This window comes from Muscardinus avellanarius (assembly GCF_963383645.1).
Source record: "Muscardinus avellanarius genome assembly, chromosome: 4".
Taxonomy (NCBI): Eukaryota; Metazoa; Chordata; class Mammalia; order Rodentia; family Gliridae; genus Muscardinus; species Muscardinus avellanarius.
In genome coordinates, this window is record NC_137789.1 from 131,888,366 (window position 1) to 132,032,544 (window position 144,179).

General features: G+C 43.6%; 2 protein-coding genes across 2 annotated transcripts; one reads left to right on the top strand and one right to left on the bottom strand.

The window, feature by feature from the left end:
* Positions 1 to 20,392: 20,392 nt before the first annotated feature.
* On the top strand, positions 20,393 to 82,052 carry CNNM1 (cyclin and CBS domain divalent metal cation transport mediator 1; the record flags this gene model as incomplete). Its single annotated transcript, XM_080694848.1, has 12 exons — positions 20,393 to 21,902; positions 48,298 to 48,441; positions 52,443 to 52,583; positions 53,875 to 54,044; positions 56,059 to 56,158; positions 56,595 to 56,642; positions 60,035 to 60,097; positions 69,568 to 69,731; positions 78,634 to 78,817; positions 78,949 to 79,098; positions 81,013 to 81,114; positions 81,973 to 82,052. The coding sequence occupies 12 exons, from the start codon at positions 20,393 to 20,395 to the stop codon at positions 82,050 to 82,052; spliced, it is 2,856 nt and encodes a 951-aa protein (XP_080550974.1).
* Positions 82,053 to 88,240: 6,188 nt separating this feature from the next.
* Positions 88,241 to 112,253, bottom strand: GOT1 (glutamic-oxaloacetic transaminase 1; the record flags this gene model as incomplete). The annotated part of the gene is made up of 9 exons (XM_080693689.1): positions 88,241 to 88,380; positions 92,814 to 92,956; positions 93,989 to 94,154; positions 94,240 to 94,390; positions 95,757 to 95,861; positions 96,116 to 96,228; positions 96,658 to 96,781; positions 102,393 to 102,574; positions 112,136 to 112,253. 9 exons carry the CDS (start codon positions 112,251 to 112,253, stop codon positions 88,241 to 88,243), a joined length of 1,242 nt encoding a protein of 413 aa, XP_080549815.1.
* Positions 112,254 to 144,179: the final 31,926 nt, after the last annotated feature.

Sequence of the window (144,179 nt, forward strand, 5' to 3'; positions counted from 1 at the left end):
ACAGAGGCAAATAGCCAGACATATCATACTGGAAATGTTTGAAAACCAACTGGGAACTGGCTAATAACAGAGGACGTAAACAGTTGGCTGGAAATTTCCATCAGAAACATTCTTCTTTTATTCATTCATCTAATAAATATGTTCTGACTGCCTACTATGTATTTATTACTCTACTAAGCCTAGGAGGAGATATTCAAAACATTAAGAAACAGTTCTAAGTCATGGGAAGCTTGTACTCTAGTTGGAGAGGAAAACATATGGCTAGGCAAGCATGCATGTAGTACTTGCCACTTGTTGGCACTGTGCTAGGTACTAGAGAGTACAGAGATGAATAAAACAGCCATGCATTCATGGAACTCACATGCCAGTACAGTGTTGACCAAAAGAAATATAATGAGAACCACAAATAAGAATCACATACTAAAATTTTCTAACAGTCACATTAAAGAAGGGAAAAAGGTGTAAAATTAATTTTAGTAACATTTTACTTAACAAATATAGCCAAAATATTATTCCAATAAGTAATTAATATAAAAATAATTGAGATGCTGTACATTTTACATTTTTATGTAAGTTTGAGATCCAATACACATTTGCACATTTCAATTCACTACAGCCACACTTCAAATGTTCAAAAACCCAGTGGCTAGTGGCTACCATATTGAAGAGTATGGATCTAATGCAATACTTCTTAAATTTTTTGGCAAACCTAAATATTACCCATCTCTGAAGTTTCTGATACATATTTTACCTGTTCCTGCCCCCACCTTCAACTTCTCCAGTCAAGAAAAAAGTTCCCTCTCCATTTTTACCTCTCCCTTTCTATACCCACGCAATTGGTAATTTTTACTTTGCTGGCTAGAACAGAGGACAGAAGCTCTATTCTTTCTAAGGTACATGTGGCCCTCTTCTCATAAGCTCTGATATGTAGCTACCCCATACTCACCATTGCCATACCCATACCCTCTTTGAGAATAGATTACATACGATCATACAATTTCTATTTGAGAATCTTCACTAAGTCTAAAGATAAATCAAATATAAAACAAAATAGTAACACAGGAAGTAAATAACAAAAAGAGAAAATGCCACCTCTGTAAGCTATTTCACAAAGCCATCACATTCATAATACAGTAAATGCTATAGGTTGGGACTGTGAAATACTGGATAAGCCAGAACAGTCAGGTAAGCCTTTACCAAGGGCATTGAACTTGAAAGAAATCCTGAAAGATGAATAGTACACTGAAATTTAAAATATTTAATTTGTCATATAAAAATAAGAATTTGAATATGACTTCAAAAACATTTTAAAATTCTCCTGAAATTGTACCCAGACCTAGAATAAATCTTAAAGAAGGAGATAATAACACTTTGTACTTCCTATTTTTTTTTTTTTTTTTGGTGGTACTGGGGTTCCTGGAAGCCCTTCTACTTCCGGGCTACACTCCCAAACCTATGTTATATTTTTGAAACAGGGTCTCTTACGCCAGCGTGGCTGGCTTCGAACCTGTGCGATCCTCCTGTCTCCGCCTCCCAAGTGCGGGGATTACAACTGTGCGCCACCACGCCCGGCTTGTACTTCCTATTAAAATGGGGAGGGTAGTCAATCAAGGGTCACACTCAAGTGAAAAACAACTTGGTCTTTTATAATTGCCTTTTTTAAAAGGAAACACAAGTACTGGAAAAGTGTATTTTTCTCTTAAAACAATTTTAAGTGTATATACCACAAGAAAGTTACTAAAAAAATCAAGCAAGCAAAACAGAATGTCACTTTTTGTTGTTGTTGTTTTGTTTTGTTTTGTTTTGTTTTGCAGTACTGGGGATGGAACCCAGGGGTATTCTACCTCCAAGCTACACCCCCAACCCCTACTTTTTATTCTATATTTTGAAATAGGGTCTCACTGAGTTGCAAAGGGACTCACTAAATAGCTGAGGCTGTCTGCAAACCACGATCCTCCTATCTCAGCCTCCCAAATACTGGGATTACAAGTGTGCACCACCATGCCTGGCTAAAATATCCCATTTTAATTAATAATACAGCAATTATAATTTTATAGCTTGTCACAGATTATAGCTGATTACGCACAGAAGACAGAATGAAGAGGAAAATATGCACAGAACAGTACATACAGATCAAATTAAGATATAAATGTCTTACTCTCTCAGTTCAAATCCTGGTTACTTTTGTGACTTTCTAAATCCACCAGCCAACGCACTTGTGCAAATGCTTGGGCAATGCTTGTCCAGGCTTGGAACTGATGGACAAGATGAACAGCTAAACTCAAAACCAAAAAGGATCAGGTTTCCTCCTCAGTCTTCCCCTCCTGACAAAAACCACTTACAGCAAGAATACTCCTTCCTCGGGATACAACTCATCTAATCAGTGGGTTATGGAGGGAAACACACCAAATGCTACAGGCATGTATGTTATATCACTTTGAACCTTACTCTGAGGTATAATTACAATGTACCAATAAAATTATTAAAAATTATATTCAATAAATATTGACTGCACCTTAACTGTTCTCAATACAATGGAATAGTGGTAAAGAGCGCAGCCTTGGGCATTAGACTGCCATTGTTTAATCCCGATTCTAATAATTTTTTTGGTGCTAAGAATTGTGCGTCAGGGCCTTACAAATGCTAATCACATACTCCACCACTGAACTACACCCCCATCCATATTTTCTAACTTAAATGTATATGTGTGCTTATATTTATTTAAATATATATTTTACATATATAAATATATATAAAAGAAAAGCTATACTACATTTATTACATATTACCAACAGCATTCACAGGACAAAGCAATAATCACTCTACACACCATATGTGGGTGTGTAAAGTATAAATTAGCAACCCATTTGGAAAACAACTTAGAGATGCTTCCAGAGCTATGTATACTTTGAATCAGTATCTCCACTCCTAGAAACCTATTTTAATTAAGTAATCAAAGTCCCACAAAATCTATAAGAACAAATATGTTTGTAATAGTATTATTTATCAAATGACAAAATGAAATTAAATATTTATCTGTAGTAATAGCCTTTACTTGAATAATATTTAGTTCCTACTGGACAATATGCTATGGCTTTTTCATATGTTGATTCATTTAATTCTCTCCTCAGAGGTTACTATATTATGAATTTTAAAATGGAGAAATTCAGGTACCTAAGTTAACTTGTCTGAAGTCATAGAGATTAAAGGTGATAGAACCAGGTAGTATTAGAACACCAATAATCATCAGCATTATCAACCATCATACTATTCTGCCTCTCAGCAGAGCAGAATTATCACATAGTCTGTCAAGAGTTATTAAATGTGGTTTATGAATAATGGTTAAATTTGGCTTATGAATAATATATTAGAACCTTTTAAATAATATATTACAAAATCACATTTAAAAAGCAAAATCAAAATATACATAACACACTGACAGTTATTATTTCAACTATGCAAAACAAAGTGAGGGGTGCCGGGTGTGGTGGCCCACGCTTGTAATCCCTGTGTGGGAGGCAGAGACAGGAGGATCGTGCATGTTTGAAGCCAGCCGCGCTGGCTTAAGAGACCCTGTTTCCAAATAAAAATATAAAAAATAGGTGTCTGGGAGTATAGTCTAGAGGTAGAAGGGTTTCCAGGAACCCCAGTACCACCAAAAAAAAAAAAAAGTAAGTGGAAAAGTCTGAATTTAAGATGATTTTTTTCTCTTTTTCTTTTATATTTTTCCCAAAATCTTTATAATACTTTGTTTAAACTTTTATTCCAAGCAAGAGACAATTGGAAAGTACAGCCATACTTATTGACAATATATCTCAAGGATGCACTTTGTTTTCAAAAGTTTATTTATGAAAAATTATAAAGCAGCAAGGTAGAGCAGATAAAGACTATGTTTGCGGAATGGAAACTTAGACTGAAAAACCTGAAACACTTAACCCCTTTAAGAAAGATCTGTCCTTATCTGTAAACTGGGAATATAAACAAATCCTACAATTACTGTGAAGAGCAAATTAGAAACTCAGGTGAAAATAATTGAAAAGAAACAAGGTATAATTTCCCAGTCTGAGGTATGGGCCAGATTAACTTTTAAATTATCATGTTAGACAATACTACCTCCAAAAGTGTCCCCGAGTCCCCAAATCTTATTTCTTCAATCTTGACTTAAATAGTCTTTACTCCTGCTTAAACACAACTCTTACCACACTGCAGTATTAATCCATTTAATTGTTTTCTCTTTGTTAGAGGCAAGAGGACTTCAAAACTTTGCTCACATAGCCCTCCAAAAGACTTTTTCTAAAAGTATAGGATTCTGAACACTTATGTTTCTATGTAGGATGAAACAAGTAAGTCTGAAGCAGGTAAACATAACTAAAACTGGATATATAGCAAAAATCATATATTTAAAGGCATCAAAGAGCTGCAAAGGCAATAAGACACATAAGGAACAAAATTCTAGAGAGCAGAGAGCCCTGGAGAGGTAATCTAAGAGTCTACGGTATTAGAGAGTCGTTTGTCACTCCTGAACACAAGCTGAGATTTGGAACTGCGCCAAGTACAGAATGCTACTATAGGACAGAAATGAACAAAACTCTTGACAGTTACCTCGGTTGAAGTGAAAAAAATTGGAGATTTGGGAAGCTTCAAAGACAAATTTCTTCTTCAAATTATTTTCTGAGCTGGGCGTGGTGGTGCAAACTTGTAATCCCAGCATTCAAGAGGCCGACACCGGAGGCTTGCAGTTCGTGGACAGCCTCAGCCACGTAGTGAGGCCCTCTGCAACTCAGTGAGACCCAGTTTCAAAATAAAGAATAAAAAATAGGGCAGGGGGTGTAGCTCGGAGATCGAATGCCCCTGGATTCCATCCCCAGACCCCACAAAAAATATATTTTTTTTTCTGAATTTTAAAAATAAGTCAAAACTTCAGAAGAATAGAATTTTCTAGAACCTATGAACACTTAGGAGACAAAGGCTGGCTTAGGGAAAAGAATCCAAAATATAGCAAATAAGAGGTAAAAACCCTGGAAATTAATACTTGACAGCTACTAACATGCTTTCTTTTTTTTCACAGCTTTTTCCAAAATGGGCAGAGACAGAAGCTAAGAATCCAGAATTGCCAGATATTACCTCTGTAAAACAGAGAAACCAGTAGAGTTTTAACAACTGTACAGCCAGAGCACCATAAGAGGAGACTCGAGGAACCTCAAACCCTCTGCCATTTACTCATCAAGAGATTCATGTAAAGCAAGGCACAGTGGTAGCATCTATAGTCCCAGCCACACAGAAAGCAGGAGAATCACTGAGCCCCAGAGTTGGAGACCAGCCTGGGCAACACAGTGAGATTCCCATCTCAAATATATTCCCATCTTAAATATATCTCTTTAATATATAAGCCATATATATATATATATATATATATATGTATGTATATTATATATATATATATATATGTGTATATATATATATAATTAAAGATCAGTGCCATAGTATTAAATATTATTTCTTTCCACCCTGGTTCAGGGACCACCAGAATTCTAGGGTTAAGAATTCCTGGTTTCATAGAAAGACACTGGGAGCAAGGGAGAAGAGAAGAATCCAGGAGAGAGAAGGTACAGAAAGAAAGAAAGGAAGGACATGCAAAAAGAATGAAATAAGGACCAGGAGAATGTCCAACTGAGCTCAGGCTCAGCAAAAAAAAATCTTGGAGATTCATTGCCAGTGATGAAGTTATTTCTATGAGAATTTCATATTTGTGGTGATATTAACATTTAACAACAACTGGGTTCTTTTTCTCCATTCCCATAAACCTGGATGTAGCAACCGTGAGTCACCATGTGTTCTTGTTCTTAGCTAGTTTAGAAAAAATAGCAAGAACTACAAATGTAGAAAGAAAGGACAGACCAATCAAAGCACTATGTCAGAGGAACGCAGTGGAGTGCCTTGAAAGTAAGACACTGAAGTCTCTGAACACATAACATTTTTATATGAATTCAGTAGCCAGGAGTGGTGGTGCATGCTTGTAATCCCAGTATTCAGGAGGCTGAGACAGGAGGATCACGGTTCGGAGCCAGCCTCAGCTATTTAATGAGGCCCTTTGTAACTCAGTAAGACCCTGTTTCAAAATAAAAAATAAAAATAGGGCTGGGGGTGTGGCTTGGAGGTAGGATGCCCCTGGGTTCCATCCCCAGTACTGAAAAAGAAAAAAAAGAAATCATTATTTCCTTCTTCCCATCCTAATCAGCCAATAGTCCTCTTTTTCCCACCAAAAGCAGGTGTGCAGGCCTGCCAGTTAGCTCTGCTGTGTAAGCCTTTTCTGTTAGTCGGTTTTGTACATCCTCACAGGGAAGACAGGTCTGACATCACTGATCAAAATGTGTTACTCGGTTAGCCAGGTCAGGGGGCTGCATGGTAGAAGCTTGCTTTGTTTTGGGTTTTATTTTTACTTTTAAGTTTGAAGCATGTATTGTCCACCTGTGTCCTTATTGAGTTCTTAGCCTTTCCCTATCTCTTTCTGCTATAAGTTACTTGAAATTTTGTTTTATAATAAAGAAAAGAAATACAGGAATATAATCCTTTAAAGTATAGAGGTTTGGGGCTATATTCTATGCAATTAGTAATTAATATTGGGTTAATATAATTTGATTTTTGTCTTTTAGCTTTAGTCTAAGCTGTTGTGAGAGTCTATATAATTCTTTTTCTAAGTGTAAGGTTCTGTCTTTTAACAGTGTTCAGCTGGGCTAACAGCCAACTTTTAGCTGACCAAGGTCAATCTTGGCTGTAGCCTTTGGCTGACAGCTTAGCAACAGAGAAACGGCTTTTATTGTTTTGCCTAAGTATGAAAACGCGTCCTTGGTGGCAATTAATCCAGCTCTTGTTAACAATCAATACAGGCTCCATTCCCATCACAAAGACAACCAGCATTTTCCTCAGTCTTCCCAAAGGGAAGTCAGGCCCGGCCCTGCCAGCAGACCCCACGTTTCGGGTGCCCCTGCCCACCGCCCTCGAGGTGCTCACAGCGAGGTGCTCCGCCTGCGCCGGCGTCCCTGCGCCCAGGCCCTCGCTTGGAACTCGAGGCGGCCGCCCCCGGGTGCCAGGCCCTCCCTCACCTGGGGCTCCAGGCCGCCGCCCCCGGGTGCCCTTCCTCGCCGGCTTCTCCTCTCGGGGCCTGCCGTCGGGGACCTCCGTCCACCGGCTCTGCGGCGGAAGGCCTGTGTCCAGCCGGCGAACGTCAGGGCGGAGAGGGGCGCTGTCCAGATGAGGACTTGGGAGAAGTTCTCGAACATTCCACGGCCCTGGGCCCCGCCCAGAAGCCGCGAACGGCCCGGGGATACCAGGTCCCAGGAGTTGTTAGCTGGGTAGGAGAGGCCTGCCCACCGGGGCACGGCGTGGGCCATTCCTCCGACCCCAAGGCTGGGCCCATAGCTCTGACTCAACTGCGTGAAGGGGGAAGCCCAGGAGCAAACCTGCCCCAGGTAAGGCCAGATCCCGCCTCCCTCATTAACATAACATCTCATTAACATAATGCCCTCGTTAACATATCGCCCCTCATTAATATATTCTACTCATTAGCATACACCCTCGTTAACATATCGCCCCTCATTAATATATTCTACGCATTAACATAACTCTCGTTAACATAACACCCCTCATTAACATACCGTCCCTCATTAAAATATTCTCCTCATTAACATACTGTCCCTCATTAACATAACACTCTCAGTAATATAACGTCCCACGTTAACAGTCCTTGGGTTGCAAGGACAGTGTTCCCTTCCCGCCTCCTAGAAGCCATCGCAGTAGGGCCCCCCTGTAATCCCAGTACTTGGGAGACGGGAAGTTTGAAGGTTCAAGAACAGCCTCAGCAATTTAACAAGCCCCTGTTTCAAAACAAAAACACCAAAAGGGCAGGGGTGTATCTCAGAGGTAGAATGGCCCTGAGTGAGGTAGAATGCTCAACACTCAGGTTCCAAACGATAGTAAACGCTCAATAAGTGTTAGCTATTGCTACATGCTAAGCATTGAAATTATAGGAATGAGTGGAGACAGAAAAGGTTTTTGCTCTCCTGGATTTTGTAAGCTGGTGGGAAAATAAATAATAAAGAAGTGAGTAAATAAAAACAATTATAGATTGTGATGACACTCTAAGCAAGATGCTGGAATGGGGGTAGAGACTTCAGATAAGGTGGTCATAAAAAGAAAAAAATGAGAATTAAAAAAGAATCACCAAGAAGCCGGAGGAATAAATATGGTGAGTGCAAATACCATGAGACTGGAAAAAGCTTGGAGGATTCTAGAAACATTAAATATGCTGGTGTGGCTGAAGATTGGTGACCTCTGGGGAGAGTTAAAAGGCTAAACCAAGATTTAGATGGGCCAGATTCAGCAGGGCTGTGGGCTCCCTGCTAAGAGGATGGATTTATTATTTTCTTTTTTCCTATTTTTTTGGGGGTGAAGGAACCTCTGGGGATTGAACCTGGGACATTCTGAGGCACACCACAGCCCCTTTTTTAATTTTTTTATTTTGAAACAGGGTCTTGCTAAATTGCTGAGGCTAGCCTCAAACTTGATATTCTCCTGTCTCGGCCTCCCAAGTATTGGAATTATAGGCATGTGCCACTGCATCCAGCTAAGAGGCTGGATTTATTTTAAATGCCATGGGAATACTTAGAAGGTTTTTGAGCAGGTAATATTACTAGACCTATGTTTTAAAAAGACACTTGGCCGGGCGTGGGCACGCTTGTAATCCCCGCGCTTGGGAGGCGGAGACAAGAGTATCACACAGGTTCGAAGCCAGCCTTGCTGGCTTATCTGTTTCCAAATAAAAATATAAAATAGGTCTGGGAGTGTAGCCCGGAGGTAGAAACCCCAGTACCACAAAAAAACAAAACAAAACACACACCAAAAAAAACACTTGCCCAGCTTAAAAAAAAAAATTTTAGCACCGCCTTGGAACTTAAAGGTCTTGAAAAGCTCATCTCCAAAGTCCCTCTCAGCCTCGCTAATCAGTTCTATGTTGAAATTGAAATGAAGAGAATTCTGATTTCTCAGCAACACAATCCAGGAACGGAGCTCTATTATTCCTTTTATTCCTCTGCACCATTGGTTTTGAATGGGTGAGTCATGTCAAATAAATGCGTTTAATTGTTCTTGTTTCTTGTCTCCAAATTCCCACATGCTAATCAACAATTTTCTGCTAATGAAGTGTCCAAAACTAAAAACAGCATTCCAGGTGCTATCTGTCAGCAGGGCTAAGGAGAAAGAGCCATTATCTCCCTGCTTTATGACAAGAGACCAGTGTCATATTTTCTCAAAATATTATATAGCAGGCATGTATCTAATTTGCTGTTTAGCATCACCCTTGGGCCTCTTATAGCCATTACTATTTTCCAGGTGTTGCCCTCCCCTTGAAAAACTTTCCAATTACTTTTCCCCAGATATCTCTACCTGAAATTTTTCCAAGTTGAGTGTCATTCTCTTTGCCATATTGCTAATGTTTTATATAATTTCCTTGGCTTTCCTGGTGTTTGCAGCATGTCTTCTTTTAGTGTCATCTGAAAATTTCATTAACATGTTTGTGGACAGGATGTAGCTAGAAGAGAATTGTTGAGGGACCCATCTTCTATGTGCTTATTAGTTATGTACTGGTTCTAGGAACGGAGAAAGACTCCCTTCCTCAAAAGTAGAATTCACCTCAGCTGTGTCCTTACACACACACACACACACACACACACACACACACACACACACACACACATCCCTGTTCTCAATTCCCTGAAACTCTCTTTAAAAACAACAATAACAAAAACTTCTTGCTATAAACTACTTCAGGAGTCCTAACATGATCCCACCAGCGTCCCCTGACCCTCTTGCGGTTGTATCCTCAACACACCCACAACATTGTATAGGTGTCCTTGTATAGATGTGCCATTTGTAAAGGCGCATAGCTTTCATTAGAATCTCAAGGGGGTACATAACCTCAGGAAAGGGTAAGAACTGTTTTATATCACATTTCTCAAAGAGTGAGCTAATAACCAGCTCTATTGGAATCACATGAGATGCTTATTAAAATGTAGATTATTGGGTCCTATTCCAGACATACGGAATGGAAATGGGGATAGGAATGTACTTTTTTTTTTTTTTTTTTGCGGTACTAGGGATGGAACTCAGGGGCATTCTACCTCCGAGCTACACCCTCAGCCCTATTTTTTATTCTTTATTTTTGAAACAGGGTCTCAAGTTGTAGCAGGCCTCACTAAGTAGCTGAGGCTGTCCCTAAACCCAGATCCTCCTGTCTCAGCCTCGCAAATGCAGAGATTGCAAGCATGTGCCACCATGACCGGCAGAATGTACATTTTTAAAGTAGACATTAATTATATTTAATAGAAAATGTGTGTCAATTGTGCAAAATTGTAAAGTGTCTCTCTTATCCCTGTTCCCCAGCTACCAATTTCTTTTTGGAGAGGAAACAAACCACTGTTGTAAGTTTTATGCATATTCTTCTGAAATTTGTAAAGGAAAAAAATTGAGAATCATTGTTCTATGAAGAAAAAGAATGAATGTTTACCTGCATAAAGACTATCTCAGCCAAATGTGGTTGCACATGTCTATAATCCCAGTACTTGAGAACCGAGACAGGAGGAACCCAAGTTCAAGGCCCATATAGTAACTTAGACCCTGTCTCAAATTTTTAAAAAAGAGCTGAGGATGTAGTTCAGTGGTAAAACATCATTGGGTTCAACTCCTAGCACCAAAATAATTAAACAAATAAATTTCAATCAAACTGACTTTCCTCCCTGCCCATCTAATAATCTGATTATCCTAAATAAACATTCAACCAATCACCTATGAACAACTTTCAATGTTTCCATCTCCTCTTAGTAAAGGAAACATTGTCAATGTATTTTGTTTTGTTGTGTTGTGTTTCCGTAAAGGTTATCACCTCTTCTTCAGGCTCTCTGCCACCCAGTCTGGGCTTTCACTAGATTGCTTCAGGTGTTAAATATATTGATTTCCTGGTGGCCAAATTGGTGATTGACTTCTGGGTTCCCAGATGCTTGGAATTAATCACCCACACACACACCACACAAACACAACAACAACAAAATCTCTTGACTTTCTTGGGAGAACCAAAATCCTCTGTATGCCAGGTAGGAACTTATTAACTGATAGAAATATCTGTATCTCAGAGGTTCGTTTGTAACACATAATTAACTTTTAGTTGTGAACATTGGCAAGTTCACTTGATTTACTGGCAGGAGCAGCAGCCAGTAAAATTGCCACTAATCATGTGACTTTCAAAAAGTCATGCAATCAGAGTCTCTGTTTTCTCAACTTTTGTGGGGATTAAGAGATAATATACTTGGCAAAGAGTAATCACTCAAGTTAACAGATTATATTGTTAAGTGGATGTGGTGGTGCACACTTGCAATCCCAGCATTCGGGAGGCTGAGAAAGGAGGATCGTGGTTCACAGCCAGCCTAAGCTACTTAGTGAGGCCCTTTATATAACTCAGTGAGACTCTGTTTCAAAATAAAGAATAAAAAATCAGACTGGGGTTTAGCTTGGAGGTAGAATGCCCCTGGATTCCATCCCCAATGCCACCAAAAAAAAAAAAAGAGAGAGAGAGAGATAACAGATTATATTGTTAAGAATGTTATTAATAAGCCGGGTGTGGCAGCACACGCTTGCAATCCCAGCATTTCGGAGGCTGAGAAAGGAGGATCACAGTTCACAGACAGCCTCAGCTACTTAGTGTGGCCCTTTGCAACTCAATGAGACCCTGTTTCAAAATAAAGAATAAGCCGGGTGTGGTGGCGCATGCTTGTAATCCCAGCATTCGGGAGGCTGAGACCGGAGGATCACGGTTCGTGGACAGCCTCAGCTATTTAGTGAGGCCCTCTGCAACTCAGTGAGACCCAGTTTCAAAATAAAGAATAAAAAATAGGGCAGGGGGTGTAGCTCGGAGGTTGAATGCCCCTGGGTTCCATCCCCAAACCCAAAGAAAGAAAGAAAGAAAGAAAGAAAGAAAGAAAGAAAGAATGAATCAGGCTGGGAGGTGTAGCTTGGAGGTAGGATGCCCCTGGGTTCTGTCCCCAGTACTGAAAAAAAAAAAAGAATATTATTAATGCATTATTGTGGTTTTTTAAGTAGTGAAAAAGAGGAATAGAAGACACAAAATGGAACATTTGTCATATTCTTCCTAATGTATAAACTGTTTACATTACAGCTCATTTTAAGGGATAGTTTTTCCAGACCATCCTCTCTAGATGGGTCCTAAGTTATACATTCTCACGGCTGTACAACTTGAACATATCCGTTACAGGAGTCATTCATTAGTTAGGCAAGCAATTTTGGATTCATATCTGTCTTCCTCACTAGTATAACTCCAGGCTAGCAAGGACGATGTCAGATATGCCAATATCTAGCCCAGGGTCTGGCATGTTGTCAATTAATAAATATTAGATGGATGAACAAGTAATGAAATCAACAAAAGCACTTTAACATGTATATCCTGAAACAGATAGCTATAATATTAAAGGCAAATACTATTCCCTCCATCTGCCTGAGAAGTGAGGAATCACTATCTTAGAAGCTAGAAAGACAGTGAACGTTTCGATTCTGGGGAGCTATTTTTAGCCACTTGTCCTTAGGAGCATCGCACTGGCTCAACCTGTCCCCAGGAATCCTTTCAGTTACAGCAGCGCTCAGAAACCCAGTACTTTTCCAGCATCTCCTGTTCAGTAAAAGGAAAAGTACTCAGTCTCTCTGGATTATCTTCACCTTGGGCAAACAAGCCCTTACTTACTGACTCATGAAGGAGTGAGGACATGAAAACCAATTCTCATTTCACAGATGAGGAACTAGATCCTCAGAACTAGCCTAATAATTGTTAATAATAGAGCTAATGCAATTGGAGCATTCTTACAGTTCTCTCCCTCCCTCTCCTTATAAAATTGTGCTTATGAAATAAGTTTTTATTACATGGTGGAAAAAATTTGACATATTAAGTGGCAAAAGCTGACTCAAATTGCATATGTAATATATTCAATTATAAAATATATAAATATATGGAAAGCATGTGCATGCCTATTTCATATTTATGTAGAAAATAAAAAGAAGTATGCCAAAATATTGTGTGTCTATCTCTGGTTAGTATGATCTTAGTTTATTTATGCTTTCCTGTATTAAAAGCTTATTTCTATAAGTATGTAATATTTTATAATCAGAAATTCAGATTTTTTTTAATTTTTCTTTTTTGTGTGTGTGGTACTGGGAATTGAACCCAAGGGCATTCTACCTCCGAGCTAAACCCCAGCCCCATTTTATTCTTTTTACTTTGAAACAAGGACTCACTAAATTGCAGAGGGCCTCACTAAGCAGCTGAGGCTGGTCATGAACCGGTGATCCTCCTGTCTCAGCCCCCCCAAGTACTGGGATTACAAACGTGTGCCACCATGCCCGGCTAGATTTTTTAAATTCCTGCTCTAATTTTTTTTTTTTTTTTTTTTTTTTTTGTGGTACTGGGGTTCCTGGAAACCCTTCTACCTCTGGGCTACACTCCCAGACACCGATTTTTTATATTTTTATTTGGAAACAGGGTCTCCGCTTTAAGCCAGCATGGCTGGCTTTGAACCTGCTGCAAGACCCTCCTGTCTCCGCCTCCCAAGTGTGGGGATGATAAGCCTGTGCCACCACGCCTGGCTAATTCCTGTTCTAATATTTTTAAAGGTTTTGTTTCTATATAATTCAGCTCTACAGGGTAGAAAGAACATCAGCTTGAAGTTCCAAGACATTTTCCTAGTCATTTGGCCTGATCTATAAAATGGGTATTAAGTATAACTACTTCATGGGCAGGGAGTGAGGGGGATCTACCAAGAAAGAAGTGGAGGGCTTCTAGTGAAGGCCTTCACTAGGGAACCATCTAGAGAGGAGAGGCTGCAAAACTGCCCCCCAAGATGAGACACAAGGAAAATAGGCCAATAGAAGTGGCTAACGAAAGCTAAGCCAGTGGTGGTGGCTCATGCCTGTAATTCAAGTACTCTGGAGGCTGAGACAAGAGGATCAAAGGTTAGAGGACAGCCACGGTGGTGTAGCAAGACTCTCAGCAACTTAGTGAGACCTTGTTTCAAAAACAATTTTTTTTTTTTTTTTTTGGTGGTACTGGGGTTCCTGGAAGCCCTTCTACCTCTGGGCTACACTCCCAGACCTATTTTAAACTTTTTTATTTTTAGAAACAGGGTCTCTTAAGCCAGCAGGGCTGGCTTCAAACCAGCGCGATCCTCCTGTCTCTGCCTCCCAAGTGCGGGGATTACAAGCGTGCGCCACTACGCCCGGCAAACAAAAATATTTTTTTAAAAATTGTTTGGAGTGGAGCTCAGGGGTTGAATGTCAAATATATATTTAAAAAGTTTATACATTAGGAAGAACATAAAATATTATATTTGGAGTCTTCTATTATTCCTTCTTTGTACTACTTAAAAACTATGATAACCCATTAATAATAATCCTCTTAATATAATCTGCATTGAGTGCTTACTCTGTGCCAAGTACATTCTCTTTTTTTTTTTTTTTTTTTTGGTGGGACTGGTGTTCCTGGAAACCCTTCTACCTCTGGGCTACACTCCCAGACCTTGGAAACAAGGTCTCTTAAGCCAGCAAGGCTGGCTTCGAACCTGCTCCATGCTTGATTCTCCTGTCTCTGCTCCCCAAGCGCAGGGATTACAAGCATGTGCCACCGTGCATGGCTTACATTATCTCTTTTAATCCTCACAATAGTTGAGAAAAAAAACTAAGGCTTTGATGATTAAGTGACTTTGTGAAAGTCACATAGTTAATGGATAGTGGAGCCCAATTAGCATGGAGAAGTGAGAAGGTATTTTTGCCAACACTTGAGAAAAACAATTACATACTTGACCCCACTGCTCTTTCTTGTCCCTTCAATCAATGCCTCAATGTTCCATCTTTGCATGAATCCTTCCTGTGCCCCACGCAGCCCATGCAGGAAGCCCCTTGCGCTGGACAGGATTTACTATATTCTGAGGCTATGGCAGGTTGGTTTCACGTGCCCTGCGACATGGGAATGGCATCCTACGTAGAAATGTGGTTGACAGCCTCGTAAGGCCTATCTAGACTCGAACCTGGGAGAAGCTATTCCCACCTGCGAGATGTCCGCACAGGCCATCTCCTACACTGGTAGCAGCATTCTTCACGATGGACAGGGGGGCATGGCCCGTGTCCATCAGCGCACGGATGGACTTTTAAATGTGGTGCATTTGTGCAGTGGTATAGGATTAGACCTTAATGCAAGAGGAAAGTCTGTCATTTGTAATGACATGGAGAAACTTGGGTGACAACTGTTAAGTGAAATAAGCCAAGCACAGAGAGACGAGTGTCTTGTCATCCCATATTATAAATATGGAATCTAAAAAAGTCGAACTCATGGAAGTAGAGAGTAGAAATGTGTTCGCCACAGCTTGGTTAGTAGGGTGGACTGGGAAAGGGGAGAAGTTGGCTAGTGGCTACTGAATGACAGCCAAATAGGAGGAAAAAGTTCTAGTGTGCTGTTGAACAGCAAAGTGACTGCATTAATAATAGAGCTGGGTGTGGTGGCACACTCTTGTCACCCAGCACTTAGGAGGCTGAGACAGGAGGATGGCAGGTTCGAATCCAGCCTCAGCTACTTAGTGAGGCTCTCAGCAACTTAGAGAGATTGGTTCCAAATAAAATATAAAATTTAAAATAGCCTGGAGGTAGAAGGCCCCTGAGTTCCATCACCAGTAATACAATAAATAAATAAATAAATAAATATAAAAGAACAGAACAAAAAATAATATATTTTTAAATAGCCAAAAAAAGATTTTAAATGTTTGTTTGTTTGTTTGTTTGTTTGGGTGGTACTGGGGTTCCCTTCTACCTCTGAACTACACTCCTAGACCTATTTTATATATTTTTTTTAATTTGGAAACAGGGTCTCTTAAGCCAACGAGGCTGGCTCTGAACCAGCTCAATCCTCCTGTCTCCGCCTCCCAAGCGCAGCAGATTATAAGCATGTGCCACCACGCTTTTAATTTTAAATGTTTTAACCACAAAGAAAAAATATGTATTTGAAATGATAAATACATTAACTACCCTGATTTGACCATTCCATAATATAGTATAAGTGTAGAAATGTCAAATGTATTTCATAAATGCATATAATTATTATTTGTCACTTAAAAATAAAATAAGGGCTGGAAAAACGAGACACCAGAAAGAAACCAGACTGCAGTGCTGCAGCCGGAGCTGCGGCGCAGGCGCCATCTTCCCTTGCAGCACCAGGCCCCAGAGAGGAGGGGGACTCAGAACAGAGCTCAGAGCCAGAGAGGAGATACGCCAGCCTCACGGCCAAGGACATGGCAGCAGCGCCTTACTGCCAGTGGCAGCGGCAAGTTCACTGGACGGCACCAGACCAACACACTCAACAGTCCACCAGGCTGCAGAGAGGAGCAGCGGACAGCGAGCCGAGGTGAGCCGCTACAAAACAGCTGGGGGAATTCGGCAGATTTCTCATCGCAGAAAGCATCTAAAGCTCCCAGGGGCTGGGCTCAGCACACCCTGCAGGGATTCAGAGCGGAGCTCAAAACCAGAGAAGAAATATGCCAGCCTCACGGCCAAGGGCGTGGCAGCGGCGCCATATTGCTACCGGCGGCGGCAGCAGCGAATTCACCGAGTCCACGACAGCTCCATCAGCGAACTCAACAACAGTGAGTCAAACTGCGGCCCCTAGAGGAGATATCCCAGTACTGCACTCCTAGGGACTTGACCCAGTGGGGGAGTGGCAGTGGCAGAGATATCACACCATAGGAGAATGCCCAACCTGGCACCCCCCTCCATAGTCTAAAGCAGCCTCTATTGACTCCCTGGGTCTGAGACTCTGCGATACAACCCAGTAAAGGAGTAGTGGTGACTGAGATACCACAGACTCGAGATCCAGAGCACCTTAAGTGAAGTCGTAGTGACTCAAGGGAAGAACCCAGAGAAGGCACAAACTTCCGAAATCATGGGAAAGAGGAATAACAATGAAGCAATGAATGCCCACAACCCCACAACATCAGAACCTGATAAAACAGAAATTCAGAGATTTCTAGAAGATCAAATCAGGAAAATAACTGTAGAAATAATAAGGGTGTTTCGAAAAGAATTCAGAGAGAGTCAAAAAGAGATAAAGGATGCAATTAATGAAGTAAAGGCCTCAATTCAAAGTACAAACACCCGATTAGACCACATGGAGAATAGAATCTCGCTCTTAGAAGATGATCACTCCAAAAATGAACGCATAGTTTCTAAGTTAGAAAAAAAAAAAAAGACAGCAGGAATCTGACATTGAAGAAATATGGGTCCATTTTAAGAGAGCTAACCTAAGAATAACTGGAATAGAAGAGGGAAAAGAAGGTGAAACCAAAGGGATCAACAATCTCTTCAAGGAAGTAATAGCAGAAAATTTCCCAAACATAGAGCAAGAGGTTGATACACAGGTCCAGGAAACTTATAGAACTCCCTTTAGATAGGATCAGAGAAGAGGATCCCCACACCACACAATTGTCAAAATGACCAATGTGGAAGCCAAGCAGAGAATCTTAAAGGCAACAAAAACAAAGGGCCAAGTGACATGCAGAGGCAAACCAATTAGAATCACTCCAGACTTCCCAAACCAAGTCATGAGAGCCAGAAGGGCTTGGAGTAACATATTCCAAACTCTAAAAGAAAACAACTTCCAGCCAAAAATTTCCTACCCAGCAAAACTTTCTATCAAATTAGATGGGGAAATAAGAAGCTTCCATGACAAACAGCAACTGAAGGAATTTATGTCTTCAAAACCAGCGCTAGAGAAAATACTCAAAGAGCTTAACTACAAAGAAGAAATAGGTAACACACACCAGAACCAGAGAAACAAGATTTTCCATCCAACAGACAACTATGATTGGTTATCTGTGGAGATTCATTATTTATGTTAATCTTTTACCTATCTCTAAATTGTATTGGTTGCTTTTATTGTTGGTAATATTTAGGATTTCTAGTTGGAATATTAATATATCTTCAGATATAGCATTTGGAAATATTTTATCCCATTCTATCAGTAACTTTTAACTCTGTCTACATTGTCTTTGGATATACAATATTTTTTTTATTTTTTAGGGAGTTTGTTTACCCTTCTGTTGCCTGTGCCATTGAAATCATATCCAAGAAAACACTGCCAATTTCAATGTCATGAGGTTTTATGACCCAGATTTTCTTCTAAAAGTTTATAGTCTTAAGATTTATATTTAGGTTTTTTATCTATTTTGAATTAATATTTGTATATAGTGTTAAGTAAGGGTCCAATTTTATTCTTTTTCATGTAATTATTATTCAATAATATTTAGTTAAAAGATTATTATTTCCTCCACCAAATGTTCGTGGAAACCTTGTCAAAAATAACTCGACAATATATGGAAGAATTTATCTCTAGGTTTTATTCAACTCCAATGGTTTATATATCTGCCTTTATAACAGTACTAGACTGTTTCAATTATTGTAGCTTTATATGGTTTGAAATCAGAAAATATACATCTTCTAGCTTTGTTCTTTTTTGAGATCATTTTGGGTATCTAGAGTCCATATTCCATAGTAGGATAGATTTTTTTCTGAAAAATAAATAAATAAATGTATGATAGTTTCACCTAAAAAAAAAAAAGAAAGAAAGAAAGAAATATTCTCTGGTAAGAAAGAAAGCAAAAAGAAATATTGAAATGTTATCTTTAAGTCATCAAAAGCTTGGTATCAGACAAATGAAACTGTTATGTGAGATTATCATTTTTATCATTTGGATAAATTGCTATAATACTAGATGTCAACCACTAAGCCAAGCATGGGAAGGAGGGATGGGGAGGGAATGGGATGGGGATTGGGTTGAGTCTACAGAATTTTTTTTATCCCATTTTGATGTATGAATACAGTGCACCAATAAAAAAATTAAATTAAATTAAAAAATAAAAAAATAAGGACTGGAATATAACGCAGTGGCAGAGTGCATTCTTAGCATACACCAGGCCCTGGTTTCAATACCATAACCAAAATAAATAAATAAAAATATAAAACTATAATTTCAATATCAATAAATAATGCAATGGTAAACTTACACAAGATAAATGAAAACTTATTTTCATACCAAAATCTACACACAAATGTTTATAACTACTCTATTCATAATTGCCCAAAATGGAAAACAACTCAAATGTTCTTAAACTAATGAACTGTGGTATATCCATATAATGGCATACTATTTAGCCATATAATGGGAGGAACTATTGATAACCCCAACAGGAATCCCAAATGTATTATGCCAATTTACTGAGGGCTCTCAGACACCAAAAGGCTACATACTCTATTATTCCATTTATATATCATTCTGGAAAAGGAAACTATAGCTGGGGAAAAGGAAAATTATGAAACATTTTCCCCAGCTTTGGTGAGTCCAACCCAGGGCCTCGCATATATAAGCAAGTCCTCTTCCACTGAGTCACACCCCCAGCCCTATAATTTTTTTTAAGTCACTCTTAGCCAGACTTCCAGAGCCTAATCTTGGTCCCTAGAGGTAAACACTATTATGTTTTTTGTGTATCCTCTACATTTTAAACCTAATATTTACATATATGTCTATGAGTATATATGCACAAATAATTTAACACAAAAGGTAGTATATTATACATTGTTCTGTACCTTAGTATTTTTTCTATTACTTTAGAAACTTTTCCATATCATAAATACAATGGATCCATCACATCCTTTTCCCTGGTGCATAGCATTCCATTGCACAGTGACTATATATATATATATATATATATATATATATATATATATATTATTTCAAGTTTCTTATCCATGGACACTTTTGAATCTTAACAAATGGAAATTAAATAATCGGGACATTTTTGCAATACGAAAGGTCAGCTGGACTCAAACACTAGGTTTTCAGATTCAAAACCAGCCTCCAGAATATCTTTAAAAGTCAAAATACAAGAGGCGGCCAGAGAAACCCTGGGGCCTCTCCTGGGCCAGTGGAGAAGCTGCGGGACGCGCAAGGAGTTAGCGCCGGGGAGGAGTTCCCGGAGGGCGCCTCACTGCTGGAGCAGGAGGCCGGGCTCCCAGCCGAGCCTCCCCGGGGCTGCCGCTCCAGCGGGCCGGCCACGCACGGCGCGGCGCCGCGTAGCCCGCTCGGGGTCGCCCGGGGCCCCCGGCCCGCGGCGGGTTCGCGGCCTGCGGCCCACGTGCGCGGGGGGAGCCAGCGCGGCCCGCCCGGGGCCGAGGCCCGCGCGCCGGCTCCTCCTCCCTCCGGCTGGGCTCCTGCAGCATCACGTGCGGCCGCGCCGGGCGCAGGATGGCGGCGGCGGCGGCGGCGGCGGTGGGCGTCCGGCCCCGGGACTGCCGCAGCCGGGGCGCCGTGCTGCTGCTGCTCTTCTCGCTGTCCCCGCGGCCCCCGGCCGCCGCCGCCTGGCTGCTGGGCGTGCGGCCCGAGGACACGGCGGGCGGCCGCGTGGCCCTGGAGGGCGGCACGCTGCGCGCGGCCGAGGGCACCAGCTTCCTGCTGCGCGTCTACTTCCAGCCGGCGCCCGCCGCGGCCCCCGCGGGCAACGGGTCGGACCGGGCGCCGCGGCTGGTGTTCATCGAGGAGCCGGCGGCCGGCGCGGCGCCCAGCGCGGCGCCCACGCGCGCCCCGGGCCCGCAGCGCTGCCGCGAGCAGAGCGGCTGGGCGTCGGACGTGGAGGTGCTGGGGCCGCTGCGGCCGGGCGGCGCGGCGGGCTCGGCGCTCGTGCAGGTGCGGGTGCGCGAGCTGCGCAAGGGCGAGGCGCGCGGCGGCGCGGGCGGCAAGCTCTTCTCGCTGTGCGCCTGGGACGGGCGCGCCTGGCAGCACCACGGCGCGGCGGGCGGCTTCCTGTTGCGCGTCCGCCCGCGGCGCGGCGGCCCCGGCGGGGACCTGCTGCCGCCCGCCTGGCTGCGCGCGCTCGGGGCGCTGCTGCTGCTGGCGCTGTCCGCGCTCTTCAGCGGCCTGCGCCTGAGCCTGCTCTCGCTCGACCCCGTGGAGCTGCGCGTGCTGCGCAACAGCGGCTCGGCCGCCGAGCAGGAGCAGGCGCGCCGCGTGCAGGCCGTGCGCGCCCGGGGCACCCACCTGCTCTGCACCCTGCTGCTGGGCCAGGCCGGCGCCAACGCCGCGCTGGCGGGCTGGCTGTGCGCCGCGCTGCCGCCGGGCGTCGGGGAGCCCTCGGGCGAGGCGGCCGCGCACTTCCCCTGGCTGCCGGCGCTCGTGTGCACCGGCGCCGTGTTCCTGGGAGCCGAGATCTGCCCCTACTCCGTGTGCTCGCGGCACGGGCTGGCCATCGCCTCGCACAGCGTGTGCCTGACCCGGCTGCTGATGGCGGCCGCCTTCCCGGTGTGCTACCCGCTGGGCCGCCTGCTGGACTGGGCGCTGCGCCAGGAGATCAGCACCTTCTACACGCGGGAGAAACTGCTGGAGACGCTGCGGGCCGCGGACCCCTACAACGACCTGGTCAAGGAAGAGCTCAACATCATCCAGGGCGCCCTGGAGCTGCGCACCAAGGTGGTGGAGGAGGTGCTCACGCCCCTCGGGGACTGCTTCATGCTGCGCTCAGATGCGGTGCTCGACTTCGCCACGGTCTCCGAGATACTTCGCAGCGGCTACACGCGCATCCCGGTGTACGAGGGCGACGAGCGCCACAATATCGTGGACATCCTGTTTGTCAAAGACTTGGCCTTCGTGGACCCCGACGACTGCACCCCGCTCCTCACGGTCACCCGCTTCTACAACCGGCCCCTGCACTGCGTCTTCAATGATACGCGGCTGGACACGGTGCTGGAGGAGTTTAAGAAGGGTGAGCCGTGGTTTTTGTCCTCCCTCAGCTCCTGGTTCCTCCGCTCTGGTGGCCTACCTCCGGGCTCCCCAGGCCATGCCCATCTCTCTTCTCCCTGCCTTCCTTGCAGCTAGCCGAGCCCCGGGTCTCTTCCCCTCTACTTGGCTCAGGAGGTGTGCCGCCTTCCTCTTTCATTCCATTCCACTAGCATTTTCCTAGGGCCTACCAAATGCCAGGTGTAGACTGAACGTGGGAGAGCCCTTGGAGATCGCTGTATAGATTCCCACCCACTCCTGGGCACCCGTACAGGTTCCCGTAACAAGCAGCATTTGCTTTAAATTCCTCCCAGTACTGGAAAGTCACCATGTCCATAGCGAACTTGCTGGACAGCTCCAATGGCTGACACTGGCTTCCTTACAGAGCAGAAAATGTATGTCTGCAGAGCCTCCTACTTCTGCCAGCTGAGTAAAAAGTAAGGTCAGACACTTTGGACCTTCTTCCCCATCATTAACTGACCATGAGCCATTCATTGGACACACAAAATACCTAGCTTGAGGATTAAATGTGGGCCGAGGCAGTAAAGATCTTGTACTTCTGGGAATCATGGCCCCGTGGAATAGCATAGATCTGGATTGAAATATTTTTTCAGAAAGAAGATTCTGGAAAATTTGCATCCAAAGGAGAGGGTTTTCTTCAGCAGACCCCCCCCCCAGCCTCCCCCTTAAGCTTGGTGTCATGGCAAGTACATTGACTTGGTACATTGACTTCATGTCTGGGGTTTTTCTTTGGAAGTGGTCATCAGGGGCTAAGAACAAAATCAAGAAAGTCACCGAGAAAGCATGGGGACTTTAGAGTCAGAACTCTGGGCTCTGTGTTTGCATGCTCCCCTAGGGCCCCAGACTGGGCTCAGAAAAGCCCTTGGTTGTTTTTGAAACCCGTTATCTGCTTCCAAGAGTCGCCATTGAGAACAATCTAAAGACTATTCCCACAGACCCTAACATGACTCTGAACATAATTTGAGGCCAGTGATGTCATTAGAATATGTTTAGAACTTTCCAGAAGGACTATTTTGAAGGAGGCACTCATCTGTACATGTGGGTTGACATTTATTAAAAGCAAACAAAAGTCAGCATCCTAACTTTTAAATCAGGCTTCAGATAGAGTGTTCTATGGCTAGCAGGTCTCTCACTCAACTGCATTTTTATACAGTTTTTGTTTCTTTGTCAAAAACTCAATCCCATTACTTTATCACCATACTAAGTCTTTAGGACTTTGAATGCCCAAAGAAATGTGGGGTCTTCTCCTGCTACGATATTTTGAAACCAGGTTAAATATCAAAACATAGCTTGGGAAGGGGAAGAAGTCTAAAAGCTACTTTCAGTCTCAGATTTGGGGAGAGAACAGCCCTAGACTTTGTGTTGGTATCATGAGAAGGGCAGATAAATGTAAATATGGCAGCTACTTCAGCCCAATCTGGGCTACCATCTCACTCTCTCCTGTCTCCCCCAAATCTTCAGTTTAATAGTTCCCATTTTGCTCTGAGGCTCATCCATCAACTGGTAAAACTATGCTTACATTTTATGTACCCTACAGATATAGGGTCTTGAATCTAGGCATAAAATGTATGAAAAATATGTATTTGTTTGTTAGAGCTGACATAACAAAATCCTCCAAACTAGGTGGCTTCGACAACAGAAACTTATTTTCCCACAGTTCTGGAGGCTGGAAGTCCAAGATCAAAGTGTGCTCATGTTTGATTTCTTCTGAGGCCTTTCTCCTTGGCTCATAGACAGCTCTTTCTACTGGATCTTGATGTGGTCTTTCCTCTAGGTATTTTATCCTCCTTGTCTCCTGTGTCCAGATTTCCTCTTCTCACCAGGAAACTACTTAGACTGGGTTCTGGCCCAATCTAATGGCATCGTGTTAGCATAATCACCTCTTGCATGTGATCATGAAGATAGAGATCCAACCGGGTGTGGTGGCGCACGCTTTTAACCCCAGCATTTGGAAGGCTAAGACAGGAGGATTGTGGTTCTCAGACAGCCTTGGCTACTTAGTGAGATATTTTGCAACTCAGTGAGACCCTGTTTCAAATTAAAGAATAAAAAATAGGTCTAAGGGTGTAGCTCAGAGGTAGAATGTCCTTGGTTCCATCCCCAGAACTGCAAAAAAAAAAAAGGTTGCTAACTGGGTGTGGTGGCACACACTTGTAATTCCAGTGCTTGGCAGGCTGAGATAGGAGGATTACAGGTTACTACACAGCCTTGGCAACTTAGTGAGGCCTGCAACTTAATGAAACCCTGTTTCAAAATAAAACATAAAATTGGGCTGGGAGTATAGCTCAAAGGTAGAATGCTCCTGGGTTCAATCCCAAATAACACACACACACACACACACACACACACACACACAAACATACAGTGCAAAAAAGTGTCTCATTGTCATGTACTGTCAGAAGACATTTTTAATGAAACTCCTGTGAATTTATTCCTGCATTTGTTTAGTAGTAATTGAGCAAATCTATACAGTTTTAGGCCAACAGTGAGATAACACTGCCCTCAGGAATTTAACAGAAGAGAGAGAGGGAGAGAGAGAGAGAGAGAGAGAGAGAGAGAGAAAGGAAGGAAGGAAGGAAGGAAGGAAGGAAGAGAGGAGAGAGGAGAGGAGAGGAGTGATACTGATCTGAAATGAGCGCCCGTACAGAATTTCTAAATCTGGTCTGAAACAAGTTCGTTCTCTTTGTACTCTGTGGTTGGGTAGATCGCTAACGAGAAGTTGGCCATTACAATGAATACCATGCCAAGGAACACACTTCCACATTTTTTTCAGAGCCTTGCTGCTTCCTCAAAGTGGGGCTCAGGAAGCAGCAGCATGAGTCTCACTTGGTAGCTTATAAATGCAGAATCTGTGCCCTATCCTAAAGTAATTAGTTGAAAACTCTTCATTTTAACAAGCCCTCAGGTGGCTCCCATGTCTGTTAAAGTTTGAGAAATACTACCTGCAGAGAACCCTTATTAATAGTGCTTGGTAGATCTACTTAGGATGGAAGAAAAAGAATAATTAATACGGCTGTATCAGGCTTCGAGCTATGTAATACAGTGGTCAGTTTCTGTAAGAGGTATGTTTATACTGTAAGTTAGGAGAGAAAAGTGGAGTTCAACTGCTTTCCTTTACATTTGAAAATAACTCCGTGTGTCTGTGTATTACTGAGGATTGAATCCAGGGGCATTTTACCTCTGAGCTATACCCCCAGCCCTATTTTTTTTATTTTTATTTTGAAACAGGAAATTGCTAGGCTGATGAGAGTCATTACTTGGTGAGACTGTCCTTGAATATGTGTTCTTCCTGTCTCAGCCTCCCAACTACTGGGATTATAGGCATATGCCATTACACTCAGCTTAAAAATAACTTTTTGTTGTTGTTTTTGTTTTTTGGTGATACTGGAGGTGGAACTCAGGAACTTTTTCTACATCTGGCCTATACTATTTTATACTTTGTTTGGAAACAGGGTCTCACCAAGTTGCTGAGAGCCTCACTAAGTAGCTGAGGCTGGCTTTGAACCTGTGCAATCCTCCTGTCTCAGCCTCCCAAGCGTGGGGATTACAAGCGTGTGCCACCACACCTGGCCAAAATAACTTTTTAAGCAAGTCCTTGCTAGCTCTTCCATTTTCCTTACTTTGCATGTCAAGCAGCTTAACTGCCTGAACAAACCCCTTAAGAGACAGAAGAAGGAAATGTTTACATTAATAGGAGCAACAGTTACCATTAATTGAGGAACAGCTCTGCCAAGTCCTTTTTGTACTCAGAACCCCCCTGGGTGGGTATTATTAACTCCATTTTACAGATGAAGAAACTAGAGCTCAGATCAATAATATCACTTGCTCAGCTTTCCCTGACTAATAACTGACTGGACTGTGATTGAACAAGGTCTGTAGAGCCCCAGAGCCTGTTCTTTTTCCTCCACTGTTCCAGTCTTATTCCTACAACCTGGAATCCTTGCCACCCACAGGGTTCAGCTGACCTCTGTTTCTCTGACTTACTGCCCATGGCCGATCCACCTTTAGTTTCTGTGGGTTAGAAATCTGTTTTTAAGGTGGGCATGGTGGTGCATGCCTGTACTCCTAATACTTGGGAGGCTAAGACAGGAAGATTGCAGGTTTGAGGACAACCTCAGCAAGTAGTGAGACCTCTCATCAAGTTAGCAAGACCCTGTTTCAAAATAAAAATAAAATAAAGCTGGGTGTAGCTCAGATGTAGAACGCCCCTGGGTTAAATCCCCAGTACCACAAAAAAGAAAAAGAAATCTAATAACTACAGTAAGTGCTAACACGCATATTGCACTTTACAAAACATTTCTATCTGCCTTTTCTTTTTCTTTTTCTTTTTTTTTTTTTTTTGTGGGTCTAGGGATGGAACCCAGGGGCATTTGACCTCCGAGCTACACCTCCTGCCCTACTTTTTATTCTTTATTTTGAAACCGGGTCTCACTGAGTTGCAGAGGGCCTCACTAAGTAGCTGAGGCTGTCCGCGAACCACGATCCTCCGTTCTCAGCCTCCCGAATGCTGGGATTACAAGCGTAGCCACCACGCCCGGCTTCTATCTGCCTTTTCTTATTTGATCCATAAATCAACTCCACAGTTACAAAGGATTAAGACCCAGAAGTGTTATTTGGCCTAAGATCATCATTCAGCCAGTATATTCCAAGACCCACAGTCAAATCCAGATCAGGTAGATCCAAACCTGTTTGTCAATACGGAATATTATGTCTACACTTCTTGTGAGTTACAGATGTTTAGAAATGGAGGGGGGGAATGGCCTTTCCAGTTGACATATTAGGAACAGTATTTCTCCCCACTGGACTGTGAGTTCCTTGAGGGCAAAGAAGGAATCTTATTTACATTGTATTCTCAAGACAAGCACAGGGGCCTCCATGACTGGGGATGTAATTATACATAGTTATCAAGTAAGTGGTTTTAAATATCCAACTTCTCTATCTCTGTCTTTGAGTGAGGTGAACCTTCAATTCAGTATATACTGTTGTTCCCTCAACCACAACTAATATCCCCCTCTCCCTCCACCAAGGTCTTCACCCAGGTTGTGGCACCACTGTCCCTCCAGTCTACCAGGCTAGAATCCTCTTCTTCACCACACACCTTCATCCTGTTCATCATCATCCTATCTGTTTGAGCTGCCATAACAAACTACCATAGTCAGGGTGGCTTAAACAACAGAAATGTGTTTTCTCACAGTTATGAATCCCAGAGCAGCGTTCCAGTCAACTCAGTTTCTGGTGCCAGCCATCTTCCTGGCTTGCCGACGCTGCGGCTGTCTCAGCTTCCTGTCCTCACATGGCTTTTCCTTGGGCTTGTGCAGAGAAAGCAAGGGAGGGGCTCTGCTCCCTCTTCTTCATAGAAAGACACCAATCCTGTTAGACTAGGGCTCACCCTAATTACCTCTTTAACCTTAACTTCTTCCTTAAAGGTCTTTAATCATTAAGGCTTCAACATACAAATTTGGAGAAAGCCCAAACCTTCACTCCCTAATAATCACCAAAGCTCAGTCATATAAACCATAATAATCATCAATATTGCATCTAAACTACTTTCTGAATCTGTGCATAATTTAGTCCACTATTTCTTCCATTTAGGTCATCCCTTGGTTCTATTCAACAGATAGTTACTGTGTACCTAGTATATAAGCACAGTGGCTAACACCACCAATGTGGTCCCTGTCTGCCTGGAGGTTTTACTCTGATACAAGAAGTGATTAAGTTAATTAAATGGGATGGTGTTGAAGTGCAGAAGCTTTGGTGCCAGGCTACTTGAGTTGGTACTGGTCTTGGGCAAATTACATAACTCTTTCACTCTGCCTCTATGATCTATAAAATTAAGATAATCATAGTATCTACTCTAAGATTCTTTGAACTAGTAAGACTAAATTATAATGCTTATTTAGTGCCTGCCATATTACAGGTGTTAGCTATGACTATTGAGTATGAACACAAATTTATACTCATTTGTGCAAATGCCCTCTAAGAAGTTATGCTTCCTCAAATCTTTATCTCTCTCTAATCCATTCTTTCCAATGCCCCTAAAATAATCTTTAGTAATGACATCCCTGCTTAAAGCCCTGGGGCAGCTGCTGCCACCCACAGGATAAAGTTAAGCTGGGAATGGGCTGCAAAGCCCTCAGGCCCTGCTGCAGCCTACCCACTCCCTCTTACAGCCCACGCTGTAGGAGCCCTCAACTCTGCAGCTGCAGGGAGCTATGCCTTATATTTGTCCCTTTATTCACGCTCTGCTCTTTGCCTAACTAATCCATCTCCTCCTTTTAAGATTCCGCTCAGGGCCACTTCCTCTGGAAGCTCCCCCTATGCACCCCAGCGCTGACCGACCACCCTGTTCCACACATGTGTCTCTATTATTGAACTAACAGTCTACACTGTCAGTATTTGTTGATAGGTGATCCCATCCTCTCTAAGGAGCACCAGAAGGGCAAGACTGTCTTATCTATCTTTCTAGCTCTATCACCTAACAATACTTAGTAAATTTCAATAAATGTTTCTTGAAGGACTGGATGGGTGACTGAAGGAGTTAAACTATAATATAACGGGAGGGATCTGCAGAGCTCTAGGAAATTAATCATTAATAAGCACAATCATGCCGGGCGTGGTAGCACACGCTTGTAATGCCAGCAGTTCGGGAGGCTGAGACCAGAGGATCGAGGTTTGTGGGCAGCCTCAGCCACTTAGTGAGGCCCTCTGCAACTTAGTGAGATTCTGTTTCAAAATAAAGAATAAAAATGGGCTGGGGGTGCAGCTCAGAGGTAGAATGCCCCTGGGTTCCCACCTAGTACCGGGAAAAAAATAAAAGGGCAATCATTTTGGACTGCGCAACAGACAAACTTTAGATGTTAAAAGAAAAGTGCTGCATATATTGTTGTTTTTATGTTTCTTTAGGTATATGTATTTATTGCAAAATTTCATTTTGTGTTCAAAGCATTGTACTAAGAGTTGGGTATATGAGATTAAAAACAATAGCCACAACAACAGCAAATCCTACTTCCCTAAAGCCTAGAGCCTAGAGCAGGGATAGGATTTTCCTTTGCAAAGCTAGAAGGCAGGCTGGGCTTGCCTTTCTCAGTGACTTCCAGTGACATTGCAATTCACAAGTCATGTCTCAAACACACCTGTACATAAACCATTACAGTAAAAGTGCTGTAATAGAAATGTAAACACGTTTTTTTCTTTTTGGTGCATGCCTGTAATTGAGGAGGCTGAGACAGGAGACAGGAGGATTACAGAGTTGAAGCCAACTCAACTCAGCAACTTAGCAAGGCCTTGTTTCAAAACAAAAAATAAAATAGGGCTGGGGGATGGTTTACCACAGAGGTAGAATAGCACTGGGTTCAATCCCCAGTACCACACACACACACACACACACACACACACAAAAAGTGAAAATAAAACATGAAAGACAGCGTATCTATGAGTAGGGGGCATATTTTACTTTTATAACATTTTTACTGAAGTTTACAAGTTTCTATACTTCATGTAGGAAATTTTTTTGTGTGTGTGTGGTACTGGGGTTCCTGGAAACCTTTCTACCTCCGGGCTACACTCCCAGACCTATTTTTATAGTTTTTATTTGGAAACAGGGTCTCTTAAGCCAGCGTGGCTGGCTTCGAACCTGCGCGATCCTCCTGTCTCCGCCTCCCAAGTGTGGGGATTACAAGCGTGCGCCGCCACGCCCGGCACATGTAGGAAAATTTAAAATATAGAACAGTAGAAAAAAGTATGACACTCATCTGAAGCCAGACATGGTGGCCCATGCTTATAATCCCAGTACATGGAGGGGCTGAGACAGGAGGATCGCATGTTTGAGGACAGCCTCAGGAACATAGTGAGACTCTCAGCAACTTAACAACACCCTATTGCAAAATAAAAAGAAAACAGGTCAGTGGGGGAAGGGGACTCAAAGGTAGAATGCCCCTGGGTTCAATCCCATTAACAAAAATAAAAAAGGAAATCCGAAAATAATCATCTCACTATCATGAAATAACTCTTAATATTTTGTTATAGTAAAAACATAATTAAACATGGTAATAACCTCGATCAAATCTTTTAAAAGAATATAAAGGGAAAACCCCATGAGTCTGCCATCATCCACAAATCAAATGTCCCAGGCTAATCCCTGCAGTGATTATCTTGTATGATGGTATTATTTTCACTGCAATTTCCTCAGGGTTGATCTCAGTAATTTGGGAAACCTGATTTATAAAATGGAGCCTTTGAGGTGTATTAAACTTCTAAAATTTTCTTCTCTAATAGATTGACTTTGTGAGGGGGAAAAAATAACATTCCTGTACAGACAACAGGGAAAAGGAATTAAGCCCTCTTCTAAGTCAGAGACACTACAGTAATAGTAGTTAACACTGATAGCCTAGCTCTGCTGAGATACTAACTCCATCTTCCCAAATGAAAGACAACTCAGCCCACCGATGCTGGGTTACTCTACCTGTAGAGAACATGGTTGTACCATTGCCTCTTAACAGCTTTCATATTCAATTCAAATATTTTTTGAACTCTACTTTGGGCCAGCCACTCTATCCTAGGCCCTGGTCAGCCTGACAAACATTGACCAGTCATTATGGAGTTGAAAGGTACCTTTTTCCATCTTGAGTCTTTCAGCAAGAGATCAGTTGCCTAAAATATGTCGAATAGCCAGTGAGTGCTTTTGACTCAGACAAACACTGTAACCTTTCACTGAAGAATAATCTAATTGAAAAGTCATTTTTATACTTTATACCCCAAATTCTGATCTGAACTCTTTTATCAAGAAGAATGATCATTCAATTGCTTAATTCTTTTATTATTATTATTATTTTTTTGGTGATACTGGGGTTCCTGGAAGCCCTTCTACCTCCAGGCTACACTCCCAGACCTATTTATTTTATACTTTTTATTTTGAAACAGGGTCTCTTAAGCCAGCACGGCTGGCTTCAAACCTGCCCAATCCTCCTGTCTCCGCCTCCCAAGCGCGGGGATTACAAGCGTGCGCCACCACGCCCAGCTCAATTGCTTACTTCTGTATCAAAATAGTAATGCTACATTTTTTGTTTTCCATAAAATAAGTTATTTTCACCCAAAGTTACATTTCACTGGTAAAATTAGACATCATATGCTTTAAAATGTGTTAAACATTGCCAAATAATAAGATTTAGAAAGAGATGTTTACCTTCTGAAAAATAAAGCAGAGCCTATCATGTACAGGGAGAAAACAATAGGAAACAAAAAGTGAAAATAATTATATAGATAGTAATATTATAGGCATATTTTTCTTTAAAATTCTTATGATTGTTATAATGTTGTTGTGCCATATCCTTTTTCTTAAGCTGGCAAAAAAAAAATGCTAGATAACAATCGAATTTGAGCTGGAGGAAGCACTAAAAAAATACCTCAGAAAGAATCTAATCCATGCTTTCTTTTCTGCTGCTTTAGCTCAACTTTCCAGGCCATATCAGCCTTTACTGTCATACTATCGTTTTATCTGATCTAAATCCCACAGGCTGCAGTTAAATTCTGTTTCCTCTTTTTATCCTATTTCTCTTTTATTTGAAGAATACTGTAGCTCACCTCAATTCCGTGTTTTAACCAGCAAACACATTAGATTGTGTTTCTACCTTCCTCAAAGCATTTGGACTCCTCAGAGGAGAGTCTGTGCGCTTTCCTAGTACTCCCTAAGCTCATTTTCCTCTAGACTGGCATTTGGAGACCCCTGGACCTTCAACAACAACTGTCAATACTCTTTTTATTTTTTGTTGTTTCTTGCCAAATTGAGATTCTTTTCAGTTTCTTTCTCCCTCTTTCTTTCTGTGTACTGACAGGACATTAGTCTATTTCAGGCCTGTGCTGGCCCCTGGGGATACAGTATGAACCACAGACATCATTCCTGCCTTCCTGGGGCTTGAAGTCTAGTAGGAAGATACAGTCATCAACAAACAGTTATAAATGCTGATAAGTAATTTAAAGAAAAAGTATGAGGAGCTCTGAAAGTATATAATACAGAGTGCTGACCTGTTTTGTGGGTAAGGGTAGACTTCCCTCAGTGATATTTGAGCTGAACTCTAAAGGGTGGGAAAAGGGTGTTCATCAGAGCAAGAACTCTCCAGGAGAAGGGAGTAGGTGTGCGAAGCCTCTGCAGGAGTCCTGAGGGATGCCTGGGCGCCGTTACATCCATCAGAGAAAGCACCACCCCACCCACCAGCATCCCCTCCGGGTGGTGACTGCCCACTGGCTGGGCACTTCATTTCAGTAACATTCACTGCATACCAGAGCTCCAGCAGACAGGGGTGGCTACAAATGTGGGAACATGAAGGGAGACAGGTGTCAAGGCAGTATGGGGCCCAGGCAAGGGCATCCAGGTAATATCTGTGTGGGGAAAAGGAGACAGGAGAAACAATCCCATAGATGGCCTGGGGAAGCTTCTCTGAGAAAGTAGATTTTAGCTTGGCCTTGAAAGGAGAGGGACTGTGAACATGAGCCATTATGAAGGGAAGGAGCGTTCCAGCTGAGTTAGGAGACTGAGCTGGAAAAACAAAGGCAGAGCAGGAGCTGGCACTAAATTTGAATGCTGGTGAAGCAATTATCATAATGCTGGGTTTTCTCCCTAGAAAAATGAGGGAACTAGGCAGAATGGAGCATCTGTCAAACATAATTTATATTCCCTTTGAGTGCCCAAACAGTATTGTTTTAACCGTTTGGGGATGGTGATCGTTCTAAGATGTTTTCTGTCCATTCCTGCCTGCCTCTAACAAAGGACACTAAATATAGCGTGGTCTTTTCTTGATGACGCAGGATCCCGGTCCTGAGAATGTAGTTGTTTCATGCTGTATTCTAAAGCAGGTCTCTTTCTACTTTTCAGTTTTTCCTCTGTCCTCTAGCTGCCAGCTGCTAGTTCTCCTTGAGTCTGCCTCAGGCAAATCCCTGCCCTGCCCTGCTTAACTTCACATAACCACTCCCTGTGTCCATCTCATTGTAGCTTCTACCTAACTGAAAAACCAAGTAAGCATACATGTGGAGAAACATGTGTCTGCTGTACAGTAAACTTCAACAAATATTGGTTGAATAAATGATTAATTAGGCTTTGCCTGGGAGCCTAAAGTATGCAGTTGATGGAGGGATAGGGATGGGGACAGTATCTGCTGCAGCTGGATTCAAAGCTGTGCAAAGTCAGGTCTCCAGATAATGGCTAGTTGCTTTGCTATTTTTGCAGTGTTGCTTAGCAAACCAAACTGCCAACTGGTTTAGATTCTAGTGTGTAACAACTATTTTTACATGCCCTAGTGATGCTGGTTACCATGGTACTTTAGATGACACGGTTGGCTTTTGTATAATTTTGCCTTTTAGTGGCTCAAGAAATTCTTGTGGTGATAAAGGTATTAATTACTCTATTTTTAATAAAGTAGAACAAGATAATGACTACAAAATGACATTCTTTTTTAAATTTTTAATAGAAAAAAGAGACCATTCTGTTTCTTTGAGTCGGGGTGATTGCTGTAGGATTGGTAGGGTAATATTTTTGTGTTTCTTTCCAGGTCTCTTCTCTCAGGTTTGGTAGAAAATGATAGACTGTATACAGATAGAAAAAACTACCTAGGCTGTGTCAGAATAGCTTTTTCCCATCTCATTCCAATGGAGTTCTTTGATATGAAGATATAAGCATTAGAAGTTCATAGCCCTTTGTACACACAAGAGGCTGTAATTGTTGGCACTGTTAAAATTCTGGTCTATTATATATCATCAAAAAAAAAAAAAAAGCACCTGTAAAGCCAAACTGTTTTTGGAGCCTGGGACTATTTAGACTTATCAAAGTATAGAACTGTAGAACCAGAAAAGGAACCTTAGAAATCATCCAGTTTTTATCTTTACTTTTAAAAGACAAATAATAAAAATAGTGGTGACCCCTCACAGTTGCAAAGCCTCTACATTTCCAAAGATCTTTTCAAGGTAGTAATCTGCTTTGTGCTCACTGTGCAGCATTTTTTGGTCCCCATTTCACATGTAAAACACCTGGGATCAGGAGCCAGGTGTGGTGGTGCACGCTTGTAATCCCAGTTTTGGGGAGGCTAAAACAGGAGGATCTGGGTTTGTGGCCAGCCTCAGCTACTTTAGTGAGGCCCTCCTTTTACAAAATAAAGAATAAAAACAATAGAGCCGGGGGTATAGCTTGGAGGTAAATTGTCCCTGGGGGTTCAATCCCCAGCACCACCAAAAAAAAAAAAAAAAAAAAAATCTGGGATCCAGAGACTCGTGTGTCCTGCTCTATGTTAGTTACAGAGGTAGAACCAGAACCCACATCTGTGACTCATTGCCTCAGTCCATGGAGCCATGGGCATACACAGAGTCCCAGAGGTGTGGCCTGAAGCCCCAGCTCTTCTTCACTAGGTATGATCACTCTGCTACTCTGAGGCCAGTCTTCCTTCTTGAAAGGAGAATCATGAAGTGAACTCTTCAGTAGGAAGGTTCACTTGGAAGGGTAAAGATAATTTCTGCACCATCTGCCTTATACCTCCCTGATCTAGTTAAATGAATAGTGTACGCGTGTGTGTGTGTGTGTGTGTGTGTGTGTGTGTGTGTGTAATTAGTCATCTTGTATAACAAGTCCTTTCTCTGATCCAGCTCTTGTAAAACTCATTGCATATAAAAGGAAAACAAAATTGAGAGCTGTTGACTCTGGATAGGGCCCAGGAGACCAAAATTGAGCTGTGGCAGGTTCCTTCTATTTCTTTTATCCTATCATCAATTAGAATTAGGTTTCCTCCCCCAGCATTCTTCCCTTCCTCAAATACCTCAGGCAAATAAAAAGAAGTGACCATATAAACAAATATAATAGCCATATAGGCAAAACCCCTCAAAACTCCACTCCACTAAAACAAAATACCAGTCCAAACATGGGAAGGACTGGACCAGAAGACCCTGGTGGGGAGGCAGGATTGTGACTCCTCTCTCTCTCTTCCATTTTAAAGCTCATCTCCCCACTGTTAACTCACTAGTGAAGTTCTGGGCATGAGCTCTGTATGTTTTCCTGCAGACTCTGGACATTTACAAAACTATGTCCATCAGAGATAGTACCTGATATTTTAGCCTGAAATGCAGACTTGACATTTTGTTAGAAAGAGCACAGGCTATGGAGGCAGACAGACCTGGGGGCGCTTCCTTGCTTCATCACATACTAATGTTTGGCAAAAACGTGGGTCAGTGAATCTTGAGCCATGCCTTCAGGAGTTAGCTTGATCAAAAACAGTAATATTGCAGTAGGTGTAGGCTGTCTTTGCTTGGAATGAGAACCTTCAAAAGAACGAGTTTCAAGGGCATCTTGGGTGTTGTGTTGTGAGCTTTTAATCACTGAGACAAAAACATCTGACAAGAAGAGTTTAAAGGAGGTTGGATTCATCTTGGCTCACACTCTCAGAGGTTTCAGTCCATGGGTGGCTGACTGTTATTTTGGGCCTGAGGTGAAGCAGAACATCATGGTGAAAAAAGAACAGAGGACCAGGGAACAAAGCACAGATTCTTACTGCAACAGGCTAATGGGATCATTGAAGTTTAAACATCCCATACCAGCACCCTGACCACATCCAGATCGATGAATCAGAATGTCTGTGTGTGGAAAATGGTCATCAGTAGGTTTTAAAGTTCCCTATGTGACTTCAGCCTGCAGCCAGGACTGAGAGTCACTCAGCTGGAGTCTTTAGTATATTTTTATCTGAATATAAGGATGAAATAAAGGAATCCACAATGGAAACAGAAAAATACCAATGATAAGGATGGGAAGCAAACCCAGGCCATCTTGGCCAGTTTATCTCATACCCAGGTGTGCTAAGAATCACCTGGAGATCTTGAGGAAATGCAGATTCTGACTCTGGGAGCCAGGGTGGGGCCTGACCTTCTGCAGCTCTCACAAGCTCCCCAGTGATGCCAGTGCTTCTGATCCAAAAACCACCCTTGGGATAGCAAGTGTCAAGAGAGGCATTTCTCTAAATTTAATGTGCAGAAGAGTCACCTGGAGAGTTCGCTATGTTGACTGGGCCCCTGCCTCACCCCCAAGATCCTGGTTCTGTAGGTCAGGAGTGGGGTCCAGAATAAGCACCCAGGTAATGTTCATGTTGAGGCTCCAAGTCGCAAAGTCCAAGATAAGAAAGAAGAGTCACTAATACAATATACTAAATGGATAAAAGATGCTGCAGGGACAGCAGGAAGAATGTAGCAAAGCCACCGTAGCTTACAAGGTGAAGGTCATAAATGAGGCAAAACCCATCAAATGATTTCTGCTTTCCTTGGGTCTCTTTTTCCAAGCAATATCAATATGCCCTCTTCCTAGCTTCTGTATTTTATCTTAGGAACAATTACCTTACCAAAGTGCTGTAGCTATTTTTGAAAGAGAGGAATCAAATCAATTATTTCTTTCTTTATTTCAAGGCATAAGAAATATGCTAACAGGGTCTTTGAGAGCTCTCTGTGGGATGAAGCTGTATTTATTAAAGACCCTTGGATGGTATTTCAACTTCTTCCAGTACAAAAAATAATAGTTTTTTTTTTTTTTGCTGTCTTTGCTTAATTTTTGTCTCTTTAAAATAGTGCTTCCAACCTCAGCAGTATTAAAATTAGAGGTGAATAAGTCCTTATAAGTCCTTGTTATGTGGGTGGGGGCTTACTTGTGGGAAGTTTAGTCTCATCCCTGGTTGCTATTGACTAAATTGCCAGCCCCAAGCTGTGACAACCAACATTGTCTCCAGATGCTGCCAGATGTTTACTGGAGATAAAAAATCACTCCCAGTTAAGAACACTCTTCCAAAGCAGTATCTGAAAATGCAGTCACCCTTCTCAGAAATCTGACTTATACTTTGGATATGTGGATGTGAGGTAATAATGTGGTAGACCCTTACCCAGAGAATTACTAGTGACCAGTACTAGGAATGCCTTTGAAAAGACTAGTTTGGCTTTTAGTAGTGAGAAATTGATTGACCTCTGACACTCCAAGAGCTTAGTAGTGCAGTATCTCAAGCCTGTCTCAGAGGTGATGGATATAAGTCATAAGAGGCCTCTTCCCAAGCCCAGCATTGAAAGTCAGCTACATTCTGCTCTATGTCAACAAAAAACATAACCACCACACCATATAAGAGAAAGCATTAGTTAACTCACCACTATAACTACCCTTTGTTCCAGAAAGTTGTTCTCTGTCTTTTTGTGAATATTTAACATCTTGTGAGCCTTAGAATTTTTTAGATATCTCAATTCTTTTTCCCTTCATCATATATCTTTGAACAAATAACTAGAATGATACAAAGATTATCCATTAGACAATGGTTTTCAAACTTTAGCCTGCATCAAAACCATCTGTCAAGCTTATTAAACCACAGATCACTGGGATGTACCCCCTGAGATTCTGTTTCACTAGATATGAGATGTGGCCTGAGAATGTACACTTACGGGGCTGAGGCTGCTGGTCCAGGGACCACACTTTGAGAAACAAATCTATACCCACAGCCAGTCCTGTTTTTATTTTTATTCTGAAACAGGGTCTCGCTAGGTTGGTGAGAGTCTCACTGATTGCTGAGGCTGTCCTTCAAACCTGCGATCCTCCTGTCTAAGCATATTACATATTACATATCACCATTTCTGTAAACCAAAATAATAGTTCTCAACTATGGCTGAACACTAGAACCACCTGGGGGAACATTTGAAATGGCTGATGCCGTGACCCACCCCCAAACCAATGAAATAGGAATATCTAAGTGTGGGATCCAGACTGTAGAATGTATTTAAAACTTGTCATGTGATTCTCATGTGTGGCCGGCGTTGAAAACCAGCAGACTACATGAAATGCGTTCTAAAGCATTGGGAGTGAAGGGAGTCGTTCCAGGTGGTAGTGTTTCATGGAGGAAAGACAGATCAACATAAACACCACTTAATCCTAGGGAGGTATGACTCAAGCCCCATGCTTCACTGAGGATTACTACACCAGTTCCAAACGAAACCATCCGGTAGGGTTTGGGATTGGAATGTCCCCAGTGCAGGCCAGGTTCAGCGGTGGGGCATGGCTGGAGGAGGTGCAGCCTTGGGGGTTGTCTGTGTCCCTGATCCCTCCTCTGATTCTCTCTGGCCACCATGACTTAGAGTGGCTTTTCTCCGCCATGCACCTACCACTGCAGTCTGTGCCTTGGTGCCAGCCAGTTACAAACTGAACCTCCTGAACTCTTAGCCCAGATAAACCCTTTTCCTCGAAGTTGAACTTGTGAGGTATTTGGGTCATAGCAACACAAAAGCCTACTAAATTGCCTTCCTCACGCTGTGTTCCAAGCACGGCTTGAGCCATAGGTGCATATTCTCTACTTTGTGTCTGATTAGGGTGTAGACAACAATGGAGCTAGAGATTGCAAATCAGAGAGGGGGAAGAAGTAGCCAAGGCTTGGGGGAAGCAAGTCCCGAAGGAGGGTTAAGAAGCTCATAGATGCAGGGAATGTAGTGTTGGCGGCTCAGGGCCATGTGAGCCTCTGCAGCAGGGGCGCCAGCAGAAGCGGGGGCACTAGGAGCTGCTGACTTCACGACCTACACAATGCACACTCCGATGGCCATTCCTATGCCTGGTCCGCCCCCACCCTGGGCCCTAATGGCTTGAGTTGTGGCTTTGCCCCTGATGCATGCAGGGCCCCCCTGGAGCCAAAGACTCCCGAAACCCAGGAGTGTTCTGTAGTTCAAGGATCTTCAGGATCTCAGGAACAGCGGGCTTGAGTTGCCCTCCAGGAGTGCTACCTCCGCAGCCTGCCGGCCATGGTGGGTCACCAGGTGAACTTCACTTTGCACAAAGGTGTGCATGTGACCACCCACTTTGGGGCCACTGACTTGGATGTGACTAACTTCTACGTGTCACAGCTGCAGACTCCCATAGGTGTGCAGGCAGAGGCGCTCCTTCAATGTAGTGATATTATTTCATATACCTTCAAGCCATGAAGACATTATTGTGTTCTGGAGTAGGCTTAGCCACAATATCCCAGGCCTCCAAATGTTCCTGAGCCAGGAACTCTGGGCCCCATAGAGTTCTGAGATTCCCTGCAATTCTGAGCCATGCTCCAAGCAACTCTAGGTTCTTGAGACCTCCAGGGTCAGCAAAATTCGTCAACAAAACTCTGCAACCCTAGGAATTCTAGATCCCATGCAAAGGAATATTCTACCCTGCAGAACTGTGAACTCTACAGAAATCTGGGCCTGATACCAGCTTCTGAAGACTGGGCTTGAGGGTGAGGGATGAAGAAAGGCAAACTGCAGAGTGGCTAATTGTTTACTGAAGAGGTTTCTAAGTTCAGCCACCCTGCGGATACTCCCCAGTGCTCCCTTCCTTTCAAAGAATTCATTATCCCAGGGGGTGAGGGGAGAAAAGGCAAGTGTCAGCAGGCCAAGCAGGCCAAACTATCAGGATAGGCTGGGCTTCTGTTGAGGGTGGACATGTCAGTGATTCAAACCAGATGCCAGAGACTCATAGTTACCAGTTTAGAAGTAGGACATCAGGGAGCCTAGAGTAAAATGTGCTTTTTACAACCCAGAGACAGACATAGCCTTCATTTTTAGAAACTGTATTGCCAGCCAGGCCTGATGGTGCACATCTCTAGCCCCAGTATTTGGGAGGCTTAGACAAAGGATCACAGGTTCAAAGCCAATGTACGGTGACTTAGCAAGACCCTCTTTCAAAATTAAAAATAAGCCAGGAGTGGTGGTGCATGTCTATAATCCCAGTACTCAGAAGGTTGAAACGGGGATCTCAGGTTTGAGAACAGCCTCCACAACTCTGTGAGGCTTTCAGCAACCCAGCAAGACCATTTCCAAAAAAAAAAAAAAAAAAAAAGTAAAAAGGGCTGGAATGTAGTTCGAAGGTAGAACACCCCTAGTTCAATCCCAGTACCATGCACACACAAAAAGTGCCTTGCCATAAAAACTCACTGTTACTTTTACCTTTCAACTTGGCCCAAAGGTTTCCCATCTCTCGGTTTTCAGTGCCACAGTAGTATACTCAAGGGACATGTAAAAACATGCATTATGAAGTAATAGCTTCAAGAGTTTTTGTGTCTAAAGAATTACCTCTTGCCTCTGCTATATCTTAATGAAATACAGAATACCCTCGGATTTAGTAGTGTTAAAGTTGATCACTGTGACTATTTTTTTTTTTTTTTTCAGGTTTGGGGCGGGAACCCAGGGGCATTTGATCTCCGAGGTACACCTCCTGCCCTATTTTTTATTCTTTATTTTGAAACCGGGTCTCACTGAGTTGCAAAGGGCCTCACTAAGGCTGTCCACAAACTGCGATCCTCCGGTCTCAGCCTCAAATACTGGGATTACAAGCGTGCGCCACCACGCCCGGCTACTGTGACTATATTTTTAAAATGGGAAGGGCGCCGGGCGTGGTGGCGCACGCTTGTAATCCCCACGCTTGGGAGACAGAGACAGGAGGATCGCGCAGGTTCTAAGCCAGCCTCTCTGGCTTAAGAGATCCTATTTCCAAATTAAAAAAAATATAAAATAGGTTGTTTCCAAATAAAAAAATATAAAATAGGTCTGGTCTGGGAGTGTAGCCTGGAAGTAGAAGGGTTTCCAGGAACCCCAGTACCACCAAAAAAAAAAAAAAAAAAAAAACCTGGAAGGGCAATTCTGCCAGGGACCCATTGCAAACCACTCTGCTGAGTCGACTGGCCCACATCTGCCACTCAGCACAGCTTGGTGTTCAGCACGTCACAAGCATCTTGTTTGCAGTGATGATCCTGAAGGAACACTGTCCCATCCCTGAGGGAAATGGCCACCGCATGAGGGAGGGCTACTAATGAGAGTTGGAAATGAAGTTAGCTTCCTTAAGAATGTGCACAAGACACGTGTGTCTCAGTAGAGCTTAGAGCAAGCTGGAGCCTCTGGGATTGTGTCTGATTCACCAAGTGAAGGGATTCTGGAAGTTCTCTAGAACTTCTCATTAACTCCGAGGCTCTTTTGTACACTGCGCGGAGCCTCTTGACAACCTGAAGTTCAGCATAAATGGTAAATGATAGTCATCATTATTAGCCTAAATTATCTCATAGGCCTTCTACTTTACTAAAAAGTTGGAGGGAAAATGAAATTAATGGACTTGTAGTTGTGTGAAGGGATTTGAAATTTTAGACTAGTCTGTAAAAGAGTGGCTTCACAGATAAGGCTACCATAGAATCTCACAAGAATGAGAAAAGGGAAGGAGCCAAGACTTAAACCACTCCCCCAACACACCATTAGGAAGTCAACACAATGCCCCTCCATGGGAGGAGCAAGGAAGGAGTTGGAAACCAGTGTTTGTGGTACTTGGGGGGCTGAGACAGGAAGACTACAGGTTCAAGTACAGCCTCCTCAGTTTAGTGAGACTATCAGCAACCTAGTGAGACCCTGTTACAGAACAAAAATAAAGAAAAAGGAAAAAGGATTGGGGGTGTATCTTGGAGATAGAAGTCTCTAAGTTTAATCCCCAGCACACACACACACACAAAAGAAAAGCTGAATGTGGACCATGCTTCTAATCCCAGTATTTGGGAGGCTGAGACAGGAGGATCACAAGTTTAAAGAAAGTCTTATCAAATAGTGATACTATCATCAAACCCCAACCCTCTTTATTTTGTTATTTCAAAACAAAAATAAAGAGGGCTGGGGGTGTAGATTGAAGGTAGAATGTCCCTGGGTTCAATCCCAGTACCACATAAGATGATAGATAGATAAATAGATGATAGATAGAATACAAAGGAAAAAAAGGGGGGGAGAAACCAGTATTTGCCCAGAAAAAAGATGGAAACACTGGAAAAATCAAAGCCCCTACTGCTCCAAATTTGTCCCAGTTTGTGAGTTTTATTTTATTTATTTGTTCCATACAGAGGATTAAACCCCAGAGCATTCTACCTCCAAGCTACACCCCTAGCCCTATTTTTTTATTATTATTTTGAAACAGGGCCTCACTAAGTGGCTGAGGCTGTCCACAAACCTGAGATCCTCCTGTCTCAGCCTCCCAAGTACTGGGATTACAAGTGTGTGCCACCACGCCCGTCTTGAGTTTTAAGTATTTATAACTCAATCTCTGAGAGCTGATGAGACATTTAATAAAAGATGTGAGCCTTCTCTGACCAGCCTCACGGCTATTGGTTCTCAAATTCTCCCCCTTCCATCTGTGATCAAGCCCTCATCCCTGTTAACTGTTTCCACCTCCACAAGAAAGCATAAAACAGTGCTCTCGGCTGCAGTTCTGGTCTCCCAAGGGCCTCTGCTCTGTCCATACCTGATCACAAAACAATGGTGTGTGCTTGCAACTAACATCTTGCCAACACTATTGTCTGTGTCCAGACCAGTCCTGCTCTTTAATTTCAACCTATTTTCCTTATCAGCCTCTACTTTCACTCACCTCTGTGTCTGTTATAACTTTGAACCTCACCAACTAACTGTTTATTCAGGCATAGGTTATTGTTATTTGTATATAGTTCACACACCACGAAATTCATCTTTGTCTTTTTGGTGCAGAAGTTTGAGCTCTTTCTGAGATATGCCCCCAGCCCTATTTTATTTTTTATTTGGAAACAGTCTTGCTAAGCTGAAAGCCTTGCTAACTTGCTGAGGCTGGCCACAAACCTGCAATCCTCCTGTCTCAGCCTCCCAAGTACTGGGATTACAAGCATGCGCCATCACACTCAAATAAAAGTCATCCTATTAAAGTACATAATTTGCGTTTTTTAGTATATTCACATAGTTATGCAGCCATCACTACTAACTCCAAAACATTTTATCGCCCAAAAAGAAGTCCTAAGGCATTAGTCATAACTCCCCTTCCCTTCTTCCACCAGTTCCTGATGGCCAGGAATCTACTTTCTTCCTCTGTAGAGTTGCCAATTTTAGAAATTTTATCATACAACATGTGGCCTTTTGTATCTGGCTTCTTTCACAAAACATAATATTAGCAAGATTTATCAGTACTATAAAATTTATTTCATTCCTTTTTATGGCCAGATAATATTCCCTTGTATGGATATACCACATTTGGCTTATTTGGAAACACTTGGATTGTTTCTGCTTTTTGGCTATTAGGAATAATGCTCTGAACATTTATGTACAAGTGTTTGGGTAGACATATGTTTTCATTTCTATAGATGGGGTGTGTGTGTGTGTGTGTGTGTGTGTGTGTGTGTGTGTTTACTGGGAATTGAACCAAAGGGCTTTCTACATCCAAGCTATACCCTCAGCTCTTTCATATTTTTGGTTTTGAAACAGGATCTCAATAGGTTGCTGAGAGTGTCTCTGCATTGCTGAGGCTGGCTTCAAAACAGCAATTCTGCTGTTTCAGCCTCTAAGTATTGGTATTACAGGCCTGTGCCACCACACTTGACTTCATTTGCATTCTTATTTGAATTTCCCTAACTATGACAGTGTTAAATATCTTCTCACATGCTTTTTGACTAATTATATGTGTTCCTTGGAGAAATGTCTATCCAAATCCTTTGTCCACTTTTTAATTGAATTGTCTTCATGCATTGTAATATTTCTTTATATATTCTGGATACAAATCCCTTCTCTAATGGCATGCGAAAATTTTCTTCCTCTCTGTGAGTTATGTTTTCACTCCCTTTTGGCATCCTTTCATATATAGATGTTTCTAATTTTGGTGAAGTCCCATTTATCTACCTAATTTTTTTCCTTTTATCGATTGCGTTTTTTGGTGTCCTAGCTAAAAATCCGTAGCCTACTCTAAGGTCGCAAAGTTTTACTCCTGTGCTTTCTTCTGAGAGTTTTATCATTTTCACTCTTACATTAGGTGTTTGATCTGGATTTAATTCATTTGTGTGGTATGATATGAGGTCCACATCCAGCTGCATTCCTTTGCATATGGCTGTCTGGTTATCAGCCACTAGTTACTGAGCTCATGATGTGAAACAGCTTTTCATGAACACTGACTAGAAATATCTATTCAATACTTGGCTCACTTTTTGGGGGGGTCACAGAGTGGGGTGTGGTGTCTTGCTATGTTGCATCAAATTCTTTCCTCATTTTTCTTGGGGGGTGTGGAGGGCGGGGGGACAGTGTCCCCCTATGCTGCATAGGCTGGTCTCAATCTGCTGAACTCAAGTGATCCTTTCTCCTTAGCCTCCCAAGTAGCTCGGACTACGGGCCTGTGTTACCATGCCCAGCCCTTTGCTCACTTTTTAATGATGATGTGCCAGGTGCCATTCTAGATTCTGGAGAAGTAGATATAAATGAGTCATCGTCATTGCCTCTCAGGGATCTCACCTTCACAGTGGTGAATCACCCAGAAATAACAAACAGCATAGTGAAATAATGAGTATATGATGCTGACCCTGTGCTTGGTCCCTAGAGTTTATATAGTACATGGTACCTCAATGGTCATTATTATCATTATTATTAATGTTAATGCTGAAGTATGCACAATGTGCTATGGCAGGAAAGAGTGATTAACTTTTCCATGTCTAGGGATTGTGCCAGCCATAACACTTCCGGAGTCCAAGAATAGGTGGGGTGTAGGGATAGGGCTTGGAAAAGCCAACTCTTTTGAGAGAGGAAGGACCTTAGGTGTGTGTATCATGGGAACAGCTGGTTTTCCATGATATATGTGACTCTCAGATCAGAACAGGGTGCAGTGATCACTGACCTCTGTCCCAGTCTGTACCTAAACAGCATGGCCTCTTCCATATGTTTGTAGATCTCTATAGGCTCTGGAAGGAACCTTAAGGCTGATTGTGAATTATAAAATGTTTCTATATAGATGACATAGATACATTGTCTTGTCTTGAATATCATATAAGTAGGCTTTAAAATCTCTATTCCTAGGTAGTTACATAGTGTCTCCTCAAATTGATCTTACAAAGTAGCTTTTTCATGTGAAAATTATAGTGCTCTTCTTTAAATATCAAAAACTGTTCATTTAATTATTTTTCTCCCCACCCTCCAAAAACTGTGTACTTCACTAAAACCTGGAGAGAGGCAGGGAAAAGGTATGCCGATGTCTGGGACAGCAAGCCCAGGAGTACACATGACAGCAGCGACATCTAGGCCAGGTGCTAAGGGCTAGCAGCGCTGTCACCACTGCTCAGGCCAGCAGTGCTATCCAGCTGCCTAGGGAGCAGAGGCAGACGAGGGTCCTGTGGGAAAACACCACAAGGAGGGAAGAATAGAAACCACCCCCATTTGGACCCAAACTCAACCATACCCCACAGCTCACTCCATGACAAAGCCCTTGTAGACCCTACAGGACATCAGGAGGACAGCCGTCCGCAAGGTGTGGTGCAGGCCACAGCGTGTTATCATCCAGACCTGGACAGACATGACAGTGTAATGGACTAGACTAATGTTGGGGGTCAGTGCTCATCTGCATGTATTGCCAGTCAAACTCAATGCCTTGGGCTCCAACTAGAGGGGTTGCAGCGGGACACAATGAGCTCTGCAGTGGCCCAGCCCAGGGCAGCAGCAGTGATGTGCACTCCCCTTTGCCAGCACTCAGGGACATGACAAGGTTTAGGGCTTCAGGTCCGCCATATCCACCCTGGTGTTCATGAACTCCCCAATGAAGTAATAGATGCCGCCTTTTCAGGTGGGGAAGGAAGTGGCCACGAGCAGCTTAGGCTGCTGCACTGGTACATGATGAAGTAGGAGAGGGCGAAACAGTTCCCGCAATGGACAGGGTCGTGATGCCCACTGCCGGTACTGCCAGAGCAGTATCCCTAGGCAGCCCTGCCTCTGGCTCTCTCGGCCAGGCCAGGGCCTGGAGCTCACCCAACTGGCTGTGGCCTTCTGTCTTCTGTTTAATTCTATCATATGAATTAGTCATATTAGTGGTGGGAAGTATTCTGGAGTTCATATTATTTTTAAAAAGCCAATTTTAAGAAGATGATATTAAGAAATTGCTTTTCCAAGATTGTCCATTATATTGGCTATTTGTTTTGTCATCTGCTAGCACATGTTAGAAAGAAGAAAAAAAAAACGTGAGAACAGGTGCCATAAGTTTAAGAAAAATGTGTTGGAAATAAAAAACTTTTCATTGCTTACATTCTAAAAATTAGCATAATTTAATTTAAGCTACAATACAAAACATTTCAATCCTGCTGTGTAGGATGCAGTTGTTTCAAAGAAGGATAATTTTAGAACCACTGATGCAGGGTTTAAATCTTAATTTAAACACATAGTATTATACTAAAAACCAAAGGAAATGAACTATCCGGGTTTATATTTTATAAACAGAACCAGGAGATGTGTCTACACCACTGAAGAAAGCAGGCTGACATGAAGCAGGACTGTCAGATAAGACTTCAGTCCCAAAACTAGTACTGAAACCAATTACTGGGTTTGCAATCCAGCTCTTATAGACTGTGCAGCTTTGGGCATATTATTTAACCAGTCAGAGCCTCATTTTTTTCATCTGTAAAATGGGGGTAGTAGCCAGGCGTGGTGGTGCATGCTTGTAATCCCAGCATTTGGGAGGCTAAGACAGGAGGATCATGGTTCAAGGACAGCCTCAACTACTAAGGGAGGCCCTTTGCAACTCACTGAGACCCTGTTTCAAAAATGAAGAATAAAAAAATAGGGCTGAGGGTGTAGCTTGGAGGTAGGATGCCTCTGGGTTCCATCCCCATTACCCCCAAATAAAATAAAATAGCCGGGCGTGGTGGCGCACGCTTGTAATCCCCGCGCTTGGGAGGCAGAGACAGGAGGATCGCGCAGGTTCGAAGCCAGCCGCGCGCGCTGGCTTAGGAGACCCTGTTTCCAAATAAAAATGTAAAAATAGGTCTGGGAGTGTAGCCCGGAGGTAGAAGTGCTTCCAGGAACCCCAGTACCACCAAAAATAAAATAAAATAAAATAAAATAGGGGTAGTATAATACTCACCTCAGGGATCATTGTGAGGATGAAATAAGTTGAGCGCATGTCAGGTGTTCCTAATAGCACCTGGTGCATTGTCAGAGCTCAATAAATGTGAACTGCTATTATTCAGTTTCTGGGCAATAAAAATGAAATATCTACCTATGCCACATTATAGTTTACAAAACCTTTCACACACCCACTAGGTCCTGTGAGTTCCATGGTCTCTTTATGGGTACTGGTTGGTCTAGTTACATTATTGCTAACAAACTACCTCAAGACTTAGAGGAAAGAACACCAGCTATTTTTTTATTTTTTATTGGTGACACCAGCTATTTTATTATGTATCCAGGTTCCGAGTTGGTATTTCCAAAAAGAGTACAGCAGAAATGGCTTTTCTCAGCTTGACAGTGTCCAGGCCACTGCTGGAGACAACTTGAAATCCTGGAAGGGACAGACTGGATGCTGGATCAGCTGAGAGTAGCTATGGTTGACAACAATTATTGGTGTTTTAAAACTGCTAGTACAGAGGATTTATTATTATTATTATCATCATTATTATTATGTGTGTGTGGTACTAGAGATTGAACCCAGGAGCATCCTACCTCCAAGCGACACTCCCAGCTCTTGTTATTTTTATTTTGAAACAGGATCTCACTAGATTGCTGAAAGTGCCCCTACTTGCTGAGGCTAGCCTCAAACCTGGTGGGATCCTCCTAGCTTACTTAGACTTCCAAGTACTAGGATTAGAGGCATGCACCAAGTAGAGAAGATTTTGACACAAAGAAATTACAAGTGTTCAGGGGATACATAGGACAATTACCCTGAGCATTACACATCATTTAAGTGTATTGAAGTATACACTGTACCCCATAAATATGTATAGCTATTATGTGTCAATTAAAATATATAGTCACACTGGGCATGGTGGCACACACCTGTAATCCCGATACTTGGGAGGCTAAGACAGAAGGATTGCAGGTTCAAGACCAGCTTCCGCAATTTAGCAAGACTCTCAGCAACTTAGTGAGACCCTCTTTCAAAATAAAAAATAAAAAGGGCTGAGGGTATAGCTCGGAGGTAGAATGCCTCTGGGATCTAAACCCAGTACCACAAAATAAGTAACAAATAAAAATAAAGTCACACACCATGGTGTTACAGTGGACAACAGACTGCATATTACCTAGTGATGTCACAGTTTATACAATACTTTGTATAAGTATTCACTATGCTGTTCATACAACAATGAAATTACTTAGCCATTCATATCTCAAAATGTGTCCCTATCATTAAACAGCACACATCTGTTTCTTTTTTTTTTCTTTTTGAAAAAAGGCATAAGGTTTGGGTTTAAAAGAGTGTGCACACAAATTTTATGTTTTGAGGAGGCTGTAAGATGAGTTTGGTCCTAATATTGATCATAGAGCAACTTTGTGCCATTTTCTTCTAAGGGAAATTTTTCTGAAGATGTTACAGATAATTCACCATAATTTTATTTGTTCTCCAGGAAAATCTCACCTGGCCATTGTCCAGAGGGTGAATAATGAGGGAGAAGGGGACCCCTTCTATGAGGTGATGGGCATCGTCACGCTGGAGGACATCATAGAGGAGATCATCAAGTCGGAGATCCTGGATGAAACCGACCTCTACAGTGAGTGCCTGGCCTTGGCGCCTCCCCAAGGTCATCAGACTTCCCTCTGAGATTCTTCAGTATGGTTTAGTTTGATATACAGGTGTCAGGGCAAGCCCTGTGCATTTGATGTGTGCCAGCAACCTCCGCCAGGTGCTGGCATGGCGATATACCCTGGCTTGAATCACCCTGAGTCACTGGAAACACACTAGCTAAGTGTTTTTCAGGAGGAAACCTTTGGGAACTGAGCCAAAACTAGAAAAGGAGACTTACCAGGCTTTGGATGGAAAAGGAACTGAAGGAACAGTGTGCTCGGGAGGGTGCCCAGAGACCTTTCTACTCTTGTTTCTGCCCTCTTGTTCTTTCTATGTTGTCCCTTTGTCTACCTGGATGCAGAACCCAGAATCCCCTTGGAGTTCCACTAACACCAAGCCATCAGTGAGCATTGCCCTCCCTGCCTAAACCTCGCACTTAAATGTCTGTCTTTGGATATCGCCCTTCTCCTTTGTGTCTTCCAGCATCAGCATGCTGGGTTTCTCATTCTCCCCTCTCACCCTGCACCAAGCACCTGCCTGGCGTCTATCCTGCTTCCCTCATCCTCCTCCCCACTGCCCATCAGGATCGAGATGGACACCTCTGCAAAGAGTAACTGCTTACCAGGCATACTAGAGCACGCCTGGAATCCCAGTACATGGGAGGCTGACACAGGAGGATGGGGGGGTTTGAGGCCAGCCTGGGAGACTTAGTGAGACCTTGTTTCAAAATAAAAAATTAAAAAAGGGCTGGGGGTAGAGCTTAGAAGTAGAGCACCCCTGTTGGAGATGGGTGTTCTACCATGCATCTTCAGTAATGTGCACACACACACACACACACACACACACACACACACACACACTGCTTGCAAACATTACAAAGGCCTGCTTTGTTTCTGGAATGGGAATGTTTTCTAAATCAGTAGGAATCTTGGGAAGTGTTTTCTCCTCAAAATTTCATCTCACAGGACAGCCATCCCTTTCTATCCACTCAGATACTCCATTTCAAACCTCTGACCTTAGTTTGCTAGAAGCAGTCTTTTATAAACTGGCTCTTGGCAGGCATGGTGGCACATGCCTGTAATCCCAGTACTTGGGAGGCTGAGACAGGAGAATTGTGGGTTTGAGACCAGTCTCAGCGAGTTAGCAAGGCTCTCAGCAACTTAGCAAAACCCTGTTTGAAAATTTAAAAAATAAATAAAATAAAATGGAGCTGGGGGTGTAGCTTAGCTAGAAGGCCCCTGAGTTCAATCCTCAGTACCACACACACAAAAAAAGTTTCCCAGAAGCAAAAACCCTTGATATCATACAGCAATGAGTGGTCCAGAAAGAGTGCCTTCCTTTGGACTAAGAAGAGCTCAAGCCCAAAAGGTGGGCCAGGCCTTGATAAAAACTAGCAGGATCTCACTGATTGCGAAGGGCCTCTCTGAGTAGCTGAGGCTGTCCTCCCGTCTCTGCCTCTCAGAGATACAATGCCCCTGGGTTCTATTCCTGATACCGAAAAACAAAACAGAACTAGCAGGAATATATAGAGTGCCTCCCTTTGGGAATCTAGCATTGTGTGCTGCACTGGCCAGGCTGTCTTCTTCAACAGGGATTGAGCTCAGAAATGATCTCTCCTTCCCCATTCCAGGCTCCCTTCTCCACCTTTGCCCACCACTCTTGCTCTAGAATTCCCAGAAGTCTCGGATAATACACTGGTGAAAGCAATCCCACCACCATGTTAGTGGCAAATAGTAGTCTAAGTGAGTCAACTCTTCCCATTGCAAATGTTTAAACAACCTTAATTCTCCAGACACCCACTATTAAAATCAAAGGAATGAAGAAGATCAAAGGAGTGATTCTCCAGTGACATAACATTAAATGGCATTATGATGGGGGTGATGGGGGGATACCCAGGCAAACAGGTCATACAGATCCAGAGAGCAGAAGTGGGTCCTAAATCTGTATTTGCTCCTCGATTGCTGAAGTATCTTCTCTCTAAAGGAAAGAGTCAAGATTTCTCCCCCCTTAAATAAGCTAGCATGATTCCTTAAGATCTGTGAAAAGACTGAGGAGCCAGGAATACTGTGTCTCTTCTTTCACAACCCTGACTCCTTATAGGCTCCGGACACCTGATCTGGATCTCCCCCCTGTCACCACCAGAGCAAAGGCAGTAGTCAAAGCAAGGGCCAGATGGCTGCAAAGGTCCAGAGTCCAAGGCCTGCCCGCAGGAGAGCTGGGTGGGTGGAAGGGTGGTTTCTCCCTTCTAGGAGGAACCCCAAAGGATCTGGAAGAAGCAAGTTCTAAAAGGAGAGGGAGAGAACAAGGAAACCAGATCTGGGGTCCTGTTTTTCTACCTCAGGGGCCATTACCTCCTGTCTGCTGCATCCAGTCCATTTGTACCAGGAACTCCTGCAGCCCTGTTGCTTTCAAGGTCAAGTCTGGAGAGAACTCAAGTCCCTTTTCCTGTTTCCCTTAAAAGATGAGAGTTTCAATTTTTTCCCCCAAAACTCAGGGAAAAGAAAAATGGCCAATGAAAACATCGCCCCCTTGCCGGGCATGGTGGCGCACGTTTGTAATCCCCGAGCTTGGGAGGCAGAGACAGGAGGATGGTGCAGGTTTGAAGCCAGCCTCCTCTGGCTTAAGAGACCTTGTTTCCAAATAAAATATAAAATATGTCTGGGAGTGTAGGCCGGAGGTAGAAGGCCCCTGGGTTCCATCCCCAGGATCACAGAAAGAAAGAAAGAAAGAAAGAAAGAAAGAAAGAAAGAAAGAAAGAAAGAAAGAAAGAAAGAAAGAAAGGAAGGAAGGAAGGAAGGAAGGAAGGAAGGAAGGAAGGAAGGAAGGAAGGAGAAAAGAAAACATTCCCCCCACTAAATATCAGTATAACAGGGACAAGCATAAAGAAATAAATGAGAACAATATTAAATTAGAAAGGCAAAATTTCCCAATCAGTAATCACATGCCTAATATATAGGCCCTTGGAGGTTCCAGTCCCTGCCTAGGGCCCCCCTAAGGAACCTGCCTTGGTAGATTATAGGTCCATTCTTATTCACCTTGCATTTCCCCTTATATTTCCTCTGATTCTCTGCCAGTGGAGGAGCTGGGGTTGAAGCAGGAGAACTGTGGCTGGGAAGAGGGTGGCACGCCTCAGGAACTACTCAGAGCATAGTTTAAAACAGCAGGTTCTGGGGAGTTGAGGAGGACAGAGGCAGAAACACCCTGGGCCTCACCACCCCCTCAATGCCTAGAATTCCAGGCCCTCAAGGTACATGACTTTGTATTTTTGTTTTTTGGAGGTTTTTTTTTTTTTTTTTTTTTTTTTTTTTTTTTTTTTTTTGGTACCAGGGATGGAACCTAGGAGCACTGTACCTCCAAGCTACACCCCCAGCCCTATTTTTTAGTCTTTTTTTAATTTTTGAAACAAGGTCTCACTGAGTTTCTAAGGGCCTCAGTAAGTAGCTGAGGCTATCCATGAACTGCGATCCTCCGGTCTCCGCCTCCTGGAATGCTGGGATTACAAGCATGCTCCACCACGCCAGGCAAGATGCATGACTTTGTATAAGCTCTTTCACATGGGGACTCCTGTTAGAGTCTCCTAATAGTGACACCAGATAAGTAGATGATTTATTATTAAATCTATACAGGGGCCCAAAAACATTTAGTAATAATAAAAACAAAAGCTGTAATGCTTAGAAAGGTTGCAGAGCTAAGGAAGAGCACTAGCCCTAGAACCCTGGACTTGGGAACGCCACCCCAGCTTTTCCCCCTTTCTGCCATCTACTACCTAAGCGCAAGTTAACACTGAGATTAGGGCTGCCCTTCACCTGCCATCCCTTGTCAGAAACCTTCCACTCCCTGGGGCAGAGATGTCCTAATGTCCTCAATAGCTGGCACTGCAGAAATGTGTATGGTCTCAAAGGCTTTAACCCCCATGACCCCAGAAAAGCCTCCAGAGACCAACAGTGATTCTGAGATAGCTGCAATCTGTCCCCTGTGACCCTGCAGCTGACAACCGGAAAAAGCAGAGGGTCCCACACCGGGAGAGGAAGCGGCAAGACTTCTCCTTGTTTAAGCTCTCCGACTCAGAGATGAGGGTGAAGGTCTCGCCACAGCTTCTGCTGGCCACACACCGCTTCATGGCCACAGGTAGGTCCTTGGCCCCAGCCCCAGCCTCTACCTAGAGTGGGTCCAGCAGAACCTAGAACCACTGTGCTAGGAGCAAGGTGCCCACCATAGGACAACAGGTTGCCAGGCGCTGTCCTGCTGAACTCCAGGCTGATCTCACAGCGGAAAAAGTGAGCGTGCTTGACTCTTCTACTTGAGAGCTAAAGAAAGCATCGATGCACTTCCCCTTCTTTGGCTTGTGTCCTGCCTGGAGCCTGACCCTCATCCCCTTCTTTGTAAGATGCCCAGAACATTTGCCCCAGAGGGAAAGGCATTGTGCTACCCAAAAAAAAACCCTGGGTCCAGTGCCCTCCAGGAGATGTAGGGGCCTGAGAGCAGAGAGATGTATGGGCTCAGAGAGTTCTTAAAATAGAAATGGATTGTGAATCTCAGAGCCTTCCGAAAGAAAAGGTGAGAGGATCTAAAGATAAACTCCTTCTTGTGAAAAAGGTAGTGTGTTTGAACCCTCTGAGCCTCTCACCCATCCCTAACTGAAGTGCTGACCTAGATGATCAGATCCACCACTGAGTTCAATATTTAATTAATAGAGCTTATATTTATTGGATATGTAATGAGCGCAAGCTAGTCCTACCATTCCAGGAGCTAAAAAGTAGGAAATTTTAAGGCAGAGCTTCTCTAAAGTAGGATTTTCGTATGTAATCTAGTTCTTGATGCAGATTTCTTTAACTATTGGCTAATTTCTCAGAGCAAAACAGTTGAATCTGTTTAGTGTAGGTAGCATAAATACATAACAATATATTAATATGTATATACTATTCATGATGCTTCACTTTATTGATGACTTATCACTTAGATAATTACCTGTCTCTGTTACCTTGGGATTTCATTTCCTCCAAGAAGTGTATGTCATGTAAATAAGCCAGATTAAATTTTCTGTATTTCATTCTATTATAATATTAATGTACTTGTTGCCTACATGGCTTAGTTATTCATGCCCAACTTTAAATAAAATCATAGAGAAAATTAATAACAAAATAGACATTTCCAAAATGGTGACCTCTGTATCCTGAGATGCTGTCATAGGGACACACAGTCCCAGAAGGCATGAATAAAGCCCTGAGATGCTCAGTTGGGCTTAGGATCCCCCACCTCAAGGAACTACAAATGCCCAGCCAGCCTGGTACCCAGGGGCATGACGGGGGCAGTTTAGACAGCCCCAGTTGCTCCCACTCTGACTCCTCCCATTTGCCGCTACTAGAGTGAGGAAGACAAGGAAGGTGCTTATCCCTCCCTGCCTCCCACTGTCCCCTAGAAGTGGAGCCCTTTAAGTCTTTGTACCTTTCGGAGAAGATCCTGCTCCGGCTTCTGAAACATCCCAACGTGATCCAGGAGCTGAAGTTTGATGAGAAGAACAAGAAAGCCCCAGAACACTACCTTTACCAGCGCAACCACCCTGTGGATTACTTTGTGCTGCTTCTACAGGTGAGTAGCCAGATAAGGGAGCTCCTGGGGCAAGAGGAGGGCAGCTGCAGGGTGAAGGGCATGGCCCTGCCTCCAGCAGTGAAGCCAAGACCTGGCTGACTGCCTTTCTGCATGACCCACAAGCAATGTTCGGGGTGGGGTAGAGTGAGCACCTCTCCCGTCCAGGGGCTCTGCTGCTTAATTTCCAAAACTACTCCCTTGCTGAGTCCTTGATACCTCCTTGACTCTGAGTATCCCCTACAGTGGACCCATCCACTGCCTTCCCAACTTTGGACAGTTCTTGTTTTTTTGTTTTGTGTTTTGTTTTTTGTTTTGGATTTTGTTTTGTTTTGTTGTTGTTGTTTGGTGGTGCTGGGGGTGGAACCCAAGGGCTTTCTACATCCAGGCTATACTCCCAGACCTATTTTTTTAATATTTTTATTTGGAAACAGGGTCTCACTAAGTTGCTGAGAGCCTCACTAAGTAGCTGAGGCTGGCTTAGAACCTGTGTAATCCTCCTGTCTCAGCCTCCCAAGCACAGGGATTACAAGCATGGGCCACAATGCCCAGCTGGACAGTTCTAGTTTAAACCCTTTCTTCTGTCACCATCTCTGAGCTCTGCATTGGTCCTTGCTCTGCCTTCTGGAAGCACCTGGAACACATTCATTCTCACATCCATGTCCAGCCTTTGTAGTCCCTTGAATCTTTTCCATCTTTGGAGCCAGGAAGGGAGCAAATGACCAAGTGAAAGATGGGTGGCGTTTTCCCAGAACTCACATGAAGACTATCACCTCCTGCCTGGGGGTGTGGGTAGCCAGTCTTAAATAAGTGTGCGCCCTGTCCTGGCCCTGCCGGGAGCTCATCACTCACTCCCGGTATCTTCCCAACATAATCCAATGGACCCTAAACACAGTGATGGTTTTAGGATCTCAGGAAAGCTCACAGTAACTTAGGAATGACTCCCTCAGTCAGAGCCTACCACAGCCTCTCTGCTCTGACACTCTTTGACTCACATACATCTTTCCAAATCATCTCAATAAACTGACCTTTCCTCTTCAAAAATGGAATCACATTTTTCACTATTGGAAATTGATATGGATCCTGCTGCATTGTTCATGTAACATAATGAACAATACAAGTCTTTATCCTTTATGCTTAATGAAAATTTAGTTTTCAAATAAAATGTGAAGGGAATAAAATCTGTAGCAAGAGGCTAGGCTTGGAAATTGAAAAGATCTGCCTTCAAAATTAACATTGTCATTTCCTAATTATCTTTGACCAAGTTAACATTTAACCTTTCTAAACCTCAAAATTGATGCATCTATAAGTTGGTGACAAAAATAGTGTGGATCCCATGGGTTGTGGGGCTGACTGCACGAAAATCCATGTGGTATACATAACAGCCTCAGATCCATAGACATATACCATACACTACCTCTATCACCATCATTATGATGAATTCAACAAGCTTTGTTTGAGATGAGGTTTTATTTCAATCAGGTTTTTATTTAAATGATCTACCTAGGCATAATGGCATATACCTGTAGTCCCAACTACTAGGGAGGCTAAGGCAGAGGATTTTAAGTTCAAGGCCAGCCTGGGCAGTATAGCAAGACCTTGTATCAAAATTTAAAAATTATAAGGGCTGAGGATGTAGCTCAGTGGTAGAATGCCCCTGGGTTCAACCCCCAATATTGAAAAAAGAAAAAGTCAAATCCCAGATGAAGCTGGTGGGGAGTTTCTGGGTCCCTGGCTTAGCTGGTGCTTGGACCTGTGTCATGAGAGGATGATTACCAAGAAGGAGAGCTTGGTTATTCATGGCTGGATGCTGCTTTATGAACAATGAAACAATGAATTTGCTGCAGAGAGCTACCAAAGTTGGAGGTGCTACTTCTGAAACATAAATCTGGACAGAATTCGTCCTGCCATGTGATAACATAAGTCTGCTTGTCATCCAAGCAGAAGTGCTTAGGGTCCTATTAAGTAGACCTGGAAGTACTCACACATACCCTCAGTAAATTCCTTCTTTCTCCAGGGTAAAGTGGAAGTGGAGGTTGGTAAGGAAGGCCTTCGCTTCGAGAATGGAGCCTTTACCTACTACGGTGTCCCTGCCATCATGACCACTGCTTGCTCAGGTATTCCAGTGTCTAAGCCATAGCTTGGGAGGCAATATTGGGAAGCAATGGGTTATGATGGAAAAGTCATCTAGGCTCCTCTTTTGAGTCTTACTACAGATCCTAGACAAGCCATTTAATTAACTTCCTTGGCTTTAGTTTTCTCCTCTGCAAAATGGGCATAAGAATCAATTTTCATTGAGAGTTTGTGCTTAAAAATTAAATTAGAAAAAAAAAAAACAATCACATCAAGTGTTGGGGATGGGGAGTGGGATTTTTCAGCATGAAAATATAGCTTTATTTTGCTTTTTGCTTTTTACCCTCAATTCCTGCCCTCTCATTTGATTGCCTGGCTTTCATGGGATCCATTGGTGCTAAGGGTGGACTAAAAGGGGAGATTCCCATAAAAAGGTATGTTTTCTGAATTGCCTCTTCATCTGCATCCTTCTGTCCTTAGACAGTGACGTACGGAAGATCGGGAGCCTGACTGGATCCTCCGCCTTTCGTATGTATATCTCAAACCCCGTCCTCATCCTCCCCATCAAGGTCCTGCCTCAGCCCGCTCTGGGGACCTGGACCGAGCACTTTGAGCCTAGGCTGGGCTAACACAAACTCTGGCAGCCTTTTTGTAGTACCTCTGCCAGGATCACTGCCTCCTGCCAGGTACCCAGATACCATGGGGGCTTCGGTTCTGTGTCTGGAATGTTTACTGTGGCTTCTCTGCTCCCGTGCAAGTAATAAATGGTGTGTGTGGGGGGGGGGGGTCATTCTGTGAGCGGAGGCACCACTTATTGCCACCTGCCAGGGCATGCGGGGAGGGGATTTATGTGCTTTGGTGGAAATCCTGCCTTTCCTTCTCTGCAAGGAAACTTCACCCTCGCCTTTACTTGAAAACTCTCATGTGTCATTATTGTGTCTGTGACATTAATGCTCAGTAAGAAGTGACTATGAGATTTGGCAGTGTGAATCTCAGGCTGGTGCAATATGTTGCTTATCTGCTTTCTCTCCTCGCTCACCACCTCTCAGCTGGTGAGAAGGTGGGTGCCAGCTGGCCGTGCATGCTGCTCGTAGGGCCTGGCACAGGGCTGATGGCTTCTCGCTCTGTCCCTTCTGTGCTGTACCTTCTTGAGTTTCCTGTGTAGTTACTGAGTGCACTTGTGTTTGGAGGGCATGGCGTTTTTCATGATAAAAGTGTGACTCTGAAAGAATTCCTTCTGTACATTTTCCCTCCACTGGTCTGAGTTCTGCATTCCTTTCAGCTGGTAGCATTTACAGTGGCAGCTTTAGTGCCAAAAGGGGTGTTTCCTCTCATCATAACAAAGGTTTTGCGTAGTCTTTATATTGGGATTTATCAGCGGGTCCCGGACCCTGACATCACAATTCTTAGAACATAGCAAAGGATAACCGTTTTAAGATGAGAAAAACTAAGGAACTAATTTTCTCCCTATCATCCAGCAAGTTGCTGAGTTACCTAGACGCATCCTGGTGTTCTGAAAGATCGCACAGCACAATGAATACAGATGTTTAGATCCCTTTTGTTCCACAGTGCAGCTACATAGAATTACAAGGAATTTACCATGCTTTTTTACTTTGCAGCCCAGCAGATGGCTGAAATGAAGTATAAGTACCTGCCACACCTAAGAGGTTACAGAACTTGAGTTGAAGGATATGTCTAAAAAAAAAGAAAAATCATACATTACTTTGTAAATGAACAAATCTCAAGTAAAGTTGATGATGACGGAAGTGCCAGAAATCAAAATAAGGATGCTGGATGGATGGGGGATGGGCTACAGGACTGAATAAACTTTCATTCCCAAAAGATTTCTACCATCCGTCATCACATTAGGGCATATTTCTGGGACTCTGATATGTTCCTAAAAATGTTGGCTGTGCTCTGACTTTTCCAGAATACAAATGAGATGGAAACTCTGTAGGGAAAAGAGAGAGAGTGCCAGTGTGAGCGGTCCTCATAAGGTCCCCATCCTGCCCAATTTAGATGGCCTTCTTTTCTTAAAAAATAGATAGATAGATAGATAGATAGATAGATAGACAGACAGACAGACAGACAGAAAGATGGAAGATAATATCTGATTTCTAGTTCTATCTACCAAGACCTTTAATTTTACCAATGAAACAAGAATAATCTTAACAACACTGATCTCTCCTTCAAAACCAGTTAACTAAATGGAAGAATTAAGTTCTCTTTCCCTCCCATGCTTCTGAGCATCTTCATAAATTTTTAGGAGAAAAAAGTAATATTAGCCAATAGGGATAAAGAGACATTTTCCATCTTCCCTCACACCCTCCTCCATGGGGGTTGGGGGAGTTAAGTGTGAAATAACTTCAAAGGCTGCCCACACCCCAGGGCTGTTTCCCTAGGTGGAGGCTCAGCCCAAGCTCCAGCCACCCAACAGCATCTTTCACTAAGAACTTCAGCTTGTGGGTTGAGGGAGAGCTTTATCCTAAACCACAGGGAAACAAAGTCTTATAAGGTCTTGACCCAGCAAACTCCCCTTGTCTTTGAAGCCAGCCTACAGCTTATTTAGCCTCTGAGGGAGAGAGTAAAAGAAAGAGTTTGCCAAAACCCTGGTCCTGTGATCTATGGACTTTGGCTTTCCGGGGTGGAGCAACAGAACACAGTCTAAACTATCTCCTTTATGTTGGTTCTGATTGCCAGGGAACCCAGGAGATCCAGGGTGAGTGAGCCTGGCTCTCTGGAGGAATCGTGCCTGAGCTCAGGGTTGCCAGAACAGATGCACACAGACATGCACAGTGGGGAAAGAACACATCTCGCGTCTGTTTAGTGGCGTATACTTCTAATTTAATAAGAACTCCAGTTCTCCTTGAGACCATGTGGTTTCTTACTCTAATGTGTTTTGCAACATAAGAGGCCTGTTCAGATATTCATTAACATCTCATGTCAGTACTAATGATCATCAGGTAGGTAAAAAGCTCCACTCTCCCACTCCTGCATGGATAAGTAATTTCATATTAAATCCCTTGGTGTAGAAAATATGGCCACAGAAGGTGCCTATTTCCATGTGCCTCCACCTACAGACTGGCTTCATTTGGCTCCTTGGAAGGGACTCCAAGGAAAATTAGAAGGAAAAAATTAGAAGGAAAATTAGATAAGACTGGGGAAGACAGATTCCCATGCAGAACAGCACTTGGTCAGAATCAAGATGGACCACTTCCGACTCCATGGAAAAAGAAAGAGAAGGAAAAGGGGGCAGAAAGAGAGGTGCTTTGAAGCACTTGCATCTGCTAAGAAGTGATCTATTTAACTGACTTGAGTTGACTCGCATTAAAGCCACTAGAATGCTGCCCTTCCTTGGTGAGGATCCTTTAGCAGTGTACAGTTCCTCCCCAGCACCAGAAACAGAGGAGGGTGTGTGTCTAGGAGTCCCAGGCGGGGTCCAGCTTCCTCTGGGATGGCTGTAGCAGGAGCATGTGCTTGGCTTCTGGGCTTCTGGATGGGATCTCTGTGCTCGTGTCCTCCAGGAGTACAGCAGGATGCCTAGGGCAGCTGGGAAGCCTGGTGGGCTTGCAGGGCGGGGCTCGAGGTGGGTACTCCAGAGAGGATGCTGCCTACCTGCGCCCCACCAGGCCACTGCCTGTGTTTGTCATTGGCCTCAGATTCTCTACGAGATTATTAAACATCTTTTCAGAAAACCTCCAGCAAAGTCCATTTTACTTTCTTATCTTTCTGGAGAGATAAGAGATCTTTATACACAGATGCAATCCCCATGTTATCAGACACTAGATTCCTTTTTGCTGAGAAATGTGATATTGTGAAGATCCAGGAACAGACTGTCTCACCCTCTTTTCTCTGTCTCTTTCCTTTTGTGTTTATCTTCCCCTTTGCCACTCACATATCCTTGGCCCCTCACTCTCTAGTGCCCGTCTCTGTGTCGCGTACCTTCGCCTTCAGCAGAGGGGACTCTCTGGCAGGCTCCCCAGGTAAACATGCATGGTGTCTTGGGTCTCTGTAGAGCCAATGGGGTTTGCAAGAGGACTTTGGTCCTTCTCCTCTCCTTTCTCCCTTCTCCCTTCTCCTCCCTTCTCCTCTCTCCTCTCTCCTCTCCTCTCTCCTCTTCTCTCTCCTTTCTCCTCTCTCCTCTCTCTTCTCTCCTCTCTCCTCTCCTCTCTCCTCTCTCCTCTCCTCTCTTCTCCTCTCTCTCTCTCCCTCCCTCCCCGCCCCTCTCTCCCACTCCTGCATGAAAACTAGTCTCTCCCAACAGACACTGCCAAAACTAGAGCATAGTGCTGGTTCAGTAGCATCATTTATGAATTATTCCTCCCAGGATGTATCTGTGTACATACATAGAGAAAATGAATGGCAGGATGAGAGAGAGTGTGAGTTTTTTCTCATCATTTGTCTGACTACAGAGTGGAAGGATGAGGAACACAGCAGGAGAAAAATAGGAAGAAATAATGGAACCCTATGCTTTATTCCTACACCTTTTTCTTTTCCCTTCTCTGTGGCCTCAGCCTTTAGCTAGCCTCTAACCCATCCCCCTCTTCTTAGTAATGTGTTACATGATGGTCTTATTCCCTCTGGCTCTGCTCACACAAAGGATGCTATAAGTAAACATTTAAATACAACTTTCCATTAGGTCTACCCTCTCATGTTAACTAAATTAAAATTGCTGGTTTTCTTTTTTCTTCTTTCTTTTTTGGGGGAGGGTGAGGATGAGGGGGAGTGAGGAGGGATACTGGGGATTGGACCCAGGACACTCTGCCTCCAAGCTACATCCCCGGCCCTATTTTATTTTTTATTTTGAAACAGGGTCTCGTTAACTTGATGAGAGACTCACTAAGTAGCCGAGGCTGGCTACAACCCTGCAATCCTCCCATCTCGCCCCCCTAGTACTGGGATTTTAGGCATGCACTGCCATGCCTTACAGAGCTGTGAGCCTCTTAGTGGCTGGGTAGAATGCAATAAATCTGAGCAAATAGTGATTTGCTATTATATTGTTTTCATCTCTAAAGGTTGATCTCTTAAGCTCATAGAGCAAGTAATGACCAAAATTGTTAAATTGCCCTTCAGTTAAAAGTCTGGTTTTCCATAGCCTTTCCATCTGTATCCCTTATCCCAAAGTGCCCCACCATATCCTCAGTCATAAAGAATCCACCTATGCTGGGCGTGGTGGTACACTCTTGTAATCCCTGCGCTTGGGAGGCTGAGACAGGAGGATCACACAGGTTCTAAGCCAGCCTCGGCTACTTAGTGAGGCTCTTAGCAACTTAGTGAGACCCCGTTTCCAATTTTTAAAAAAATATATAAAATAGGTCCGGGAGTATAGCCTGGAGGTAGAAAGCCTCTGGGTTCCAACCCCAGAACCACAAAAAAAAAAAAAAATCCACTCATGTTTTGCTATCTGTAAAATAGACTCTTACATTGAAAAGGGCTGTGTCCTGAGACCTCAAATCCCTATCTCTGCAACTTCAGAAGTATTTATGTTGACTTATTTCTTTTCCCAAATCACATTTTTCCACCCAAAACCATCTGGTTCCCATGTTTATCTGTTCAAGACAAGTTAACCACCTTCTCAAATTTCACCAAAGTTTTCTCTCTCGCTTGATGGTGATTTTCCACTAAGAAATAAAGTTTTCCATGCTCATGCCTTCATGATGAATACAAGATAGTTTAGTGGATGTGAGATGCCAATCTGGCCCCCTCACCAGTTAAGTGGTCTACTCCTGCATGCCAGCAAAATTAGAAAAGACCACATCACGGAATTTCAAGGTCCTTCACATGCGGTGAATCTTGGGGAATGCCAAAAGTGTGCTGTGAATGTTCCACAGAAAGGGAAGATGCATATTTTTAAAATATTTTTTCATGTAAAAGGATTAAAACAGGATCATATTTTCCTTTTTAATTTAACCTTCAATTAACCGGATGACCTGATTAATTATAATTTCCCAGTTTAAGGAAGGTTAATTCTAGTTCGTCAGTATTTCTTGTGACAAACTTCATGGCAACCCAGTGTCAGACAGCAATTAAAGTGACTCATTCTCTCTGGGTAGTCTCTTCAAGGAGGGGCTGAAACTTCTATTCCAACACGGGCTGGCACCATGTGCTCCCAAGAGCTCTTTCAACCCTTCCCCCATTCTCCATGACTGTGGGTGTTCAACCCAACAGGAAACCCACTGATACAGAAGTGAAAGCAAGGCCACCGTTTTCCTACTCTGTGTTAACCCTTCAGGGTGGAGCAGTGCTGGGTAAACTGGAGAAAAGAAGAAGTAGGGAGTGCCTTGCTCCTCCTTGGGCTCTTCCCTCCCCACCTTCTTTGGTCTGATCTCTATAGTTAACCACCCAGCCTTCCCAGTGACTGGGTGACTACCCTAGGACTGCACTATGGAATTAACCTCTGTCACTGGGTTCTGTTCCATATTACCAAAGAAGAAACCTCAGAAGCCTTGGATTCTGTGGGGAAAAGCCCACCTCTGGCCCCATCCTTAATCTCTGATTCAGAAATATAAATTTATGCCGGGCGTGGTGGCGCACGCTTGTAATCCCCGTGCTTGGGAGGCAGAGACAGGAGGATCGCGCTGGTTCAGAGCCAGCCTCGCTGGCTTAAGAGACCCTGTTTCCAAATAAAAAAGTATAAAATAGGTCTGGGAGTGTAGCCCAGAGGTAGAAGGGCTTCCAGGAACCCCAGTACCCCCCCAAAAAAAAAGAAATATAAATTTACATATAAAGTCCTTTTTTTCTTTTTTTTTTCTTTTTTCTTTTTTCTTTTTGGGGCTAGGGATTAAACCCAGGGGCATTCTCCCTCTGAACTACACTCCAGCCCTATTTTTTTTTTTAATTTTCAAACAGGGCCTCACTAAGTTGCAGAGGGCCTCACTCCTTGCTGAAGCTGGCTACAAACCTGAGATCCTCTTGCCTCAGCCTCCCGAGTACTGAGATTACAGGCAAGTGCCACCACACCTGGCATATATTAAGTCTTAGCCCCATCTACACAAGGAAAAAATTAGTCCTAGAAATTAATAAATGCTTTAGGTTTAAAAAGAAAGCTGGCACCGGGCGTGGTGGCGCACGCTTGTAATCCCCGCACTCGGGAGGCGGAGACAGGAGGATTGCGCAGGTTCGAAGCCAGCCACACTGGCTTAAGAGACCCTGTTTCCAAATTTAAAAAGTGTAAAATAGGTCTGGGAGGCAGAGACAGGAGGATTGCGCTGGTTCAGAGCCAGCCTCACTGGCTTAAGAGACCCTGTTTCCAAATTTAAAAAGTGTAAAATAGGTCTGGGAGTGTAGCCCGGAGGTAGAAGGGCTTCCAGGAACCCCAGTACCACCAAAAAAAAAGCTGTTATTAGTTTATTTGACCCTCCACATCCATCTTGGGAGATAGAAATTATTCTTGGAAAACAGTAAGTAGGGAAAAAGAGAAAATAAGCCATTGGGTCAGTGCTATATGTGTAGTAAGTAGATAGAGGGATGAAAACTGAAATCCAAGTCTTTTAGATCCTGCTCTCCTGTTACCCAGGAAGGTAACAGGAGAGCAGCCTTGCTGCAGCCTCTGAATGTAGGCATTTTGTGCCTCCTCAGGGTTATGACTTACTCACATTAGTCAAGCTAAAAAATACACTACTTCACACTGGACTGAGACCAGGGGTCCTTGCACCAAATACTATAAAAAATATTGAGCATGTAATTGCAAATCACTATCCATATGACGTTCCTTTCTATTTGAACCTTAGTTTGAGATAAAGAGAGGAGAGTGGTTTATAGATTACCTCTAGCGTATGCTGTAATTAGACAACTTTGCAGGTGCTTTTATTTAAAAATGAAATTTCTGATTAGTTATTATTTCTTCTCCCCACATTTATTATTTCTTTCTTCTCCTGATGGTGGAGATAATGTTGACTTGCTCATGACAATCTTTTCCAAATTCACAAAAACACAGAGACAGGAAAGATGTCAAAAGCAAGGGTTCTTTTTTAATTTTCAGTTGTCCATCCATAATATTCTAAGATCAAAGACAATGGAATTCTCTCCCAGAATATTCAGGGAGTCCCTAAAAATAATTTTCCTACTTTGCAAAATGTGGCAAGTGGAAATATTCCTTTGGGTTGGTTCTTGCATAGTAAACATTTGGGAACCATTAGAGCTTCATGTAACGTGATCGAGTTCATCTGGGATCGTAACTTGGGCTGACTTGCAGAGTTCACGTTGAGCTTTGACAGAGGGCTGGCTTTGGACATTTGGTGGTCTGATGTTGAAAACTACCACAGAATGAAGCATTTTCATAATTCTAGTTTGTACTCTTATAAGCCTATGTATACTCCCCCATCTAATTGGAAAACACAGATGGCCCATAGCACAGTGGCCATGACCAACAGAAGCTATTTTCCCTCATCCCTCACTGAGATGCTCCAAAAGATGTAGACAGACAGACAGACACTGAGTCCTCTTTCTTCCTCACATCCCCACACTCAAAAGGGCAGGAGGGCATTCTAATTCTCTATCTTGGGTGCTATTTCCTGAATAGGGTTGTAAAAACTGCATGAATAGTGGTGTCTCAAGTGAAGCAAGCCGGAGCCGTAAGTTTTGGGGGCCACGGCCTATTAGTGCAGAGTGAGAGATTTCGTCCAGCCTCAAGTGCATTGCAAAATCCTCTTCCACATCCTCCCTCCCAACTCACCCAATTTTATCCCAGTGTTTTCTTCTCCAGCCTCAGTAACTCCAATCTATCAGCCCAGAAACATATCTCTTGCAGACTGACTACTCAAAGGCCACAGGAATAAAGTCTGCCAAACTTCTCCATAGCAACTGGGGACCCAGAGCAGAAAATCCTGCTCCCTACCACGCAGTCAAACCAGGGCTAACCTGGAGATAGGATGTAGGAGCAGACGTGTGCCAGGAACATGTTGGTTGCCTGGCCTACCTCATTTGACAGGTCCTGCTGTTGGTTTTATACATTGCTGTTTGATCTGTCTCCTTGCAGACCTCTGCACTATACTTAGGATTTTCCTTATTGTTTCACTCCCCCAAGCTGTGCCTCCGTGCTCTTAGGGAATGCCAAGGGGAATTATACAACTTGAACTAGTTTGCCATGCTGCTGGGACACTCGTCTGTTACTGATTTCTTCTCCTTTTTTATTAAAAGCATTTCCATTTAGCTTGCTCCAAGACCTCTGAGTGTCTGTGCACAATTACAAACTGCCGAGTCATCAGCATCTTACCTATTGAGGAATGTCAGGCTCTGGGGCAGGAAAGCATTGATCTTGTGCAGCGCTCGGAGGAGCTGAGGCCTTGCCACTAAATAAAGGCTCCTTTTTCTTTTAAAAATTGCTTTAGAGACCCAACCTGAGACATTCTACTTCTAAGCTACATCCGCAGCCCTATTGTATATTTTGTCTTGAAACAGAGTCTCACTAAGTTGCCCTGCAATCCTCCTATCCTACCAAGTACTGGGATTAAAGGCATACACCACCATGCCTGGCTAGACCCAACCCCTGTGAGACAGCTGTATCTTTTGGTGTTGGGAATCCTTTGGGATTTTATGAATAACACTTCAGTGGGGTATTTACTAGGAGAAGAAATAAAGACACATTTCTCCTCATGATATAGAGTGTGTTTGACACGGGAGTCCCTGTGAATGGCAACAGGGTGTATTGGGTGCCTGTGAGAGAATGAGAGCTTTGTGGGGAGTTAAGATGTAGTTGTTGCCCTGGTTTCCAGCAAGGATAGAAGTGATTCTGGCAGAACTCCTGTGGATGGGAAGAGTTTAGTAGATAAGAGGACTGTTTCCCTGCCATCCTTCCTGAATGTACCTTGAGTCATGACAGAGGGATGAGGGTGTGGAATAGCTGGTGTAGGCCGTATGAGTCCCATATGCAGCCAGTTAGAGTGGAGGGTTACACAGGCGTGGCAGTGCTTCCTCAGGATCACTGAAGCCACAGGCCCTGTTTCCATTCCCTCCCCTTGTTCCTGTCCAAACGGAGTTGAGAATGAGACCCACCATGTCAGAATATATTTTTATAGACATCACTCACATGCCAAAGTTGTTTCTCTGCAAGACTGCCTGCCTCCTCCACAACTAGCCTAGGGGAAAGAGTGCTCACTTAGCCAGCCCCATCCTGGACAGCCACAAATAAGGCTAGCCAAGAAGCCAGAGCCAGGATTGAAATGCACCTTGCTCTGCCTAATAACCATTACTACCTACAATCACCGCGGCTTCACTGTATTCTCTGTGACAATGGCACTGTCCCTGTCAGTCCTCGGTCACTCTGGAGGATGGTCTAGTTTATCCTCACCCAGTGATAAGGAGGCCCTGGATACATGACTCCAGGACCCCCGTTTGATTAAACAAAGAGGAGAGCATCCTGTGCTCCCTGTGGCCTCGGCAAGTTATAGGCCAAGGCCGGAAGCTTCTTTTAATTCTATGTAGCTGCCCTCCTGTTGTCTTGCTACCACCCCTAGCTTCTTGGAGAGGTCTCCTGCCCCAGAATGACTAATCTGTAGACAAAAGTGTTCTGATTCCAGGATGATTTAAGAGTTCTGAAGCTTTTTTTTTTTTTTTTAGCAAAACTTAGATTCTAAATTAATATCCCTTAAGGGACCCCGAGGTATGGATTTGTTCACACCATCATTTGACTGAGTTCCTACCATCGGCCAGGCACAATGCTAGGTACTAGGTGTACAGTGATGAGAACCAGGAAAGATAAGGTCTCTACCCTCCCAGAACTTAGAGCAAGCAGACCTAATACATAAACAAATGTATAATTGATTAATACTTGTGAAAAGCATTTTGAGGAAATAAACAGGGGCAGTGATCCAGGACCCTTCAGAAGGTGGCCAGCCAAGGTCTTTGGAGAAGGCAGCTTCTGCAGTGAGAGCTGCAGATGGAGATGTGAGTGGCCTTGACAGGTGGTGGAGGGGGAGGGCATCTGCTGAGGTTGAGGAAGCTTGTGTGGTTGAGGAGGCCCAAGGATGCCAGAGGGCCAGAGCAAAGCAGGAGAGGGGCAGGGAGGCCCAAGAGGAGGACAGACAGGAAAGCCAGGGCTAGGCCAGGGGCCATTAGGGGCCAAGGTGAGGAGTTTGAGTTTATTCATATATGATAGGAAGTTAATTTCTGTCTTCTAAATGTGGTTCTGACAGCTGAGGTGAAACAGATTATGGTGGTCTGCTTTTATCAGCAGATTCACTATTTAGGATTCCATTTACCTGTGAGTAATCAATATTAAATATTAAATGGAACATTTCAAAATAAATAATTCATATTTTAAACATTTATTATACCATATTGTTATAATTATTCTCTCTCTCTCTGTGTGTGTGTGTGTGTGTGTGTGTGTGTGTGTGTGTGTGTGTGTGTTACTGGGGATGGAACCCAGGGGCATATACCTCTGAGCTACACCCCCAGCTCTATTTTTTATTCTTTATTTTGAAACAGGGTCTCACTGAATTGCACAGGGCCTCACTAAGTAGTAGCTGAGACTGTCTGTGAACCACGATCCTCCTGTCTCAGCCTCTAGTATGCTGGGATTACAAGTGTGTGCCACCACACCCAGCTATAATTATTCTGTTTTTAATTAACAGAGATTAATGTTAATCTATTGTTTCTAATTTACAAAATAAACTTATTCTTAGGTATGTATGTATAGGAAGAACATATTATATCTAGAGGTCCATAGTGTTGGCAGTTTCAGGCACCTACTGGAGGTCTTCGAATGTATGCCCCACCCATAAGGGGGCAACTGTATAAGATGATAGGGAGGCACCAAGCTGTGGTCTAGGTGAAGGCAGTGGAATGAGAGGAGACCAAGGAGCTCATGTTGGAGGTGGGGGTGTCAGGACTTGAGATGGTCTGGGTTGCGGCAGGGGTCAAGGTGGACTTCCAGGGTTCTGAGTTAAGTAACAGCAGGTAAGTCAACAGCAGGATAGGATGGAAGTGGAATCCTTAATCCTATAATCATATCAAAGCAGTGATTATCATGGTTCTAATGAGAAACCAGTCAGCCTATTGTTATTTTAATCTTTTTGCTACAAGGCTTGCCAGACAATAACAGCTTGGCAGCTAACCAGATTGTCAACCTTCATGACTCACTCCAAATAGGTGCTAATCAAGTATTTTGAATGATAACTGCATTATCTCCAGTTAAATTCCCAAGGTTCTAACCTGAATAAGGAAGGACCAGAATCTATAAAGAATTTACTTCTCTATTTGAGACACCCAAACTAAATCTATTGCTCTTTTTTGGAAGAAATGCAGAGTGGCATCGACTGGGAAGTAGGGGTGGGTGGAGCTTGGCAGCCTCCCACTGGGGTTGGCCCATGGTTGAGCTAATGCTGGGGTCACCTTCTGCACCCTCTCTTCCATCGATCCTGGGGGCATGGTCTTAATCGAACTTTCTCAAAAAGTATTCCTTAGAAATGTAAAAACAAGCTGACTGCCCACTGAGGTCATTGGCAGAAAGCCTGTGGATTTTTCCAGTCCCTATTTAGGCCTTTCCAAGGGCAAGCCTGCCTTTGCCCGCACTTTCAAGGGCCTCACTTTGGCCCTCCTCAGTCCTGCCCCTCTAGATAAGGCAGGGAGGTCACAGGGCCCTGGGGATGTGTGCACCCAGAGCCTGTGTTCTTTCTGCTGGGCCACACTTCAGATACCCAGGATCCTGGAATTCGTCACACAGCAGCCCTGTAGAGGGGGTCCAGGACCCAAGACCAACCTGGCTCCCTCCACTCAGCCCTGTGTACTAGCACAAAACCCTAAAGAGACAAAGTGTCCTTACACGTCGCGATGAACATTCGTCAAGGACAAGATAAAACATTTTAAGTTTATTAATGTGAGTTATGACTTATAAATTCTTTATCCATGTTTTTGGGCCCTTGTCTGTACTCTTGTCCCAGATCTTGCTAATGTCAGGGCAGACCTGAGTTACCTGAACCACAGTGCCCACTAAAATGTAATGGCACTGTGAGGTCTGGTTGTCTATAATGTGACAGATGGTTTTGAAGGGAAACCTAAGGCCTTGGCCTTTCAGAAATAAGGTTTGCCATGGGGTTCCAAACAATACCTCAACACCATAAAGAGTCTCATGATCTGGAATAGTAAACCCAAACTCAGCACGATCCTTGTGCCTACACCATTCTTCTGCACCTAACCCGAAGACAAGACCCAAGAAAGGCAGTGGACCACCTCTGGCTGCTGCCTGGGGGAAATAAATGCCCCACTCCTCAGTGGGAGAGGCCAAGGGGGTAGTGTTAACTCTTTGTAGAAATCAACATCAACAAAACAGCTCAACTCCTTCCTGGGCTCTGCTGGGAAGGTGAGGGCCCCTTCCCTCCACCACTGCCTGCCAGTCCTGTAGGACCTAGTAAATAGCACCTTCTCTCTCCCTCTTTCTGTCCCCTCTCTTTTCTCCCACCCACCCCTCCTTGTCTTTTCTCTTTCTCCTTTCCTTCCTCCTCACCGTCTGCAGTAAACCGGTCCCCTTCTCGCTGCAGCGGGTTGAATCGCTCTGAGTCTCCAAACCGAGAGCGCAGTGACTTTGGTGGGAGCAACACCCAGCTGTGCAGCAGCAACAACAACCTCTACACACCTGACTACTCAGTCCACATCCTCAGTGACGTGCAGTTTGTGAAGGTAACTCCCCCAGAGGCCTGGCCCTCCTCGATCCCCCCAGGCAGAGTTGGCTGGAGGAGCTGAACCAGGAGACCTCCATTCCTAGGTGTAATACGCTCTTCATTCCCCCATGTTCCAGGTCAGTACTGGGTGCCAGTTGCTCCTTGGCCTTACAAAACAGGCCCTGTTTTCAGAAAACTTTGTTATTGTTCATTGTCAACTTTTTGATCCCTATTTTTTATATGGAGAAACTGAGGCACAAAGCAAGTTGGGGGGGGGTAGCTTACCTGAGACAGGTTTCTGGCAAAACTGTTTCCTTTGGATCTTCAACCACTGACACCAGGTTAATTTTATTCATTTCTTTTTCAAGATCAATTTGCAAGTGATTTATAATCAACCTACAAGTGGTCAAATGTATAGAGGAAACCATACTATGATTTTATGTGAAAATCTATTTCTTTACATCTGATAGTATATGTCTGCACCATAATACTTAAAGCCTAACACAAGTGGGCCTGAGTGTTAACTGAAAATCCTTTGCAGGAACTGTTAACACCCCCTTAGCGTCACTAAGATATTAAGAGAACCACTTAGCAGACACCGCAGAGAGAGGCAGTCATGTTCACTGCCTCGCAGTTAAGGGGAGGAAACTGTGCACGTCATCCACTGAGGTTGGCATTGCACAGGAGGCTTTTTTGCTCTCCCCCTTTCTAGGGCCCTTGTAAAGCATACTAGATTTGGTTTTGTTTTCTAGCATTCAGCAAACCATTACAAATTTGGGCTGAGATCTTGGCTAGAGCCCCAATTATCCCAGTCCAAAGAAATGAAAGAAATGACTCCACTTGGTAAGTGTTGTCCCAGTTGCAGGCCAGATGATGACCAGTATACTGAAATCAGAGTGCAAGAAGTCTCTTTCCTTCTGTCTAGAACACATCTTTTGGAGTGGTGCGTGCTGGCTGGCTGGCTTTCTGTGTTTCAGAACTCTGCTGACAGCCTGAACTAAAACTAACATCAGCTGACAGAAGGAGCCATGAAAAGAAATAACCATGGGATATTACTAGTAGGAGGGGCAGAGCTTGGAGGGCAGGTAGAACAATCTCTGGTGTGTGGAGGGTGCTCTATACAAGAAGCTTTGCTGTGTCCTTTGCCTGAATTATCCATAAATCCCCCACCAGCCAACAGTATTGCTGTCATTCCAGTTGTACCTAAGTTGAGGCTTGAGTACAAGATCTAATGACTTGTAAGTGGTGGACGCAAGCCTCAAAGTTGAGTCTGCTGCCTTCAGAGTCCAAGCCCTGAAATCACTTGGCTTTGGGAGAGTCATAGGAAATTAGGGAGAAGTGAGCTAACCATGTGTTACTTACAAGTGTGTGTGCTGTAGACCTGTAATAAGTCTAATGCAACAAAAAAGTTAGACCTTAGAAAACCACAGCCCCTGACTGTCCTCCCTGTGGCTTCCAGCCCCGGAGCCCTGTCATTGCTAACGCACACCTTCCTCTGAAGTGGAGGTTGGTGACGCACGGAAGGGAAATTCCATGTGCCAGTTCTTACTGGTTGATAGTATCGGGCACATGGTGTGTGGAAAAAGAAAGGGAAAGTCACATGAGTTTGAGCAAGTATCTAATTGATGTCTGCCTCGTGCTGAGTAGTGATAAGGGCCAGAAAGAAAATAGGGAAGGTCAAAAGATAAACAGTGACTGTACAGAGGGGGCCAGGAGGAGCACAGAGAAGGCCTCTGCTTTCAAAATGGCTATCAGAGCAGGCTGAGAAAAGGACACTGTTGCTGAGACCTGAAGGGATAAGTGGAAAGAATGTTCAGGACAGAAACAACAGAGACAGGAAGGAGCCCAGTAGGTCAAGGGTCTGAGCCCTGGCTCCTGATGAGCAAGGAGGAGCTGTGTGAGCCGGAAGTCGCGCCTCAGAGGCAGTATATGCCAGAGTGTGGGGTTTGGATTCTATTTTAAGTGCACTGGGAATTTTTCTTAAGTTTTTGTCTTGGGTCTTTCTGTTTGTCTTCGTCAGTTTGGGACACTATAACAAATTACCCCTGGCTGGGTGACTTTAACAACAGACATTTACTTCTCACAGCTCCGGCGCAGATCGAGGTGTGGGCAGGTCCAGGGTCTGGCGAGGGCCTGCTTCCTCCTTTGCAGATGGCCTTTTCCTGTGTTCTCACATGGTGGGGAGCAGAGAAAGCAAGCAAGCCTTCTTCTCATAAGGGCACTTATCCCATCCTCCAGTCTCCACCCTCAGGACCTAGTCACCTCCCCACCTCCAGACACCCTCCCGTGGGGGACTGGGTTTTGACGTAGAGATTTGGGGGAGACACAAACATTCCGTCTATAACATCCTTTACATAAGTTCAGAAAACTCAATATGAGCATTTGATTTAATGCTGGGGTGGGGGAGTGAATGAAATTCCGTAGGAGTCAGGTTTAAGGAGCAACTGTGAACCCAGAGTTTTCTGGAACATCTCTAGGTTTGCATGGATTGGAGGGTACTTTGGGGAGATGGATGTGGCAGCCCCTCAGAGAGGAATATGCTACGAGGAATGCCCAGCAGGAAATTCTATAAGGACTTAAAACCTACCGATGATCTCATATCTCCACCCCAGAACATAAGCGAGGGAACATACTACAAATAACCAGGAGCATAAAAGGGAAGTCTCTTCCATGAGGTGAAGCAATGCCACATATTCTCAGGAACAGATGTTTGTCCTTTTGTTAGACCAAAGGACCTTGCCCTGATCAGAGCCACCAGCAGCACATGACATGATCCTATTTTTTCACCTAGATGTTTTGAAATTGAGAAGACTAACCAATTAAAACATCATTCCCCAATCTCTTTAAACCTGTGGCATTGGTCTCTTAAAATCTTTGACTATAATGGATAGCCCTGCTGACTAAGTTCAAGCTCTTGTAACACAAGTATTTGGTTTTTCTCTTTTGTTCTTTTTAAATTTTTTAATTATTTTTTATTTTCTGGTGGTACTGGGGATTGAACCCATGGACTTTTACTTCTGAACTACATCTCCAGCCATATTTCATTTTTTATTTTGAAACAGGTTCTCACTGAGTTGCTGAGAATGACCTTGAACCTGTGATCTTCCTTTCTCAGCCTCTCAAGTACTAGGATTACAGGTGTGCAATACCATGCCCAGTTATTCTTTTTTTCTTTTCTTTTCTTTTCTTTTCTTTTCTCTTCTTTCTTTCTTTTTTTTTTTTTTTTTTTTTTTTTTTTTTTTTTTTGCAGTACTGGGGATGAAACCCAGGGGCATTCTACCTCGGAGCGACACCCCCAGCACTATTTTTTATTCCTTTTATTTTTGAAACAGGGTCTCACGGAGTTGTGAAGGGCCTCACTAAGTAGCTGAGGCTGTCTGCGAACTGTGATCCTACGGTCTTAGCCTCCCAAATGCTGGGATTACAAGCAGTCCCACCATGCCCGTCTCTTTTTCATTTAAGATTATGTATGCCTTACACTAAAGTTGAATATTGCCTTCTCCTGGTTTTGTTTTTTGTGTTTATGGGGGGCTTTTTTTGTTTGTTTTTTTGGTACCTAGGAGTGTTCTACCTCCAAGTTACACCCCTAGTCCCCCCCCCTTATTCTTTTGTGGTTCTGGGGATTGGATCCAAAGGCATTCTACATCTGAGCTACACCCCCAGCCCTATTTTATTTTGAAACAGGGTCTTAATAAGTTCCAGAGGGGCTTGCTAATTTGCTAAGGTTCACCATGAACCTATGATCCTCCTATCTCAGCCTCCCAAGTACTGGGATTACAGGCATGCACCACCATGCCTGGCTCCTCCTCCTCCTGATTTAGTAGAGTTTGTTAGGCCCTGGTGTAGGCTGCTCTATTATCTATTCTGTCCCCCCCATTGCCCATATCTTTTAACCCAAGAAGAGTTTTTTTAATTGTTCTTTTGTGCCAGGCGTGGTGGCACAGGCTTGTAATCCCCGCACTTGGGAGGCGGAGACAGGAGGATCACGCAGGTTCGAAGCCAGCCGCGCTGGCTTAAGAGACCCTGTTTCCAAATAAAAGAAGTATAAAAATGGGTCTAGGAGTGTAGCCCAGAGGTAGAAGGGTTTCCAGGAACCCCAGTACCACCAAAAAAATAAAAACAATAAAACAATAAATTGTTCTTTTGTTTGTTTTGTTTTATTTTGTGGTACTGAGAATTGAACCCAAGGGCATTCTACCACTGAACTACACCCTCAGAACTATTTTTTTATTTTGAAACGGGCTCACCAAGTTACTGAGGCTGGCCTCAAACCTGTGATCCTCCTGTCTCAGCCTCCTAAATACTAGGATTACAGGCATGTGTCACCATACCAGGCCCAAGAAGAGTTTTGAGGAAGTGTTTTCCTAGGCATGGGCCCCTGCTGCTGGCTTCAGAGAGGTTCTGCAAGGACTTTTCAAATCCAAAAAACTGAAGTTCCAGAAGTGATAAAATCCCAGAGTAATTTAATTTCAAGATAAGTTATAAAATGATGTATAAAGGTGCATTTAATGGCTCTGTAGGAATGACAAGGCCATGATTCATCATAATTAACAAGCTGGGGGTGTAGCTCAGTGGGAAAATGTATACTTAGCAAATGGAAAGCTCTGGGTTTGCTCCCCACCCCCCAAGTAATAAATTAACTTATGAAGGTACCAAAGAATTCTTAGGAGTTTTTTTTTTTTGAAGTGTGTAATGTAAGTATCATTATCAAACCAAGAATATTTGGTAGTTGTCCTAAGGTCTAGGTCGTGTAACCTGGACCAAGAGACCCCATCACCATCTGGTGGCTGAATCCCTAAATTGCAAGATGATGTTTGTAGAGATGAATAAACCACCTGAAAGTTGAAAGTTCAAACAGAACATCATAAAATGACAGGAGACATCACACTAGTCTAAAGATTAACTTCTGTATACCTTAGTGCTAAGTCAGAATGTCCAGAGGGTGACCTTACTTTTTGTTCATTCAAGATAAACAGACAACTTTTCCTTTATAATTCAGAAAATGTTTGAATCCTTAACAGAAAAAGTATAAGAGAAGACACTTTGAATTCAAGCTCTTGCTAAGAAATAACTGTATTTATAGCAATGAAAAGAAAATAGAAACATCTTGTTTTTTTGAAAAGTAGTTTGATTACCTTTATTAACCAAACAGTAGGTATTTGTTGAGCATAAACAGTGGTTCTGGGTACCATGAAATATACTAAAGAAATACAAAAGATACTCATATATAACACATGAATATGCAAATATATTTCACATACATAAAACATATCTTCTTCCTTGTCAGTTGACTAAGTCCTAGTGAGGGAGAGAAAACATAAGGTAAATAACAGTGACCACCTTCAGGGTAGCATCTAAATGATTACAAAATGATGTGGAACTTTTAAAACACTACATTGGCTAGGGAATGTCTGGACCTTTAAAAATTAAGAGGGAATCTGAGGGGTATTAAGACAATCCCATGCAAAGGGATGCCCATAAGTGGGTAGGAAAAACAGAAACAGTGCAGTCAAGGGACTTTGGAGAGGGAGCAAGGGGGCTGGACCAGGAGCTCTGTGAAGGTGAGTAGTGGAAGCAGAGCTGGCCGTGCAAGGTCATATTATCAAAGCTGGGAAGAGCAGCTTAGATCTAGCAGAAGACCTGCTGGACCTTTGCTGTCCAGTACAGTAGCTCAGTCCTCACGTGTGACTGTTGAGGGCGTGAAATGTGGCCTGTCCAAAATGATGTGCTAAGCATAAAATGCATATTGGATTTCAAAGACTTAGTTCAAAAAAGAATGTAAAATTCCTTGATAATAATTTTATACAGATTACATGTTGAAGTGAAATTATTTTGGAAGTATTGAGTTAAATGAAATATAATACCAAAATTATCCCACCTGTTTCTTTTTTCTAGTGTAATGACGACTAGAATTTGTGTGTGTGTGTGTGTGTGTGTGTGTGTGTGTGTGTGTGTGTGTGTGTGTGGTGCTGGGGATCAAACCCAGGGGGAATTCTACCTCTGATCTACACTCCCAGCCCTATTTTTTATTCTTTATCTTGAAACAGGGTCTTACTAAGTTACAGAGGGCCTCACTTAGTAGCTGAGGCTGGCCACGAACCCAGATCCTCCTGTCTCAGCCTCCCAAGTACTGGGATTACAAGTGTGCACCACCATGCCTGACTGACTACTAGAAAATTTGTAATTGCCTAGGTGACTCATATTTCTATCCAACAGTACTGTGCTAGATAAAAAGAAATTGTCAGCCGGGCGTGGTGGCGCACGCTTGTAATCCCTGCGCTTGGGAGGCGGAGACAGGAGGATCGCATGGGTTGGAAGCCAGCCAGGCTGGCTTAAGAAACCCTATTTCCAAATAAAAATATTTTTTTAAAAAAGAGGTCTGGGAGTGTAGCCCGGAGGTAGAAGGGCTTCCATGATCCCCAGTACCACCAAAAAAAAGAAAGAAAGAAAGAAAGAAAGAAAGAAAGAAAGAAAGAAAGAAAGAAAGAAAGAAATTGTCAGGTGCTGTGATGTAGTTTAGTAGTAGAGCACATGCAAGCCCTGGGTTCTATCCCCTGCACATAAAATTAAAAAAAAAAAAAAAGTGTCATCGGCTGCTGAGCAGAGGGAGGGAACTGATGAGAAGAGATGCTTGAATCTAGAAATAGAGCTGTAGAAGCAGGGCAAAGACTGATACCCTGAATATATTTTCTAGAGTGATGCCTTGTCAACAGGTTTTTTTTTGTTTTGGCATGGTATTAGTTTACGTTTTTTAAAAAAAACAATTTTTTTTTTTTAGTGAAAGCAAGGCTGTGAGACACAGAGAAGGTAACCATTGGGTGGTGCCTTTCTTGTATACAGCTCCCCACCAACAGTGCAGACCCTCCCCCAACCACTATCCCTACCCCCAGCCCACTCCCTGCATACCACCACTTCCCCTGTTAGATCCTGGCTGTAGCTTCCTAAAACTTCCTTTTAGCACCATTGACAAGCAGTGGTTTAAAGTCGTGTGAATACCTCCAGTGATGGGGAACCCGGTACCTTACAGGTGGCCGATCCCCCTTTTTCCGCATTATTACCAGAAGTAATCCTCCCTTCCCAACTCATCTGTCCTCTATGACAAAGCTTAAGGAGCTGGTTTGATTCCCTAGACACCTGAATCCAGGTAACTGGAGGGGCATATCACTATTTCCTAAGAACAAGAAGAGAGTGGTACTCTCACTGCAGGAACAACAGGGACAGGACTTTTCCAAAAGTAAACAGATTAGTTACCTTATTATTTACCTTATTTCTACCTTATTTGGTAGAGCATTTTGCAACAGTTATTACTCCCAAGAGGCTTCTAATTTGAAGGACACAGCCAATCTACCAACCAATAGAGTAGAGTTGGAGTGCAGAGCCCTCATACCCATTTCAAAGTCAAACCAAAACACACCCCCTTCTCTTCCTCCTTTCTCCCTCACTCACTGTCTGTTCCTCTCCATCTTCCCTTCCCATTGTCCCTGCTAGGAATCTGCTTCCTTCCCCTACGTTCTCCTTCGCTACATTTTCTTCTCTAAGGATTTACTTTCCCAAGACCTGGTGTTGCCTTCACAGCATCACCAGTCACACTGACTCTGGCCAGAAAGAACACCGCCCCCAGCACAGTATCTCATGATGTGCCAGAGACAATTTAGACAGAATGAGATGGGAAGTCCGACCCCTGCATTTGAAATGCTTCCAATTATAAAGTCGGATTGTGAGACCTGTTCTAAACAATCATTCCTAACAGCTTTTGTTTTGTTTTGTTTACGGGTCTGGGGATAGAACTCAGAGACATTTGACCTCCGAGCTACACCCCCTGCCCAATTTTTTATTCTTTATTTTGAAACCGGGTCTCACTGAGTTGCAAAGGGCCTCACTAAGTAGCTGAGGCTGTCCCAGAACAGCGGATCCTCCAGTCTCAGCCTCCCGAATGCTGGGATTACAAGCGTGCGCCACCACGCCCGGCTTCCTAACAGCTTTATAACATACTTACATTATCTCATTATCACTGGGTGGACCGCTTTCCAAACTCAGAGAGGTCAATGATTTAGCCAAGGTTGCCCCGCCTAAAAGTGACAAAACCAACACCCAAAGCTGTTGAGCAGGCAGTGTGTTCCCTGCTATATTTTTGAAGCAAAGAGTCACTTTGCTTTCTTTGCTAACCTAGATTAAAATCAAAACAACCATTTTTAAAGAATACAACTACAGTAAAGCAACTGCTTTGTTAGTAGTTCTAATGCTGAGGTTTGAGAATCATTGGGTTAAGACAGCTTTACATAAATTGTGTGCTATGACTTGATTATGATTTGAATGTGTTCCCCCAAAGATTCATGTGCTACGGTGTATGGGCCCCAATATAATGGTTTTGAGAGGCGGTAGAGTTTTAAGAGGTGGGACCTAGTGGAAAGTGATTAGGTCATAGAGTCACAACCCATGGGAGGGATTAATGTTCTCCCAGGACTGAGTTATTTCTAAGAGCAGGTTGTCATGAAGCAAGACCACCCCATTTGCCTGGCACCTTCTGCACCTGACCATTTCCCTTTCTGCTTCTCCACCATGTTGTGAAGCAGCCAAGGGGCCCTCGCCAGATGCTGGTGCTATGCTGTTTGGACTTCCCAGCCACCAGGATCTAGGGCCAAATAAACCTCTTTCTGTATAAAGTTCCCAGCCGTGGGTATTTCATTCTAGAACACAAAACAAACTTGAGCTCTTCCAGGTACACTAGAAAGTCTGGAGCTGATAAAAATGAGCAGTGGGAACTGACGACAAGCAAGGGCTTGCACAGCTGGGGTGAGCCCCCAGGTCACAGGCATCAGGGGTCCAAGCACCCCAGTGGGGCTATGCTGAGCTCAGGGAAGTGACTGCATCCTGGGAGGGCTCTGCCCAACTCTCCTGAGCCTCCACATGCTTCCTTCCAGATCACACGCCAGCAGTACCAGAACGCGCTCACCGCCTGCCACATGGACAGCTCACCCCAGTCGCCAGACATGGAGGCCTTCGCCAACGGAGACTCTACCAAGGCCCCCACGGCCCGGGGCACACCCCAAACCCCCAAAGATGACACCACCCTCACACTCCTGGGCAACAGGACCAGTCTGCCATGTAAGTCAGCCGGGCGGATGGGCTGGGCTGCCATGGGGTGAGGATGGCCTGCCCAGGACTGCCATCGCAGGCCCCAAGGAGCCCCAGGCCTCCTGCAGGCAGAGAGGTGATGTGTTCACTGTACTCCCCAGGCAGCCGCTCGGACGGGCTGAGGAGCCCTGGTGAGGTGGTGTACCTGAGGATGGAGGAGATAGCCTTCACCCACGAAGAAATGACGGACTTTGAGGAGTGCAGGGCGCAGCAACTCTCGCTGTCACCTACGGCTGTTCCCACCACAGCAGGTCAGAGCGGGGCCCAGAGGGGCAGGATGATCACCAGCCTTGGGTACTAGGATGGCCATGGGCAGGCTGGGTGAGGGAAATCCCAGCACCCCAGTGCCCATGTCAGACTTCCCATCTCCTTGCACAGCCATGGAAGAAGCACTAATGCGCATAGCACACCCACCGCACATGAGACCCGTCCAGTTCACTCTCCCAGGAAGACTGTATAAGGTGGTGTTAGGAGCTTCTTCTCTTCTCTTCTCTTCTCTTCTCTTCTCTTCTCTTCTCTTCTCTTCTCTCTCTCTCTCTCTCTCTCTCTCTTCCTTTCTTTCTTTCTTTCTTTCCTTTTTTGGTACTGGGGGAACACAGGGGCTTTTCTACCTCTGGGTTATATTCTCAGGCCTATTTTATACTTTATTTGGAAACAGGGTCTCACTAAGTTGCTGAGGGCCTCACTAAGTAGCTGGGGCTGGCTTCAAACCTGTGCGATCCTCCTGTCTCAGCCTCCCAAGTGCTGGGATTACAAGCATGAGCCACCATGCCCAGCTAGGAGCTGCATTTCTGCCTGGATTCAGACCCTGGCTCCTTCATTTAGAAAATGAAATCTTGGGCAAGTTACTTAGCCTAAGATTCAGTTTCCTTTTCTTAATAGGTATAAGTTGCTGTAGCTTTGAGTATAAATGAGATAACACAGAGTACTACTGTTTGGTACCATGATGTATAAATATTAGGTAGTTGTTATTAGACCTATGTTACAGATTAGGAAACTGACGTTAGCCATTAACTTTTCTCCAGGGCTATTCCCTTTCTTTGGACCCTCAGAGACTAAAGGTAGTCTGTAGGACTTTTCCCGAGGTCTCAGACAGACAGTATCACCTCCGTTTAAGACATTGAGCACTTCTGCGGTGACAGCGGCACTGCTCCAAGCTCCCAGTGTCCCAGCAGTCCTGACATCCTCTATGCTTGCCCCACACTAAGGTGTACTTCCCTGAGCTTTCAGCATCTCTTCTGCCTACTGCCCCCAGGCCAATAGTTCCTCTACCTGATCTTTCAGACTCTTCTTCCCAACACAGAGGAAGAGACCCCTCAGCTTCGCAGAAATGACTTGAAAAGGCTCATCAATTTTTAAGATCCATGAGGCAACGTTTTTGAATGTGTAAGAAATCTGGGACATACATAATCTCAGGACCTGAATTTAGGACTGATGGTCTTTTCCCACACACATATCAAATTTAATAGCTAAAGCATGTAGCTAGAAAATGTAGCAAAGAAATAAGGACGAAGGCCATGGGATAGTCTTTGGAGAACATCTAATCCTGCCTAAGAGAAGGGAAACAACTTGCCCAGGTCCACAGACCACATTAGAAGCAGCTCAGCCTCATGGCTTTCCTTGCGCAGCAATTTCCAACACAACACTCTGCTTTCCCAGTTTGGTTTCGATTGCATTGGTGGTAAGACTTGGACACCTTCCTGGCTCTGAGACTGTGGCTCTCTGAATCGCCACCGGGTCCTGAGGGGGAATCCAAGGCCTTGTGCCCAATTGTTACTGAGGCCTGCAGTTGTCCAGGGTTTGTGCAAGTAGAGGAGGATGTCCCCGCCTGTCTTCAAATGCGCTCTTTGTCAAGGTTATTGGGTGAACAGTGTTCTCTTCCCCTCTCTCTTGCCAGTGTTGGAGGGGAGAGAATTATTTCTGACTTTGCATGAGTCCTGCTCATGTTCTCTGTGTCTTTGCTCCTTTTGTGGCACTAAAATGCCTCTCACTAACAGGACCAGAACCTTCCTGAGGTTCCCTCGTTTGTCACACCCACCCTGACTTGGCACCTTGTTTGAGTTTTCACCCACTAGGGGATAGCACCCAGAATCCTCCTGCCTTGATCCCTGCCTGGGCCATAGGTTGGAAAGACATCCAGTTCCCTCTCCTTTCCTTTCTCTCAGCATCAGACAAAGAATGTTGTAATATCAACATGGACACAGAGACCAGCCCTTGCAGTAGTGACTTTGAGGAAACCATGGGCAAGAAGCTGCTAAGAACCTTGAGTGAGTAGCTCCTCACCCAGACATAAGCCACCCTGCAGGTTGGTAAGAAAAACATGCCGGGATCTTCCTTCTGGAGCAATCATGGCTCCCTTCGGGAAACCCAGTGAGGTATGGTTGTGGATATCCACAATAGATATGGTTGGGCCAGTGCGGCACCCTTCATAGTGTGCGGATCTGCTGCATTCAGTTGGTGGTCCTCGGGGACAGGAGTCTGCAGTCCACACCCACAGGTTAGGTTCTGGCCTCCCTCCTCACCTGTTTTTGTAAATAAAGACTCATTGGATCATAGACCTATTTGTTGCTCGTGGCCACAAGGGAAGGCCACAAGGACAGATCATATGGCCTGAAAACTCTATCATATTTACTATCTAGTCCTTTAAAGAAAAACTTTAAAGTGTCCAGGAGACTTCATTAAAGGAGAGAAATATCCTCCATAAACAGAAGTCAAAGCAGAGAGAAAAGGTGAAAATGTTCCTTCCTAAAACCAACAGAGAGGGAACTGATGGCTCTTCTGTCCTTGAGGACAATTATGTAATGGCCCCCACCGGCCTCCATGCCTAAGGAAGGCTATTTCAGGGCAGGCATCCCTGGGAGTGGCTCCCAGCTCAACTCAGCAACTGTGGCTCACAGGACGTCAAACTGAGACCAGTCCTCCCTCTGAGGGCATGTGGCAGCACCACCTGCCCACGAGGAGGGCTGGGCCCTCTGGGGAGGGAAGGCACAGCCACAAGGCACTCCATGGGGTTCACCTGACCCCCTCCAGGAAATCTCTGCTGCAGGCCATAGCTGGACTTGTGGCTATTCTCTGAGGGAATAGTGTCCTCCCATGCCTACAGACTCATACAAACTGTTTTTCAGGTGGTCGAAAAAGGAAGAGGTCAGCGGATGGAGAGAGAACCTCTGAAGAAAACTCCAATTTAACACCGCTAATCACATGACGAAGCTAAGTCAGCGTGTGCTGGATGTGTGCGAGTCCAGGGCTTTGGGGAGGACCCGCCCTCCCGCCATCTGCTTCCCCCAAGGCCTCGGCAGATGACAGAGCATTTCTGCCTTCCTTCCACCTCTTCGCCCCTAGCTGTCAGCGCGACACATTTTCCCTCATTGCCTCCAGTTTGACTCAGAGCCTTGCCATGGTCATGACAGAGGTGCCTCCAGTGGAAAAGGCTAAAAGTGGTCTTGTCCATAGCACATTCTGGGCCTGCAGATGACCCCAAGCTGACAGTGCCATTCTGGGACCCCTGATGTTCTTTTGTTCTTTGGGATCCCTGTGCCAACTCACCATCCTCCCCTTCGGAACAAAATGATAACTTTGCACCATATTTCATGCTTAGCGTAGCTCAGAAGGCGCCACTGGCAGACGCCTGGAGAGGCAGGTATGAAGATGAGTTTGGGGATGGACCACAAGTTCCTCCAGCGCGTTAGAGCATGGGATTCAGCATGTTGGCCGGTTACTGGGGTTACAGCACGGAAAACTGTCAGAGGCTGGCTTCCTGTTAAATTACTGGCTTCAACAGCCTGGGGCGGTGAGTCTCCCTGGAATGGAAAGTCTGAGGTGGAACTTCAAGTCACTGTTTTTCCCAGGGACACATCTGTTTTGGCTCCCAATGCACGGTCATTAATCGATCAGTAAATCTGCCTTGGACAAGGAGAAGCAGGAAACAGAGACCCAGTTGGGAGCCAGAGATGGAACTTCAGGTTTTAAGTGCAAATAAAAGAAAAAAAGAAGAAAGAAAAAAAGGACTTCTATGGAAAATTCTAAGCTGTTAAAGCGAGTTTAGCCATGACAAACCAAAGAGTGCCCGGATCAGCCAAGAAGGATGCATACTCCCATGGGATATCAGTGCGCATTACACAGGAATGTTGAAGAATCACTCTTCTTATTCACCCATGTCTCCACCTGCCCCCCCTTACCACACCCCACCAGGTCAGCTAAGTATACTTTATAACAAGAACTTACCTAAGCTCTAGGTTTTCCCCCTGATGTTAGGACAGGTGCAATTCCAAGAATCCCCACAAGATGGCAAAGTGACTGCACATACCTACTTCCAAGAATAAAATAGTTCTGATCAAGAACCACAGCAGAAGCCAGGCGTGGTGGCGCACACTCGTAACCCCAGCATTCTGGAGGCTGAGACTGGAGGTTCCAGGTTCCTGGCCAGCCTCAGCTGCTTAGTGAGGCCCTCCACCACTTAGTGAGACCCTGTTTCAAAATAAAGAATAAAAAATAGGGCAGGGGGTGTAGCTTGGAGGTCAAATGCCCCTGGGGTTCCATCCCCAGACCCACAAAAAAAAAAAAAAAAAAACCATAGCAGAGCCAGGCGTGGTGGCACACACTTGTAATCCCAGCGTTTGGGAGGCTGAGACTGGACAACCACTATTCACGGACAGCCTCAGCTACTTAGTGAGGCCCTTTGCAACTCAGTGAGATCCTGTTTCAAAATAAAGAATAAAAAATAGGGCTGGGGTTGTAGCTCGGAGGTAGAATGCCCCTGGGTTCCATACTGGGGAGAAAAAAAAAAAAAAAAAAACCCCACAGGCTAAGGGAAAATTTGGAAGTGCAGTTTGGGACACCTGTCTGTCTTTCTCATGTATTTCCACCCCTTCAATGCCATCATCGCCCAGTAATCTGGTGCTGCCCAACAAATCTCCAAACCATTCCCAAGCTTTTCCCTGTGGTATACCACCCAAGCTCCCCTCCCCTTCCTCCAAAGCCATTACTCCTTCCTCGTGCCCAATCACTCGGGAAAGGGGAGACTGATCATTCCTCTGGGTTATTTGCATCTCAAAGGAAAATGCTTACCCACAGGAACCCTAAACTCAGGAGTTAAGTTGAGGTCCATCGCCCCAGGGGGTCCTTAGTGGACTTCAGAAGATCTAGGAAACCTTCAGAAGGTCTTAAAACTGTCCCAGTTTAGTGTATACAAAACATGTGTGTTCCAGAGCTAAATCTTTCATAAGATTCTAAAAGTCCTCAAATCCACAAAATGTTAAATAAAAAATATATTTTTTTCGATAGGGGAACTTCTAGCCCAGCGTTTCTGCAATGCAGAGAACAGCAAATGATAGTTCAAGACAGATTTTTCTATACGTGGTCTTCTCAAGTGTCCCTCAGTTGATGGGAAAGGCTGGCACCCAAGGACGAGGAGGAGTCAGTCCTCAGGTGTTCTTGGCATGCCCTAGAGTATAGTACAATCTCCACTCTTTATCCCCACATAACTTTGGCCCCTCCTCCCCAGCAAACCGGGGCAAGTGTTGCAGGCAGGAGGGCCACAGCACAGTAGAATAAAGACACAGGGCTGGTGATGCCCCTTCCACCAACGTATTGCCTATTTGGACACACCCCTGGCCTGCCCGGCCCAAGACTCAGCTGTGCATGTGTTTGTTCTCCTAGCTAGCTCCACATCCGCTCCCCACCTGCTCTTGCCTGGTAGGAACAGACAGTGTCAGCTGTCAATGCTGGGTGCCTCAGACCCAGCCTGAGAACAGTAAGCTGTGGGCAAGAACTGCCATCCTGCAGTCCTCTTGCCAGATGGCCACCGGCCGGAGGGGCCCGCCTGCCTAGGCTTCCCTTTCATTGCCCCGCAGATCACTAGGCTCAGACCACTGCTGTTGCATTACTCCACCCCTTCAAGAACCCCTAAAGAGCCTGGCCCCACCCCTCTCTTCACCCCCTAATATTTTCTTCAGGTTAAAAAAAATAAAAAATGGAATTTTAAAACTTAAAGCATTTATGAAGGCTCAATAAATTGTAAATAAAGTTTTTAAATAAAATGAAAATTCCTTTCCTGGAATGTGGCTGTTTTCCTTGCTCCTGGAATTGGAGCTTCAAAGTGGTTTCACTGGAGATGCAGGTCGGCTGGTGCAAAGTGTAACCATCACCTGCTGGTGAGGCCAGGTGCGGCTCGGGAAGGGCAGAGGAAAGCTCTGGCCCTCTACTCTGAGACTCCAGAGAGGTCAGATTTTACAGGAGCAAACATCAGAAATGGGAAGTAAAACCCAGAGAAGATGACTGTGATGGTGGACAAAGGAGGAGCACTAAGACGATAAGGGCCCACGTGACGCAATGGGGAGGGGGCTGCTGTGCTAGTTGAGGTGTGTGGGGCCTGGCCCAGGAAAGACCTTGAGACTGTGCTGGCCACTGGCCTGCTTCCACAGACCCTTCAGAAAGGAGCCACAATGGCAGGATTTCAGCAGTTTGCAAAAAGGCTGGGGCGAGGACCAAGGGAGCACAAGGGTAGCAGGGACAGCAGACAGGTGGGATGTATTGGTCACTGAATGTCTTGTGGAAAGAAAGTTGGAATCTGACACCTCAGGTTCCCTTCTCCAACCAGCAATGGAGAGGGTGGGAGGCCGACACCAGAACAACTCAAGCTTCTTCCTGGGAGCTCCCATGAGGCCATTCGATTCATTAACAGTAATAATTATAGTAACCGCTACTGCTGCAGGTTTTATGTGCCAAATATTGTACTAAGAATCCAGTAGCTCATTTCTTTCTCAAAACTACCCTGCTGCCAGGTGTGATGGCGCACGCTTGTAATCCCCGCCCTTGGGAGGCAGAGACAGGAGGATCGCGCAGGTTCGAAGCCAGCCGCGCTGGCTTGAGAGACCCTGTTTCCAAATTTTAAAAAAGTATAAAAATAGGTCTGGGAGTGTAGCCTGGAGGTTGAAGGGCTTCCAGGAACCCCAGTACCACCCAAAAATAAAAAACAAAAAAACCCCACCCTGCCAAGGTGTTTTTGTCTGAGAGGTTGGATAATATGCTGGCAGAGCCTAGAAGGTCTGAGTACTAGGCTCACAAATAGCAAAATCTGTCAAACAGTTCTACCTCTATAGCAGCCCTAAGTCCTACAGCCTCCCCCAAATTTACAGAGCCCCAGACACAAACCAAGATATATGTAAGAATAAAGGCCGAATTCCCATGGGGACTGGGGCTTTTTTTTTTTTTTTAATGATAAAACATTTTAGCACTTGGTACAGGCACTTAAGTTTAAAGCACTGTTTATTAATATATAATAGTTTTAGCACCTTCCCTAAAAAAATTAAGTTCTCCCCAACAAAAGAAATTAAATACTAAGAAGTAAGATTTTTTTGGATAGGCTATACTCTGGGGGGCCACAAATGATTTTGATATATCAAGACTTCTTTACTTCCAAGAACCAAGTTCTGCCCCGTGGAGGTGCTGGCATCCCTGTAGAGAAGGGGTTAAAGGCACCTTTGGGGAAAATGATAGACAGAAGGTGGACTCACTGGACTTCCTTTCCTTGGCTGCCTTCCCTACTGATGACAAGCGTCTTTGAAGTGGAAAGAGAATAAATGTCAGTAAAAGGAAAATGAGACCAGAAGGCGGGGTGATGGCAGGTCCCCTCATCACTTTCACTCCACCCACATCCACCAGGCCAGTGAGTGCCAGGCAACTGGGGAAAGGTCCAGAAACCAGAGCATGGGCACAAACACTGAAGAACAATGGGAACGGTGTGGGTGTGTGTGTAAGTGCCAGTAGAGCATGGGCATAAACACTGAATAATGGGAACAGAGTAGGTGTGTGTGTGTGTGTGTGTGTGTGTGTGTGTGTGTGTATGCAAGTGCCAGTAGACTTGCTGTTTGTGTTTGAAAGGAAGCAAGGGAGAAGAGGGAGTAGGTCAAATATAGATCAAATCCTGGCTCAAGGTTAAAGATTGTTTTAACTAAAGGCTCCATCAGCAGACAGAGATGCTTCACCAAGTGCCAAAGGAACCACCACATCCCAGCTGAAAATGATGAACTAGGGATACTATGGAAGAGACTTCAATGGATGGAGGAAGAGAGACTAGACCTGGTGACTTCAAAGACACCAATCATCCTTCGAGATTGGAGAATTTTATAACTCAGAGTTCTAGGAAGGGGCATATCCTGTTAAAATACTAAGAATTAATTTTTAAAATACTTTCAAACTCCAAGTACTAATTAACATTCTTGTTTTAAGTAATACTCAACCCCATTAAATTTTTAAAAACTCCTACTTGGAGCGTTCTTGGGACTCTGGAAATTGTGACCTATGATCAAGTGGCTGCAACTGTTCAATGGACTAGGAGGCACTCCAACTGCCATGGAAGGGACTGGTCTAGAATCATCCTGAGTGACAGCATCCCTCCCAGATCCATGAAGTCATTTCCTAGGCAATATTAAGACACTGGCCTCTGAATGACAAGCCCACAAAACTGACAAAGACTAAAACAGGTTCAGAGTGATTTCGCTAAATGGACCTGTATTTCAAGAATACGTTTTAGAGGCCAGGATGTAGCTCAGTGGCAAAGCGCCTGCTTGGCAGGTGTGGCACTCTGAGTTCGATCCCTGATTCCAAAAAGACCAAAAAAAAAAGAACCCTTTTAAGAATATATTTTACTTTTTCATTTAGCCACTAGTGAATCCCTCCAAAGGTTTCATTTAAACTGTGAGTCACGGCCCATTAATGCATCACAAAATCAATTTCATGGGTCTTGATCAGCATTTTTATTTCTTTAGTGAAACAGAATAGACTAGACTAGAAAATATCAGAATACACTCCACATGACAAGGGTGGATACCATTTGGGTAAATAATTTTGTTTCAGATAAATACACATGTGCGTGTCATGATGCAAATATATTTCTTACCGCAGTTGCCCTACAGAACCCGTTGCAGACCAGGGACACAACCATGCGGACGGAGCAGGGAGACAAGACACTCTGGGTGAAGGTGATGAGTTTTAATGCCACAACCAACCCTACACCACACGTGGCTCCTTCAGACACCTTGGGTCTTTGGGACTAGACTTTGTACAGCTGAGCAGCACACAGAAGCAAACAAGCAGCGAACAGCACACCTGCTTCTAGCAAAGGGAACGAGGTATCTACGTCTCATTATCAAAGTTCTTTTTTTATTCTTAAATAAAAACCTTAATTTGCTCTGGCTGCCAGAGGCTCTAATCCCTGGCCCCCGATTCTTTTCAAGCGTTAAGTCTCTTCACGTGGAACCAACTTAGGGGCCGCCACATGGGGGCAGCCTTTCGGTTCTTCGGTCGTCTCTAATGGTGTGTACAGTAGGTGTGTGCAGGCGGGGGACACACGTGACGGACTGGCTTCGGTGGTGTGGACGGGATGGTGTTTCTTCACTGGATTCTGGTGACTGCTTCATGGATGGAGGTAGCCACGTAATCGAGATTTTTGGTGGTTAAGCCACACATGTTGATCCGACCGCTTGGCAGCAGATAGATGTGCTTTTCGTTGATCAGATACTCAACCTGTTTGGCTGTTGGGAACCCAAAGAAGATAGGATCAGAATGGCACGTCTCCTTTCACCAGTGGAGGTTCAGTGATTATAGGACAATTACAGTTTTTGTTCTTTCTTTTAACAAAACAAAAAGAGCTATTTTGTTCAACGGAAAAATAGGAACATATGGTCACTAGACTCTGGGAAGCACTCCTATTAGTTAACTTTCTAATCCTTAGGAAGTTCAGTATGACTACCACAGATGGGAATTTTAACCTGGGAATACCTTCCAACTAAGCACATTACTTTCACCAAGACATCTCTATCAACAACTAAAAATAGCCACCAGACTGGTGAACACTGATATGAAGAACTGGTTATACAGGGCTCTCTTTCCTTCTTCCCTAACCTGTTTGCTTATCCCTAGGCACCTACCAGCAACTTCCCTTTGACATTTCATCTTTACAGTACGTTGGACAAGGTCCCTACATCGGGTACTTGATAAATTCTTTGTGAGTGAACCAGGAGGCCAAAAACTACACAGACTCTCTGACCAGGCACCATCAGATCTTCATTTATTTTTCAGCCCTCCCTCTTGGATGCAGGAGGGTTCCACTTTTGCAGAAACATGTATGAACTAGAAAGGGGCTGCCTATACTGTCCGGATGCCATGATCCCTACAGTAGTTTCGTTTTATTGCAGATCCATGACAGGAACCTAGTGGATCTCTGCCCCTGAAGACACTGTCAATATGAGGACTTGAGCTAAGAATAATAAAATCATAAGAATCAAAGGAGCAAACACCATGTACCAGGCAGTGTTTCAAGCACTTCAATAATCGTGGTAACAACCTTATCCCCATTTCAATGATGGGGAACAGAGATGGCCCCAAGGTCAGATAGAAGGGCCTTCCCAAGGTCACACAGCTGGTCAGTGATAAATGTGGGACTTTAAGGCCCAGTCTGGACTCTTCTATGCAAGGCTACACTGCCCCTCTGTGAAGCAGAAAACCTGGACTCCGGACTCAGTGCTGCCACATCCCCCTCCAAACAAACCTACTGAACAAACAAACACAGGAAGCATTAGAAGTCACCCTGACCAACCAGGGCCCCAGTGGCACAATCAGGTGGCGCCATACTTATAAGAGGTCACCCTGACAGGCTTTCCCATGTGAATGACAGTCATCCAAGGAGGTACAGGAAGCTCATAGCCAGGGCCATAGGCATGCCACTGTTTGTAAAAGATTGTGCCTGAGAAAAAGCTGTCATTACAGCCCCCCCTCCAAGTTTGTTTGTTTGTTTTTTAAAAATGAGACTCCTCTACTTAGGGGAGGAGAGGAATGTCACAGTTTAAGAGGCCAGTAGAAGGTATTGACTCTTTTCCTAGAAAATGGCCAATATCCACATAAGCAAATTTTTGTACTATAATTCCAAGGTATCTTTTAAAGTACAATTCCAGAGGATCTCTTAAAGTACAATTGTGAAGTCTGGGCAAAAGGCCCTGGTTCTGACAGATGAAAGGTAATAAAGGAAAAAAAATTGCAGAAACTACGTGGCGGGTACATGGGGATTCACTATTCGATTCCTCCAAGATTTTCCTATGTTCTCCTAATAAAATGTTGAGAGGGGAGAGAGGGGAAAAACAATTCTTTTACAAAAGCATTTTTAAAAAATGATGACAAAGCCGGGCATGGTGGCGCACGCTTGTAATCCCCGCGCTTGGGAGGCAGAGACAGGAGGATCATGCAGGTTCGAAGCCAGCAGCGCGCGCTGGCTTAGGAGACCCTGTTTCCAAATAAAAATGTAAAAATAGGTCTGGGAGTGTAGCCCAGAGGTAGAAGGGCTTCCAGGAACCCCAGTAAAACCAAAAATAAATAAATAAATAAAAAATAAATGACAAGTGACTTTTTTTTAAAAAAATGTCAAGAAGTGCCAAGGATGTAAGTGCCAACGATGTGGCCTCTGTTTTATCAGCACAGGTAGATTCTCATTTTTCAATCCATAATAAAACTTATTTCCTATCCTGGATAGTAGGAGGATAGAATATTACTAGTAAAGCTGGGTGTAATCCCAGTACTTGGGAGGGTGAGACAGGAGGATTACAGGTTCAAGGACAGAGTCAGTGAGTAGTGAGACTCTCATAAACCCAGTGAGTACTTGTTTCAAAACAAAAATAAAAGAGGACTAGGGGTGTAACTCAGAAATAGAATGCCCCCGAGCCTGGGTTCAAACCCCGGTTCCCCCCCAACACACACACACACACATAAACACACACAAGAATATTACTACTAAAGACCATTTCCATCACAATATTTTCAACAGTCTTAAATCCAGAATTGTGGTTTATTTTTTTATCATGTGCTTTTATTGGTGCTATACAGTCTCATCATAGTGTAAATCATGTTGACAATGCCATACGTGCACACAGCACTTACAATTAATATTTTTTACAGTTGTGTAAGAACAACTTGTACTCAAGTGAACTAGTTCTCCATTCTACAGTCACAAGAAGACCTAATAGCTAACTTCTACTTCCTTGGACAGCCTCATTTTACCCCAAAGTATTTTGAGGAGTATAGGATACATTTCTATTACCTCTCTTATTTATATTTATTTACCCTGGCTTTCTCTGAGCTCATTTCAAGCTGGCGTTCTGATGGGCCTTGTTTTACTACCTTCTGGTGCCTCTAATGTTCCACCTATAACCCAGCGCACATGCCTGGTAAAGTCCCCAGGACACAGGTGAGCGGCTGCATCTGTACCATTTGACTCACAACGAGGCCAGTAAATGCTCAGGAATTACTTACTAAATTAAAGAATCCTCACCAGGCATCACTGTGCATGCTTGTAATCCCAGTACTTGGGAGGCTGAGACAGGAGGATCACAGTTTTGAGATCAGCCTCAGCAACTATCAAGACTCTTGGCAACTTAGCAAGACCTTATTTCAAAAACAAAATATAAAAAGGGCTGGGGGTATAGGTTGGAGTTAGAATGCCCTTGAGTTCAATCCCCAGTACCACAATAAATAAATCCTCTATCATCAGAAGGGATTAATGAGCACTGATAGGCCCTATTAATGGCTGATCAAAATTTTTCATGGCTCTCCACTAGATTTTCAATCAGCTTTTAATTCCAACTACCAATCTAAATTCTTATTCAAGAAATGGAGAGATAGCTTTATAACCCTTTCTTTACTTTGCTATGCTTTGCTTTTTTGAGATGGGGGTCTCACTACGTTACCCAGTCTGATCTTGAACTCATCAGCTCAAACAATTCTCCCACCTCAGCTTCCTGGGTAGCAGGGACTACAGGTACATACCACAGCACCCAGCTCGCGACCTCTATTTGAAGGCAATACCTGGAGACTACAAAAGGCCTATAAAGAAATTAGATCTGGAATATCCCAAAGGCCCAGGTATTACAAGCTTGGTCCTCAGTTTGACATTATTGGGAGGTGGTGGAAACTTTAAAAGGTAGGATATAGCTAAGGGTGGTGGCGCACGCCTGTAGTCCCAATACTCAGGAGGCTAAAACAGGAGGATTGCAGGTTCAAGGACAACCTCAGCAATTTAGTGAGGCTCTTAGCAAACTAGTGAGACTGTTTCCAAATAAAAAATAAAATCAGGCTGGGGGTATAGCTCAAAGGTTGAATGGCCCTGGGTTTAATCCCCAGTACCACAAAAAAAACAAGAAAAGAAAAGAAGAGAGGAGAGGAGAAAAGAAGAGAATAAACCACAACAATGTTCTTCTGAGTTCTAAGGAGCTCAGGAGATCATGAGACATACCAAGAAGAGAAGAAAGAGGTAGAGAATAGTAGAAGGTCTTCTGGTCATTGAGGGTGGGGGCAGGCTCGTGAAGGGGGTTATAGGACCCTGGTCTGTCTGTCTGTCTGTCTCTCTTCTCTCTCTTCTCCCCCCCACCACCACACACTACCCACCATGATGTGCTGTCTCTCCGCAGATCCTAAAGCAACCGGGCTAAATGACCATGGACTGAAACTTCCAAAGCTGGAAGCCAAAATAAACCTTTTCTCTCCATAATCTGATTATCTCAGGTACTTATTAGAGTAACATGATGCTGACTAACATAATGAGTAATCACATGTAATATATACACTCAGGATTAAGGTAAAACCAAAAACTACCTGAAGATTTACAAGAGACCTTTCATATAAAACAAGGCTCCAAGCTACAAACCCTGTCACCTCCCAGCTGGCTCTGAGTCACCCCTCACCCTACAGTAATGTAAATATTGTGGTTATGGGGCAGTACAATAAACCACAACAATGTTCTTCTGAGTCCTAAGGAGCTCAGGAGATTGTGAGACATACCGAGAAACCTAATTTGTCTTTACGCAAAGTAATGGCAGGCCAAGTGGGTGACAGCTCACAGAGGTGACCTCATGACCGGTGACCGAGGAGTGTTTCACCTACAAGCGCACGCACGCGTGCTCGAGGTAGGAGGGCCACTTACGGTTCAACCCAGTGAAGCTGAACATGCCAATCTGCTCAGTGATGTGAGTCCAGGTCCCAGGCGTCTTGAGGGCTTCTAACCGGGCCCTGAGCTCAGCTCTCATGGTCAGGATCCGGTCGGCCATCGTCTTCACGTTGTCTTTCCTAAAGCAATAGCAATACCAGTATAAACAGGAGAGATGGAACATGAACACTTAGGCTAAACCCTGGAATTCAGACTATAAGCTGAAAATGGTATCACAACCTGCCTATTATGGTATATGGATGCCTGGACAGTCAGTTGAACAGACCAGAGAGTTAGTAGGCAGAAGGCAAGGACTATATTTACTGATAGGATCTAAATGGAAACCACTAGTGTTTTAACTCAGGCTGCAATGAAATGCCTCTGCAGACAGGATATTTTATCAGGACTAATTAAAGATTGCAGATTTAGCTATTACATAAAAATCACTCTGTTCTCAAATATGGTAAAATACAGAAGCCCCCTAACCCCATTCATGACTTTAGTTATCCATGGCCAACTGTGATCTGAAAAAAAAAATTTTTTTTTTTTGGTGGTACTGGGGGTGGAACCCAGAGGCTTTCTACCTCCGGGCTATACTCCCAGACCTAGTTTATATTTTATTTGGAAACAGGGTCTCACTAAGTTGCTGAGAGCCTCACTAAGTAGCTGAGGCTGGCTTCAAACCTGCACATTACTCTTGTCTCAGCTTCCCAAGCGCGGGGATTACAAACGTGCGCCACCACGCCCGGCTTGAAAATATTAAATGAAAAATTTGGAATATAATTCATGTTTATAGTAAATTCCTTTACTATAGTGTGTTGTTATAACTGTTCTATTTTATTATTATTCTTATTAGTCTCTTACTATGCCTTGAAGCTGGATATTTCATCCTATCAGGAACCCATTCCTCTCTGTTTTCCAATTTTAAGGGAGGGAAGAGAGAGTGGCAGGAGCGTAGGGTACTGCCATTCACCAAACGCCCCCTCCCCTGCGCTGTGCCACACACATGTGAGATAGGTATCAGCCCTTTAGAGAAATATGTGACATTCAAAGAGGTTAAAGTAATTATGTCCTGCCTCTGCCAAAGTAAAGGAAGAGCGCTAGTTAGATGTAAGTGGGTAACTAGAGTTCTGCATTCCTAGCCCTCGTACATCAGGCTCCAAGCCCCTTACCATTCTTTAAGGAGCTCCGGGTCAGACAAGGTAAAGGCTACAATCCGTGCTCCTTGGGCGGGAGGATTGGACCAAGTAATTCGCACAATCTTCTCCATCTGAGAAAGGACCTTCAGGACGCTGTCAGATTCTTTTCCAACCACCGTCAGGTTACCCACTCGCTCGTCTACAGAGAGGGTGAGTGAGAATCAGGCTTGGCTGCTGAGGGGGACATGAAAAGGGAGCAGAGGGGAAGCGGGGCCGCAACTCACTGTAGAGCCCAAAGTTCTTGGAGAAGGACTGGGCACAGAAGAGCTCGAAGCCTTCAGACACAAAATAGCGAACGGCCCAGGAGTCTTTCTCTAGGTCTCCAGATGCAAAGCCCTGATAGGCCGAGTCAAAGAAGGGGAACAGAAACCGGCGCTGCGGGGGAAGGAAAGCAAGTCAGGCAGGAAAGACCTGGAACCAACCTCAGGTGCGGCCTTCCTTCTCCAGTCTGGCGCCTGGAAGGATTCCCAGCACTGAACCTTTCTCCTAGTTTTTATCTATGTCCTCTCCCACTCACCCACCCACTACTTTATATCTGCTAAACGCCAACCCACAAACATAACAATGTCAGTAAACCTTGTTTTTAGCAGTACATTGTCCTAGAGCGTCAAGATGCAGATTTGCCAGCATGGCGTATCTTTGAGGCATGGGTAATGGATTCTGCTCCGTGAATCCCAGTCTGGCAGGTAAGGCTTGGCATTCCCAAGGCCTGCCTCCACCGCAGGGACCCCAACCAGGCACTCAAGACGAAGCGGGCGGATGGGTCTCTGTTCATCTTGCTCTTACTACCTCAAAGAGTGCCCCCACTGAACCTGCTCCTCCTGTTGAGTGATCCCTCTCTAAGTGGACACCACTTCCCTCCCTGAACTGTCCAAGCACAGACCACTGTGCTTCCTGCCTGCTACCTCTGCAGCACGTCCCCACATCCAATCACACCCCAAGTTCTATCGGTCCTGTCTCCCGATGGCTCCAAGATCCTTTTGCATCGACTTTCCCCACAGCCACCCACTTTATTCAGGTCACCAGTAGCTCTCACTTGGATCAGGGCAATAGCATCCTAACTGCTCTCCCTGCCTGTCCAGTCTTGCCTCCCTCTGATCTATTCCCCACTGTGTAATCGGGGTGACCTTAAGACCATGCACCTACACTCAGGACACTCCCTGACGTCAGAGATTTCCCTGGCTCACTCAGGCCCTGAGAGTGAAGTCCAATGCCCCGGCAAAGGGCAGAGCCCTATTCACTCTCTCGCCACATGGAACTCTAGGCCTTAGGAAGAACGACCTTCAGTCTGGGCAGAGTGCTGCAGGCCTGTGATCCCAAGACTTGGGCAACTGAGGCAGGAGGATCACAGGTTCAAGGCCAGCCTCAGCAACTTAGTGAGGCCCTCGGCAACTTGGCAAGACCCTGTCTCAAAATAAAAAATAAAAACAGGGCTAGGGCTATAGTTTGGAGGTAGAATTCCCCTATGTTCAATCCTCAGTATCAAATATAAAAAAAAAAAAAAAAATGCTTTCACTTCCTAGAGCTTCTGACCATGCTCTGCTCTCTGCCCCTGCAAACCCCACCCACCTATGCCTTCTTCACCCACCCCCTCCTGCTGCTGCCACCAACACCACTGCCAGAGTTTGGGCTCTGTATGCACTTTTCCCTGTTTTCTAAAGTCTTCAGTAAACAAGTTTTGCTTTTGAATTCATTGAGCACCACATGCTACTTCTTGGAGATGCCCTGGAGGAGCAGGTACCTGCATGACGGAGGCGATCTGCTTCCACTGCTCTGGAGTGGGGTCGGTGCCAGTTGGGTTGTGTGCGCAGGCGTGCAGGACGATGACGGAGAACTCAGGAGCATTCTGAGGAGAAGGAAGCTTTGTCAGCTGTGACACTTACAGTGATATCAGGAGACACAGCCACAGAGAGGTCAGCCACAAAGGGCAAAGGGCAAGCACAGTCTCGCACGCTTTCACGTGCCACTGTGCTCTTTCAAACTCCACGATCTGGCTGGGGGAAGATGTCTCAGACTCTCACTTAGCAACTCAGCCAGAGACTTCCCCTATGGTTCCTAACACCATAGAATTCCCTTTAGTTTTCCTTCTAAATCACCCACCTCCAAATCACTCAGGAAACCTTGGAGATCAAGTCCTCTCTTCTGTGCATCCCAGTAGCGATAGGACCGAATGTCTTTAAAACCAGCAGCAGAAAATACAGCATTATGGTTCTCTGCAGGCCAAGGGGGAACATGGTAAGCACTTTCAGGGAGGCATTATTAAAAAGAATACAAGTCAGCTTCCAGGACCCTCCCAGACTCCATGTCCACTAAGCATCATTGAGACTAAGAGTTAAGATATAGACAAATAAAAAATCGTAATCAAGAACAAGGCAAACCAGTTACATTAATGCCAAACTTACATCCTACTACAGTGGTACTTCCTGTATCCACATTTTATGCCTTCTCTAGGGTGTTTCAACATAAACCAAGAGTGCTGAATTTGAGCACTAGGTTTCTTGTGCACTCTGCTATAATCCACTACTCAAACTAATCCCACAGGTCAGCTGTTGCGGGGCTGGATTACATTTCCTGTGTAATCAGCGAGCGTCATGAGGATAATTCTCTCTAGCTTCTCATCTCCCCACAGCTTAAAGACTCACCCCAGGTTGGTGAGGAGACATAGATAGGTGTGTCCTTGTTGTTTGTCCCATTGTACCATCTTGCTAAGAACTCGGCTCCAATTCGAAGTGCACCTGTTCCCCCCAAAGACTGCACACCTCCTACCTGAAAAAGAAGCAGGCAAAGGTGGCCAGCGTGAGGTTGGGTTATATTATCAAAATAAGGTATTAATGAGCATTTATTTTGTGCCTGCTCTGTGCTAAGCCCTTTAGTTGTATTTTCTCATTAAAACCTCTTGCCCGGGGGATGAGGTTATAGCTCAGTAGTAGAGTGATTAGTCTAGCATGTGTGCTGCCCTGGGTTCAATAACTAGCAGCAGAAAAAAGGGAACAAAACTTTACAACAACTACATGAAAACGTCCTATTATTTGCTCATATATACAAATAAAGCAAGTGAGGCTAAGAGAGATGGAGCACCCTTCTCAGTGTCCGCTCCTGAGCAGGAGGCCCAGGTCTTCGATGAAGGAGGTTGACTCTAGGGGAAGCATCCCTTCTGAACACAGAGGTAGAGGACAGACTTAAAGCACATAGCAAGTGCCATGCATGGCAAACCCATTTCTTCAGTACCCAGCTCAAGATTGCCCTCCAACTGAAGCCTATAGAACAGTAGTGCTGATTGCTACTGACGTGTATCTGTGGTCCTCCATCTCCTAGAACTCAGATTTATGTGTCCTTAATAAAGGTGATATGCAAATACTATTTTCCTCTCCTTAGCTTCCCTTCTATTAGTGACCTAATATGGGCAATAATTAAAGTCCTATGTTTTACTATCATAAAATGCTTTTGCATGCATTCTCATTTGATCTTCACATGCCCTGTACAGTAAGGTCTAAACCTCCAATTCACACATGAGGAAATGGCTTGCCAAAGGACACAGCTGGCGAGTGGCGGGCTGGGCATTAATCTAAGTCTTTCCGTGCTGGGTCTGGTCACTATATCCCGTGCCTGCCACTTTGCCTATCCATCTTTGATTCTGCTCCTTTGAGGTTCTAATTAAGTCTTGGCATCACTCTTTCAATAGAGAACTGTCATAAATTACATGTTGCCTAATATGTCTACAGGATTAAGGAGAGAGAAAGAAAAAGATGACATGATAAAGTCCATCTAAATAAAAGGAGGGCGCATACCAATCTTCTAACAGCAGCAACTCTTGAAAGGGGTCTAGAATGTGGGACTCTGGTCAAAGGGACTATGGCCTAATCTATAAATTCTTTTCTTTTAGTGAAAAGAATATATTCATGTGTTATTTGAAAAACTTCTAATAATTTTTAAAACCTACTCAGATGTCTGGGATTTGCTGTAAACTAAATCCAGCTTTGATAATGGGTCAACCTTATATAAGATTGACATATACAGATGACATTGAAGCTAGGTGGTGGATATTTGGGGATTCATTTACTATATTATTTTCCTCACTTTTGTATAGACTTGAAATTTTCCATTATAAAAAAGCCAAAAAAAAAAACATCTTCCTAAAGAAAAGCTTCCTCAGCTGGGCATGGTGGTACACGCTTGTAATCCCAGCATTTAGGAGGCTGAGACAGGAAGATTGCAGTTCAAGGACAGCCTCAGCTACTTAGACCCTTTGCAACTCAGTGAGACCCTGTTTCAAAATAAAAAGTAGGGCTGGGGTGTAGCTTGGAGGTAGAATGCCCCTGAGTTCCATCCCCAGTTCAGAAAAAAAAAAAAAAAAAAAAAAAGCTTCCTCAATCTTTTAAAAAAAAAATCTACCATAAGACTAGTGCCGAAAGTATATAAGAGACCTAGCTTCTAATACTTAACCTCACCCTCTCCCTGACTCCAGAAAACAAACTCACAAAAAGTCAGAACATCAGTAGGCAAGATTGAAAATGTGCGTGAGAGAAATACTCATTTTTTTAACATGAACACTTCTGGACATTTAAAATATTATGTGATATGTGAATTTAAAATTATTAAGAAATTATTCTCTAAAATATTTTAAACACTATGGTTTCAGCAAAACACAAGTAGCTCTACATATCAGTGGTTAACAGAAAACAGTTTTGGGTGGGTCAATAATGTGGCAAAATTTGGTCATTTGGGGAACTGATTTTTTGCAAATTAATTCAGAGCCCAAGATGATCGTATACTTGGTAATAAAGAAAAAACAGCAATATCAAAAAAATGCTTTCCAAATTTGTCAAGGAGCCAGGAAAATGAACCTGGGTGGCTAAGCAGGGGTATCCAGAGCAACGGAAATCCAGGTATTGGTGTGAAGCTACTGTGCCTACTGCAAATGTCAGTACATAACTGCTGGACACTAGGACCACTGCCTGAGATTACAATTTGCTGATGTCATAACTTCACTGTGAGCCACAGGATCACTGGCCAGAACTGCTCAGGGCCAGGGCCACGGCACAAGGTACTACGTAAACATGAGCTAAACTAGCTGAAGATGACGATGCGGAAAAGACATGAGCCACAGCAAAAGACCCATGTCTCATAAAGGCAATGGTCAAAGCAAGAGACAGGATGTGGTTTCATGGCAAGGAGCTGTGGCCCGTGGCAAGGAGCTGTGGCCCATGAGCCCTACAATGACTAAGTATAGTGGCTCAGTAACTTCAGAAACTGAAACATTACTATGCAGGAAGTTGAAAAAAATGGACATTTGGTCTGGATCCTAAGATCTAAAAGTAGAAAAGTAATAAAAAGCAGTGAGGAGCCTAGAAAACAGGTCTCCTCAAAAATGGGTGAAGGAGCCAGCAACTTAAATCTTGAGGAGAATGGACTAAGGGAAGACAGGATTGTCATTTTGTGGTTAATTCTTTCATTGAGGCATCATCTCCAAGTTTTGACTCAAATATTTGCATTTCTAACCTGACAACCCTAGTTAAAAGTGAATCCACCCCCACTCCCATCCCCCCCAAAGCCTGACCATCTTAAGAGCATTTGTCATCTTTTATATAGTATTTCCTTATGCTCATAGTCTGTGTCCACAAAATTGAGAGCAGGGATTCTGAATGTTTGGTCTCTACTGGGTTCCAGCAGCTGGTACAGTGCCGTGCTGTCCTGACTGACACTGCTGAGTGCAGGAATGATGGATTCAAACATCTGGGAACCTCCGAGGTCCCAGGCTGGTGGCTAAATGCTGAAGATCTGCAAGGAAAATGAGCTAGCCATGAACTTGCAGAACATGGTCTTGTGAGAAAGAAAACCTTATGAAACTATACATTATAGTAAACACAGTAAGTACTGTTATACCCAAACTGTTATCCTGTGATAACTCTGGAGACTCAACCAACTGCCCCTGTCTGAGAGAGCTTAGGATTCAGCATAAAAGTGACCTTTGGCCAGGTCTTAAAGGTCTTGGAGGCGGGGACTAGGGAGCTGAAGAAGTGAGAGAGGGCATTCCAAGCAGAAGGAATCAGAGTCAGAGCTAGGCGAAGGCTTAGTCATGAAAGAGTCTGATGGGGCTGGAAAACAGCAAGGCTCTGAGGATGCCCGGAGGCCTACAGGGTGGGGTGGGGGCAAGCAACTGGAAGAACAGGATAAAGACTTTAAAGCCTGGATTCTGCTCTGTAGGAAATGGGCTCCTGTGCAGGATGGGTGGACAGCAGGTGACATTTTTTTTTCTATGGAAGACCTTTCCAGCTACAGTGTGCAGAATGTACTAGAATGAGGAAGAAACTAGAGGCAGGAAGGTCAATGAGGAGGCTGATACAGAAATCTACATGAGATCCTAGAAAGCTGAACTAAGACCGTGGTCTGGGGATGGGGAGGGCTTCCAGGGAAAGAGGAAAGGCTCAGAGCTGAGAAGCAACAGGTGCCTAAGGGGGAACAAATGTGAAGAGAATATCCTAAACCAACCCAGAAAAGGATCTTCGGATATTTACTGTCATGAAGACTGGCATTTAAATTTGTTCCATGATCAAAACCACAAGATAGGATGAACTGGACTAAGAAGGAGTGCTGTGTTCCCAGGTCAAGGCCACAAGCAACAGCCCAGAGTTTTGCAGTGTTAACAGTCAAAACGGGGATGAACAGGCAGAGGAACAAGTATCTGCCAACATGGTAACTTTATAAGAAATGTAGTCTCCAAGGAAGTGGCTCTCCCACATGGAATCTCTGTTTTCATTTGTCAGGAAAGAATTCCAGACCTGTACTGTCTCTAAGGATAGGTCCCCTAGTTGCCAAAATTCCCCACTTTCCAACCTCATTAGGATTCTCCAACCTCTCCCTGGGAACACACTGATTGACAGACCAATTTCCCCATGCAACCCGACATCTTTATACTATTAACATTCTACCTACACACCTTCAGCTCCTGGAGGCAAGTAAGTCTTGCATACCAATCCATTAAAAGCTGAATTAGGTTACGTGCATAAGCATTGCCCAGAGTTCCAAGACCTTCACCAGAGCCTCCCTGCACCTGACACGTGCAAGTTACACCTGTGGACCCTTTACTCTGTCCGACTACTCTGCTTATCAGGGCCTCTGGGTCACATGGTCCCCAAAAGGAAAAACCTGCTGCAAGTAACACACGAAGATCTCAGATGACTCCAACATGTGGTCCCTTCAATGCATAAACTGCAGGCTATTCTACGACGTGGCCCAGGGAACAAACGAGAGCAGCTCGTTTACATTGCCCAACTCCTACTGCGCTATTGCCAAACCTGAGCTCTTCCCTTTCCCACCCGTCCAGCCAGGTTTATCTTCTTCAAACAGCACTTTCATTGGGTAACTCCTCTGCAAAAACTTCTGCAGAGTTTTTGCCTGCCAAAATCAACCTGCCTTGCCTCTCTGAGGTTCCAAGTTCCAAACAGGCATGTCTCTACGTAGACTCCCAATCAAAAGGAATACCCCTCCGGCTTCTCCTCATCTGTGCTTTGTGGTTCTCACACCTGGCTGCACTTTAGAACCACCTGGGAAGCTTTTAAAAAATAGGCCTGTGGAGGGAGGGAAAGGAGGAGGGTAGGAGCTTGTGCCTTCCAAGACTGATTTAACTGCTGTGTTGCAGAGTCCATGGAATCCAGTTTACAGACTCTTTACAAAACTGTGATTCTGACGCACAGCCACATTCACAAACTCCCCAGGGGCCTCCTTCTCCTCTGAACTCCTACAAAACCAAGAATCTGGCCCGTACCACTTCCTGACACATACAGCCTCCCTCACTGCGGCTGCTTCCAAACATGCTCTTCTTCCCTGTGTCTCTAGTTATACACACAAGCATTTAAATGAGTTTCTGAGATTGAGGCTAGAAGTATTAATAACTGGCAGGGACTTCAGAGAACATCTAGACTGGTGGCTTTGGGGACCCACAAAGACCTTTTGAAAATCAACCTCCTGCAAAATAAGTAGACACACAAAAAAATTCTACATCTAATTTCAGGGAAGCCCCCTTAGGTGACCACCCCTATGCAAGTGTTCTTTATAGGACAATGAGCTACAACTAAGTCTTTTTTCTAACATGTATGTGTAGGGACCAGGAAGTTAAATGACGTTCCTGTAGTCATTAGTAGTGGCAGAATTGAATCTAGAACTCCAGTCTCTTATGCTGGTCAACACTGAACAACTACAGAAGCTGTGCTTTGCCTACGGCCAAGTTATTCAGGTTTCTTAACTCACACCACTTAAACCCTTATTTTTTGACAGTTCACTAGACATGACATTTATTACCTTAAAACAAATTAAATTTTCAGCCCCTTAACTTTCATGGTTTTTTAAAGAGAAAAAAATATCCTCACCCCAAACTCACCCGGTTTTCCTTGAGAGCTGGGCTGTCTTCCCCAAGGGCAAGACAAGAAGCTCTGGTCCGGAACTCCGCCAGGCCCAGGATGGGCAGATATTCATGGTTGAGGCTATTGTCATTAGCGATCTTCTGCTCCACCTTCCTCACTACCGGCAACACCCAGGGCTGGCAGTCATCTGTGCGATATGCTGAGCACAGGAGAGAGATGCAGACAGAGGGGTCTCAGGCTTCATCCAAGTCAGAGGGTGGATGTGAACAGGGAGAATTCTACCAGAAGTCTGCCAGGGCAGAGCTGAGACAAGACCGCCGTGAAGCACATTCACTTGCTGAGTACCTACTTGGGGTACCTGAGCTAAGTGCCAGGCACACAGAAGGAGGTATAGGTAGCTTTCCTCATGGAACTTACAACTCAAATATGTGCCCTCCAAAAAATAGTACACCGAGGTAAAACTGGGACCTCACAGAGCATGGTCAAGTAAGAGAGTGGAAGGGAATCCACTCTGTGAACTAAAAAATGTTTTACAAATGCTGTGTTAAACTGGGCGTGGTGATGCATGCCTGTAATCCCAGGACTTGGGAGGCTGAGACAGGAGGATCACAGGTTCATGGCCAGCCTCAGCAACTTAGTGAGGCCCTCTGCAACTTAGTGAGACCCTGTTTCAAAGTAAAAAATAAAAAGGTTTGCGGGTGTAGCTCAGAAGTAGTTAATCCCCAATACCATAAAAAAAAAAAACCAAACAAACAAAAATGCTGTGTGGATACTAGGTGTTTTTGTTTGTTTGGTTGGTTGGTTGGTTGGTTGGTTTTGCTGTACTGGGAATGGAACCCAGAGGCATTCTGCCTCCAAGCTCCATCCCCAACCCTATTTTTTATTCTTTATTTTGAAACAAGTTCTCACCAAGTTGCAGAGGGCCTCATCACTAAGTAGCTGAGGCTGGCTGCAAACCTGCGATCCTCCTGTCTCAGCCTTCCAAGTACTGGGATTACAAGCGTGCGCCACATGCCTGGATCGCTGCATGGTTACTACTAATGCACTGAGATCTCTACGCCCAGTGGCCTGGCAATCTTCTTCCTTCTGCATGTCCAAGAGAGCTCTGAAAAATGCTACTTCATAGCCGGGCGTGGTGGTGCACGCTTGTAATCACGACATTCAGGAGGCAGACACCAGAGGACTGAGGTTCATGGACAGCCTCAGCTACTCAGCAAGGTCCTTCACAACTTCGTGAGTCCCTGTTTCAAAAAAAAAGGACTAAAGAATAGGGCTGGAGGTGTAGCTCCAAGGTACAATGCCCCTGGGTTTTGTCCCCAGTACGGCAAAAAAAAAAAAAAGCCACTTCACAAGAACTCTGCACCTTCAAACATAAGCATGGAGTTCTGGGAGAAGGCTCACCTCCTCTTCTTACCCTAAAAAAGCGGAAATGGGATGGACAGTGAGCAAACACCAGCGAGCAGAGTCCAGCAACTGGACTCCAATTACCCAAGGACCCATTTAAACACATCTGTGTCCTCTCCCTCTGTACTGACATCAGCCAGTGTTTACCACTGACTGCTCATCCACTTTATCTGCCCCAGCCTGTCCCTGAGCTAAGCTTATTTATTTAACAATAGTTAATCTTACTTTATGGTAAAATTCTAAGCATTTCTTCTACACTAAAAGTATTTTCAGGCCAATCTGAAATAGCCTATCACTGACTTTCCCCCATACGACTCTACAGAATATGCTAGGATTTCGGCTTTAGAGGGCAGCTGCTTTGGCTTTGCACCCGCGTCAATAATCTCCTAGTAAAATTCCTGATAGAGATCATTTGTTGCTCTGCCCAAATACGTATGTCTCCAACAATCCTAAAGCTATGCAGGTGACCTGGAAACTGAAACAAGATTTTAGAGTAATTCTAAATTTTATCTTGTTGATTTCTGCCCAACATTAGTTCTTGACTTTAAAAACATCATATTTTAGAGTACTGGTCATTGTTTACTGAACAACTGGTATTTACTGAACAACACAAGAAATTCAGAAAAGTCCAGAAAGTAAATAATTAATATTATAATTAACACGTGATCACAGAACTCTAATACAAGGAACATGAAAACATAGGTGTGCAACCTTCCAGCTTTATTTTCTGTGGGCATATGCTTTTATAAAATACGGTCCTTAGTATACATAAGATTTTCAACATGCTTTTCCCCATTAGTGAAAGATATGTCACTAATATCTTTCATCAACTATTCCAGTAACTTTGAGTTCACATACCTACATTCCACATTTTTCCTTTTCTACCTAGTCCCCAAATCCCTCCTTCCACAAGTAACAACTGATGCTAAGCTTCTTTTGTATCTTTCTAGAATTTTCCTAAGCATACGCAAGCAAATAGTTTCTTACGCGTGCTCTTTCCATACAAAAGGAGTGTATAATGTACCTTGCAGTGTTTAGTCCCTTGCTTCTGCCACTTGAAGATGTTTCGTTTGCTTGTTTGTTTTGTGGTATCAGGAATTAAGCCCAGTGGGGTTCTACCTCTGAGCTACACCCCCAAGTCCCTTTTTTAATCTTTCTTTTTAAACAAAGTCTCACTAAGGGACTGTGCACTGGCCTGAAACCTGTGATCCTCCAGTCTCAGCCTCCCAAATGTGCCACTGGCTTGGGGATCTTTTTATATTGTGTTCTTTCTTACTGGCGCTTAGCTGATAAATGAACAATATTTTATTTTGCTAATTTCTTATTAAGCATTTGAGTTGTTTAATTTATTGGCTCTTCAAACTATCTTAATGAACAACCTTGTACAAATGTCATCTAACATGTCTGCAAATGTGCATTTAAGGTTCAGGGTTGAAAATGGAAAAGCTGACCAAGGAGTATGTGTATATGTAGTATGGACAGATATTTCCGAATTGCCCTCCACATCAATTTACATTTCCACCAGTACTATAAAAGAATGCCTGCTTCCCCACAGCTCACCCACTGAGTGAACTGTTGCCAGTATAGAGGCACAAATAGAAGCTCAAGGTAAGGTTTTGTTTTGTTTTGTTTTTGGTACTGGGGATTGAACCCACAGGCATTCTACCTCCCAGCTACACTCCTAGTCCTATTTTTTATTCTTTAATTTGAAACAGGGCCTCACTATCTGCTGAGGCTATCCTTGAACCTGCAATCTTCCTGTTTCAGCCTCCCAAGTACTGGGATTACAGGTGTGTGCCACTTCGGCCAGCTCTCAGGATAGTTTTAATTTGCATTTCTTTTATTTATAGACGCAACTGAGAATTTTTCAAGTGTGAGCCATTTGCAACATATTTTAGTACCTAAATAGTATTCTCTTCCATGCATAATTTATGAACTATACTGCTTTCGATTATTTGCTATTATAAACACGGTGGTAAATGCTCTTTTGTTTCTATGCATGTTCATCAGTGTTTCTATGGGAACTATTTATAAACGTAAAATTGCTAGGTCAGAAGGTATACAACAAGAAAAATGTCTAAGATCATTTTGAATTTTGTATCTTATTTTATCAGCTAACTCTACCACAGAAGATGACATGTGCAAACCTTAGGAACACCAAGTTAGGAGTAAAAACAAGGCAGAGCCCTGCCCTACACAGCGGCTAAGCAGCCAACCAATTCAAAACACTTCATGCCGCCCATCTTTCCCCACCGCCCACAACAGATTCAAAACGCCTACTTTACAAGGAAGGATCTGATCTGATTTCTTTAAATACACACCAAAGTAACTACTTCCAAGTAAGAGCTATCTCTGAAGCAGATCAACCCTATCTAAACACAATGCTACCACTGTTCAAAACATATTCGTGGAACTCTTTTGGGGAATTGTTTTTGGAAGCAGCATCTCATTATTGTGAATATATGCTCAATAGTGCCAAATCTTCATCCTTTCAAAGTCAATGTAATTTTCAGAAATGGTATTTGTATCACCTCCAGCGAACAGCTGGGTGAACAAACTGGCTGATATTCATGGAAAACAATTACAAAGAGAAGGTCTTTTGTGTTGGTCTTACTGCTTAGAAAGGCGGCCATCCCAAGCCAGGCATGGCGCAGGCTTGTAATCCCCACGCTTGGGAGGCGGAGACCGGAGGATCGCGCTGGTTCGAAGCCAGCCCTTCTGGCTTAAGAGACACTTTCCAAAAATAAAAAAAGTATAAAATAGGTCTGGGAGTGTAGCCCGGAGATAGAAGGGCTTCTAGGAACCCTAATACCACCAAATAAAAAATTTAAAAATTAAAAAAAAGGCCATTCCAAAAGAGTGTTGCTATTCATCTTTAGCTTAATGTCTAGACTACATAAATGATACTAATTTTGGGTTGTTTTTTTTTTTTTGCGGTACTGGGGATGGAACCCAGGGGCATTCTACACCCCCAGCCCTATTTTTATTCTTTATTTTAATGTACAAAAGTTTGTGTTCGTAGAAAAACCAATTCTAAGCCAGGCGTGGTGGCACATGCTTGTAATCCAAGCATTCCGGAGGTGGAGATTGGAGGATCAAGGTTCACAGAGAGCCTCAGCTACGTAGTGATGCCCTTCGCAACTCAGTGAGACCCTGTTTCAAAAATAAAAAGACTAAAAAGGGCTAGGGGTGTACCTCGGAGGCACAATGCCCCTGGGCTCCATTCCTAGTACCACACACAAAAAAAGACTAAAACAATAAAAATAAAATAATAAAATAAAAGACTAAAAGGGTTAGGGGTGTACTTTGGAGGTACAATGCCCCTGGGCTCCATTCCCAATACCGCAAAAAAAAAAAAAAAAAAGAAAGAAAGAAAAAGAAAAGCCAATTCTATTATGTTTTGGGTCTATGTTTGGTTGTTATATATATATACACCATATAATATAACTTTGCTGTATGTTTATATTTATATCATTCATAAGTAATATATTGCAAATAAAATATTAAAGAAAAGGCCATAGTAATGCTGTTCTTGCCACTACTATAGACTCCGTGAAACTCAGAAAAATCCTGTAGTATTACCTGACGGTAGGACTGAGAAAAGAGGCATTGTGTCTATGCACAAGACAAACTGGGAAACTCAGACCTCCGCGTCCTTCTTCAATGCCCAGTTTCTCCCAGGTTCAGTTCTGGATGTATTCCTAAGGCTTCACATAACCAGGCAGAACCACAGATTTCTCGTGGGTGACTGGAGTAAGACAGGTTAAATATTATCAACAATCATGGTTCTTTCTCACCCTGCTTTTATTCCTGTGTGTTGTGAGTTCCTCTTTCTCTTATTTGCTCCTTCTTTTTAGCAAGGATTTACTAAATCTATCATGAGCTGGGTACTGGGTAGGAGAAGCTACAAAGAGATGGAAAAGATAAGTAAAACTCTATCAACCTTCCAGGAAACATAGTATATCAAGCCTTTAATTCTCTGAGGAGTCAGGGTCAACTTAACAGAGAATGAAATGTGAATCAATAAGAATTCAAAAGGTAGATACAGAAGAAGGGGCATTCAACAGAAAGATGCCTATGCAAGGTCCTAGGGACCTGGAGTGCACTAAGTTTTTGGAGATCTGCATTTTCATGACTTGGAATTAGGCTCTGTGGAGGAATAGCAGGACGTGGTTCAAAGTCTTGGAGTCAGCTAAGGAACTTCTGTTCCAATGGGGAACCACTAAGAGCATTGCAGCAAGACAGTAACACTGACAGCTGTACATTTCAGCAGGAGCATTTTGAGTGACGCCACAGAAAATAACCTGGAGAGGACAGAGACAGGAAGTCTAGCCAGAAGGCTAGGCAATAATCCAGAAGGAAATAATGAAGTCCCGAGTTAAGGGTGTGGCAGTCGGGATAAAGATAAGGGAGATAGTCAAAAACAACTTATAAGGTAGTAAAGATAGAATCCAATGACCAAATAAATAGATGTAGGACTGGGGAAAGGGTAGCTGAAAATTCCAACATCTTCCTGTAGCTGGATAATGAGTGTTGGTGGTAGAGTCAGTCAAGATATAGAACACAAAGGGAATAAAAAGAAAAGATCAATGGCACTCATAGAAGAGGTCCAGGATGGACAGGTTTCATAATTGTAGACATCGATGGTAACTAAAGCCACAATACTAACAAGGATTTTCTAAATATTCTGTACATACAAGACACTGTGCCTACCTTACAGTTCTTTACTCTCATTTACATCTTGTGGCAACCTACAAAATAGATACTGTGATATCTGTTTTAGGGATCTGGAAACTGAGACAGAAAGGTTAAATTAATTTGCCCAAGATTAGAAAAATAACAAGGTAAATAAGATAATTTTTTAAGAACAAGAAATATCTAGAGAAAGCCTAACGCAAGCAGCCTGAGGGGACCATAAAAGGGGTCTTCTCATTAGCACTCTTCTCCAGAGTTCCACGCACCTTGCCCTTCTTCCTGGGCATAAGCACTTTGAGAGGAGTCACACAGGTTAAAGGAGGGCTGGGTGGTCTTGCTTTGCAGAAGGAAAGGAAAAACATAGAGAATTAAATGATCCACTGTCACCCTCATCCTCCTAAGATCTCTACTTCCCTCATCCATCCTCATCCAAGAGCCAATGCAGGTATGCTTCTAAGACCCTTCTCCAACTATACAGGGAGAGAGGGCCAGGGGTCCAGAAACACCCGATGTAGCATAACTTCACTTTTTTGTATTTGACGATACAAAAAAACCCACACTGAAAACAACAATTATCAAAGCAAGCACAGTTTATCTGGGCCAAAACAAAGCTAACCTTACATGAAAAAATGGACTGAACCCCTTAAAGAAATTTCCTGCTTCAAGCCGTATCGGTTTGGATCCATATCTCTCTGCCTTAAAGCTACTTCAGTCTTTAGCTTTGAGAAGTACTAAAATAATCGACTCAGAATGCATTGTGCTTACCAGTGGAAAATGTGATACTCTGTTTAACCACAAAGAAAATATCACGTTCCTCACAGCAAAATTCTCTGGGGAAGCTATCTCCAAGCAGAAACTAGCTAATGAGATTACAATTGCACTTTCTCCTAAAAATGTCCAGTGGCCCTAGAACCTGATTTGTCCCAGATCATATGACCACTAGGTAGGAGAACTGGGATTCCTGGGATTCCTGCCAGGTCTCTAAAGCCCCAGTTCTGTTTTGGATTCCTTCAGAGGGTCTGGGCAACCAGTGCACTGTAGTGGGAAAAGCCAGGAGACCTGGGTACAGGCCTCGTTGAAACCAATGATGCTTTCTCCCCCCACCCCCACCACCCAGAAAGCATCTTTTCCAATGTCAGTAATTAATTACATTTCCTTCGTGAAGGATATACTTTGGGGTGTATATAAGTAAAGCTAGGAATACTAAAGCTGGAAAGAGACTTTTTATTCTACTCTAATTAGACCCTAATCTGAACACCTGCCATACACAAAAAGATGGATCACAGTGATAATGAAAAACATTTATATATAACAACTTTCTTCTCTCCTTTTTTTTTTTTTTGGTGTGTGTAGTACTGAGGGTTGAACTCAGGGGCCTTCTACCTCTGGGCTACCACACCCAGCCCTATTTTCTCATTCTTTATTTTGAAGCAGGATCTTACTAAGTTGCAGAGGGCCTCAATACGCAGCTGAGGCTGTCCGTGAACCTGTGTTCCTCCTGTCTCAGCCTCCAAATGCTGGGATTACAAGTGTGAATCATCACAACCAGCTTCATATAAAACAACTTTCATGTACATATCACACACCTAATCACTCATTTATTCCCCAGTCAACTGACAAGGCCAGTAAAATCCTACACAATATTTCTGTGAATCATGGAGTAGACTTTTGGTAGAGTCGAATTTTAGAGTAGAATTTTACTAGAGGTCATTCTGTTCCTGGGTCCTCATTTTACACACTGAGTTGTGAAGATGTTAAGTAACCGTCCCAAGGTCACTGGACCCTAGCACTGGGCCTATACCCACGTCTCCTGGCTCCCACTACAGTATACTGGCCGCTCCTAGACCATTTGAAGGAACCCAAATAGAGAACTGGGGCCTGAGAGACCTGGCTGGAATCCCAGCACTCCCAATTTGTGGTCCCACACCTCAGGCAAACTGCATCTTCCTTCCAGGTTTAGACTTTTTTATCTCTAAAGAGCAATAGTAAGAAGCAACCTTTCAGAGTTGCCATGACATTAAATGAAATGACGTATATAATTCATTTTCTCATCACCCCTGGGCTCCTGGAACACATGCCAAAGGCATGTGAGATGGCCTTCTAAACTGATTTTGAGCCGATCACCTCTTGCCTGAACTGGGAGCTTTTTCTCTGTATGAGCAACTTATTTCTAAGCCAATATTATAAATGATTTCATTTTTCAGTTTCTTGAGCTGAAATCTTTTATTCAAAATATTTTGAGACCCACTCAAAGAAACATCAAAACAACAATAGCTAACACTTACATAACTTCTACTTACATGCCAGACATGGTTCTAAGCATTTTAAATGTATTGACTCTTCACAAAAACCCTGTAAGATGGTTCAAAGGTGATTAAGCTAGTGCAACCTAAGGTTTTAAAAAGATATAGTTATATTTGATATTAATGTTAGTTCCTAATATCTCACCTTAAAGAAATACTGAGATGTTCTACATTAGATTTAAATTAGAAGCTGAAATGGTACCCATTCCAATTTAATTTGAGACAATCATTCAATATTTCATCCACTATGCTACCTGCTAAAAAGTCACATTACCTCAGTAAGTCATAAAAAATAAATGATTTTTCTTACCTCACCCCATATTCCTTGGTGAAGTTTTCTGGTTTGGTTTGAACAAGCAGAAGCAAACATTCTCTATGAGAAGCCTGATTCTGAATTCTCTTTATGTCACCCTATGCTACAAAACAATTCCATTTTTCCTTTTCAGAATGTCTGGTCCTTTTATTCTAAACCTGCTCCCGTAGAACGTCTAGGACATTCTATTCATTTTCATCCCCCTGATTGGCTTTTGTATGTTGGCAAAACCCAAATTAAAGACACGTCTGTGGGGTCCCAAATATCCAAATGAAGGCACTAGCAATAACAAGTTGGCTAGAAAAGGTTAGCGTTTAAAACGAATTTCTGAGACTTTCCAATACACATGTTCTTCTAGGTAGATAAGTAAACTGAGACCTATGCTCTGAGCTGTACAAGGCCCAGGATATGAAGACAAGGATGTGTGAAAATTGAGCTCCATTCCACCGGTTCCACCCATTCCTAGAACACCAGGAAGGGCCAGACCCACCTTTTCAGATCCCCCAGGCAACATTAGCCCATCTCAAAGCATTTCCAGCTCTAGTGTGTAACACCCGCTTTCCTTTACATTCTTGAAGACAAAACCAAGACTTAGTCTTCTCTACAAAGTTTAATAAGGTACCTAGTGGATACTTCGAGGTCGCTTAAATATTAACCGACCCAGATCAACACTCCCTAGGGCCAACACATTTTCCAGCTACCAGGACTCCAAGCCTAGGAGGCGTCCCGTTTTTCTTCATTTCTTTACAATCCCTGGATGTCCCGTTGCTTAGGAGGATAAAGAACACAGGATGGAGGAATCATAAAGGCTGAGTGTGTGTCCTGGCTGCTACACCTGTTCTGCGTGACCTTGGACACATCTTCCCTTCCCAGGGACGCAGCATCCCCATCTGTAAAACGGGCAAGGTGAAGGAAACCCTCGCGGATCCCCGGTCTCCTAGATCCCCAGCTCCAAGAAGCGCCAGCCTGGGTCCCTCCCACGGTCCCCCTGCCCAGGGCTGGTCCACTCTCACGCTGATCACATTCCAGGGCACAGCATCCTTACCTCCCACTCCCAGGTTGACTTTGCGGGGGTCTGGATCCTCCCGGAAGTCGGCTGTGAGCTTAAAGACCAGGACCGGCTGGGCCTGAGGAACCTCGGCAAAGACCGACGGGGGTGCCATGGTGACAGAGCAGGAATCTTCCAGGAGACCTCACTCCGCTCCAGGAGCTGCCCTGTGGAGTCTGGGCTCAGAGACTGGAGGAGACGCTCACCTTCACCGAGCTGGCGGGGGCGGGCCCGCGGCCTCCAATAGGCGTGCCGCGTCCGGAGCTTGGCAACGCGGTTAGCCAATCATGAGCTTCTGACGAAAAAGACTAGGCGGGAGAGGGTTCTATGAACCAATCCAAGAAGAGAATCTTATAGGAGGCCGGTATTGATGCAACCAATGCAGTTTACGCCGGCGGTGGCGTGGGCAGAGACTAGGGTTGATTGGCATAGCATGCTCCAATCGCTGAGGCTCTTACTCCTTGGGGAATTGTAGGAGGGGAGCCAAGCGGCCGGAGTCCCCAAGGGGCAACCTCCTTGACCTTCGGGAACCTGTAGACCCGCGGGAAATGACCGAGGGAATCCCGAAGGACAGGTCTTCCAGTACTCTCTGAGCGGGTGATCTCGCTGCTGGGCCCTGCAGCGCGCACATTCCTGACTTGGCCAGGCTGGGCTGACGGCTAACTCTTTGGCGATTGGGCATGGGACGCGAGTCCTCAGCTAGGACCTGCAGCTCCGGAGGCCACGTAGGCGACCTTGACCATCTCCCGCTGGGCGTCCCCACCCCCACCCACCCCCCCGGAAACGTGGGTGTGTTGCTTGCCTCGGTCGCTGCCAGGGAGATGCTTCTAAAAGTGAGGGATGATCATGAATTTCTTTTGGCCACTTTTCTAGTTTGAAATTTTCTTTTCCTCCTCAGTTCCTCACAGAGAAGGTCCTTAGACCTCCAGGGCCTTCAGAATCTGGGCGCAGCCTCGCTCCTGGCTTTCCTCCCACGCGTGCACTCGCTCAGCGCTTGCTGTCATTCCCTGGCTGGTACCCAATCTGCCTCTTCTTCTTGTTTCTTCCCCTGAGATTCTTTCCTCCTCATACCCAACATCTGTTTACCTGGAGGAGCCAGAGCAAATACCAACCTCCATACCGCCTTCCTTTAACCCTCACTCTAGCCAAAAGCTCTCCTGTGCTTCTCTACCTTGATGGCCATAGTATAATTTTAGAAAATGCCCTTATGATTAGCAATCTACTTCTGGAACCAGACTACCTAGATTTTGATTCTGGCTGCTACTTACTAACCTGAGCAGGTTTAGGCAAATTACTTGCCCTCTCTGTTCCTGCTCTGTAAAATGGAAATAATATTTCCCTCAGGGTGGTTGTGGGGATTATGTGAGTTAATACACAGAAAGTGTTTCGTTGCATACAGTAAGCACTTTAAACGCTATCTATTGTTAACTAAGGCCACACATCTGCCACGCCCCTCCTAGATGGCTTGCTTTGGGCTAGAAATCTGACCTTGTATGAGTCTCCCTTCTTTTCTTGCACTTACTAATAACAAGTGGCTGGTAGGAGTCGGTTCTCTTGGTGTTTCAAAAGAAAACAATGTCATGGCCACTATTCATCCCGTAACCTGACAGATCTTAAAATGAATTTTCCATTCAAAGTAATAAACATAAGCCAAAGAACTTTGTGCAATGCCCGTTGACCTTTTGTATCATCTATTCCTTTTCAGAAACTTCCGGTTTCAAAGGTAACTGACCTCAGTGTTTCATTAATAATATTTTCCTCCAAAAATTGCAAGTTATCACCGGTCAAAGAACTTCCAGTGCTTCCAAAAGCAGAGGCAGAAAGCCACTGCTGAGAGGAGTGTTCCCGAGCTTGCCTTCCTAGAATTTAATTTAGAAGTACAATCTTCACATCATTGGCCAACAATATCATGGTCACTCCCTGCGTCATTCCCAGTGAGAAAAACAACCCTAGCTTACCTAAACATTATCCACTTGGCTAAGACCAAATAAATATTTATTGACAACCTGCGCAGCTCTATATAATCAAGTGAGTGCTGATAGGGACAAAGAAAGTGTCATGCAGTTTTTTTTCATGTCTCCATAATATCTTCTCTGAGTTGTAGAAAGGGCAGTTAGTTCCTGGGGATGAGAAGGACTGGGGAGGGAAGCCTCTATCTTTTATAGGATCCAAGTCTCTAACTTTTTACCTTGGGAATGTGAGGCTCTTGGAGATTAAGTTCGGTGCTGTTCTGTCTTGATCTGTGCAGGCTGCCCCCTAAGTAAAATATCAATCTCAAAATAAACAAAATGCCTTACAGGTCATTGCTAAATTTAACGCTTTGACTTAGAATTGACTCAACACTGCCTCCTGGCTGAAGGAATAATTCAAGTAAAAGACCCTTGAGAGAGCCCCAAGCTGCAGAGACATGTAAGCAGCCAGGAAAAGTGCGTGTTCCCGTGACCGTCTGTTCAAGCATTCTCCCTACCCTATCCCTCTGACTTTCCCCCTCTGTTTTCCTCACTAGAACTGAACAACAGGAACTGGGAACCCACACAGCAACAGCTATATGGAGAATGAGCTCCCTCGGAAATCTGAAGCCTTCCGGGCTGGGCAGCACTGTCCCAGGACACAAGAGGCTGGACAGCAGCAGGCAGTGCCTGAGCCTCTAAGCAATCCACACCTGCTTATTTTACTCATTCTTGCCTGAGTACTGAGGAGGTCTAAACTTAGAAACAAGTGGGGGAGGGAGGAGTTGATGCCCTTTATATTCACGCACAAAGTGCATGGGGATGGCTATATTTGAGTGTATGTAGTCACTAGGGACGAGTATTATTTTGAAGTTGAGTTGTGTGCTGAACAAATGTTTCCTTAAGATCATAGATGTGGGCCAGGCGTAGTGGTGCACATTTGTAATCCCAGCATTCGGGAGGCTGAGACCAGAGGCTGATGGTTCATCAACAGCCTCAGCTGTAGACATAAAATATTTTTTAAAATGGAAAATGTGGAGAACAAAATTTTTAAGGTATCTAGCGCCAACCAAGAAGTTTTTGTAGAAATCCGTAAATTCCTAAACCAACTTAAAAGTAACAAGACAACATAATTAAAATTTAAATATGTTAATAATAGCACTTTGTATTTCTGTTACCTTTTTCTGGAAAATACAAAGTGTTTTAGAGCTTTACCAGCAGTATCTGACAGCATGATATCTCATAGGGAGTTCTCTACTCCCCCCACAAGATCTTGGGCTTCTTGCCTTCGAAGCAGCGGTAGACCTCATGGAAAGGCGAGGAGCTTCCCCTTGGAAGGTGCCTCCCCCAGCTCATTCACCTTGTCGCCTTTCTGGACTACAGGGCTGGCATATGGGAAGTCGATAGGCCAGGAAACTGTAACGGCTGTGTCTGTCGTGGAGATACTGCATGTCGTGGTTGTAGGTATTGTGGACTACAGACATTTCTTGAGGCCTTTGAACTTCCAAGATTGTCTTTGCTGAGTATATCAGTATATACATGAGCACAAACGGCATTTTTTTGAGAATTGGCATACCTCTAAGAAGGCCTCCACCAAATACAGTGAGGAAGAGCAGGTGATGGGGCCACCAGCAGCTGGAGAAAGAGTTCAGCAGTGTGAAGCGTTGCACATAATCTCTGTTATAATGCACACCCAGAAGCGCCGGCTTCCTCTGCACCAGAAGAAGGTTCACCTGATAGGGGCGCTGTGGCCAAGAAACTGGACTGCGCCCAGGAGAGTCTGGAACAGCAGGTCTTCCTGAACCTGGTGCCTGAGTAGGAGATGTTAACGTCATTGGGGGGAACGAAGGACAAAGGCTACAGAGGTCAGTCCCTGGCACACCAAGAAACATCTTGAAGCTGGGCACAGTGGTGCACACCTGTAATCCCAGTATTTGAGAGGCTGAGACAGGAAGATTACAGGCTCTAGGCCAGCCTCAGCAACTTCATGAGGCCCTCTACAACTTAGTAAGACCCTGTTTCAAAATAAGAAATAAAACAGGCCTGGGGGTGTAGCTCAGAGGTAGAATGCCCTTGGCTCTAATTCCCAGTACCACAAAAAAAAAAAAAAAAAAAAAAAGCTGTCCTTGAAAGACTCACCAAGGGCTACACATGTTTACCTGCTCTGGAGCATGGCATCGTGCCCATGTGGCCTTCTCTATGGCATGGGCTAGGCAGAAAGGCTGCCATCACCACACTGAGATCAACAAGATCCACAGGATTGGTCAGGGCTGCCTTATCAAGGACAGCAAACTGACCCAGAACAATGCCTTCACGGATTATAACCTGTCTGACGAGAGTGTCAACCTTATGGATGGTTTGTGCACTATGAGGAAGTGACCAAAGACATCATGCTTGAAAGGCTTGTAGTGGGAACCAAAAAGTGCTTGCCCTCCTCAGGTCCCTGCTGATACAGACCAGGCAGCAGGATCTGGAGGACACTGACTTAAGTTCATAGACAACGCCTCCAAGTTTGGTCATGGCTACTTTCAGACAGTGGAGAAGAAAGCATTCATGGGACCACTGAAGAAAGAGCCATTGCCAAGGAAGAAGGCGCTTAATGTCAGGAACACGGTGTACAGCTGGTGAGATCTCAAGAAAAGTTGTTTTCCAGTGGGGAGAAAAAGTATTTCAAAAACACGGTTCCACTCTGCTGTTGGAAGGGCACCTGGCTTCTCCATGTAAAGAAGCACAAAGAAATAAATGGGTTACCTTAGCAAAATGCAAACACAGACACCCCAAACCACAGAAAAATAGGAAGGCTAAGACCTTAAAGCCAGAAGAAATATCCCCCCTGCTTTGTTTCTTTTTAAATGCATCACAAATAGAGCGCCTTAAACCCCAAGTTGCAATATCTTTTGATGGAAGGGGGTTGTGTACTAAAATCCCCTCCTTTAATATAAGATGAATATTAATGAGATAATAAAGGAAGCAAATTCCAATGTGTTTTCCAAAAACAGGCTCTCTAAAAGGGCAGTTTAAAACAATGCATGGAGGCACAGTACAAATCCCAGTACTTGGGAGAGTGAAACAGGCGGTAGGTTCACAGCCAGTCCCAGCAACTAAGTGAGACCCTATTTCAAAAATAAAGCAAAATAAGGCTGGGAAGTATCTCAGGGGCAGAATGCCCTTGTTCTCACTCCCCAGTACCATAAAAGAAAGAAAGAAAACAATGTAACATTATCCTCCATCTATCACCCAAACCTAAAAGGGATCAGTTTTCTAACAATCAAGCATTTAACAGTAGGGGGCAGCACTGCCCTTCTTTTGCAAAATGTTAAGAAGGAAAATAAAGCACAACTCCTGACCGTGTGTGTGTGTGTGTGTGTGTGTGTGTATACTTTTACCATATACTATTTAAAAACTAGTGTCTTTTTCTTATTGCTTAGATGATTGTGTAGAAGAAACGTCAGAGGTTGTGTTGCCTTGAAGTGGTAGACCGGGTAATTGGTGAAAAGCACAGGTTTTAGTTGCCCAGTTTAGGACATGGATTCTGCAAAGGTAAACAGTAGCTTGACCCTGGTAATCAGATAGGGTTATTATATGAATAGACCTAATGTTCCTGTGCTTTCTGGATAAAAGCTATTCTATAGAAAAGCAGGATGTGGTTTCAAAAATGTGTGTAAATTATGCCAGGCGTGGTGGCACACACTTGTAATCCCAGTACTTGGGAGGCTGAGATAGGAGAATCTCAGGTTTGCAGCCAACCTCAGCAACTTAGTGAGGCCTTCTGCAACTTAGTGAGACCCTGTTTCAAAAATAAAGAATAAAAAAATAGGACTGGGGTATATCTCAGAGGTAGAATCTCCCTAGGTTCAATCCCCAGTATTCAAAAAAAAAAAAAAAATCTAAGTTGCATGGTCTTATCTCTGATGACTGCTTCTAAATTATTTGCTGCCTTTATTCTGCTCTTATTCCTTTCTGTCATACCTAGGTCAGATAAGAACAATCCCAACTATAGCACATATATTATGACTTTAAAAAATGATGCCAGGCCGGGCGTGGTGGTGCACGCTTGTAATCCCCGCGCTTGGGAGGCTGAGACAGGAGGATTGCGTAGGTTTGAAGCCAGCCTCAGCTACTTAGTGAGGCTCTCAGCAACTTAGTGAGACCCTGTTTCCAAATAAAATATAAAATGGATCTGGGACTATAGCCTGGAAGTAGAAAGCCTCTGGGTTCCATCCTCAGTACCACCAAAAAAAAAAAAAAAAAAAAAAATGATGCCAGACTGGGCACGGTGGCACACACCTGTGATTCCAGTACATGGAAGGGCTGAGACAGGAGGATTGCAGGTCTAAGGCCAGCACTTGGTTATTTATTTATTTATTTATTTATTTATTTATTTATTTATTTATTTATTTTTGCAGTACTGGGGATGGAAGCCAGGGGCAATCTATCTCTGAGCTACACCCCCAGCCCTACTTTTTTTTTTTTAATTCTTTATTTTGAAACAGGGTCTCACTGAGTTGCAAAGGGCTTCACTAAGTAGTTAGCTAAGGCTGTCCATGAACCACAATCCTCCTCTCTCAGCCTCCCAAATGCTAGGATTACAAGTGTGTGCCACCACATTTGGCTAGCACTGGGTAATTTAGTGATACTCTGTTTCAAAATAAAATAGGGTTGTGGGTGTAGAAGTAGAATGTCCCTGAGTTCAATCCCCAGTACCAAAAAGAAGAAGATGGAGAAGAAGAAGGAAAAGAAGAAGTCAGACATGATAGGTAAGGAATGTCTCACGGAAATGCAGTTGGTGAAATGGCTATCTATAAATAACAGTGAAATTAAAGCCTTGTATACTAGTCCTCATTATCACAGGATTATTGGAGTTTCCCTATCCTGTAAATGGCAAGAAAAAATAAATAATCTGTGATTTTATACAAAAGATACTCTCTATTCTATGGCAGGAGGACAGAGAAGAGAAAATGATTCTAATTTTGGCAAATATATGGCCACAGTATTTCTAGCCCATTTTGGCTATACTTTTTTTTTTTGGTGCACTGTATTCATACATCATAGTGGGATACAAACTTTTGTAGACATACACGCACACATTGCCCAGTCAGCCCCCACCCGATCCCCACCCCATTCTCTCCCCATCCCTCCCTCCCGTGCTTGGCTTAGTGGTTGACATCTAGTATTATAGCAATTTATCCAAAATTAAAAATGATAATCTCACATAATAGTTTCATTTGTCTGATACCAAGCTTTTGATGACTTAAAGATAACATTTCAATATTTCTTTTTACTTTCTTTCTTACCAGAAATTTTTTTTCTATTTTTTTAGGTGAAACTATCATATATTTATATATTTATTTTTCAGAAAAAAATCTATCCTAATATGGAATATGGACTCTAGATACCCAAAACGATCTTGAAAAAGAACAAAGCTAGAAGATATATATTTTCTGATTTCAAACCATATAAAGCTACAATAATTGAAACAGTGTAGTACTGTTCTAAAGGCAGATATATAGACCATTGGAGTTAAATAAAAGCCTAGAGCTAAATTCTTCCCTATATTGTCAAGTTATTTTTGACAAGGTTTCCACGAACATTTGGTGGTATAAATAATAATCTTTTAACTAAATATTGTTGAAACATAATAATTACATGGAAAAGAATAAAGTTGGACCCTTACCTAATCCCATATACAAATATTAACTCAAAATAGATAAAAGACCTAAATATAAATCTTAAGACTATAAACTTTAAGGAGAAAATCTGGGTCATAAAACCTCACAACACTGAAATTGGCAGTGATTTCTTGGATGTGATTTCAATGGCACAGGCAACAGAAGAGTATACAAACTCCCTAAAAAATAAAAAAACATATTGTATATCCAAAGAAAATGTAAACAGAGTTAACAGTTACTAATAGAATGGGATAAAATATTTCCAATTGCTATATCTGAAGGTATATTAATATTCCAAATAGAAATCCTAAAAATTAACAACAATAAAGGCAAACAATACCATTTAGAGATAGGTAAAAGACTAACATAAGTAATAAATCTCCACAGATAACCAATCTTAGTTGACTGTTGGATGGAAACTCTTCTTTCTCTGGTTCTGGGGTGTGTTACCTATTTCTTCTTTGTAGTTAATCTCTTTGAGTATTTTCTCTAGTGCTGGTTTTGAAGACATAAATTCCTTCAGTTTCTGTTTGTCGTGGAAGTTTCTTATTTCCCCATCTAATTTGATAGAAAGTTTTGCTGGGTAGGAAATTTTTGGCTGGAAGTTGTTTTCTTTCAGAGTTTGGAATATGTTACTCTGAGCCCTTCTGGCTCTCATGACTTGGTTTGGGAAGTCTGGAGTGATTCTAATTGGCTTGCCTCTGAATGTCACTTGGCCCTTTGTTTTTGTTGCCTTTAAGATTCTCTGCTTGGCTTCCACATTGGTCATTTTGACAATTATGTGGCGTGGGGATCCTCTTCTCCGATCCTGTCTAAAGGGAGTTCTATAAGTTTCCTGGACCTGTGTATCAACCTCTTGCTCTATGTTTGGAAAATTTTCTGCTATTACTTCCTTGAAGAGATTGTTGATCCCTTTGGTTTCACTTTCTTTTCCCTCCTCTATTCCAATTATTCTTAGGTTAGCTCTCTTAAGATGGGTCCATATTTCTTCAATATCAGATTCCTGCTGTCGGATATTTTTCCTAGATTAGAAACTATGCGTTCATTTTTGGAATGATCATCTTCTAAGAGCGAGATTCTGTTCTCCATGTGGTCTAATCAGTTGTTTGTGCTTTGAATCAAGGCCTTTACTTCATTAATTGCATCCTTTATCTCTTTTTGGCTCTCTCTGAGTTCTTTTCAAAGCACCTCTATTATTTCTACAGTTATTTTCCTGATTTGATCTTCTAGAAATCTCTGAATTTCTGTTTTATCAGGTTCTGATGTTGTGGGGTTGTGGGCATTCATTGCTCCAGTATTATTGCTCTTTCCCATGATTTTGGAAGTTTGTGCCTTCTCTGGGTTCTTCCCTTGGGTCACTATGACTTCACTTAAGGTGTTCTGTCAGTAGTATCTCAGACCCCACTACTCCTTTACTGGGTTGTATCACAGAGTCTCCGACCCAGAGAGACAATAGAGGCTGCTTTAGACTGTGGGGGGTGCCAGGTTGCACGTTCTCCTATGGTGTGATATCTCTGCCACTGCTCCTCCCCCACTGGGTCAAGTCCCAGGGAGTACAGTACTGGGATTTCTCCTCTGTGGCCTGCAATTTGACTTACTGTTCTTGAGTACGCAGATGTAGCTGTACTGGACTCGTTGAATTCTCTGCTGCTGCCGCCGGTGGCAATATGGCGCCGCTGCCACGCCCTCGGCCATGAGGCTGGCGTATTTCTTCTTGGTTTTGATTTCCACTCTGAATCCCTGTGGCGTGTGCTGAGCTCAGCCACTGGGAGCTTTAGATTTTACCTGCAGCGAGAAATCCCGCCTGGCTGTTCCGCAGCGGCTCACCTCGGCTTGCTGTAGCCGTCCGGTGAACTTGCCGCTGCCGCCGGCAGTATGGCACTGCTGCCGCGTCCTCGGGCGTGAGGCCAGTTATCTCCTCTGTGGCTCTGAGCTCTGTTCTCAGTCCGCTTTCTCTCTGGAGCCTGGTGATTTTTTTGTTTCTCTGGTGATGGTGTTTTCTGGCTATGAAAGGCACTGATTTTGTGGTAATGGAGATTGGTTGTTAGTGGGGCTCTTAAGCCCCGCTTTTCTCGGTCACCATCTTCCCGGAAGTCTTTGGCTATACTCTTAAACCTAAAAACAAATCCTCAATGCCAATTTAATCAAATTTCACCAGGAAGAAGAGCTGGAAAACATTAAGTCTGGTTAGCAGTTCTACCATATGAACTCAGGCAAATTGCAATCTCCGAGCTTTGTTTCCTGATAAATGGTGATAATACCTCCTAAATTTATTAAAAGGGAGAGTTGAGAAAATGTATATTGAAATTCCTTAATAAAAAATAAAGCTGGGCGTGGTGGCGCATGCTTGTAATCCCCGCGCTTGGGAGGCGGAGACAGGAGGATCACGCAGGTTCAAAGCCAGCCGCGCTGGCGTAAGTGACCCTGTTTCAAAAATATAAAATAGGTCCGGGAGTGTAGCCCGGAGGTAGAAGGGCTTCCAGGAACCCCAGTACCACCAATAAATAAATAAATAAATAAAGCCTTAAAATTTATTGAAGTAACAGGTATTTTTATCGGTGTATCCCAAAGAGGGTCCAACTTGTCCCAAGCTCCTATAAGACTTTCTGTTTCTTCTCATTTGGTATCATACGTTGTCTGAGGTTGTTAGTTAATTGTTGGGTATACTTAGCTTTGTCCTTCAACTTAATCACTAGTTTCTTAAGACCTGAAACCCTCAGATATATTTCTTGGTATCCTCCACACCAACAAGGCATTTGGTACATAATAGAACTCTAATATTTGTTGATTGATTAAAAACAAACTAACCCAGAATTAACTCTTTTTTAATGTAAAAACACAAAACACAATATTTACCATCTTAACCACTTAAGTGGACAGCACAGTAGTGTTAATCATATGCACGTTGTTGTGTAACGGAGCTCTAGCACTTAATCATCCAGAATTAACTCTTAATAACTACCTTCCACATCGTTAGTACCTGGTTTACAAAGAGCTGCTTTTACTGAATGGGCAAAACAAAAGAATATTGGACTCTTACTGTGTGGCAAAGGAACAAGGTCGTCCAAACCTTTCTGCTATTTAAATTCACCCTCCCCTCGTGGATGCTGCCCTGTTCTCTCTCTAATCGGTAGATTAGCCATTTCCTATAAATCTGGGAATAGATGCCAGAAAAGGAAATACCTCTATAAAATGCTTCAATGAATCATTTATGTCTAGCACATAATTAAATATTTATGAGAGGGCAACTATCAAATTTATCAGATTAAACCAACTTGCCAAAAATTTGATTTTCAGACTATTTGACTTTTGCCAATTACTAAACTGTATTTTTTTTTAAAAATCAGTATTCTATCACAGTTGTATTTTTATTCAACTGGTATGTGTGAGGACTGATTGAGGCTATGTAACTAAGACCCTAATAATATCTGTAGCTTATGATCTTATTATTGCTTAGGGAAACTTTCTCAGAAAAGGACCCTGCTTTTTTCTATTAAAGCAATTCTGCAATGCATGACCTGCATTGGCTATAGATATATGTGCTTCTAGAACTCTCAGAATAGTACAATTGTATAGGACTCTTAATATGTTTTTATTTTTTATTATATTAATTTTTAATTTTTATGGGTGCACTGTATTCATACATCATAATGGGATAAAAAAAACTTTTGTAAACATACATGCACACATCGCTCAGTTAGCCCCTACCCAATCCCCACCCCGTTCCCTCCCCATCCCTCCTTCCCATTTTGGCTTAGTGGTTGACATCTAGTATTATAGCAATTTATCCAAAATTAAAAATGATAATCTCACATAACAGTTTCATTTGTCTGATACCAAGCTTTTGATGACTTAAAGATAACATTTCAATATTTCTTTTTGCTTTCTTTCTTACCAGAGAAAATTTTTTCTTTCTTTTTTTTTTTAGGTGAAACGATCATACATTTATTTATTTATTTTTCAGAAAAAAATCTATCCTAATATGGAATATGGACTCTAGATACCCAAAATGATCTCGAAAAAGAACAAAGGTAGAAGATGTATATTTTCTGATTTCAAACCTTATAAAGCTACAATAATTGAAACAGTGAAGTACTGTTATAAAGGCAGATATATAAACCATTGGAGTTGAATAAAAGCCTAGAGATAAATTCTTCCATATATTGTCAAATTATTTTTGACAAGGTTTCCATGAACATTTGGTGGAGGAAATAATAATCTTTTAACTAAATATTGTTGAAAAATAATAATTACATGAAAAAGAATAAAATTGGACCCTTAACTAACACCACATACAAATATTAACTCAAAATAGATAAAAGACATAAATATAAATCTTAAGACTATAAACTTTTAGAAGAAAATCTGGGTCATAAAATCTCACAACATTGAAATTGGCACTGACTTCTTGGATATGATTTCAGTGGTACAGGCAACAGAAGGGTAAACAAACTCCCTAAAAAATAAAAAAAAATATTGTATATCCAAAGACAATGTAAAAAGAGTTAAAAGTTACTGACAGAATGGGATAAAATATTTCCAAATGTTATATCTGAAGGTATATTAATATTCCAACTAGAAATCCTAAAAATTAGCAACAATAAAAGCAAACAATACAATTTAGAGATAGGTAAAAGACTAACATAAATAATGAACCTCCACAGATAACCAATCTTAGTTGTCTGTTGGATGGAAAATCTTGTTTCTCTGGTTCTGGTGTGTGTTTCCTATTTCTTCTTTGTAGTTAATCTCTTTGAGTATTTTCTCTAGTGCTGGTTTTGAAGACATAAATTCCTTCAGTTTCTGTTTGTCGTGGAAGTTTCTTATTTCCCCATCTAATTTGATAGAAAGTTTTGCTGGGTAGGAAATTTTTGGCTGGAAGTTGTTTTCTTTCAGAGTTTGGAATATGTTACTCTGAGCCCTTCTGGCTCTCATGACTTGGTTTGGGAAGTCTGGAGTGATTCTAATTGGCTTGCCTCTGAATGTCACTTGGCCCTTTGTTTTTGTTGCCTTTAAGATTCTCTGCTTGGCTTCCACAGTGGTCATTTTGACAATTATGTGGCGTGGGGATCCTCTTCTCCGATCCTGTCTAAAGGGAGTTCTATAAGTTTCCTGGACCTGTGTATCAACCTCTTGCTCTATGTTTGGAAAATTTTCTGCTATTACTTCCTTGAAGGGATTGTTGATCCCTTTGGTTTCACCTTCTTTTCCCTCCTCTATTCCAATTATTCTTAGGTTAGCTCTCTTAAAATGGGCCCATATTTCTTTAATGTCAGATTCCTGCTGTCAGATTTTTTTTCTAAATTAAAAACTACGCGTTCATTTTTGGAATGATCATCTTCTAAGAGCGAGATTCTATTCTCCATGTGGTCTAATCGGGTGTTTATACGTTGAATCGAAGCCTTTACTTCAGTGATTGCATCCTTTATCTCTTTTTGGCTCTCTCTGAATTCTTTTCAAAACACCTCTATTATTTCTACAGTTATTTTCCTGATTTGATCTTCTAGAAATCTCTGAATTTCTGTTTTATCAGGTACTGGACTCGTTGAATTCTCTGCTGCTGCCGCCGGTGGCAATATGGTGCCGCTGCCACGCCCTCGGCCATGAGGCTGGCATATTTCTTCTTGGTTTTGATTTCCACTCTGAATCCCTGCGGCATGTGCTGAGCTCAGCCACTGGGAGCTTTAGATTTTACCTGCGGCGAGAAATCCCGCCTGGCTGTTCTGCAGCGGCTCACCTCGGCTTGCTGTAGCCGTCCGGTGAACTTGCCGCTGCCGCCGGCAGTATGGCACTGCTGCCGCGTCCTCGGGCGTGAGGCCAGTTATCTCCTCTGTGGCTCTGAGCTCTGTTCTCAGTCCGCTTTCTCTCTGGAGCCTGGTGATTTTTTTGTTTCTCTGGTGATGGTGTTTTCTGGCTATGAAAGGCACTGATTTTGTGGTAATGGAGATTGGTTGTTAGCGGGGCTCTTAAGCCCCACTTTTCTCAGTCACCATCTTCCCGGAAGTCTCCAGAAATTATTTTTAATAAATAATAATTTATATCAATTTAGAGATAATCCTGAAACCTAGGAAGCTATTGAAAACCATTTGTTACATTTTTGAAAAATAAAAGTTCGAAGATGTTATATCCCATGACCTAGACTAGCACCTGACATCTAATAGCCACTCAATAAATATTGACTGAAGGAATAAATGAGTGTTATATCTTCCTTAGAATTTATTAGTGCTTGATATATAGCAAGAGTTCAGGAGATAATAGATCACTATTTTCCTGAGAGCCTATTGGTACTTAATACCTTACCTGCCTTGCACATTACAGGGCTTTATTTATTTACAAATTTTTATATAGTGCTAACTATCTTCCTTTTATCTTTGTAAAAGTGCTTTACAAACATTAACATTCAAATTGTGTAACAACTGCAGTCAGCAGTCTTATTATCCCATTTAGCAGATGAGAAAATTGAGACAAAAGGCAATGAGGCAAATTGCCCAAGAAAGCACAGCTAAACAGTGGAGGTGACCTGGCTCCAGGGGCCTCTCTCCACTGTGCCAGGTACCCTCCATGTAATAAAAGTGTATCAAGTAGAAAGATAAATTAAGTGTTGTTATTTTTTGAAATTATAATTTGCTTTTGACCTAAGGAACTCAGAATATTTTTTTTATTAAATCATGCCTGAAAATCATTCCCACAACTTCCCTTTCAGATACAGAATACTATATTTTTATTTGGCCAGAGCTTGCTTTATTTATATATTTATTAATGTATTTATTTTCAGTGCTGGGAATTGTACCTAGACCCCTCATGAATGTCAGTCAGGTGCTCTACCTCTGAGCCACACTCCAGGCCTTCAGATACAGTGTGTATGTGTGTGTGTGTGTGTGTGTGTGTGTGTGTGTGTGTGTGTGTGTAATGCTAGAGATTGAACCCAAGGGCATTCTACCTCTGAGCTATACCCCCAGACCAATTTTATTCTTTTCCGGGTTACACCCTCCAACTGATCTTTGGAGGCTGGTGGCTATTTACAATTTGAGAAATCGGTCTGAAGTTCCACACAGAAGGTCTGGTCCTCCAATTTTGCCACGTTACCAGGAAGGGGAATGTAATGAAACAAAAACACCTGTCTGCTGCAGACAGCAGAGTCTGGGACATGGTCTTCTCAACTCAGTTCTTTTATTATTCTCTCTCCTCTCCTCTCCTCTCCTCTTTAATTTATGTGGTACTAAGGATTGAACCCAAGGGCCTTCTACCTCTGAGCTACACCCCCTGCCCTATTTTATTTTTTATTTGGAAATAGGGTCTCACTAGGTTACTAAGAGTCTCACTAACCTGCTGAGTCTGGCTTCAAACCTGTGATCCTCCTGTCTCGGCCTCCCAAGTACTAGGATTACAGGCATTCACGACCACGCCCCACAGATACAGCATATTTTTTAAAGAACATTTTTAGTGTATCACTGGGTGACTAATAGTGCTTTAAAAGGATGTGGGAGGTCCTTGTTCTTATGATGAAGTCACTATATTTGCTTTCTGACATCATATTAACTTCAATAACAACAGCTCCAAGTTCTGAACAAAGAAATATTTTGCTCTAGTAATGGAAGAGAAGTAAGAGCTTAGAATTACAGAACAGTGTCAAAATTATTTAAAGGAATAAGGTAGTGTGTGGGGAGGGTCTTCAGATTTTCTCAGGAATCTTTCTTCTGTTACTAACTTTCGAAGATTTCTTGAGAGCTTGCTTTTGTTGTTTTGCTTTAGCTCAATTTTAATTTTGTTTAACTTCATCCTATAAATACTAGTATTTATCTTCATGATTTATTTACTCATTAATTTAATAAATATTTATTGACCATCTACTATGTGACTGCATAGGGCTAGGTACCAAAAAAAAAAAAACCAGTAAAAAAAAAAACAAAAGACAAGATCTTTGCCCTCATGTATTCTATAATCTGATGGGAAAAACAGACAATAAAAATATTGCAGCCAGGCGTGGTGGCACACGCTTGTAATCCCCGTGCTTGGGAGGCAGAGACAGGAGGATCACACAGGTTTGAAGCCAGCCACACTGGCTTAAGTAAGAGACCCTGTTTCCAAATAAAAATATAAAATAGGTCTGGGAGTATAGCCCGGAGTTAGAAGAGTTCCATCCTTAGTAGCACCAAAAAAAAAAAAAATGCAAATAAAATTACTAAGATACAGCCGTGCTACACATTACACATTGTCATGGGAAAGCAAATTCTAGGAGTTAGTCTATTCAGGTCAGTTTTTCAGCGCTCAGAATGTCCCCTCCAGCAGGGATAGCCTTGCGGTTCTAATTCCTATGCCAGCAACTTCTCTTAGACCTACTGCTTGCTAATATTAATTCTACATTTCTGTAATCCATTTGGCAGCCAATGTTTTTTTTTTTTGGGGGGGGTACTGGGGTTCTTGGAAGCCCTTCTACCTCCGGGATACACTCCCAGACCTATTTTTACATTTTTATTTTGAAACAGGGTCTCCAAAGCCAGCGCGCACGGCTGGCTTAGAACCTGCGCGATCCTCCTGTCTCTGCCTCCCAAGCACGGGGATTACAAGCGTGCGCCACCACGCCCGGCCAGCCAATGTTTTTTAAAAGAAAATGGCCCATAACGATGATATATTTAACTTATTATTTATTTTATTATTGGTGTTAGCTCTTTTCTAAAAGATAAAAATACACAAAAAAATCACTCTAAAAATATAATTTGGATTAGTAAGCTACAGGTGCTTTTATCCAGTTGTGAAATGTGAAAAAGTAAGGAATTTAAGCCGGGCATGGTGGTGCACACTTGTAATCCCAGCATTTATTTGGGAGGCTGAGACAGGAGGATGGTAGTTCGTGGCCAGCCTCAGCTACTTAGTGAGGCCCTTTGCAACTCAGTGAGACCCTGCTTCAAAATAAAAAATAAAAATTAGGGCTGGGGGTGTAGCTTGGAAGTAGAATCCTCTGGGTTCCATCCCCAGTACTGAAAAAAAAAAAGTAAACAAAAAGTAAGGAATTTACCCTAAGTATAACATAGATCTTTACTAAGTTGAAGACGGAAATGTGTATTACGAAAAGAGGGTAAGGGTGTGGTGGCGCATGCTGCTTGTGATCCCAGTACTTGAGGATGAGACAGGAGGATCGCAGGTTTGCAACCAGCCTCAGCAACTTAATGAGGCCCTCTGCAACTTAGTGAGACCCTGTTTCAAAATAAAAAACAAAATAGGACTGAGGGCATAGCTCAGAAGTAGAAGCCCTTGAGTTCAATCCCCAGCACTAAAGGAGGGAGGAGGGACCAGAAACATGTATTTGTATGTATTATTCTTTTCCCACATAGGACAAGAATCCCTAGAGGTTGAAAGGAAAACTAGTGACTAGCACTGCTTGAAGAGGACTGTCCTGTCACCAAGGGTAAATAGATATCACTAAGAGACACACAGCATCTCCCCCAAGAGTCACTGGCATGGGAGCCAAGCTGGGCACAGAATCCTGTCTGGGAGGCTATTGTAACTAAACAGCAGGGGGTGGGCTAAAGGTCAAGTTCAGAATTGGGCCTCTGGTTCCTTAGGGGAGAATGGGCTGTAACTGAGGCAGGGAAGGCCATGGGGGTAAACACCAAGGGGCCCAAGGGCTCTCAACAGGATCCCCCAGAAGGGAAGTTCATAGGCAGAAAGGAGATACTTTTGGGACAACTTAGTGAGGCTTTGTTTTAAAATAAAAAGGGCTGGGGGTGCTGGGAGGTGCAGTGCTCCTGGGTTCAATCCCTAGCACCAAAAAGAAAAAAAATGATAGTATTTGGAGAGATATTGTACATAGATGGTAGAATAGCCACCAACTTTGGAATGCTTTTAGAAACCTTTTAGGCCATGCACCTGTGTAGAGCAGGAGACTGAGGGATGGAGGGCATCCTTTTTTGGCTGATATAGAAGCTGGGATTTTTTTATTCTCTACACCCTTCCCCACCCTGTATTCCCTTCTCTTTTTATTTCTCTGTTATACAAAGTGCATATTATCATTTCAGTGACACCTAGTTTCTCCTATGGGATTTGGTTCTCCCTTGTACTGAGCTCATTACCTTTTATCCAGGTGCTTACTGAAATCAGCAGCGTAATGCCAACTAGGTACTTGTGGGAAATGCAAGCTCTCAGGTCCCTTTCCAGGCCTACTAAACAGACTCTGACATTTGAGAAGATCCTCAAATATTTTTAAACACAAGAAATCAAGAAGCATCATTTCCCCAGTCAGCGTCCTGGACTATAAAATGGACACGGTCATTCCTGGCCCAACTTGCTCATGCCTGGAGATTAAGACAAAAACAAACCAACAACCCAAAAACAACAACAAAAGAATATTAAAGAAAATGTTTTCAAAAGTGCTACACACGCCGGGCGTGGTGGCTTGTAATCCCCGCACTTGGGAGGCTGAGACAGGAGGATCACGCAGGTTCAAAGCCAGCCTCAGCTACTTAGTGAGGCTCTCAGCAACTTAGTGAGACCCTGTTTCAAAATAAATTATAAAATAGATCTGGGAGTGTAGCCCAGAGGTGGAAAGCCTCTGGGTTCCACCCCAGTACCACCACCAAAAAAAAAAAAAAAAGTGTCACACGTTAAACATCTCATTTAGTTTCACCTTGACAATTCGATTTCCTCAAGCTAGTTTCAGAGCAAGCAAATGATTTATCAATGACTATTAACATATTTTGTTTCCATAATAATTGATGATACTTTCTTAAAATACTCCAGAGTTCTGTTTTCCTCTATTTTATGATCAGGTCAATGAGCCTCGATCCTTGCTGCATGGTAGAATTTTTAGAATTTTTCTAAAAATTCAAAGTCTTTGCCCTACTCCTAAAGATTCTGGTTTAGTGGGTCTTGGTGCTGCTTGGGCAGATGTAAGTTTTGAAAGTTCCTTAAGTGACTCTAACATACTGCCAGGGTTGAGAACTAGTGGTAGAGATGAGCCGAGTTAGACACCTTGTGTACTAAATGTAGAAATGACTTGAGCTTTGCAACTGACTCTGCAGTTCTACCATTAGGAATCTATCCTGTGTGTACAGACACACACACACACACACACACACACACACACACACACACATACACACACACATACCTGGTCCAGGGCTAGTGGTACACCCTTATAATCCCAATACTTAGGAGGCTGAGCCAGAAGGCTGGCAGGTTTGAGGGCAGCCTCAGCAACTTAGCAAGGCTCTTAGCAACTTAGTGAGACCCTGTTTCCAAATAAAAAATAAGCCAGGTGTGGTGGCACACACTTGTAATCCCTGCACTTGGGGGCTGAGACAGGAGGATAGCAAATTCAAGGACAGCCTCAGCAACACAGGGAGACTTTCAGCAATCTAGTGAGACTGTCAGAAACAAAACAAAACAAAACAAAAAGCTTTTGTTTAACTCCAAGTGTAAAATTTTAAAAATTGGGCTAGGGGTGTAACTTGGAGGTAGAATGCCCGCTGAGCTCAATCCCCAATACCACACAAAAAATACATGTACCTGAAGGTGCATCGCAACCTTGTTTGTGATAGCAAACATATTGGAAATAATTTTATTGTCTATGAATTAGTGAAATAATACAAGTAGGACACATCCATTTAATACCATACTGTGCTAATATTAAAATGAATGAGGTAGACCCATATGTACTACCATGGAAATAACTCTAAGATATATATCATTAAGCAAAGCAAAACAAAGCACAGTTACATAACAATATGTGATATATGATCTCCTTTATGAAAACAAGAAGTGTGTATATATACATATATGAGTATGTAAATGTTTAGAAAAAACACTGCAGGACACTCACCAAACTGGTTGCCAGTGGTTACCTCTGGGAATAGGAATGGAAGGGAAAGGAACCGTTTGCTGTGTAAACTTCTAAATATTTTACAACAAGAACATGTACTAGTAGTACAACAATTCAAAACACATTCCAGGGCTGCTGGCTGTCAGAACATCTGCAATCCTGGATAAAAGACCATTTGAACTATTACTTAATTTTATAATCTTAAACACAAAAGCATGTAGCGAATAGTATGGTGGTCTGAAAAAAAATGAATCTATAATATCTACTCATAACAAAAGCTGCCAGGGCATCCATGGCTTTTGTTATCAAACCGGTCTACTTCTCCACATGGGATTGCTGGAATCGTGTTGCTCTGGCTGCTAGATCCCCTCCCTGTGCAAATCAACATTGGTTCTGAAAACCTCTGGTTCCTCCAAGTAACTCACCCATGTGAGTAGACTCAACTTCTACAAAGATCTCTGCATTTAGACTGTAAATTCTTCCTGGACTCAGCCCTAACAATATTGGGTTCGAGAAGGCGGCAGAGTCAGGTCTTCCCATTCAGGCAAGCTGGGAAATCTCTCTGATTAAGCTGTAGCATAAAGGATCTGCATCCTGTCTGGGGCAAAATTCTGAAGTCGGCTGCTCAGGTGATTAAGCACTCAAAGTGTATAATGAGAGAAATTACTTAGGAGTCTGTGTCTCAGCCCCAGGCCACTTCTTTTTCTCCAAGAGACACACAAGGAGTTTTACTCTAATAGCACTGGAGCACAGTCAGGGCTGAGGCAGGCTGGAAGACAGGGTGGCTTGCAGCCTGAAGCTGGGCCCCCAGAGCTAGACAGCTCATTAGAAGCTGTCCCTCTCCAGCTCCCCTTTCATTTCTTCAGGTTATATCCCTTGATGGAGCTTGATGAGAAAACCAAGTCAGTTACGTCCCCTGAGGCTGCACCGTCCCAGTTCACCTTTCTGACAGCTGAGGAGAGTGGGTGTCACCTACAAAACACTTCATTCACCTGAAGCAAGTGTGCCTGTCACCCTCAAAGGGAGCATAGGAAGACTCTAGACCAAGGTTCTCCACTATAATTGAGATTTCTCGCAAAAGAAAATCATTTTTAACAGACAGCACCTGAAAACCAAGTGTCTATTCTAGTTGTCCTCAGAAAAGTGCCTGTAACTCTGAATAACTCAAACAAAGTGATTCTTTGATTTCTGGAAATCTTTTCTGGGTTACACCCTCCAGCTGGTCTCCAAGGGCTGGTGATCATTTATGGTCTGAGAAGACAGGCTGAGATTCTGCGCTGCCGGTCTGAACTTCCAGTTTTGCCACATTACCAGGAAGGGAGATGTAACAAAACAGAAATACCTGTCCCTTCCAGATAGTAAAGGCTGGGGACATGCTGCTGTCTTAAGGTCTTCTGATCTCTCTCTCTCTCTTCTCTCTCTCTCTCTCTCTCTCTCTCTCTCTCTCTCTCTCTCTCTCCATTTTCTTTTCATGGTGCTGAGGAAACCCAAGGGCATTCTCCTCTGACCTACACCCTCAGCCCTCTTTAATTTAATTTTTTTATTTGGAAATAAAATACTAGGTTGCTAAGAGCCTCTGGATGTCAACCTGCGATCCTCCTGTCTCAGCCTCCCCAAAACTGGAATTACAGGCGTGTGCCACCACACCCGGCTTAAATTCAGTCTTCTCATGTTCTTGACTTTAACATACCTCAGAAAAACAAGTGAAAATCTGTTTAAAATGTAGGTTTTGATTTGGGTACAGAAGAGGGCCAAGGAATCTGCATCTTATCAGCTTCTCAAGCCAGCTCTAGACGAGGAGCACTGCTACTACCTGCTGCTGTCCAGGCAGCACCTGCAGTAGAGTTCTGTGAGGCACCTCCAGCAGCGCCTCTTAGAAATAGCCTCCTCCCCTTCCTGCCAGCCAAGCCCAGAGCTGGTTCCCAGCAGTTAGCATTATTATTATTATTATTATTATTATTATTATTATTATTATTGTACTGGGGATGGAACCCAGGGGCCTTCTACCTCCATGCTACACTCCCAGACCTATTTTATATTTTATTTGGAAACAGGGTCTCTTAAGCCAGCTGAGGGTGGCTTTGAACCTGCGCGATCCTCCTGTCTCAGCCTCCCAAGCGCAGGGATTACAAGCGTGTGCCACCACACCCGGCTAGCTAGCCCTTTTTAAAGCAGAGCCAGAGCCAACCACGATGGTTTGTTATCCCAGTACTTGGAAGGCTGAGACAGGAGGATTGTAGGTTTAAGGCCAGCCTCAGCTACTTAGCAAGGCTCTTGCCAACTTAGTGAGACCCCGTTTCAAAATAAAACATAGAGCTGGATGTGGTGGTGCACGCTAGTAATCCCAGCATTCAGGAAGCTGAGACAGGAGGATCGCGGTTCATGGACAGCCTTGGCTACTTAGTGAGGCCGTTTGCAACTCAGTGAGACCCTGTTTTAAAATAAAGAATAAAATAAAATAGGGCTGAGGATGTAGCTTGGAGGTAGATTGTCCCTGGGTCCCAGCTCCAGTACTGCAGAAAATAAATAAATAAATAAATAAATAAATAAATAAATAAATAAAATATAGAAAATAGGACTTGGGATAGGTAGCTCAAAGGTATAATTCTCCTGGGTTCAATCCCTGGTACCCAAAAAAATGAATGAAAAAAATAAAACAGGGCCAGTATATCTCCAGGTTTCTGCAGCCCGTAGCAACAGACCTCAAAGGCTACTACTCAGCAGAGGCATCTCCCAAAGAAAGCTGGATGGAAGCTCTCAGAGGCCCCTCTAGCAGGCAATTCCAGGTGAAGTCTGTGTTGAGCCACACGGTTTTGACATAGTAGTTGATTATTTTAATCATTTTTTTTTCTAATTAGCTTCCAGGTTCTCAAACCTTGGTATACATCAGAACCACTTAGGAGAGCTGTGTAAAAGTGCAGAGAGCCAGGTCCCATCCAGCACCACCTCGGGGCCCAACCTGTTGAAAAGGAGTTTCACAGGCCACCAGGGGGATGTTCATGCACACTGAAGCTTGAGAACTGCCATCTAAAAGGAAAGCAGCGAGGAAACAGTATTACTTTTTTAAAATCTAGCCATTGTATTGCAGAAACTGAAATCCCAGGCATGATTGCATGATTAACACTGAATACAATTGGTTGGCCCTCTTAGGGTGCCCAATAATTTCCTAGCCATGTATTCAATCACTATCCTAGAGGGAAAAGCTAATAGACTAACTGTGATGTGGTTTATGAAAACCTACACTCAAAAATCTAAACTTTAAAAATGAATTTGAGTTATTTTTCCTGTTGTTAAAGTTATAATGGTAATAATAGCAATGAGTGGCTATTGATTTTTTAAATAATGTTCCGGTTGCTGTTGAAAGCATTTTAGATGGATTAACAGATGAGGAAACTGGAGCACAGGGAAGTTAATTTACTTGGCAAGTAAATTTACTTGGCAAGTAAATTTACTTGGCAAGTAAATTAACAGCTGTTAAGCAGTAGAGATAAACTTTGATTCCAGAGGTCTGGGGGTATAGCTCAGTGGTACAGGCTTGCCTAACCAGTGTGAGGCCCTGGGTTCCATCATCAGCCCTGAGAAAGAAAGAGAGAGAAAAAGAAAAGAAAAGACTGACTGAGATAAAAGAAAAAGGAAGTTTTGAGCCCAGAGCCCCCATGTGCTGACCTTTCTATGCCTTGCTCATATGAGCCGTAATAGTATTTCACTCCACAAATATGTTAGGAGACTCTGTGCCTGTATTCTGGGTTGTGCCCTAAATATATGGTGGTAAACAAGATAATACTGTCCTTGGCCTCATGGGGCTCCTCATGTAGTGAGCAACCCAACGTGTAAGGGAGCCATTCAATGTGGTGTGAGGACTCAGCCCCAGGAAGCTTGGGTCTGACACACGGACCGGGGTGCACACGGAGGATCAGAGAGGTTTCTCAGAAGCGAGACCTCAGCTGAAAACTCAGGATGCCTCTGAATTAGCTGAGAGAAAAGGAGAAAATGTGCTCTTGGCCAGGGATACAGTTGCTGCAAAAGCCGAGTTAAGGGGACACATTGCTGTAGCCAAATAACTGAAGAATGGCTTGGTTTGACTGGAATGCAGAAGGAAGAGGGACAGGAGTGAGCGACGAGATGGGAAAGATACACTGGAGCCAGGTTTGAAGGACCCCGTAAAGCACATTCAAGGGGTTTAGTGTGGGGCAGTGGGGAGCCATTAAGGGATTAAGCAAAGCATGTCTCTGAGCAGAGAGATTTGGCCTGATCCACAGACTTCTGTGTCGTGGGCACAGAGTGGGGAGATAACAACACCCAGGGAGGAGAGAGAAGAGCCCAAGGCAGCAGCCGGGAGCACCAGAGAGATGGAAGCAAAGGAAGCTTCCCCCAGAAAAGACCAGAAGAGACAGGAGGGAATGACAGGTGACAGGAGTTTCTCAAGATCACCCAGCCCATAAGTGGCCAACACAAAACTCAGAATGCCTCTAAGATTCCAAAGCCACGCTCTTGACCTCAGTGTCTCCTAACTATGGTTTCCCCTTAGTGTGTAACACTGAGGTTGACACAAATGTTACTTGTGCATATTTTTCTAGGCATTCATCAATACAACAAAGGAATTCTGTGTGTGCATGCTTAAATTGCATTAAAAAAGCAAATTTGTGAACCATGCTTCCAGCTACCTCCTAGTTGCTCTCCTTGCGTGCCCTGCCGTGTCTGTGGTTTGGATATGCTACCTTTTTTATTTAAGACTGTCCCCTTAGGGGATACAGTTCATTGGCAAATGCTTCAGATTTCTTTTTCAGACGTCTCTCCATATGGCACAAGCGCATCTATGCAAATGCAGAAGCCACCTTTGAGTAGCTCCAGTTCTCCAAGGACCAAACCAGACTAGTGACGGACTTGTTCCCTACATTATCATACATATCTTCTCTAAAAGACAGAATAATAAGCCAGGCATATGGCACACACTTGTAATCCCAGTACTTGGGAGGCTGAGACAGGAGGACCACAGGTTCAAGGATAGCCTCAGCAAGTAGTGAGACTCTCATTAACCTAATGAGACCCTGTTTCAAAATAAAAATAAAATCGGTCTGGGGGTGTAGCTCAGAGGTAGAATGCTTCTGGGTTCAATCCTCAGTACACCACACACACACACACACACACACAGATTAATGAACTAATGAACTCTGGCTACTCTGTTATTATTTTGATAAAACAATAAATGCCATTCTGATGTATATAATTAAATACAGGATATAAAACATTTCAGGAGTATATAAAGTAAAAATAAGTTATTAATCCCCCTCTCAGATTCTCCCACTGTATTTCATTACCTATAACCTCATTCTCTAGTTAACTATTTGGTATAGATCCTTATATGCATGTTTCTACACATACACATCTAAATATGTCTTAAAATGAAAAGGATGGTGCCGGGCGTGGTGGCGCACGCTTGTAATCCCCGCACTTGGGAGGCAGAGACCGGAGAATCGCGCAGGTTTGAAGCCAGCCGCACTGGCTTAAGAGACCCTGTTTCCAAATTTTAAAAAAGTATATATTTAAAAAAAAATAGGTCTGGGAGTGTAGCCCGAAGGTAGAAGGGCTTCCAGGAACCCCAGTACCACCAAAAATAAAATAAATAAATAAATGAAATGAAAAGGATGGTACTGTCTGTGGTTCTGAGGCTTGCTTCTTAAACCGCGTGGGGCCAATCTTTTGAGGTTGCTGTATACAGCTTCATCTATTCATTCCTCCTACTGTGGAATGTGAAGTCTTTGGTGTGCAGGACCCATTATTTCTTTAATCAGCTCTCTAGTGATGCCCATCTGTGTTGTTTCTGGGTTTTCCTGGCCTGCTTTTATTCTACAGCATGTGCTGGGTCCAGAAGAATGTTGTTTGGGCTAAGTGTTGGGTTAAGCTTCTCTCTGAATCTGGCCGCCGTCGTCCTTCCTGTTCTTCCCTCTTTGAGCTTGTTGGACGAGTCCCTCCCGCTGCTCCCTCTAATCTTGCTACTTCTCAGTTAAAGGTATGTTTGTTGTTTTAAAGATCCCATTACAGAGTCTAAGACTCTTTGGAGGATGTAAGTTCAGCAAATAAACAAACTATTGTCCTTATTTTACATTCTTATTTTAGGGGATTTCAGAGGCCCTGGAAGAAGTTTTCTTGTAATCTCGGAATCAGCTTAAAAACCCCAAGTCATGTTTGAATTGTGCTTTTCATTTCCCTCTAAAGAGCATCCTAGCTAGAGATTGACTGAACATATTTAAATTGAAGGCATATCCCATGGCCTCAAAGGGCTGGCAGTCTCCCGCAGTCTGCTGGAGAGGCAAAATTAGCATTAGGGAAGCAATTAGTGAGCAGCTGAGAGCTCAGTTACGTGCTACAAGCCTCAGGCTACAAGGGGAAGCCGGGAAGCCGCTCAGCTCGATGCCTCTCTGCCTCCAAGGGGAGAGTGGAACTTGAGCGGGGGTAGGAAGCAGGAGGTGACATCTGAGAAGTGTAAGCAGAAAGCTGGAGGCTTTTCAAGTACCTGGTTATTACAGTAGGATTTTCATACCTTTTTCTTATCTGATATTTTAATAATGTTTGCTCAGGGTCTGCCTACCTCCATGGGAAGGTAAGTTGGACGAGGGCAGGGACCGAGCTTATTCACAACCAAATCCCCTGTTCCTGGAATACTGCCTGGTACACAGTGATATTCTATGGCTGAATGAATGAATGAATGACCACGTGTGAGTGATGAAGAGTGAGAAGGCTGGCCTGTTTGGTAAGAGCTATCTTACTTTGTTAGTGGGAGGCTCTCCAATAGACCAACCAGGGGTAGCCAAGTGGACCAAAGGAGATGCAAAACACAGGGGCAAGCTGGGCGTGGTGGAACACACCTGTGATCCCAGGACCGGCTGAGACAGGAGGATCACAGGTTTGAGAACAGCTTCAGTGACTTAGCATGACTCTCAGCAACCTAGGGAGACCCTGTTTCCAAAACAAAAATAAAAAAGGGTGTAGATCAGAGGTAGAATGCCCCTGGGTTCAATCCCCAGTAACACACACACACACACACACACACACACACACACACACACACACACTGGCAAGGGGAACCAGCCGAACAGGAACACCGGCACTGCCCATTGCCAATGTGGACCCTTTATAACTTGCCATAGGGGACCTGGGCCTGAAATTAAAACACAAAGAAAAAGGACAGAATTGTTCTGAAGAGCCTGCTGGACTGTGTGTGCTTGTCCATCCAACATTTATCTGAAGAAAACAAAAAAGATATCAGCCCACCCTGCTGTATTCTTTGTCAAGAACAGAACCAATACTCTGTTCTTTTCTGATCTCTGACAGTCATCACTGAGCAGAGAGATGCAGTCTTGTCTCTTCTTGCACCCATTGGTCAATCCCAAACTGTTTTTCTGTCCACCGCTGTTCTGTATGTCTTTCCATCTTACACTCATGTGATTGATTATTGGACCTAAATGCAGCACTTTATGTGAACTCCTGGAGCATTCTCTCTTATTGATTTGAGGCCACTTTCAGCTTACAAAATTCGTTTTCAACCTCGATCCTATCATCAATCATGGCTGTTGCTCCTCTCAGCTTGTGGCCATACACACGATCTGCAAATCCTCTGAGGATTTGGATGCCCAGAGGAAATTTGGAGAGTTCTGCAGAACATGGAGTGTTTACCAGTTGACATACCACCAGGTGTGTGTGAAAAAAGAAAGGACATTTGGCCGCTCGGATACGGATGCTTGGGGTAAAACTTGAGAGTCTAGTTGAGACCAGAGTAACTGATGGACTTTCAGGTTGGAAGACCAAAGTAAGAAGCTCCAGTTTAAGTAACTCAGAAACATTTATCTAGAAAGAAGCATTTTTGAAGTGAAGGGGAGATAGTAACTAGACAATTTTTCAGACAGAGAGGGAGAGGGAAAATTATATTATTCTTTTTTTGTGTGTGTGTAGTATTGGGGATGGAATCAAGGGGCATTCTACCTCTGAGTCTTACCTCCAGCCCTATTTTTTTTTATTATTATCATTTTGAAACAAGGTCTCTATCACTAAGATATATATGGCTTTATTAAGTAAAGGAGGCTATTGATTTATTTATTTTAGAGGTTGAACCCAAAAGGCATTCTACCTCCGAGCTGCACCCCCAGCCCTATTTTATTCTTTATTTTAAACAGATTCTCACTAACTTGCTGAGGGCTTCACAAGTAGCTAAGGATAATCATGAACCTGAGATCCTTCTGTCTCAGCCTCCCCAGTATGGGGATTACAAGTATATGACAACACACCCCTCTTACTTTTTATTTTTAAGCAGAGTCTTGATAATTGCTGAGGCTGGCCTCGAACCTTCAATCTTCCTGTCTCTCTGCCTCTGAAGTATTGGATTGTAGGCGTGCGCCACCATGTTGCCTGGCATATTGTTTAGTTTAGAAGCAGACTGGGGGTGGGGAAAGGATGACCAACCAACTTAAGACTATTGGAACTTGAATCTCCCCCTGGCGAGCAGACACCAAATCCTCCTGAGCCATGGACCACTGGGAGTGCCCTTCCCTGCCAGCTCTCCTCGGTGTGTTAAGCTGCTGCTCCTCCTTCAGCCGCTCCCCAGGCTTTTCACTTGACTCAGGGGGTGTCAGTCTCCTTTGAGCCTTTCCTCTCATTCTGTCTCTGCTGCAAAGTCAATTACAATCTGCTTACATCTCCAAGGATGGGTACATTCTCCATCTGCTCCCAACACGCAGGCCCTGGACTGCACCATTCCCGGCTCCTCCCACCTCCCTCGGCTGCCTTCTCCCCTCTCTCGCTTTATCTTCCTGCACAGAGCAGGACCACAGATGTTTTCACCCTGTTGATCCAGCACGAGGGTATTTTCCCAGTGCCTCTGTGTGTATGCTCCAGGCACCATCTCTCTGGGGAGGGAGAGAGTAAATGTTTTCATTCCAAACCCTCAGGGTCAGGGCTTGTTTGTCTAAACTGTGTTTGTTGCTGTAATTATCAGATTAGCTGATCTCTGGCCATGAGTTGGGGGGAGTGGAGGGATATTAACCCTGTGTAGGACAGTTGTTGCGAGAATACCCCGGGGAAGAGCTGCCATGCCTCTTCCACCTGGAAGATCTAGCTAGAATTCTTTTTTGCCAGCACTAACAGGCCTTCTTCCTACTATTCTGCTCTAAGTAAATCCAGCCATCTAATGGGCTCCACGGCTGGGATCCAGCAGACATTCAACCAAGATGGAAGGTTGAAAGGGCATCTAGGTTGAAAGGGCAGATCTAGGGATCTGCCGGAGAAAGAAAAAAGGAAAGGAAAGGAGCTTAAGCAGGATCTGGATAAGTAACACCACAAAGGGTATCCATGTCTCTTCAGCCCAATAAGGGCGCCGGGAGCAGGCCCAAGATGACTTCAGCTAGTCCACCCATCCCGCCTTGACAAATGCACAGTGAGGCACAGCCCTCTTCAGCTTTGTTGAGGGATTTTCTGTTGTTAAGAGAACTTTTTTTTTTTTTTTTTTTTAATCCTGGGGACCGAACCCAGGGGTGGTCTACCTCTGAGCCTCTGAACTACATTTATAGCCCTATTTTATTTTTTATTTTGAAACAAGGTCTCATTAAGTTGTCAAGGGTCTTGCTAAATTGCTGAGGATGGCTTCCAACCTGTGACCCTCCCATCTCTGACTTCTAAATACTGGGATTATGATGTACAACCATCCAACCACTACTGTTTTTGTTTTGGTTTGGTTTTTTGTAGTACTGGGGGTGGAACCAGAGGCTTTCTACCCCCAGGCTACACTCCCAGGCCTATTTTATATTTTATTTGGAAACAGGTCTCACTAAGTTGCTGAGAGCCTCACTAAGTAGCTGAGGCTGGCTTCGAACCTGCATGATCCTCCTGCCTCAGCCTCCCAAGTACTGGGCCTACAAGCGTGCGCCACCACGCCTGGCTTCAACCACGACTGTTTTAACAAAGCCAGACATTCACAAGTCTGTCTTCAGGCCCAGATGCTGACGTCTCAGTTGCCAGATGTTCTCATCTGCCCTCTCTCCTACCCATAGCAAGATCTTCAAAGACCCAATAAATACAGATCACCCTCTCCTTCAGTGACGGCAGGAACAATTCATTTGCATTTCAATACCTGTTTTACAACTGGGTAAGTAAGACATAATCTGTTTGAGGTGGACAGGAATTATCCTTGAGACCCATTACTTTGATTACCTGGCAGAGGAGGCCATATCTATACATCGGAAGTGCTTAATAAGTATTTGTCGTTGATAGCATTTTTCTTGAATTCTTTTTCTATTTTGTATCTATGTCTCTTTCTGGCTTGGTATTTGGTTTTTCATTAAGATGCCTGTACATAGATCCTACTTACCAACCCAATTCCTCCTCTTCAAGCAGAGAAAGAGAGGAAGAAGGAAACTAATATTACTGGGTGTGTATATACCTAGCACTGTGCAAACTTATTCCACATGCCATCTTATTTGCTACTCACCGAATAAGTGTTGGCACGTGTAAAGAAGCAGAGAGCCAGAGAGTTAAGTAGCATAAGAAAGATCACACCATTGTAAGTGGTAGAAACCCATACAAAACCAGATGCGATGGCACATGCCTGTAATCCCAGTACTTGGGAGGCTGAGACAGGATCAGTTTCAAGACCAGCTTCAATGACTTGGCAAGACTCTTTGCAACCTAGAGAGACCTTCTTTCAAAATACAAAATAAAATAGGGCTGGAGGCATGACTAAGAGGTAGAGTGCCTCTGGGTTCAATGCACAATGCCATAAAAAATAACAAAATTAAGAAACCCATACGAACCCCATTATTCTAGTTACTGGCATAGAGAAAAGTTCAGGCAATTAGGGAAAATATACTTTCTAGACAAAACTTAATTAAAAACAAATTTTTCTTCAGCATTTTTCCTAATAAAATACAGCGACAATAATTTATCAAAATGTCTTAAAAGCACAAGCCCAACAAACAAATTCTGAACAATATTTTATGCAATTAAGTAGTTTCAATATTACATGAGTGTTGGTTTTAAATTGAACTTGGCTCATTTTTTATGTCCAAGCTGTTTATAAATCTGTCAGTGCTTGAAGACAAATATGATTTTTCAAATATTCTGTGTAGTCTACACACTAATTCACCAAACCCCTCCTGAAAAGCTGTCACTGACTTAGAATGTTCTCATGTTCTGAGAGAGCCAGTCTTTGATGTTGCCTGAATTAGTTCTAAATGTGGGTAGGACGCAGGCATTCTTGAGAAGATGTGCTCAGAACCAGAACTGAGCAGGGAGTTTCCATATGGTGCCCCTGGATTGTTGCAGAAGCAGAATTCAGATGAATTTCCATGGAAGCAAACAGCCCTAGAGCTAGCTCGTTTCACCTGTTAGAGAGGTGTTCTGTTCATCCTGCAGCCAGTCAAGAAGCTGTCCACATCCCTGTTCCCAGGCCTCCCCCTTCCTATAACCTGCCCTCCTTCTGCTTCTTACATCCCTCATCACGGCCACACAGGAGCAAGACCTGACGGATCTCAAGTAGGTCAACTGGACCAGGTTTTGTCAGTTGTTCTGATAAGAGAGCCAGTGACAGAGAATATCAAGTGATTCTTCTTCCTAGTCCAGAAACCTGGCCTTAACTTGGAGGAAAATTCACTTGGCTCCATTAGGAAGGTTTTTAAGAGGCTGGGAGCTAGACCTGTTGGCACACATCTGTGGTCCCAGTTGCTCCGGCAGCTGAGGCAGGAGGGTCACTTGAGCCCAAGAGTTCGAGGTCAGTCTGTCTGTCTGTCTGTCTGTCTCTCTCTCTCTCTCTCTCTCTCTCTCTCTCTCTCTCTCACACACACACACACACACACACACACACACACACAAAATGAACAAACAAAGAAAAGAGACCTGGAAATGGAAAGAGATGATACAAGTACCTAAAAGGAAAGTCAAAGAAGGGCCTAGTTTTATAGATAAAAGTGTAAAAAAAAAATAGAAAAGTGATTTTTGCACCTCTTGAAGAATATTACCCATATTTAGAACAAAATGAATTTTGGGTTCCTAAAATACCTTACTTGATCCCGACTACCACGAATGGTCAGCTTGTTCTTATTAAGATGTTTGAAGTGCTCAGGATGTTTTTTGGGACAGAGCCCAGGAGATCTGACTAATGGTCGTGTGTCTTTCAGAAAGGCACACATTCTCTCCAGGACTTATCTGGGGAACTGGAGGATTGGATAGGATGACATCTAGGCCCTTTTTTTTTTTTTTTTTTTTTTTTTACTGGTGTATATCATATTCTGTTTCCTATAGAGATGTGAATAGGGAAAGTTATTTAAAGATATGCTATTTTCTTGAGTTAGTATAAGTAAAATACTCAGAATAATGCATGGCACATGGAGAAGTATAATCTACTATTGTCAATGACAAAGATGATGTGGATAGACCCATACACTACAAACACATTCTTACATTCACATCTGGAAATTTAAAAAGAAACAATTCAGTATTCTGATAACTTTAAGGCCCTTTCTCTTACAAAGGCCTTGATAGGAAGGGAATGAGCCATGGCTACTGACAACTTAGAATAACTATCATTCATGGAAGGAGAGTTTGCTATGCAAACAACCACC